The following is a 144,179-nucleotide window of genomic DNA, read 5'->3' as shown; positions in this document are numbered from 1 at the left end:
TTCGAAGAAGATACAGAAATCCTGGCTGTAGTCTGTCAGGCTGCTTTGTCCAGCTGTTTTAAATGTAGGATCACCTGGTACTATGTTTCAGGTAGTCTGGCTTGATTAAACCACATTAGTCTGGAGGAATCTGCATCTTTTCATTTTCTGTGGAAACAGAAATAGAAATCATTTTCCCCATAGCATGTCCTTGAACTTAAATTTGGAGTCAAAGCATTTTTTTAATTTAATTTATTATTTAACATGTTGATCCCAGTTCCCTCTCCCTCCCTCCTTCCCTCCATCCCTCCCTCCTTCTCTCCCTATCTTCTTCCCTCCCTTTTACCCTCTCTTCCCTCTCAAATGCACTCTAAAGCCCCTCCCCTCCCATCCCCTCCCACCAATTCCATATGATGGGGAATGCCATCAGTTGGGGTCATGTAGTTCTGTCAGGTCATGTGAAGAAAGGACTAGGGTTTCTCTTCTGTCTCTAGATTAAGGCAGTTATACCTCCATTGGGGATGTGTTCGCAAAGTCCTTTTGTGCACCAGGGATATATCCTGGATCCACTGGCTGAGGTCCATTAGACTGCTCAGTACTTCTGGCTGAGACCCATATTCAGGGGGGCCTGAGTCAGTCCCATGCAGGCTTCCCAGCTATCAGTCTGGTGGCCCATTAGCTCCTCCTAGTTAAGGTAAGCTGTCTGTATATGTTTCTGGCGTCTGGTCTTGTCCTCTCCATCTTCATCTGAGTTCTAGTTCAACTCAGTGTTTATGTATGGGTGTTTGCTCCTGTTTCAAATAGGCATTAGTTGAGTCCTCCATGGATAAGTTAGTTGTTGATCTCACTCTCCGGGAAGGGCATTTATGGTAGCCTTTCCACAGAAGCTCAAATTGTTCTTTGGCAGCAGTCTTGTAGTTCTCTAGACCTTTCTTTGTGTTCAATTGTAATTGTATCTTCAAACCAATATTGGCTCCCTCTTTTATGTTCTCTCTCTCTCTCTCTCTCTCTCTCTCTCTCTCTCTCTCTCTCTCTCTCTCTCTCTTTCCTGTCTTCTTTTCCTAACCAGGCCCAATCTTCCTGGTCACACATGTTTTCCTTTCCTCCCCCTCGTTTTTTCATACTTCTCTCTCCATTTGTTGCCCCCTCCCACTTCCCCTGAGCTCTGGGATACTTGTCCCTTACCAGTTCTGTGAGGGACTTTATGAATCTCTTAGAATACACCTTGTATCCTAGTTCCTCTGGTGGTGTGAATTATAGGCTGGTGATCCTTTGATCTAGGTCTAAAGTCCATATATGAGTTGGTACATACTGTGTTCCTCTTTTTGTGACTGGGTTACCTCATTAAGGATGGTTTCTTCAAGTGCCATCCACTTGCCTGCGAATTTCATGACACCATTATTTTTTTTCTGTGGAGTAGTATTCCATTGTGTAGATGTGCCACATCTTCATTAACCATTCTTCAATTGAGGGGCATCTAGGTTGCTTCCAGTTTCTTGCTATTACAAATAATGCTGCTATGAACATAGTTGAACAGATGTCTTTGCATGGATGTGGATCATTTGGGTATATGCCTAAGGGGGATTGCCAGGTCCTGTGGTAAACTAATTCCCATTTTCCGGAGGAACCACCATACTCATCTCCAAAATGGCTGTATGAGTTTGCACTCCTACCAGCAGTGGAGGAGTGTTCCCATTTCTCCACATACTGTCCAACATGAGTCATCATTGGTGTTTGTAATTTTATCCATTCTGGCAGGAGTAAGATGGTATCTCAAAGTTGTTTTGATTTCCATTTCACTGATAGCTAAGGATGTGGAGAACTTTCTTAAGTGTCTTTCAGTCTTTTTGATTTCCTCTATTGAGAATTCCTTCTTCAGTTCTGTACCCCATTTATTAATGGGGTTAGTTTGTGTTTTGTTAACTAGTATCTTGAGTTCTTTGTATATTTTGGAAATCAGCCCTTTGTCGGATATAGGATTGGTGAAAATGTTTTCGCAGTCTGTAGGCTGCCATTTGGTCTTTTCAACTGTGTCATTTGTATTAAAGAAGCTTATAAGTTTGAAGAGGTCCCATTTAATAATTGTTTCTCTCAGTGTCTGTGCCCCTGGAGTTATGTTCAGGAAGCAGTCTCCTATATCAATTTGTTCAAGAGTAACACCTACTTTCTCTTCTAAGAGGAACAATGGGGCTACATTGATGTTGAAATCTTTGATCCATTTGGACTTGAGTTTTGTGCATGACAACCGAAATGGGTGTATCTGCAGTCTTCTACACACCCTCAGACTGTCATTGCCCGATTGTATAATTTTAGTTGTTTTCTCGAAAATCAGGTGTTCATAGGTGTGTGGGTTAATATCAGGAATTTCCATTCAATACCATTGGTCTACCTATCTATTTTTATGCCAATACCAGGCTGTTTTAAGAACTATAGCTCTGTAGTAGAGCTTAAAGTTAGGAATGGTGATGCCTCCTGAAGTTCTTTTATTGTATAGTGTGGTTTGACCTATCCTGGGCCTTTTGTTTTTCCATATAAAGTTTGATTGTTATCATTTCATGGTCGGTGAAGATTTGTGGTTGGAATTTTAATGGGGATTGCCTTGGATATGTAGATTGCTTTTTGAAAGATTGCCATTTTTACTATGTTTATCCTACCTATCCAAGAGCATGGAAGATCTTTCCATTTTCCTGTATCTTCTTTAATTTCTTTCTTTAGAGCCATAAAGTTCTTATTATATAGATCTTTTTCTTGTTTGATAAGAGTTACACCAAGATACTTTATGTTGCTTGTGGCTATTATAAAGGATGATGTTTCTCTGATTTCTTTCTCTGTCTCTTTGTTATCAGAAAAAAGTAGGACTACTGATTTTTTGAGTTTATCTTGTATCCTACTAGTTTGCTTGAAAGTGTTTATCAGCTGTAGGAGTTCCTTGGTAGAGTTTATTGGGTCGCTTATGTAAACTATCATATCATCTGCAAATAGAGACAGTTTGACTTCTTCCTTTCCAATTTGGATCCCATTGATCTCCTTTTGTTGTCTTACAGCATTAGCTAGAACTTCTAGTACGATATTGAAGAGATATGAGGAGAGAGGGCAGTCCTGTCTTGTTCCTGATTTTAGAGGAATTGGCTTAAGTTTCTCTTCATTCAATTTGATGTTGGCAGTTGGTTTGCTGTATATTGCTCTTATTATGTTTAGGTATGTTCCTGTTATCCCTGACCTCTCCAAGACATTTAATATGAAAGTGTTGAATTTTGTCACAGGCTTTTTCTGTATCTAGGGAGATAATCATATGGATTTTTCTTTTTCTGTTTGTTTATATGGTGGATCATGTTGATAGATTTTCATATGTTAAACCATCCCTGCATTCCAGGTATGAAGCCTAAATGGTCATGGTGGATGATTTCTCTGATGTATTCTTGAATTCGGTTTGCCAGTATTTTATTGAGTATTTTTGCATCGATGTTCATCAGGGATATATTGTGTGTACTTTGCTTTCTTAGTTGTGTCTTTGTGACACTTGGGTAACAAGGTCATTGTAGCCTCATAAAAAGAGTTTGGCAATGAACCTTCCGTTTCTATCTTGTGGAACAGTGTGAGGAGTATTGGTATTAGGTCTTCCTTGAATGTCTGGTAGAATTCTTCATGAATCCATCTGGCACTGGACTTATTTTGGTTGGAAGGCTTTCGATGACTGCTTCTATTTCATTGCAGATTATAGGTCTATTTAAGTTGTTTGTCTGTCCTTGATTTAATTTTGGTAAGTGATAGTTATCCAGAAATTTGTCCATTTCCTTTGAATTTTCAATCTTTGTGGAATACAGATTTTCAAAGTATGACCTCAAAATTGTCTGGATTTCCTCTGTGTCTGTTGTTATGTTCCCCATTTCGTTTCTGATTTTGTTAATTTGCATGTTCTCTCTCTGCTTTTTCATTAATTTGGATAAAGGTTTATCTATATTGTTGATTTTCTCAAAAAACCAACTCTTCATTGCATTGATTTTTTTGTATTGTTTTCCTGGTTTCTATTTTGTTGATTTCAGCCCTCAAGTTGATTATTTCCTGGCATCTACTCCTAAGGGGTGAATTTGCTTCTCTCTGTTCTAAGGCTTTCAGTTGTGCTATTAATTCTCTTATGTGACTATCCTCTGTTTTCTTCATATGGGCACTTAGTGCAATGAATTTCCCTCATAGCACTGCTTTCAAGGTGCCCCATAAGTTCGGGTATGTTGTATCCTCATTCTCGTTTAATATTAGAAAGTCCTTAATTTCTTTCTATATTTCTTCTTTGACCCAAGAGTGGTGCAATTGCACATTGTTCAGTTTCCATGAATTTGCAGGTTTTCTGCTATTTGTGTTGTTGTTGAATTCTAATATTAAAGCATGGTGGTCCGATAAGATACAGGGGACTATTCCTATTCTCTTGTATCTGTTGAGGTTTGTTATGCCACCGAGTATGTGATCGATTTTAGAGAAGGTTCAATGTGGAACAGAGAAGAAGATATATTCTTTTGTCTTTAGATGGAATGTTCTATAGATTTGTGTTAACCCCAGTTGAGACATAACTTCTGTTAGTTCTTTTGTTTCTTTATTGAGTTTCTGATTTGTGGTCCTGTCTAGTGTTGAAGTCTCTCACTCTAAGTGTGTGAGGTTTTATATGAGCTTTGAGTTTTAGTAGTGTTTCTTTTACGGATGTGTGTGACTTGGTATTGGGGGCATAGATGTTCAGAACTCAGACTTTTTTGATGGATTTCTCCTGCAATGAATATGAAATGACCATCTTTATCTCTTTTGCTTAATTTTCGTTTGAAGTCTAACTTGTTATATATTAGGATAGCTACGTCTGCTTGCTTCTTATTTCCATTTGATTGGAAAATCTTTTCCCATACCTTTACCCTGAGGTAATGTCTATCTTTGAAGCTTAGATGTGTTTCTTGTATGCAACAGAAGGATGGATTCTGTCTTCATATCCATTTTGTTAGCCTGTGTCTTTTTATAGGTGAGTTAAGACCATTAATGATGAGGGTAAGGACCATTGATTGTTGATTCTTGTTTGATTTAGGTTTGTTGTTGGCAGTGTTATTGTGAATATTTTAATTCTGCTTTACCTTTGGTTTCTGGTGTAGTTGGATTATCTGTTGACTACATTTTTGTGGGCATAGTTACCTTCCTTGGGTTGGAGTTTTCCTTCCAAAAATTTCTGTAGGGCCATATTTGTAGATACATATTGGGAAAACTTGGTTTTGTCATTAAATATCTTGTTTTCTCCATCTATAGTGATTGAGAGTTTTGCTGGATATAGTAGCCTAGGCTGGCATCCGTGTTCTCTTAATACTTTTAGAACATCTATCCAGGACCTTCTGGCCTTGAGGGTTTCCATGGAGAAGTCAGGTGTAATTTTGATAGGTCTGCCTTTATATGTTACCTGTCCTTTTTCCTTTGCTGCTCTTAATATTCTTTCTTTATTCTGTATGCTAGGTGTTTTGATTATTATATGTCGAAGGGTCTTTTTTTTTTTTTTTTTTTTTTTTTTTGGTCCAGCCTATTTGGGGTTCGGTATGCTACTTGTACTTTCATGGGCATGTCCTTCTTCAGATTTGGAAAGTTTTCCTCAATGATTTTGTTGAATATGTTTTTGGCACCTTTGAGCTGAACTTCCTCACCTTCCTCTATGCCTATTATTCTTAGGTTTAGCCTTTTCATGGTGTCCCACATTTCCTGGATGTTTTGTGTTAAGGATTTGATGGCTTTATGATTTTCTTTGGTCGATGAATCTATTTCTTCTAGTTTATCTTCTGCGCCTGAGAATCTCTCTTCATTCTCTTGAATTCTGTTGGTTATGCTTGTGTCTGTAGTTCCCGATTTTTTGCCCAGTTTTTCTATTTCCAGCATTCCTTCGGTTTGTGTTACCTTTATTTTCTTTATTTCAGTTTTCAAGTCTTGAACTGTTTCCTTCACCTGCTTGTTTTTTAATGGCTTTCTGTACTTTCCTTAAGGAATTTGTTCACTTCTTCCACTTTTTTATTTGTTTATTCCTCCATTTCTTTAAGGGATTTTCTCACATCTTCTTTGAAGGCCTCTATCATTTTTATGATGGTAATTTTGAAGTCGCTCCCTTCTGCTTCCTCTGTTTTGTTGTTGTGTTCTGTTCTAGTTGGTGTAGATTCCCTAGATTCTGGTGGTGTCATGGTTGTCTTTCTTTTATTAGGTGTTTTCTTGTATTGCCTTCTTCCCATAGCTTCTTCCAGTAGGTGTTGGTGGGGTCTCTCCTTCTCTCTGTGGTACTTCCCCAGTGGGCTTATGTGGGTCAGAGATTCAATATCAGTAGCTCTGTGTGGTCCAAGCTCTCTAGGAGGTCTCTCCGCAGACAGGGACCCAGGGATGGGGTCAAGGATGAGGATCCACTAGAAGATGCCAACAGGAACTCACAGTGGTCCTGCAGAGATAGGCGGATCTCTGGGAGGGGCTGGGGACTCCAGCAGAGGACTCACGGTGGGGATCAGAGACCAAGCAGGTGGAAATTATGGGTGGTCCCATGTGGATAGGTAGGTCTCCTTTGTTCAGAGTTGCTCCTAGATGTATCCGAAGTAGGGTGGACTGTTGGTTCCACCCTCTGTCCCAGTGCTCAACCAGTGCAGCAGGACAGTGGGCAGGGTAGGGTACAGGGTGGGGGTGAGGCAGGCTCGCAGTGGGGATGGGTGGGGGTGTATTATAGCTCCAAGGGTACTCTCGATGGGGACCGGACAGAGGAGCTGCAGGATCAGGGGCCAACCCAGGGAGTTTCAAGGGAGTAGAGGTTGTAGGGGAGAGACAGCCCGATTGGGCCCAGACTCACCTCTGACCAATAGCTGGTGGAAGAGGACAAAGGCTGAGCTGAAACTTGGGAAGGTATTGCAGGATAGTTGGTTCTCACTGGAAACTGGAACTCTCCAGCTGAGGCCTCTTTCTTTAGCAGAGGCCCGGATTTGGGGGTCAAAGGTCTTGCAGGCAAAAGCTCATAGTGGACTCGCAGAGATAGGAGCATCTCTGGGAGTGGCCCAGGAACAGAGGACTGGAGGTGGGGTCAGAGACCAAGTAGGTGGAAATTACGGGTGGTCCCGCGTGGATAGGCAGGTCTCCTTTGTTCACAGACTATGAGAAGTCTCCGAAGTAGGGTGCAAGAAATATTCTTTTGTTATTCATGTATATGGGCATGCATATTTTCATGTACTAATATTAATGTTTACTGGGTCATGGGTTGTAGGTGCACTATTTAATCCAGTGTTTAGTCTCTCACCCTGCCTCAGGACACTGAAATAGTGAACTTTTGAGATCCCCTCTGTGAAAGAGTGGCTTTTGTTGTAACATCATGAGAGTCAGTGTTTTATTTAGTGTCATCAAAGACATAAAATCAGAGAAACAGAACAAATTCAACATATTCTTTACATAAAGTAATTTTCATCATAACTTTATCTAAAGTTTTAAATAACACCATCATTCTGATATTTCCTCACTTATATAATATTTAATGCGTATTTACATGTGTCAGATATTATAAATAGAGAGAATGCAGTGGGGGAACATTTCATTATTTGAAATTTTGGAGAAAACAAATTGAAAACGAAATATTTAGTTCCTGGGTTAAAATAAAAATCTGGGACTGTAACAGACTGCTCTGGTGGTATAGGCAATCTCCTGAGGAGTTTGAGGCAGGGAAATTGCCCATTCAGTGACTGGCTGGGCTAAAGAGTAAGTTCAAATCTAATGTGCATGCATCAGCAAGTTTATGACACAAAAATATTAAATAGATAAATAAATAAAAGTGAAGTGGAGTTGGGGATGCAGTCAGTTTTGCCTAGTAAGCAGAAGACCCTGAGTTCAGTCTTCAAAAACTACAGAATTAAAGGCAAGTGAAGAAGAAAGAGGGGAAGAATAAAAGAGTTTGAAGAACAAGAAGGAAAAGTGTGAGAGAGGGTTGGCAGTGGGGAAGAGGGACGGTCTGGGGAGGGCACCCACTATGGAACAACAGTATCAGCTGTACCAACAGTAGTCCATAATTGATTCTAACTTATTACTTTTTAATATGAGTATGATTTGGCATGGAATTAATGTTCTTCCCTAGGTTACTCTTGATATTTAGAACCTAATGTACCCTAAGTGTTACTTGATTCTTGCTTTATACCTTGAGTCCTATCAAATTTCACTCCTCCCTCCTCATTTAAGCCTCGTAATTCCACACCTCAATTGGCAGATTTCAATTATACAAGTCAGAAAGTTATATTTTTTTTCATTAGTCTCACTAATCTGGTAATATGAAATAGTCCTGAAAACAAAAGTGAAGTAATTTTCATTAACTACATATGTCACAGCCAGTTCTGTTGAGAAATTTGGTTGCTAAAAATTTTCTTCCTACAGGATCCATTGAAGCAATCATCGTCCCATTTCAGCAGGAAGTAATCTTAATATGACTACGCCCCCTTTCCCTACCCTTGGAATTTTGGGATAATAGTCATCGTCTTTGGGTTGGTTTTAGTTATTTGGGATTGGGTGATGCTTACACTCGGGTTTATCTTTTAGACAGGAATAGGGAATGGTGGGTAAAGGTATGGTTTAGATGGGATATAAGTAGATTAGCCTATTTCCTTGAGAATTTGAGTATGAATGAGATAGTATTTTACAGCTTACATTGTTATGTATTCCTATGTGGTAAGCTATGTAAAATTAAGTTTATATTTTGTTATATTGTGTTAAATGTTTCCACTTATAATATTTATGCACATTATTTTTTACCATATTCTATGTATGTATACTTTTCCTGTATTCAAGACATTTTGTATATTGATACAATTTGGGATATTTATCTTGCTGCCCTTTATAGTTCTACCTCTTGTCTTGACACTTATACTCTACCTCTATTTTAGGGATTTACATGTAGGTATATGTAAATAGTTATATTGTTTAAGTATTTGTTTCTGCTTTACTCAGGAAAGTTTTAATCAGTCTTTTAGCTAAGTTCCCGAGTATTACAGATTATCTTCACTCACATTTCCTGTACCTATGAGATTAGTCAGATATAGATGCTTAATCTTCAATCACTTCATAGACATGCAGAACATGGCATTTAAATGTTTTAATATTAGTACTCCATTGACATGAGACACTGTTGCTCCTGACAGCACCGTGCACTTTCCCGAAAATATGTTGGACACTGTTGTTGCTCCTGCTGGAGTTCAATCTCGCCTCAGCTAATGGCCTGTTGGGCATAGAATTGCCCCCACCTTGACCACTGATTTGGACATGCAGTCCTATGTGCTTGCAGGAGACAAATATAGAAGACTGCTTGACCTTGCCAAGTCAGGGTAAGACAGCCATTCTATTTCCCTGCTGTTGTTGTGGTCTGTCAAGTTCTCTTGGCCTTAGCCAAATCTGGGTGTACCAACGTCGCTGTGAGACCTAGGGTGACTGTTCAGGTGGCTTGCTGTTTCTGTCCTTGCTGCACCTTTTGGAAGTTGTCCATTCGCATTTCCTGTCTACTCTAGTATTGTTATTTTCCTTCTCAGGTCTTGATGAGGTTGAAGATTAAACTATCACAACTATTATTCTCTCTTCCTAGTTAGATATATTAGGTACTAGACTTACATTTTCCAGCTTAGGACAACTCTATTGTAAACTCCATTATGCCCTCACCCTAGGACTAGATATGTAGGTCATTTTGTTCTCGATTTTCCTTTTCTTAGAGCACACTTGTTATTCACTGTTTTGTTTATAGTTTTGTATTAAGCCTAAATCTTTTCTTTAGACTAAAAGGGGAATTGTAGTGAGGTAGTCCTTCTGTAGCACTGACCACGCCCATTGGGGGGTGGAGCCATGGGCGGAGGTGACCTGAGGAAGGAGGTCGGAGGGGGCCAGGAAGGCGCTCTCTTTCTGGAGTGACTCAGACAGGAGAGGATCGGGTTGAATTTCCTGGTGTTCATCTGTCTAGGTTGTAAGTTATTTCTCCCTGAATAAACATCCATTCGGCCTATTTGTGTATCCTGATCCTTATTTACCGCAATAAACTTACACTAACTTCACAATGCTATGACACTTTCATTTGTGCATTCAGTTGTGTGTCCTATATTCCGTTCTTACGTTTTATCTTGAGATCAGCTGTGTTTGTCGGTAAAAGTTCTTATTCATTCAGAAACCATTCTTTTCTCTCAGTCTCATTCAGAAAATTATTCCTTTACCCAAAGTGCTAATGAATAGTTAAAGAAATCTGTTTAATCTTCTCCTAAATGGGATTCTGTATCTTCTCTTTACGTGAATATGTACTATTAAAAATAACTACTGGAGACAGTGAAAGAAAAAAACACATCTAGGAATCATAGTTAAATTTGTAATAGAAAGAATCCATGTACTTACATTAACAGAAGACCTCATAATGGGAGTACCTACCTACACCAGGATTGTACAGGACAGGACAAATGACTTCAAACAATAAGATATTAGTCTAAATGATTATCTTCAATGAAACAAATAAGTCGTCGTTAACAAAAATTTATCATCTATAATATGATACACTGTGCTTGAGGAAATTAATGCTATCTATTGGCATTGAAATATTCATATTCATTTCCAAAAAAATCATTTATTCAAATACATACCAGAAGCCTATTTCATAGTCTGTTTTTCCATACGTTGCCAATTTACAAGGTATAATTCCTCATAATAAGGAAAAATTTATAAATTGATACACACATACATATATACATACATACATACATATTAGTATAGCTGTAGTATCTGGAGACATGCTAGCAAAATGTATATACATACAGGCAAAGTAATTTTAGCATGAATTGAAACACTTCAGTCAGACTAGAAGTGATTGTTGTGACTGAGATTATTTTCTAAAGTGAGATTCACAATGATTTTAGAGGATGAATTAATTATTTTAGTAACAAACACATTGAATTAACTACCCACTATAAAAAGGAAGTTTTGTGAAACCTGGATATTAGGGAGGCAGTTTTAAAATGTCATGTTTATTCTTTTTTGATTAAGCTTTTATTTAAATTAAAAAAATCTCATTTTACATACCAATCCCTGTTTCCTCTCCAGACCATCATCATCCTGTCTTCATTACCAACTCCAATCCCACCCTCTATGCACTCCCCAGGGAGGGTGCAGCCTCCCATGGGGGATCATCAAAGTCTGTGACATCATTTGGGCTCCCAAAGTGCATTTTTGTATTAAGTATAAATACTGGTTCCACTGACAGAAGCCTACCAACTAACACCCATGTTAAGAGGTCCTGGTTCCTTTCTATGCTGATTCCCCAGTTGTCAGACTGGGGTCTATGAATTTCCACTTGCTCAGGTCAGCTGTTTCTATGGGTTTCCCCAGAATGGTCTTGACCCCTTTGCTCATCACTCCTCCTTTTTATTCTTAAAATATCTAAAAACCTTCTAAGCATTTGTGAAGGTTTTGTCATTGCAGCAAACTGCACAACCCACAGCTCTGAAAAGTAAATGAAGCCATTTTCTCTGGTTCTACATTATAATTTTATTTCAGATATACTAGGTATGACCAATTCTTAACTTATTCAAGTAAGATTTTCCTTACAGATACCTACAGTTTCCTTGGAGAAGATCTTCTATATCAAGAAAATTGGTCTAATGAAAGCAGTCTTTAGAACCCATTTTTACCTCACCCATTTTCTTTAGAGCATATCTTGCAGGCTCACTCCTCCTGCCTAGGCCAAGGCCAAGCCACAGAGGGACCACCAGATAATGCCAGAGCCTGCACCAGCTCCTGGGACTTCACCATTGGTACCAGCTCTCCAGTCTTAAGTGGACACCTGTTAAGGATACTTGGTTTGTCTAGTAGCTGGCATCCTCCACCCTCCAATGTTCCAAAATGTCACAATCAAGGGCCCATTTTCTCTTTTTCCTGACCCATTCACCTTTGTCAATACAATTAGGGCCAATGATATTCTCTTTTTTTCTCCTAGTAACATGTCTTGTCCTCCTCAAAGAACAGGTATCTGAGGTCTACAGGATGGCAGATCATACCACCTGCTGAGCGTGAACCCACAAGCTCCTGACTCTCTCCTTCCCCTACATTGTCCCTTGTCAACAGGAAGAAGCCAGACATGAACACAAAAGAGTCTGGGATGTTAAGTGGAAGTTTCATTCCAGTCACTGGCATCCATATATACCTAAAAAGTCTGGGATGTTATGGTGAAAGTTCTATCCCCTCCCGTGTCTCCCTGCAAACCCTGTTGCATCTCAGAAAGCCTGCCAAATGATGGACCCTCCCCCAGAGATACTAAAGATCATCCACACAGGGTATTTAAACTATCTCCCAGAGAACAGTCTCATGGTTTTCCCAGTCCCCTTTCCTGACTCATCTCTGGAGGGCTGGAAGGCCATATGGAAGCATTGTATCCATTAAAAGTTGGCTTAAAAAAAAAAAAAAAAAACGGAAAAAAAAGAAAAAATTTTCTATTTGCTTAGTAGGATTAAGTCTCATAATATGCCATTGAGAAGTATATTATAAACTCTTAGTTATAATTTTCTATAATATTATGTTACCTTTACATTTTTGTCACATAGCTCAGGTAGATAAAATATTTTTTTTAATTTTGTAATAGTTTCTTTGCACATATTTCAAAAGTAAAAAAATAATATAGTTTTCAGATCACTGTTACTACATAAATGTACTTTTATGCTTTTGTTAGGTAGGGAATGCCACCTATCATTTCAGTCTTATACATTATTTTAAATGGTGCATGTACTTCAGCAGGCTCCCCCATTTGGTGAGGCAGAGGGATTGTAAGAGGTACTCAGTGTTGAAGTCCCATATCTCCTTCTTTATGGGCAGACTTGTGACTCCTGAGGTACTGAGTGGGGCAGCAACAACTGTTTCTTTCTTTATAATTGCCATTTACTTAATAAAAATTAATAATAACATTCATTTGCAGTGTCATTTAATGTAAAGGTTTTCACCCAGTCTAAGGTCATTAAATATGTAATAAGGATGGAGTTTGCCTACAGTAAACTGTTTAATAGGACAGGGAGTTATGATTTATATTGGATATATTTCTCGTGATATCCTTTAAAAAGTATCAAACTATACTCTGTCCTGACCTTACATGTCCATAGACATACAAACAGCACATGTTCATACATCTAATCAGGTTATATAAATGAAAACCATTACTATGTATTCCTACTTTTTTCTTAAAGAATTTTCCCTTATTTAAACTATTTGTTGAATTAAAATGAACACAGTAGCATTCTTTTGAGATATTGAGTGAGATGGTAAAATACTAGATGGGAAACAGAGGAAACATGAGGAAAAGAGTGAAGTACACTATCTATATGGTAAGTAAAAGTTTTTGCTGCCAAGCCTGAAGACCTGAGTTCAATCACCAGGACGCATACTGTGAAAAAATGAAAAGTGAATCCTGGAAGCTCTTTTCCCACATCACAATGACCCTGCAACACATATGGGCACCTGCATACACACACTGAGGCAAGTACATACACACAAATAATATTTAATTATTTTTAATTCTTTAAAAAAATTCATGAAGTTATTTCCCCCACTTAATAGGCAAGGAAATAAAACTGAAGAATAATTCAGATTTGGTGGTAAATACCAGTAATCCCAGAACTTGAGAGAATCCAGTCTGAGATATATAGATATTTTCATAAAAGTACTATCCAACAAATAAAACAATCAACTAAAAATTCTAGAAATATGTGGACATTTATATATTTGGCTCTGTTCTGTTGTAGGAAGGATGATCACAGTTTTATTCCCAATACTTGTTAGATATCCATAGCAAAACACGAAAGATTTCCTTTATTCATTTATTGAAGGCCAATGTATCAGTCTATGGGGCCCCTGGTAATAGAACGGCATTTATACCTAGCATACAAATGAACATTGGGAATCCATTCCACATAGAGGGATACTCTCTCAGCCTAGACACTCAGGAAAAGGCCTAGGTCCTATCCCATATGATGTGACAGACATTGATGATCCACTATAGAAGGCCTCATTCTTTCTATGGAGCAGAAGAGGGATGGGATGGGGGTCGGTGGGGGGCATCGAAGAATGTGAAGGAGAGGGAACTGAGATCGATATATAAAATAAAATTTTTCTATGTAAATTCTAAAAAAAAAAAGCAGAAAAAGGAAGATTTTCAACTACCATATGAAGAGAAATTATGTGCTAAAGGCACCATGCAAAAGGAAAGCCAGTGTACTTTTAATTATATGCTTATATAAGTGAGCATGACTGTGGGGTATATGTGCTCCAGTAAATGCGGAACCAAGAAGAGTTGAATTACAGGTAATTGAGGAAATGTCTGACATCAGTCTGAGAACTAAACTCTAGTTCTCTGCAAGAGGACTGCTCACAGGAACAGTGGGTAATCTTATATCACTACACCATTTCCAGCCACTTGTTTATGTTTTTCTTAAAGGACTAACTCAAATCAAATATTTGATGCCCTTTACTTACAGTACTGCACAACCTGGAACGTTTCTTCTTCTACCATTGTTTAGGAGACTTAATACAAGGTGAGCAGAAGGAATAAGCAGGAGCCCTATGTCACAGAACCCATCAGGGCTAACCAAAGGAAATTTTTTTTTCTTCAATCAAATGGTAGTTAGTGATGGTAGGCTGTGAGCCAAGGAGTAGTATAGTTAGATTATTTTCCTTGGTAAAATTAAATGTGTACCTGTCTTGGATGTGATGTACAATCATTTAAATGTTTTGAATAAAAAATATTTTCATGTTTTTAGCACAGTAAAATATTTTACATGGTAGTTGTGAGATGATTCAATTAGAGGTACACAAATTACAGCTAAATGGAAGTTGTATATTCAAGAAACCTGAAGACAAAAAAGTGAAAGAAAAAAGGACTTGATTTACATAACAAATGGACATTAAGTGAACAATGAGCTATAATAACTAACAGAATTTATAAGTATTGAGTAGGTAACAGGAAAATATACTGGGGCAATTAATCTTAGGGGATATAATAAATATTACTTCTGTATGTTATTGCTCAACTCTTGAAGACTAGAAAATTCTAGACAATTCCAAACAGCAGATAATGTAAGACACTTTTCACTTCTCAACTGTAAAAAATATTCTTTTAAATTTATTTAATTTTTCTTATTTTATATATCGATCCCTCTCCTTCCCTACCTCCTTCCCGTGCACCCGACCACCCCTCTCATCCCATGTCTCATTCTTCACCTACTCCACAGAGAGGGTGATGCCTTCCCGGAGGGATCATCAAAATCTGTCAAGTCATTTGAAGTAGGTTCTAGGCCCTCTCTCCTTCCTCTAGGCTAAGGGAGTATCCCTCCATGAAGAATGTGTTCCCACATCCTTTCATGCACCAGGGATACATCTCAGTTCCACTGTCTGAGGCCAAGTAGACTGCCTAGTCCTACTAACTGAGACCCATGTTCAGGGGGTCTGAGTCGGCACAATGCTGGTTTCCCAGCTATCAGTCTGAGAGTTCATGAGCTCCCCCTTGTTTAGGTCAGCTGTCTCTGTGGGTTTCTGTAGCCAGGTCTTGACCCCTTTTCTTATCACTCCTCCCTTTCTGCAACTGGATTCCAGGAGTTTGGCTCAGTGTTAAGCTGTGGGTGTCTGCTTCTATTCCCATCTGCTACTAGATGAGAGCTCTATAATAGCATATCAGTTAGTTATCAATTTCATTTTCAGGAAAGGACATTTAAGGTAGCCTCTCCACTATTGTTCAGATTGTTAGTTGGGGTCATCATTGTAGGTCTCTGGACATTTCTCTAGGGCTTGGTAATTTACTATTCAAGGGACTATGGGTCTGCATGCCATCCTTCTGTAATAATATAAGGATTCTCAGCTAATACTTCCAAATACAAAAAAAAAAAAAAAAAAAAAAAAAGGAAGAAAGAAAGAAAGAAAAAGAAAACATCATCATCTTTCAGACATGTAGTCAAATGTTTCTTTCCTATCTTCTCATGCATGAACAGAGTTCATTCGGGAATCAATATATCCAAATAATAAATCTTCCTGTGGCCCTTGCCCTAACCATCATTATTACAGTCATCCGTTTCAATGAACTGTGCCTCTGACAAAAGTCAACCAACTTCCCAATTTCTCAAACCAATAACTAACAAATTCTTAAAGTCCCCTTTGCCTTCAATATTAATATCTAAGCTGCTAGTTAGTCCTGTACTACTTTCACAATACTTTTAGTATCCTATTGTCATAACTTCACCATTATGATTAGCTTCAGAAAGTTAACCACTTTTCACCTGTGTTGTTGCAATGTTTACATCCCAAATGAAATCTTTTCTTTCAATCTTTAACTATAAAATTCTTTAACAAACAAAATGTAATGCTACCCCCTAAAATACATTTTTTTAAGAGTATGCAAGTAATGCAACTCCTCTGATCAAACCTTTTAATAGCTCTTCACTTCCATCAATGCCAAAGAATTTACAAATCAAATGAAATTTCACAGGTTGTAGTAATCCTAGTCCCTCACACCCTCATGCCCTATCTCAGCTCCAGTAGTATTTAGATATTTGTTTTCATCTGAAATTATATGCATAATTCTATTGGATGGGAATAACTCCGATTGGTACCCCTTCTGAGAAACCATACTCTTCATACACTGGTTTCAATTGAATCCTAACTTTATTAATGACCTTCCTCAAATTTGATTATCCCAAAAAAACTCACTGAGCCAACTGTTCCAATACTCACTTGAAACAAAACTTAGAGTAAAGAAGGAATGACATTCCAGGAAAACACAAGCAATCATATACCTGTCATTATGCAGAAAACTCCAAGACAGTTAATTAATTAATATAATGTAGAATAATTAAACAAATTGCTTTTGTTCTTGGAACAAATTCATGGTGTCTATTGGTAAAGGATAAAGCCATACTATGTACAAATTTGGCTTTATATCACAGGTTCATGCCCAAGAACCCAATTATGTTTTTGTTTTTCTATTTTCTATTTATTTATTTATTTTTCTAATTTTACATATAGATCACAATTCCCTCTCCCTCCCTCTGTCCCACTCTCCCATTTACCCAGACCACTCTTTCATCCCTCCCCCCCCTCCACTCCACAGGTAGGGTGATTCCTTCCAGGAGGCTTCAACAAAATCTGTCAAGTCATTTGGAGTAGGGACTAGGCCCTTCCTTCTGTCTCTAGGTTAAGGGAGTATCCAATTTTTAAAGATCGTAATTTCATAATATCTGTGCTAACTTTGACCCAAAGTCCAGTTTTATTGTTTTGATTTTTTCGTTTTGTTTTGTTTTTTTTTCATATCTCTGGCTCTCCCTCTCCTAGCAGCCATCAATTTATTTTCTTCCTTCCTTCCTTCTCTCCTTCCTTCTTCCTTCCTTCCTCCCTCGCTCTCTCCTTTCCTCCCTCCCTCCCTCCCTCCCTTCCTTCCTTCCTTCCTTTCTTTTTTGCAGCCTATATTACTTTGCAGCCTGTACCAGAACTAGCTCTGTAGACCAGGCTCCTCTCAAACTCATAGGGATAAACCTACCTGTCTTTGCCTCCTGAATTCTGGGATTAAAGGTGTGTTCTACCAACCAACTCCTGGCTACTTTTTTTTTTTTTTTTTTTGGAAGCCATTAATTTTCAGTAGCTCCATAAACAGAAGTAGGAAATGATGCACATCCTTCTATTCATGTTTTGATTTTTCTGATTTGTTCATATTGCTCATGGTAACAAGGTCTGGATCTCTGTGTTAATCACTACCTACAGAAAACAGAAGCTTCTCCAATAAGATATGAGAGTTAGACTAATACTGTAGTTGCTTCAGTACTACAGTTATTTTGCTGACTAATAGTAGATTCTTCCCTAGGGCTTCTATTCCACCTAGATGTATGTTCTTAGTTCCATTAACAATGCCAGATGTGCCTTCTACCTTGTAGAACAGGTTTTAATTACAGTTGAAAGTTGTTTGTTTCATTCCTAACATTTATTCATTATTGATCTGATGGAGCTATCTTTCCAGCACTATCCTCAGTTTAGTTAGTATGGTTCAAATCTGGTTAAGACTGATGATTATTTTTCTCCTTCAATAAAGTGCATAATACCTTCCATCCCTATGAAAACTAAACAGAAAGGATGATGCTTCCAGATCAGTGCAAGTTTGATCTTTCCATGACTTAAATTTTTCGCCATAGTATATTAACATCAAGTTCAGGAAAGTAACAAAGAGCATGTCAGTAGTATGTAATGTCTGGAAATGTCTTTGCAGCCCCACTGGCCAATAACTCTAAAAGAGGTCATTCATATCTGAAATTGGGCTTTTATTGGATAGCCTATGGTATCTTTGAAAAGCATTGTCCCACACCCAACCAAACCCCATTATAAGGTAACTCCACTTAAACTCTTTGTGGATATGAATACATATGTACATATGTTTATATGTAGGTGTATAGATGTGTGTGTATGTATGTATTTATGTATGTATGTGAGGATATTAGGAAGCTTCTACAATAGTAGTTTCAATGTAGCTTATGAAGAGGTTTTTCCTGTTATTTATGCCTTCTTATACTCTGTTTCTTTTCAAGAATAGAAAATAGAATTAAATTCGACACTCATAAAATTGTCATAAAACTGCCTGGTTAATAGTTGTTTGATATCACCTAAAAACTTAATATGAAGACAACTACTCTACCAAAATAATTAGCATTTTAATTTTATAAAGGAGAATCAAAAACCTGAGCCTAATAAGATAACTTTAAAAATAAGTATGTTGTGCCTTATTAGCTATTGAATTTATAGCCTTTTGAAGTAAAAATTCATGTTTTTGAAACAATTTTAAAATTTAGATATTAAACATGTTGATCAAATTCTTTCCCCTCCCTAAAACTCCTCCCAGTTCCTCCCACCTCTCTGTATACCCAACTTCATGTTCTTTTGCTCAAAACAAAAATAAAAATGAAAATCAAAACAACCAAATTAGAAACCAACTCCATAAGACAACAAAGTAATTTTAGAACTCAATTAAGATGACATTAAAGATTGATAATACAAGAAAATACTATTTTCCGTATTCAAAGGTGTTGTTTTAAGTCATCCTTTTCCACAGTTATTATAACATTACTAATGAGTCATAGTTATTTTAGAGTTAGTATTATTTACCCCCATGGTTCCCTTACATCTAAACTTAGGATATAGTTCATAATAATCTATGTTATGTTTTCTGAAAAAAAAATATGTTAGGGCCAGAAGAGCATTACCAGCATTGGCCATGATAAAAACTAATGTTGCAAAGTGTTTCCTTTCTTAATACTACTGAAGCTCCTGCTTATATACTAATCTTGAAAATATAATTTTTCCTACATTATGGGATATTGAATCCATCCAATAAAATCTGCTTTTCCCAAAAGTAATTTTCTTTTATTTTTTTAATATAGTTGTGTCACCAAAATTAGCCACAAGGTATAAGTTTGGAAGGCTTAGATTACTTGATGGGAATTAAATCAAACCATTAGAAATCCAATCATTAAAATCTTTATTGTTCATTAAAACTACCTTAATAAAATTGATAGTATGAAGTATTCAACTGTTCAGTAACTACTGAATATAACAAAAATTGGACAGACTATATAAAACACTTTTAAGGAACTATAACCATCTGAGTATATGTTAACTACTTTCAAGTTAAGACCCATCTGTCTGTGCAGCTGTTGACTTTGATTATCAGACTCCATTTGCATGAGCTTGATTACTAGGTGGGGTTGAAGAATAATTTTAATTCACTACTTGGGGATCATACTCTTGAAAAGGATTAACAAATCATGTTTTTTTTCTTCATTTAAAGCTAAAAACTTATTGCTACATTTTATTTCTTCTTGTTTGATGTTCTATTACTTAAGTTTTATACTATGTGCACTATCCATTTCAGCATTGAACTGACATGCAGCCATTAAAGATTTTATCCACAAACTACCTGAGGAGCTGAGCAGAGGGCTGGTGGGGAGAATGATTTTATGAAAGTAAGAGGATGTGTTTGAAGCCTCAATATTCACACAAAAACTGAAGGCAGTAATGCACATCTATCACCCAGGTTCTGCTGGATCTCAGATGGACTTACTAGCTATTTCAGACCCAATAATGCAATTTTGTTCAGAAATAGTCTATGTTACAAAAAGAAAACTATAGAATCAATTGAGGCCATTCCAATATCAACTTCTAGCCTCATCACAAGCCTATACAAGTGAGCACACCTATACACGTGTGCACATACACAAACACACACTAATAAATTGCTGTACAGATACGTATATTAGATGAAGTGAATGAGACTATGTCAGGTCCATATGCTGGGAATAGGGTCAAACTATGACATCATGAAGCATTCACGAACAAAAATATAAGTTCAGTCAGCGTTTTCCACAATATGGGCCAAGATTTGCTTATAGACAATACTTTCACTGTCCATTTTATAATTAAGAAAGAATGCCACAACCATAAAACGGATTAAAAGTTCAAAACAAAATGGAAAATCAAAATACATGAAAAAACAGCAAAGACATGAACAAAAAACAAAATTATATAAAGTGATCAACTCCTGTCACAAAAAAAGGCCAAATACAAACAGAACATGATTAGATGATTGGTTAGGTAATAAGGATGGAAGAGAGAGAGAACAAGAGAGTGTGTGTGTGTGTGAGAGAGAAAGACAGAGACAGAGACAGAGAGATGGAGAGAAGGGAGAGAGAGAGAATTAAGATATATAGCTCAGTGACTCAGAAATTTCTTGGTATACCTAAGACAGGAGGTTTACTTGTAAGCAGTACAGTTTTTTCTGCCCAGCGTCTGGTCATGGCCTGCCGCCACACCAGCCCCAAATAATGCAGAGACTCTGTATTTGACACAATGCTATTGGCCAGGTGCTAGTTTCTTATCGGCTAGCTCTGTCTTAATTATTAACCCATTTCTATGTATTTCCATGTGGTCTCCTTACCGGGGAGTGGGGCAGGCATCTGGTCTCCCCAGTCTCTCCATGCTGGCTGACCTTACTCCTTCCTCTTCCCTCCTTATCTCCTAGTCCCTCCTATCTTCCTTTCCTATTGGCCAACAGTGCTTTATTCATTAACCAGTATGAGAAATATATATACATAATGGCATCTCCAATCATCTCCTCTTTTCTGTCTAAATAAAAAGAAGGGTTTTTACCTTAACATAGCAAAATATATCACATAACAGTTATCAAATAAGAATCACAGTTAAAACTATTTAGTCCATTAATATTTAGCAAGATTTAAGAAAATATTCCATCATCTTTTCTATCTTGTGCGTCTAAAGTCTAACTAAGGAAAACTATAACCATAACTATTTGTCTTCAACTCCTTCAAAGACCACAGAAGGATAATGTAAACTCTAGAAATGACAGAGACAACTCACTGCCTGGTCACCCGAAGTTCTTATGTAATCTTCCATCTTCAGCCCATAGGCCATAGTGTGTCTAGCAGACTCTTCAGCAAAGCAGGAAACTTTAAACTGTCTTCTTGTATTGGCAGTTTGTCAGTCACTTTTCTCTGTGTCCTGCAGACTGTCTGGCAGACTCTTCCATGAAGCATGAACTCTGTAGCAATGTCCATCTTGAATCAGCAGTCACTTTTCTGTGGGTCAGGCATGTCCAGTTTATACAACAGAAAGTCAAACAGTCCAGACAAGAGCAGTATCTTGTCCAAATGGCTAGTCTTGCCATATTGGAGGCAAACCCTGTAACATGTTTCTTTAATGTCCATCTTCCTTTTTGACGCAGGTGGTGTTGCCAGGAGCATTTATGTCTCACTGTCAAGAAAACCCTAAACCATTTTAAATGCAATATTCTGTAGGTCTTTCTAAGTTTTGAAGAATGCCTACCCATCTCAAATATATCTTGAATACCAAAGTAACTTAACTCTAAATTTTGACTATCATAGGTAACTATCTATAATCTGTATTAAGTTATACATTATATTTAAATGAGCTATATAAACACAATGCCTAAACAAGAGGAGAAATATACATATCACAAAATTGACCTTAAATTGTATCAATAAATGAAAATCCATTCCATAGCAAAGTATATATTTCTATACCATAATCCCCTCTTTACCTTTAAAAAGAATTGGCTGTAATCATTAACCATTTATAACCAACCCCATTTAAATGAAAACAAACATTTATAAGCAATATTTTGGAATTTGGGCATTGTTCTTTCCAAACTACTTCCTGCTGGTAAGGGGCGCCGTCATGTGGGAATCCTAAGAAGATGCAGAAATCCTGGTTGTAGTCTTCAAGGCTGCCTTGTTCAGCTGTTTTGAATGTAGGATCACCTGGAACTCTGTTTCAGGGGGTCTGGCTTGCTCAAACCACATTAGTCTGGAAGGAATCTACTGCTTTTTATTTTCTGTGGAAACAAAAATAAAAATCCTTTTCCCCAGTAACTTGTCCTTGAACTTAAATTTTTGAGTCAAAGCATTTTTAAAATATATAAATTGAATTAATTCAGCAGCATTTGTTTTAACAGTTGTTTCCTCAGCAGTCAATCAATATAAAGACAATATAATACTATACAGTATCCAGATTCTCTCCATCTTTACACTTTTTTTTTATTATTCTATTTCTTTTCTATTTTTTGAGACAGGGTTTCTATGTGTAACTCTTATCTGTCCTGGAATTTACTTTGCATACCAGGTTTACTTTGAAATCACAAGATCTGCTTGCCTCTGTCTCTCAAGTGCTGGGATTAAAGGCGTGTGCTGCCACACCCAGCTGTTCTCTATCTTTTTAAAACCATTTTTTATTCTCTCCCAAGCCTACGTATTATTTAAAACACACTGTAAACTTTTAGCGCTTTTTCTTAATGTGAATCTGTCTTTACTGTAAATCTTTTTATAGCCACGAGTCTTTTATTAGGTACACAACACATTGCTAAAATGAAAGTCTTTATTGTTTCTGCCACGGTTTATAAAAGATGGTGGCGGTTATTTTGCCGCCAGCACTGAATTCTGTGCTCACTGCCTTGGTCTGCATGCTGCCGGCTTGGAGATGTGGTCGCTGCCATTGCCATCTCTCATACACACCAATAAATTATTAGCTGTGTTTCTTAAAAGCCATGCAGTTTTTTGCCGCTTATGCTGAGTCAGGAAACCTCTCTTAAAGGAGCCGCGCAATCTGCTTGTCTCTCGCAAGTCAGAGTCCAACCGAGAAAAATGCTGTTACCCAGAAACCTTGCTTGTCTCTGTTCTTTTGTTTCTAAAACCCTTTTTTAAGCTTTTGTTAAATTTTAAGTGTAAGTTCTTATTAGCCACGTGGGCGCCATCTGTAAGCAGTATGGTTTTTCCACCCACTGCAGGTCTTGTCCCGCCACTGCACCAGCCCCAAATAATGCAGAGACCCTGTATTAGATATAATTCTGTTGGCCAGGTGCTAGTTTCTTATCAGCTAGCTCTGTCTTAATTATTAGCCAATTTCTATGTATTTCCATGTTGTCTCCTTACCGGGGAGTGGGGCAGGCATCTGGTCTCCCCGGTCTCTCCATGCTGACTGACATTACTCCTTCCTCTTTCCTCCTTATCTCCTAGTCCCTCCTATCTTCCTTTCCTATTGGCCAACAGTGCTTTATTCATTAACCAGTATGAGAAATATATATACATAATGGCATCTCTCATCATTTACTCTATAGCAAGAAAGAAATGCAATGAAACAATTCTATCAGTAATAGGGGAACCAAAAAATGAATTTACAAATAGGTAACTGGCAAGAAATATGAAAGGCAGTTATAGAAAATGTAGAAAAGGAAAATACTATAGTTTACATTAAGGTTTCATAAAAACCTTAACAGCACTTGAGAGAAAAATCAAGGACAAACTGATTTCATTTGTTTGGTAAGATTGCTTGTTTTGTGGTTTAAGATGAGTTTTATAATATATTTCAAGTTGCCCTCGGTCTCTTTTCTGCTTATTAAATAGGAATATGATCATGTGGCACTGTGTCTATTTTAATTCTGGAAGGATACTACCTTGCTGAAAAAAGCTGCATGACTGTAGCCAAGTGAAGTAAAATGATAGAATTAGAAGACTGAAATATATTAGAATCATAATGAGAGAGAAACTATGAACATTTAAAACTCAATTTTACACTCAGAAGAATAAATATTTGAAGGAATAATAACTAGAATATTTTTGAAACTGGTAATACCAGATGATGGAATTCAGAAACAGAGCTGTGGCCTTCAAGTATACTAATAAAATAAATCTGTTCTTACAATAGAAAATGTCTAAAGAGCAAGAGAAACTAAGAACATATCAAAATAATTTATTAATAAATAAACAGTATGTTTGAAAATTGACAACTGACTTCCTTTTTAAAATTTATTTTTCTTATTTTACATATCGAGCCCAGTTCCCTCTCCCTCCTTCCTTCCCTCTCTCACACCCTCCCATATCCCAGACCATCCTCCCATCCCACCCAACCCACAATCTACATGTAGGGTGATGCCTTCCAAGAGGGATTTTCTAAATTTGTCTAGTCATTTGGAGTAAAGACTAGGCCCTGCCTCATGCCTCTAGGTTAAGGGAGTACCCCTCCATGGGGGATGTGCCCCCAAAGTCCTTTTCTTCACCAGGGATATATCCTGGTTCCACTGTCTGAATTCTCTTAGACTTCCCAGGCATTCAGAGACCCATGTTCAGGGTGTCTGAGTCAGTCCCATGCTGGATTCCCAGCTAACAGTCTGGGAGCCCATTAGCTCCTCCTTCTTCAGGTCAGCTGTCTCTATGTGTGTGTGCAGCATGATCTTGTCCTCCCTCTCTGCATCTGGATTCCAGTAGGCTCAGTGTTCAGCTGTGGGTGTCTGCTTCTGTTTCTATCAGCTACTAATGAGGACTCTATGATGGTGGATGTTAGTCATCAATCTCATTATCAAGGAAGAGCATTTATGGTAGCCTTTCCACTATTGCTCAAATTGTTAGTTGGGGTCAGTCTTGTAGGTCTCTGGACATTTCTTTAGAGTCAGTTTTCTCTTCAAACCTATAATGGCTCCCTCTTTTATGGTACCTCTCTCTCTCTGTCTCTCTCTCTCTCTCTCTCTCTCTCTCTCTGTCTGTCTGTCTCTCTCTCCTTCTTGTCTATTTTTCCCCTGACTCAATCATCCTAGTTCCATGTACTTTCCTCTTCTCCCCTTCTCTTTCTCCTAGCTTCTGCTCTACTCACTGCCCCCTCACTCCCAACATGCTCAGGAGATCTTGTTCCTTTCTCCTTCTGTGAGGGACCTTGTTTGAATTTCTTAGATTCCTCCAGACAGCTGACTTCCTAATGCAAGAAAAAATAAATAGTGATTACCTTAACGGAAATATTTAATATAACATGATTGCTACAGGTGGTTTGAAAAAGCCATTGTTTTCTTCATGCTTCAAATGCTGAATGACTAAGATACTATAATTAAAAGAAAACCTAACAGAGTCAAGATACACAGTTTTTCTTTTATGTAAAATCATAAGTGATAGTGGGATCCTCAGAAGAAAGACTCAAAGGTACAAGTATTTCTAGATATATTGTTGACTGTTTCATGAAGTGTGTGGTCATAGAGACATGTGATCATACAAATGGGGGACTTTTATTTTCATCACCTCTATGAATCCCTATCCTTTAGTACTTATTATCTAAACTCTACTTTTCTGCTGCTAACTCTAAAGCTTTCATCTCCTTTGTACTCATGTAGAATGTGTCATGGCTTTAGATGATTTCAACAACTTTTATCACTTTACCCCATTGGACTGTACTTCAGTATTTTATTAAAAAACACAATTGTCACCTCAATGGGGGTAAGAGGAGCTTTTTCTGGAAACAAATATAAAGGGCAATAGCTCAGGAACACATATTTAAGTAGTGCTAAATACAACATTTCATAGTGGTAAAAATTAAGGTTTTTTACTAACAGATAATAAAGTCATGCCAAAGTATGTTTCAAATACAGTGGTGGGAGCATTACCCAGGTCAGTAACAGCAAAGTGGGAAAAACTTTGCTTTAGGCCTCAGATGTTATCTGATAACACTCTTATCCCTGTTGTTCTAATTTTAAAAGGCAGTTGGAGGGAGAAAGATGCCATGCAACAGAGTTCAAGCTGAAGTATTTTTTTTTTTTTTTTTTTTTAATTAAGGGAAAAGGATCATAAAAGGGGGGAAGGGGATACAAAAACCTCCTCCAGGACCACTGGGAAAGAGGACAGAGAGGCAGGCGGGAGGGGGGATGCAAACAGAATAGAGAGAGAGAGTGAGAGAGAGAGAGAGAGAGAGAGAGAGAGAGAGAGAGAGAGAGAGAGAGGCGGTGGGCAGGGACTTTTAAAAGGGAACACATGATACTCTTTAGTGGCATCAGCTGGGGTGTTTCTTATCAGAACTCTAAAGGCAGGCCAGTAACATTCCTAAATACTAACACTGTTGGTTAGGGGCCTGTTTTCTACATTCTGGTGGACTTACCTAAATGCTACAAAGATGTCAGGTCAAACATAATAGAGAGTACAATTTGCTACTCAGGGGTCTAAAGATACCCTGTTTAGCTTTGAACTTTTATCTTCTCCCAAGCTTGCTGAAAGCTTTATGGACATTATGTTTCTTTTCAGCAACTTTCATTCATAGATTCCACTTAGTCCATGTCAACTCTGATCCATCAGAGACTGTAACTAGACAATGAGAGTGACACTAGATAGCACTACAGCAGGTTACACTGTTTGAATAAATGAGGAACAGAATATAATGATACCCTATGAGAAAAATCATCATTTTTCCTTCTCACTTACTCATTGCATACTAAACAAAACAAAACAATAAAAAAAAAAACTGATCTTACCTGAAAGGAAATAAGAAATACTTTATTCAGTTAAATATGGGTGACTATGGATTGGGAGAACAAATTTGTAATGGAGTAAATGAAGTGTTCTGATGTCATGATTTTGTGATGTTTTTATGGTTTCTGGCAAAAAAAAATGATGGCAATATATTGTGTGGGCAGCAGATTGATAAGTCACAGAAAAGTACATAGTGGCTCCTATATATTTGAGATATTGTTTAACTATTAGATTACTGAGAGTTGGTATTATTTTAGGCTAGTTCAGCCCAAGAAATTTTCAAGTTCTAAGTCATTTGAATGTTAGGTCACAATTAGATATGATAAAGGACTATGGAGAGCCCAGAAAAACTTGTCTTCAGATTTGCAAAAATTCACCTCTCCACAGTTACAGACATTTTAGTCAGTCAGCATTATACCTTTAATGTAGTTGAGTTTTGTTTGTTTTTAGTTATGGTTTTCTTATTCAGAAGTTCTGCTCACACTACCAACAATTAACTCTATAGGAGATACCAGATTGCTCCCCTATAATTCATTTCATTATGACTTTGTCTATCTCTGCTTTCAACTAATATAATTGTTATACCCAGAACAGTAGATTTTTATCTTATCAGATAATCTTGCCCACAGATCTTTAAAAACTACACTATAATAAAGGATAGAGTAGGGGGCTCTTTTTGAAACTGTATGAGTAACAATTTTAGAATTCACTAAAATTTTATATATGGTTATCCTTAGATAATCAAGAACAGCTAGTAAACTCAGATAACGTGAGTTCCTTGAGTCGCTGTCTTAAATAAACAACAGCAAAATAACAATATAGTTTGGAAGGATTCATATATTCTTCTTATGTGGATTCTTAAGGAAATTAAAGACCATAAAATACATTGACCATAAAATTTTATGATCTTGTAGAAGGTTAGTAATCAATAAGTTTCATTAGGTGGCTGGAGCAGAAGCTCTGAGAAGGCATTCTAATTCTAGAAGATAAAGGATACGCATTATATGAAAAAAAAAATCCAGGACATATTAAAGATACATACAGTGGCTAAATCATTAAGTGCACATATGGAACAAATCAAGTGAAGAGAGCTGATAAATGAATTATAAAGAGAAAAGAAAGAGGGGCCAAAAATGTCTATTATAAAAGTGTAAAACTGATCATTTCAAAAAGTAAGAAACAGAAAGAGTCTGAATACATTCTTTCTGAACTCTAAATTTAACTGAAAGTTTATAACAAAGTAGAAGCATTTATGCAAACAAAAGGGTCAAATTTCAGCAATAGCAAAGAATCTGACATAATTTAAAGTTGCCTTAATATTTGGATTTCATCCTTGAGAGTCAACAACATTAATAAAATATAGCTTATATAATTGAGGAAGCAGCCTTGTAGTATGTTTGAGCTTCTTTTGGGTATGTGCCTAAAACTGGTATAGCTAGGTCTTGAAATAATTGATTCCCAATTGTCTGAAAAACCACCATAGTGATTTTAAAATTGGCTGTACATGTTTGCACTCCTACAAGCAGTGGTGGAGCATTCCGTTTACTCCACATTCGTTCCACCATAAGTATTTTTAATCTTAGCTAATCTATAGGTGTAAGGTGGTATCTCAGAGCAATTTTTGATTTTATTTCTCTGATGACTAAGGTATTGAGCAATACTTTTAATATCTTTATGCACTTTGAGATTCTTCTTTTGAAAATTCTTTGTCTAGCTCTTTACCCAAATTTTTAAATTAGATTATTTGGCTTTTTGATGTCTGGATTCTTGAGTTCTTATATATTTTGGAAATCAACCCTCTGTCAGAAGTGGGGTTAGTGACAATCTTTTTCCATTCTTTAGGGAACTGTTTTTTTATTATTTATCATGTTCTTTGCCTTAACAAAGAATTTCAGTTTCAGGATGTCCCATTTATTAATTGTTGCTCTCAGTATTTATGCTATTGCTGTTATATTCTGGAAGTAGTCTTCTTTGCCAATACATTCCATCTTTCTCTTCTACCAAATTGAGTGGGGTGTTGCAGTCTCCTATTATGAGTGAGTGTGTGTGCGTGTGTGTGTGTGTGTGTGTGTGTGTGTGTGTGTGTGTGTGTGTGTGTGTGTGAATTAAGTTTTAGTAATGTTTCATTTTCAATTCTGGGTGCCCTTGTATTGGGGGCATACATGTTCAGAATTGAGACTTCATCTTGATCGATTTTTCCTATGATAAATATATGAACTGTCCATATCTTTAGATTGATTTTAGTTTGAAGTCAATTTTGTTACATATTAGGTTAGCTACAGAAGCTTGCTTCTTAGGTTGATATATTGGAAAATCTTTTCCCAACCCTTTTTTCTGGGATAATATCTTTTATTATAAGCTAAGTATATTTCTTGTATGCAGCAGAAAGATGGATCCTGTTTTCATATCCATGCTGTTAGCCTGTGTCTTTTAACAGGTACATTGAATCAATTGATATTAAGAGCTATTAGTGACCAGTGATTGTCCATTACTGTTTTTTGTTTGTTTGTTTCTTTGGTACTGGTGGTAACGTGTGTGTGTGTTTCCCTTCTAATACCTGCATTTTCTTAGGTGCCTCTAACTTCCTTCAGTTGGAGTTTTCCTTATAGAATTTTTCTGTACTGGATTTGTGGATAGGTATTACTTAAAATTGGTTTTGTCAAGAAGTATCTTGTTTTTATTGCCCATGGTAATTGAAAGTTTTGTTGGTTAAAGTAATCAGGGCTGGCTTCCATAGTCTCTTCATGCCACCTTAACATCTGTACAGGACCTTCTGGCTTTCAGATTGTCCTCTGAGAAATAAAGTTTTTCTGGTTCATCTGTGTTCATATGTTACTTGGCCATTTTCCTTTGTGGCTCCTAATATTATTTCTTTATTCTCTATATTTAGTGTTTTGATTATTACCAGGAGAGGGGACTATTTTGGTACAATCTATTTGGTGTTTTTCTTTATTTTGGGGAAGTTCTCTTCTATGAATTTATTGAATATGTTTTCTGTGCCTATGAGCTAGTATTCTTTACCTTCTTATATTCCTATTGATTTTAGGTATGGTCTTTTTATGATTCCCAAATTTGTTGATTTTTTTTTTTTTTTTTGCGTTAAGACTTCATTGTATTTAAAGTTTGTTTTTTTTTTTTTGTTTGTTTTGTTTTTGACTGATGAATCCATTTCTTCTCTCCTATCTTCAATGCCTGAGATTCTCTCTTCTTCTGTTTCTTGCATTCTGTTGGTTGTGCTCTCATCTGCTGTTACTGTTTCTTTACCCAGATTTTCCATTTCCATAGTTCCCTGGGTTTGTGTTTTTCTTACTACCTCTATTTCAACTTTCAAGTCTTAAACTGCTTCCTTCACCTTTTTGATTGATTTTTCTTTAAGGAATGTATTGATTTTTCCCTTTTTTTCTTTCTTTTCCTATATTTCAGTTTTTTTCAAGGAATTTTTCATTTCCTCCTTAAGGGCCTACATCATTTTCATAAAGTTATTTTATTATCATTTTCCTGATGATTCAGCTGTTTTAGGATGTTCAAGCCTTGCTGTTGTAGAACCACCAGGTTCTACTGGTGCCATATAGCTCTTTATGTTGTTGAATGTGATATTACATGGCCATCTACCTATAGACATTTGGGGTAATTATAGTTACAAATGTAGGTTCTTATGATGACTTTGTTGGATTGAACTTTGTTTAATTGTTGTTGTTGTTTTTATTGAAATTCATGGAGGTTTGTTTGCATAGACCCAGAGTTTTATAGAGTTCTTCTGGTTTGTGTGGGCTTTACTTGTGCCTATGGGGTCTGTTTCTTCAGACCTGTGCCAGTGCCTATGGAGTCTGTCATTCCAGTTGGTGTAGGTTTTGCCTGTGCTTGTTCTTCCAACTGGTGTTATGGGTGGTGGTGATTGTGCCTATAAGGTCTGCTGTTGTTGCTGGACAAAGCTGTTCATGGGGAGGGAGGGTTTATGTGCTCCAAGTAGTGCTTCTGCTTCTAGGGAGTGCTCTTCCTCCAATCAGTACAATTGTTGCCTGTGCTAGAGATCTTTTTTCAATTTGTGCAGTTGTTCTTGGAATGTGTTTACATGCTCCTGCTACATGGGTAGGATAGAAGTTAGGAAAGGAAGTATTAATATATTGATGAATATGTGGACTATGTATTCCTCCTGTAGCCTTTCACCACTGTGAGACAGGATATTTGGGTATATTCTAAATTCTGGAAGCAAGGGTTCCTTTAAAAGCAAATGGCCTCGATATAGAGTGGGCCATCTTTAAATCTAACAATTCACTTTTGCTATGAGTTACAGGTGAGGTGTACTTCTTAAGATTTCTCAGTAACATCTTAAGGACAGAACAGGAACAAAAACATTTAGGTTAATCTGAAGGTGCTTATTCAGACTGAGACTTAAAACAAGCCAAGTAAAAAATCTGGTTTGGTTCATTTATTCTTATCATCTTTTTTCATAGTACCAGGAATTGTATTGTATATTTAATCAAGAAATGTATTATGTCTGTGTGTCCCCACTTCCTTGTCCTCTATATGTATTGTAGGTTACTTTTGAATACATGATCTATTTGTGTCAGCTTCCCAAATTCTGGGATTGTAAGCGTGTACTGCTGTGTCCACATTTTTGCATTATTGCTTGATTACTTTTACACATTATAGAATATAGTAATTGCCCTGAATAAATGAGATATTCAGTTCACAGTTTGGTTTAATTTAAAAGCCCTTTCGTACACACATATACTCCAACATATATTCATAGTGACCATGCTGTAATTAAAAAAATATTCTCACATAATGCACTCAACCCATAATTTCCCTGCCATGTACTCCTCCTATTTCCCTCCCTCACACCTCCTTCTCTCCAAAATTCACTCCTCCTCCTCTGTTTCTATTCACAGCAGGCAGCCCTGACAGGAGAATCAGATGAACAGTGTATAACAAACTACAGTAAGACTAGGTGCAAACCCTCCTTATCATGGCTGAGTGAGCCAATACAGTAGTAGGAAAAGGGTCCCAAAAGAAGGCATTATAATTCCAGCAGTTGGACTGGGATAACAACCTTCAATCTTCAATCTATCCTAGCCTTTGAGATGTTTTGGGATAATGGATACATAGAACTTGTAAGAGTGGCCAACCAGTATCTGGTCTAATTTGAGCAATAACCATGAGGGGAAGCCCATGCCTGACACTGATTGGACAACCAAGAGCTGCAGGTTGAACATCATATATTCCTAGAAGATAAAAACAATAACAATAATAACAAGTCAACCAACCAAACAAACAAACAAAAACAACGGATTACTAATAGCATTCTGCTACACTCATATTTAGATCTATGGCTAGTAAAATTGACATCAAAGAGGATTCCTCTGGAAGTTGACTGGAACCTCTTCAGAGACACGGAAACAAATATTAGACAGAAAGAGAGCCCATAATGGAGATCTCCCTCACTCCCCCTTGGAGCTTAAGGAACCCTGTGAAAGAGGGGACAGAAGAATTGTAGGAGTCATAGGGTTCAAGGACACTAGAAGAGCACAGTCTGTATGGTCAACTAAGCAGGGATCACAAGGACTCCTAGAGTGAAGCAGCAGCCATAGAGTCTGTATGTTCTGTGCTAGGACCTCTGCACAATATATTGTGTTGTTAGTTTTTGGTTTTGTGTGACTCTTAACAGGGGTGGGGAATTGTCTCTGACTCTATTCATGTCATCTTAACCTTCTACTTGCTAATGCTCCTTTGTGTCTTAAAAAATGTGGAATCATATGATACTGTGATAATATTACTGCTTGGACTTGGTGCCAGCAAAGGCAGAGCAAGGTAGTATGGAACCCTTTCAACATTTGTTTGACTGGCTTGCTGTTTAAAATATGTGTAAGGAAAATAATCTCCAAAGGGGATAGATGATTTTATCCCTCTGTAAATAATGATCACAATTTATCTTTCGTTTTTTTTTTCTCTAAAGCTTGCATAGAATAATAATATAATTACCAGGTTTTTCACATTCTGCCTAATATAGAAAACTGGATCTGATCCTTTGGTCTTATCATCACAAATTTCTCCATAATGCCTAACATATTGTGACATGTGAAGACACCATCCTAGGTAGCACCAGTTAAGAGTGACTGTACAGAATTTTATGAACCCAATTCAATGTTTTGACTTCATCATCACACAAAGAAACTTTAGGTTTGTTTCATCCTTTAATGTGGAAAGGCCCAATCTTTTAATATTACTGTAATTACTGTGTTTCAAATACTAATATCTGGACTCCTTCCTTATAGAAATGTTTTATTTAAACCATCCATTGAAGACTTGCATTGCAATCTTGTAAGGTCTAAAAGATACTTAATATTTGAGAGGCAGAGTTCCCATTTCTGCTATTATGAATCTCAGAAACCCTTAGAATTTAACCATGGACCCTGTAGAATACCAACAAATAATTTGATCTGGCCATTACTGACCATTGATTTGATTCCTTTAATGGGGTTTTGCCCTGAGACCTATACTTCAAATTCTTTGAATTGAACTATAAGGATATGTGCTTATTTTAGGAAACTCATGAGGATCTTCATGAGCTTCTGTGGGTATGGACAGTTGAGAAATTATGAGAGCTCTCTTCTGAGGCATCTAATATACTTCTCCACATTTAACAGCTTCAAGAAAATAGCCATTTCAGCTGGCATATACAATTATCTTCAAGAGTTAAGGCGGATACCTTTTTAGTTATTTATGTGTTCATTGGCATTTCAATTCTCAGGTTGGTAATCGATTTTGCTCAATTTCAGGATATTTATAGAACATTCCACTAACAATATTATATTCTTCCTCAGAATACAATGGTCTTAATAATTGGTGATATGTTTGGCTGTTGAACAAACTCCAGTAAATACAGTAGGGATGAAATCATGTAGACTAAGTTCACACAAAACAACAAAATAAATTAACATTAACACCCAAAGGGAATTTGGAAAATTCACAAATAAGACGAAAGGCCATGTTCTGAAATAAACAATGTATAAGAGGAAAAGTCAAAAGAAAAAGTTAAAAAGTGATAAACACAAAAAATAAAAATTCAAATTAAACTGAACTTAGTATAAAGAAAGTACATTTTAAGCAACAAACATAAAAGAAACAAATTTTTTTTAAAGAAGAGCTAAATTTTATGTTAAAAATAAAAAAAAAAACTTTCTTGAAAGCAGAAAGAAATAATGCAAACTAATGAATGTACTGGTGAAATAAGAAACAAATTAATAGAGATTCTTTAGAAAACAGCAAAATTATGATTAGCTATATAAAAGAAAAGCAAAAAAAAATCACCAAGGTAAAAAGGAAAAAGTGTTTAATTTTAGTGTTATATAAAAATGGCATTTATTATTAGGAAATTTAGTTACTACAGAATCAAAAAGAATGAAAACAAAAAAATGTAATAGCAGTATTACAGTAAGATATATGCTAATAGTTAGATATTCTATGAACAAAGGAAAAGTTCATAAGAAAGCACTGGTAACTAAAACAAACTAGAATAATGAAATAAATACAATTTGAATGATGTTGGTGCTCAGCAAATGACACCCAACGAACAACACTGTCTTCATTCTTTCACAAAAGGATCACAGTCCTGGTCCTGTTCTGAAGTACAGAGTAACATATTCCCTGATAAGTACACTTCTGATTCAGATGCTTTACTCTGTAATGAGGAGAGCATTCTTGTTTTCCCTTTCTTAAATCCCATTAGTCAGGAAACTTATTGAAAAAAATTGAAGTAGGCATTACCCACCTTGGGGAGATTTGTCATTTCATTATCTGAAGATTGCTACTTGAATTATTTTACTTATAGCATGACAGATTTTGCATATAGTGCAGTTTTGTTCTTACCCTCCCTTTATTTTACCCTGTCCATCTAGGAACTCAAAACAGAATTCCTTTCTACTCATGAATGCAACTTAAAAATTGGTAACTTTCTTTTATAACTGTTTATAATGTATATCTATAACCTTTTTTCCTATGAGAAAATAATTCGAATATCAATTATTCATGTTTTTAATTTCATGTTTTATGTGATTTTTATTTTTGCACATTTATAAATCCATAAGTTACTATCCTATTAATATGTTATTGTCAGGTTATTGTTAGACTCAAATCTCTAAAATATAGAGTTAAATGATTACTTGACTTCTTTACATTTGAAATGTAAAAAGCTTGCTAATGATTCTACAACATTCTACCCAGGCATACACAAATTCATTGATGTTGCATACTAACATAATAACACTAAATATCTCCATTCATTAACATATCAAACATTTAAAGATGAAATCACTACAATCTTTTAGTAAATAGAAGAAAACACTGGATTCACTTAAAAAATCTCTGATTCTAGGTAAAAACACAGCAATAAATTTATATATTGATAGCTCATATTAAAATACAAAAAGCTTCAACCAAATATTAACCAATTAAGATTCAAGTACCAATATGATTATATTAACTGACAAACAGGAAGTTAAATTGTTCTATGGAGACAATGTTCATCTTTTGTGTGTGTGTGTGTGTGTGTGTGTGTGTGTGTGTGTGTGTGTGTGTGTGTGTGTGTGGCAGGTGGATCTCTTTAAGTTAGAGGCCAGCCTCATCTACAAAGCGAGTTCTAAGACAGCCTGGGTTGTCACACAAAGAAATATTATTTTGAAAAAAAAATAATAATAGCAACACCCAAAATATCAGTGTAAATAATACAATTACTTAACGGGGATAAAAAAAAGGGAAAGGCCAGAGATGTGTATCCCAATCACCATGGGAAAAGCATCTGGAAAAATCTAACATCATTTTATGATTACAAAACAAAAACCTAAAATCTTTATATTCTGGACAGACTAAAATGTTAACATGACTGAAATGCAATAGTCTTATTTAGCTTGGGCAGAACTGGTGAAAGAAAAATTCTCAGCCTCTTACTACTTTGCCTGCAGCAGTGTTAAAATTTATAGAAAAGATTAAACAAACTATAAAAAACATGCATATTTAGCTTTAGCTGTGTGATAAGTTATCAGTACTACAAAGTTAACATTTTCTTGAGAAGTAGCTGTTCCTGCATTTGTTAGAGTTTTATGTTTCTCTCGCACAACATGGAAAATACAAGTGAATTTTAAATTATTTTTCCAGTTTATACATTTTAAGTGTAATATATTTACACTATTTTCTTCTTCCCTGTTCTCTCCCCAGCCTCTCCCCATCCCCATCCATCTATCCATATGACAGACTTACTGTTCACAATTACTATTGTTAAGTGTGTGTGTGTGTGTGTGTGTGTGTGTGTGTGTGTGTGTGTACAAATATAGCAATACAACATGCTGAAGCTTTCCTGAATTTTTTTGTTTGTGCGGATAAGTTTTCCTGGATGTCTACTATACATTGGACAACAAACAGAGCCTCTTTAGTAGACACTAATTTTCCCTTTCACAGCAGTCATCAGCTGCCTGTATTTCCATTTCCATGGGTAATATTCCTTGGAATTTCTCCCCTGCAGCATTAACATGTCTGTAGATGTTGTTATTATTCAGAAGCCATATCTAAGAAAGTCTGTTTTAGAGCAGGCTTCTTGATATTCTGGGTCTTATAACCCTTCTGGCCCCTCTTCATTATCACCATAGATGAAGAATCTGTGATGTAAATGCATAAATTTTTGCTGAACCTCCTATTATCTGCTGATCCCTGCATTAGTTTGTTATGATGGTCTCTATTTGTTGTAAAAGAAACTTCTTTGACCAGGGTGGTAGCCACATTTGTCTGTGAGTATGAGAACATGATACAGAATGTAGTTAGAAATTATACTAGAGTAATACAGTGGCAGTAGTAGATTCCCTCCTAAGACCTATGGCCTACCTGATTTCAGAAGGCTGGCTAGGTTTCTAAACATTGTTTAGTTTATTGTACTCGGCAGCTCACCATAGTATTATGTTTTATTTTTATTTATTTATTTATTTATTTCTTGCTGTCAAGGAAACTAGAAAACAGAAAGGAGGCTTTCATGTTATATGCAGGTGAAATAATCTACGTTATGTGCCTAAGGTCTCGATGGTTGTGCGCCTTCTAACTGGGGTATACAGAACTTAACTAGGATCTCCTGGAAGAGCATCAAAACCTCATAACTGCCAAGCCATCTCTCCAGGACAAGATGAATGATTACATGAAAAAATAATTACAACTTAATGAATATAGACACACAGAGATACATAAGATTTAATAAATGTGTCAAGAACAGAGGTAGAATAGAAGAAAAATAATTTACTAATATATATTTTATGTAATATCAACAAAGAATCTAAAAATTAATTAGGAGGATAATTTATTTTAATTTTACAGTAGCTTCAAAGGACATAAACTATCTAGGGAGATATTTACCAAACAAGTCTAAAATACTAAAAATTAAAATGCATTTCTCAAAGATATTGGAAAATACATATACCTTTTATTTTAAAAGATTTAGCTGTGTTCAATACATTGTCATCATAAAGCTTATGATTTCATAGTGTATCAGTATTTTTTGGAAGATGGGACAAGTGTGAGCAATAATTTTACTAAAATTTCTGGAAGAGGATGTGTGAAATTTTAATATTTATTCCTCATTTGACCAATTCTCAATTATCTCTTTTATCTGTTAATGTATGGTGGTCTACATTTGCATTTTAAGGGACTAACTATCAAATCACATAGAAAATATGATAAAATATGCATTTTAAAGACACAGTGCTTCACCTGTGAGATTAATTTATTTCTAAATGATGAATTAATTTGAAGTTAAAATTCCTATTACGTGATGTCTAGAAAAAACATCAACTGAAGTAGGATTTGAAATGAAGATTGAAAACCATACCTTCTCCATTCTATAGTCAATTCATCCTCATTCCTTTCCTATATACAGCAGGGCAAACTGTTACATATGGAGATCACATATATATTTTTCAAGTATGCTAAGTGCATTGCTTTTGAAACTAGTTTGTTTTTTTTAATTGCCTTACAGTCTTATTTTATTTTATTGTGATTTTAAAAATATTCATTATTATTTAATTATACAGATTAAAAGTGTTAGCAATTCATATTAATAAATATAGTAGCACAAATTTTTAAAGGGCATGCATGATATATTTAAGGACACATTTAACAATGTTTACTTTTTAATGTATTTTGCATGAATTTTGTGAAAAATTGTGAACATACATTAAATGGTTATAAGAAAAATCCAGGTTAAATGCAACAAGTTGATTTGAGAAAGGAGAAGACACAAAATTACCTGCCAAATGATCTTCATTAGGAAAGAGTGCCTTGAGACCATGGTTGACTGTGATTGAGCCATTATTGGGAAAATATGTTGAAAGAAATAGTACCATTATCAGAAAGAGTATGATGAGACCTTGTAGTGAGAGCTAGAACAGTTCCTTGTATAACCTAGAGAAGAAACTTGTTACTAGAGATAGTTTGAAGTGATAAAGTAGAGGAAGTACCAGCCAGACACATTCTGGAAGGAACCCTGAGAGAAAAGAGTCCAGATTACCAGAGCCCAGGCATATTCATAGCTTTGTAAGTTGCACAGCTCATGATTTAGTCTGGTACAGCCTATGTGATTCCTGTCATGGAAGAAACAAATTCTGGCACCTACAGCTAAAAACGTAGTAGAACTTCTGCAATACAGTTGCAGACAGGGAGGAGTGATGAGCAAAGGGGTCAGGACAAAAACTACAGAAACCCACAGAGACAGCAGACCTGAAAAAGGGGGAGCTCGTGGGCTCCAGTATGGTAGCTGGGGAACCAGCATAGGACTGACCCAGGCCCTCTAAATGTGGGTGTTAGTTAGAAGGACTGGGCACTCTATTGGGTCTCTGGTAGTGGATCAGTATTTATCCTTAGTATAGGAATGGACTTTGAGAGCCCATTCCAAATAGAAGTATACTCTCTCAGCCTAGACACATGGGGGAAGGCCTAGCCTCTGCCAAATGAAATGACAGACTTTGAAGACTTCTCATGGAAGGCCTCACCCTCCCTGGGGAGCAGAAAAGGATGGGATGGGGGTTGGTGGTGGGGAACAGGAGAGGATGGCAGGGTGAGGGAACTGGGATTCTTGATTGACATGTAAAGCAATCTTGTTTCAAATTTAAACAACAACAAAAAAAAAAATAAAAAAAAAAAAAAAAAAAAAAAAAAGGAAGGAAGGAAGAAGAAATGAAGGAAAGAAGGAAGATAGAAAGAACATAAGCTCATCATGTAGCCATGGGAAGGGGAGTACTATTCTTGAACACAGCTGAAACATGAAGGAAAAAATATTCCTAGAGAGAAATAGATTAGATGCAAGAGTTACGGGGCATGACCTGTTTTCTGAGCAAGAGAAAGTTAGAAGGCATGTGATCTAACACAACAAAAAACAACCAAAGGAAAGAAAGGCTTCATTTAACTCATGATTTAAAAGAACACACTCCTTTACAATGGGAGGTATGGCAGCAGCAGCAGCAGCATTAATTCAACTAAGAAGCAGAGAAAGAATGCTGTTGCTGGCATGAGAGAAAACTCAGGTCTTCTAGTTATGGGGACGCTAATCAGATATTTTGAGCAGGATTGGAAACATTCCCAGCTTAACTGATACTTGTGCATCAGGCAGATTGACTGTGGTCACATGTTCATCAGTAGTACTTTACTTTCAGTAGAGTAGACCCATGTCACAACCCTCTTTCTGTCATGTAAGATGGATCTCTTGTAAATCATGTCCATTTCCTCATGGTAAAGGTCCTCCACCTTGCATGAAAAATGTTTAAAATACAGTGCTTTGTCTGGAGAGATCAAAGATCTTGCTTCTGAACTCTACCATAAAACTTGTAGCATTACTATGTATTTTATCAAAAGGACAATTGCATCCAATGCCTTTCTCTCAAACTCCCATTTCCCCTTGTCCTTCTCAAACTTGGCATTTGATGCTATGATAGAAAGTTACTGTTGAAATCAATCACCTTGTGTGTGGCTAGTGCCCTATTGTCACTGAGGTGTCCAGACTCATTTTTGGACCAGGATGATTTTGAGGTATAAGTCATAATGAAGAACTCTGTGAGGGAATCCCTTATCATTAGCAGGAAGTGTTAATGGTGGCTTCATGCCCCTGTATCAAACACATACCTCACCCCAACCTCTTTCCTTTTTGCCTCAATAGCCTCTAGACAAGGGTAGTTTTTACTTCTTTCTCCTATCAGGAAGATTTCACCTGCCAGCGCTTTTCAATCATACTCCACTCTTATTTTTAACTGGTGAATATTCCAATATATCTACCAAGTACCTCTGTTCATCTCACTGGTGATAAACCAACAACCAATTCTGGTTTGTTTTGTTTTTTTTTCCCCCTCAGAGATCCTTGTTCTAGGGATCCTCTGAGTCCATTATCAATCTATCACTGTGACTATCCCACAATTCCAAATGAAGCTTGAAAGTAATGAAAAAAAAGTAATGAATACATAAAATTTGATTTTATTCCTTTTCCAAACCTCTTCAATTGACTAGACCCATAATTAGTATACTTCCTGGCTGTCTATGTATTTGTTACTCAAGATTTTTTTCTTTACAATGTCAAGAAATCTGTGCTCACTTGCCATTTGTCTTCCTTTCTGATCTGTTTGTCCCTCACAGTCCCTCTTTCAAGCTAGTGATTGTAATAAAAAATCAAAAGACCAGAAAATAGTAGTTGCTTCCACCTCTTACATTGGGAGGACAAAAGATTACTTTCCTTCAGAGAGCTTCTTTTCTTCAATAAGAACTAATATTTCACACACCTTACATTTCTCTGAACCTATAATTTGGCTTTTCTGCCAATGTCCTTCTTCATGGAGTGCATTGTCTTCCAGTCTCCACATAGGCAACTCAAGACTATGAATAGAAAGAAAAATGCTACCTCAGAACTACGGGATCTAGCTCCCTTACCACTCCCACCCATTTGCTTCCACTTCTGACAATAGGAGAGAGCACACAGCATGAGTGCAGCACCATCCTCTGAAGTTTTCCCTCTCTGTGTATTCCTGGATCTGGACAAGTAGCCAGATTTTTAGTTTCTCCACAACAGTGAGTTGCCCTTTCTCTGGCAGCTGACCTTTTTCATCAGTTTCCTTATATAAAACTGTTAACTTACCCCAAATACTCAATTTAAAATTTTACCTATGTTCAAATCACAGAATATCAAATGACTCTTCTATAACCAACAGAATGCCTTCAGCCACAACTCCCAATCCTGCTTAACATTATATACTCTTCTTTCTGCCCCCATCTTTCCTATCTGTGAAAAAAAAACAAAAAACAAAAGTCAAAAAAATCCCAAACTTAGCCAGTATAGTAACACTCACCTTGTTCTTAGGTAGGAACTTTGTACAAAGAGCATAAAGCTAATTAAATGTTAATGATTTTCTTTTAGTCATGTCACATATTCTATAACTTCCTTGTTACGATATTTATAATTGTTTTCATGTAACTTGAAAAAAAATTTACAAAGTAAAATATAGCCCTTTGGAAAAGATTGCTTGTTTAGAGACATGCAAAGACATCTTAGGAGTTAGAGATGGTCCTAATGTTTCCGTCACACTATAAATAGAAACTCTATTTTATTATTCCTGATGACAATTCATCCCTATGAGTGTATATTGATGTTTTGCCTTTAGTCATGATTATTACAGTTTAGATAGTGTACATACTTCAGAGATTTTGGTTTTCATTTAAAATACAGTTGTGTAATTAGAAACCCATGTTTTATGATTTTGTAAATAGTAAGACACAAGGAAAAGAGATATTCATTACATGAAAATTAATTTAAATGGAGAGTTTAAACAAAAACGAAAGTTACTTAAGTTAATGAAGGCTTTGTGTCAATAATTTATAATAAGATAAAGCATTGTTAAATAGAAGAACAAAACCACAAATTTGAATTAGTTTTTTAATGAGTTCTCAGAGTTGAAACCTAAAGTTTAAAACAATATCAATGAATGAAGGATAATTAATGATTAGGGAAATGCCAGGTACTGGGAACCTGACTACCTTCCTGACCTACTGTGGTCCTAGGCCTTAGAAAGGAATCTACTGCTGTCTCTTTGCCAGACAAGCATAATTCCTTACTACATTCCAAATCTTATCCTTACACTCACAAAGAATTGTAGCTACCACCTCTCATAAAAGAACTTTTTCCTGCAGGGTGGTGGAGGCACAGACCTTAAATCCAAACATTCAGGAGGCAGAGACAAGTGAATCTCTGTGAGATCAAGACAAACCTGGTCTTCATAGCGAGTTTCCAGATAGCCAGGGCTACAAAGAAAACACTGTTTCACAAAGCAAACAAACAAAAATGAACTTGTTCCTTCCAGAATATAGAGACCATCATATAAAATCCACAAATGAAGAAATCAACAGATCATAAATAGCTGAGTCCAGAAGTACACATTACATCACAGCTCTGCAACTACAGCCCAAGAAGCACAACAGAAGAGGAGACAACAGAAAAATCAAAACCTCTCCTTGAAATGGCTGCAAACACCAGACCTGAATAGAGTCAACATCAATGGAAACTTTGATATAGAAGGAAAAATTTTTGAGGGTTTCCAATATATATATATAAAATCACATGAATGAATGAATGTGTGTATATATATATATATATATATATATATATATATATATATATATTCTTCCAATGGGTACAGGTGTGGACTCTCTCTTACTCTATGCTACTCTCCAGGTGGGCTTAGGTGAGTCAGAAATTAGAGGTCTGTAGCTCTGGGTGGTTCAAGCTCTCTAGGAGGTCTCTCCTCAGGTAGGGCCTGGCAATGTGGGTCAAATATCAGGCTCCAGCAGAGGTCAAACATGAGGGTCAAACATCTGGCAGGCAGGGAATCAGGATGGTCCTACAGGGGTAGGCTGATCTCTGAACAGGGCCCAGAGCTCTGGCAGAGGACCAGAGGTGGGGTTCAGAGATCAGACAGAGTATCCCTGCATGGACAGGCGAGTCTAGTGTGCTAAGAGCAGTTCCAGAAAGTACCCCAAAGGTGGCTGGATTGTTGGATCTGCCCTCTGTTCAGTGATCAACCAGAGCACTGGGACAGAAGGCTAGGTAGGGCACCATGCTTTAAAGTTGGAATTCAACATCAAAACAAATCGCAGAAACCATAAAACTCATGGAAACTGAACAATGCGCAATTGCACTATACCTGTGTCAAAGAAGAAATAAAAGAAATTAAGGACTTCCTAAAATTCAATGAGAATAAGAACACAGTATACCTGACTTATGGGAAACCTTGAAAGCAGTGCTACAAGGGAAATTCATTGCACTAAGTGTCCATATGAAGAAAATAGAGGATAGTCACATTAAAGAATTAACAGCACAACCGAAAGCCTTAGAACGAAAATAAGCAAACTCACTCTGGAGGAGTAGACAGCAAGAAATAATCAATTTGAGGGCTGAAATCAATAAAGTAGAAACCAAAAAAAAAAAAAAAAAAAAATACAAAAAAATCAAAGCAACAAAAAGTTGTTTTTTTGAGAAATCAACAAGATAGACAAACTTTATCCAAACTAACCAAAAAGCAGACAGAGAACAAGCAAATTAACAAAATCAGAAATGAAAATGGGACATAACAACAAATACTGAGGAAATCCAGACAATTTTCAGGTCACACTTTCAAAACCTGTACTCCACAAATTTGAAAATTCAAAGGAAACAGACAAATTTCTGGATAACTGCCACTTAACAAAATTAAATCAAGAACATTAAGCAACGTAAATTGACAAATATCCCTTAATGAAATAGAAGCCGTCATCAGGACCCTCCCAACCAAAAAAAAAAAAAAAAAAAGAAAACGACCAGGGACAGACAGTTTCCTTGCAGAATTCTGCAAGAAATGCAATGAAGGGCAAATACTTGCACACAATGGAAACAGAAGATTCATTAACAAACTTTTTTTAGGAGGCCACAATCACCTTGGTACCCAAGCCACACAAAGACACAACTAAGAAAGAAAACTATAGATCAATATTCCTCATGAACATTGATGCAAAAAAAAAATTCAATAAAATATTGACAAACCATATCCAAGGACACATCAGAGAAATCATCCATCATGACCAAGTAGGCCTCATCCCTGGGTTGCAGGCATGGTTTAACATATGCCAATCTATCAACATGATCCACCATATGAACAAACTGAAAAAGAAATTCTACATGATAATCTCATTAGATGCTCAAAATGCCTTTGACAAAATTCAATGCCCTTTCTTGATAAAGGTCTTGGAGATATCATAGATAATAGGAACATACCTAAACATAATAAAAGCAATATACAGTAAACAAACAGCGAACATCAAACTGAATGGAGAGAAGCTTAAGGCAATTCTTCTAAAATCAGGAACAAAACATGGCTGCCCTCTCACTATATATATATATATATATATCTTCAATTTTGTACTTGAAGTTCTAGCTAAAGCAATAAGACAACAAAAGGAAATCAAGGGATACACAATAGAAAGGAAAAAGTCAAACTGTCACTATTTGCAGATGATATGATAGTTTACATAAGCGACCCAAAAAACTCTACCAGGGAACTCCTACAGCTGATAAACACCTTCAGCAAACTAGCAGGATACAAGATAAACTCAAAAAAAATCAGTAGCCTTACTTTATTCAGACGACAAAGAGGCTGAGTAGAAATAAACGTCACCCTTCACAATAGACACAAACACCATAAATATTTTGGGGTAATGCTTACCAAACAATTGAAAGACCTATATAATAAGAATTCTGTGGCTTTATAGAAAGAAATGAAAGAAGATACCAGAAAATGGAAATATCTCCCATGCTCTTGGATAGGTAGGATAAACATAGTAAAAACGGCAATCTTGCCAAAAGCAATCTACAGATTCAATGCAATCCCCATTAAAATCCCACCACAATTCTTCACTGACCTTGAAAGGATAATAATCAACTTTATATGGAAAAACAAAGACCCAGGATAGCCAAAACAACCCTATACAATAAAAGAACTTCAGGAGGCATCACCATCCCCGACTTTAAGCTCTACAACAGAGCTAAAATCCTGAAAACAGCCTGATATTGGCACAAAAATAGACAGGAGACCAATGGAATCTAATCAAAAATCCTGACATTAAGCCACACACCTACGAACACCTGATTTTTGACAAAACAGCTAAAAGTATACAATTGAAGGAGGAATGCATCTTAACAAATGGTGCTAGCATAACTGGATGATAGTGCATAGAAGACTGCAGGTAGACCCATGTCTTGTCTATCTATCGCCATGCACAAACTCAAGTCCAAATGGACTTGATCAAAGACCTCAACATAAATCCAGCCATACTGAACCTCTTAGAAGAGAAAGTGGGAGGTACCCTTGAAGAAATTTGTACAGGAGACCACTTCCTGGACATAACTCCATTAGAACAGACGCTTAGATCGACAATTAAAAAAATGGGACCTCTTCAAACTTAGAATCTTCTATAAGGCAAAAGACACAGTTGACAAGACCAAATGGCAGCCCACAGACTGGGAAAAGATTTTCACTAATGCTATACCTGACAAAGGGCTGATCTCCAAAATATACAAATAACTCAAGAAACTAGTCAACAAAACACCAACTAACCCCATTAAGAAATGGGGGTATAGAACTGAATAGAGAATTCTCAATAGAGGAAATCAAAAAGTCTGAAAGACGCTTAAGAAAGTGCTAAACATCCTTAGCTATTAGAGAAATGCAAATCAAAACAACTCTGAGGTATGCAGTTTAATAAGAATCAGGATAAACAAATAGGCCAAATAGGTGTTGATTTAGGGAGAATTGACTTACAACCTAGACAGATGAACAACTGTCACTGGATGGTCTCCTCTCCATGTCCAGCCAGCAAGAGAGCATTCCCTGGTTATTCCTCAGATCTAGTTCCACAAGTCACTTCTACCCATGGCTCCACCCCAAATGGGCGTGGTCTGGGCCACAGAAGCAGAAAAAGTGAATATCTCACTACACTGAGATAACAACTTACTACTGACAGAATGGCTAAAAGTAGCATAAAAATGACAACTTATGCTGGAGAGGATGTGGAGAAAGGATATCACTCCTCCACTGCTGGTGTGAGTGCAAACATGTACAGTCATTTGGATATCAGTATGGAGGTTTCCTCAGGAAAATGGGAATCAGTCTACCACAGGACCCAGCAATCCCGTTCTTAGGCATATTCACAAATAATCCACATCCAGGCAACAAAGACATGTGCTCAACTATGTCCATATTAGTATTATTTGTAAAGCAAGATCGTGGAATCAACCTAGATGCCCCTAAACTGAAGAATGGATAAAGAAGATGTGGCACATTTACACAATGGAATACAACTCTGCAGAAAAAAAAAAAAAAAAAAAAAAAACAATGGAATCTTGAAATTCACTGGCAAATGGATGGAACTTGAAGAGCCCATCCTGAATAAGGTAATCCAATAACAAAAAGATATACATGGTATGTACTCACTCATATAAGAATTTTGGACATAAAGCAAAGGATCACCAGCCTATAGTTCACAATGCCATAGAAACTAGGATACAAGGAGGATTCCATGAGATTCCTATGAGGTCCTTCACAGAAGGGGAAAAGAACAAGATCTGCTGAGTGGGGGGGATACAGCAAGTATAGAGGGAGCTAGGAGAAACAGAAGGGGAGAAGAGGTAAACACATGGGACTAAGAAGATTGAGTCAGAGTCGGGGAGGAATAGAGTAGAGAGAGAGAGAAAGAGAGAGAGAGAGAGAGAGAGAGAGAGAGAGAGAGAGAGAGAGAATAAAGGAGGGAGCCATTATACTTTTGACAAGAAAACTGAATCTAGAGAGATGTCCAGAGACCTACAAAGCTGACCCCAACTAACATTTTGAACAGAGTGGAAAGGCTCCCATAAATTCCCTTCCCTGATAATGAGATTGACAACTAACTTATCCACCATCATAAAGCCCTCATCTAGTAGCTCATGGAAACAGAAAGAGATACCCACAAATAAACACTGAGCCAAACTGGAATCCAGATGCAGTGAGGAATGATAAGATCAGGCTACAGAAACACAGAGACAGCTGACCTGAACAAGGAGGAGCTAATGGGCCCCCAAGGCTGATAGCTGGGAATCCAGCATGGGACTCACTCAGATCCCCTGGACATGGATCTCAGTTAGAAGGCCTGGGCAGTCTTAAGGGTCCTCTGACAATGGAACCAGGATGTATCCCTGGTGCACAAAAGGATTTTGGGAGCACATTTCCCATGGATGGATACTCCCTTAACCTAGAGTCAGGAGAGAATGCCTAGTCCCTACTCCAAATGACTTGACAGATTTAGATGAACTCTTCTGGAAGGCATCACCGTACATATGGAGTGGGGGGAGGGAGATGGGAGTGGAGTGTGTTCGGGGGGGATGGTAGGGTGGGAGAGAGGAAATAGGGAGGGAGAGAGAGGGATCTGGGATTGATATGTAAAATAAAAAATTAGAAAAAAAATGAACTTGATATTTCTTCCTTAATGGCTTCACCTTTAATTTCTGTCCTGAATACTCCATTTCTCTCTAGTATCTTCAATATTACAGCCTAGAACTGAGCCTTCATAGATAGTTGTAGAATATTGTTTAGTCTTCCCATTCAAAAAATGTGGTCATTCATAAAATGTGATGTTTGCCTAAAGTGGAAACTCTTGTCTGATATTCCCAGAAAAGTGCCTCATTCATGTTCCCCACTAAAGGATGCTTATAACCTCATGTTTTGCAGAGAATCATGATGTTGAATACCCAGAGCCAAATTAAATTACATGAATTCCTCAAAATAGCCTTTTGTTTCCTAGTTATGTACGTGACATAACATCCTTTAGTCACAAAACCATGAGCCAGAGGAGTTCTGCAGAATTTCTTCCCCATTAGATACCCTAACCCAAACATTAAGTGATAAGTGGCCATGCGGCTCAACCATGCCCTCTAATCTGGGCTATAGTTTTCAAAGTGTACTCTGTCATGTAGTGGATTTAATGATGAGAGCTTGTTTATTCCTTTCAAGATGGTACCATTATTTTGTGAATGGGAGTTCTCCTTTCCTCACAATATATTTTTTTTTTCATTTTTGCTCTTTCGTTTCCTTCCAGGCTATAACTGTTTAAATATCCCAAGATTATAACTTATCAAATCACATTCTTTCCTTTTTAAATCTTGCTGCCATTTTTTATTGAGTCTCTATATTTGTAGGGACTTATCAGACATGTCCTATCATCCTTGTGTAGAGGCCCATGTGCCAGGGCAGTTTTGCAGAAATTCTTTTTTACTTGTAAATGTGTTTTTCCCAAAGTCCACATTTGGTTTGGTGTCATGCTTAGTGTAATTGGTCATACACAGTAAGCCATTTTAAGACCTCTACTTTGGCCTTTTAATTCTTTCTAGCATCACATATGCTACAAATACAGATATATAGATCTGTTTTACTCTGTGATGTTTTATGTGTAAATTTAGAGTTAACATTAGAAACAAAACTTATGCTTACTTTGTCAAGTTATCAAGGTAAATGAGGTTTTCCTGGCGTATTTCAGGCAATAAAAGTAATATAAATTCTAAATTATTTCTGTTAAATACATTCTCACATTTAGAAAGGCACACACTTGCACACTTGCGCGTCTGTGTTTCTAACAAGACATGCTCAGCACACTCTTTTTAAGCAGTTCTGAAGCTTTGCCCTTGAGATCTTGCTACTCATATCCAGGCTAGGTCACCTTTCCATTCTTGTTGACACATTTTCTTCTCAACTACTACAACTTGTATGTGCATAGTTTACTTTACTCTGCAGGGTTTATGCATGTGTGCATACATGATTGAAATGTTCAAGACATATCTTCAAGACAGCATTTCATAGTCTTTTTTTCATAACATGTTTTTTGAGTTTTGACAAGGTGATATAGATGACTTATTTGGGACTTGAGTACTCAACAGTCTAACATGTAAACTTCAAGGAAAACACAGCAAATAATAAGGTCTTATTTTCATAGATCATCATTAAAACATGTGTTTTTCAGTGTTAGTTTTAACTAATGATGATTATTTGAAGAATGGCCAGGGTCTCCCAGTTTGTTTGAAATTAATATTCATAAATAATTAACTTATATCTAACTTTAATTCTCTGATTCTAGGAAAGACTCTACCAATTCCCAGTTATGTGTCATAAAATACATTTTATTTAAACTCGTGTTGAAATTAAAGAACTATGACAAATATTATGCTTGAGATAATAATACTAACAGTGATCATTTATCAAGTAGTTTGTACATCCTGAGTGTTATGACAAGGATTTTAAGATCATTATCCTATTTATTTCCTTCAGCCACCCTATGGAGTTCAAGAAAAATACTATTATTAATCTTCATTTTACAATAAGGTAACTGAAGTATGAAGAAATTACATGGATTGTTCAGTGTCACAAAGAAGAGAGCAAAGAATTTCAGTAAGGGACTATTGTCTAGGGCTGTAAAAGTCTGAGTCCTGAATGACATATGTAGGAATTTGACAGCAAGTTCTTACTTTAATTAAGTTTTTGATATTTTGTGTATTATAAATTAAAACCAATTATGAAACATCATATTTTAATTATTGAGTTTCTGTCAACTACTTATTTTTTTTACAAAAAATTCTAATATAAATTGAAACATGAAAACTTATTAAAAGAAAAATAAAAGGGCTGAGAAAAGTATTCATTTGCTAAAATATCTGCTATGCAGGTTAGAGAAACTTAGCTCATAAAAGCAGCATTTACACAAAAATGTAATTAATATAAGCCCTTAATCCTAGTGCTCAGTGGCAATATAAGCTTATCCCTGTCTTATTAGCAAAAGACAATTCATTATTATTTTATTTTATTTTGGAAAATATCAAACAAAAATCTTACAAAATGAAACATTGTATGAATTCTGGTATTCTTTTTATGTCTCCTTGACAAAAACCTCCCTCTACTATAAAAACTGACTAGTGTTCCCTCTGCAAAAACAGATATTACACTTTAGGGAGTAAATATAAATCACATTCTCAACTGTAGAACTGCATGACCCTAAAATGGGGAATTTAACACATTTGTTATATGACACGTGAGAATCGTACATTAATCTGAATGTTATACCTAGTGATAACCTCAATAATAGATGACAGAAGGGAAGAGACAAAAAAAAAATGCCATGAATGAGTTGTAAATTTCCTCTTCAGTATTAAATATATCTGAGATGCACCAAAGGGAATGTAGAATGCTTCAGAAAAATAGAACTCCTTCAAGGCAGTAGAATTAAATTCTCTGTGGCCATTTACTTTATGTGATATCCTGAATATTACTAGTAAATTTGATATTTCCTTGAAATATTTGCCCATCTGCTGGCACACCATATTATCTTTGTCATTCGTTCATAGCACAGCAGATGACTATATTGAAAGCTCAAGGAAGGATTATTCAGATAAGCTATGAAGGAGAAGACTTATGCCAAATATACCGCATTTTTATATTGTTCCCTAATGAGTTCAGAAATCTAAAAGCAAAAAGAGAGAGAGAAAATTAGGTACCATTAAGACTACCATCTATGTTTCTACTGAGAATTATGATGGCTAGATATGCACTAAATCATTTTTGGGAAATAGATAATCATCCTCTAGAAGAGGGAATATTGAGTTCTACTTTAGAAAATCACATCCTTAATGGTAGGTGACCAAGAATGACATTAATACACACTAAGAACGTTCTTCTACTTGACTCTATTAGCAACATGAAAAAAAAAACTGAGTCAAACAAAATTAAACAACTATATTATTGGAGTTTTTTTCTTACTCCATTGTCTGATGTATCTTTAGTTAGACTTTCTTTGGACTGCTAGTTCCCAAATAATGACAGAAAGACTTTTTATTAATTATGAAAGCTTAGACTTAGTTTGGGTTTATTCCAAATAAGCTCTTAAAACTTAAATTAACCCATGTATATTAATTCACATTCTGCCATGTGACTCCTTATCTCTCTTCAGTACCAAATTGATCCAGTCTAAAAGAAGATCAGAGCTCTTGCAGAAGTGATCCCAGCACTTGGAATCATACATCTTTACACCACACTAGGGTGGTAGAGACAGAAAGGCATATGGCTGGGCCCAGAGAGGAATATAAGGAGGGAGAAGAAAGGAGCTCAGGGTAGTCTGAGTCAGCAGTCTGAAACAGGAAGTCAGAGTAGCAGGCAGTCTGAGGATAAAATATGAGGAAGTTGTCTGAGGACAGGATCACCCCTTTGGTCTGAGCATTGGTAGAGTAAGAACTTTCTAGTGGCTGGCCATTCTGCTTTGCTGATCCTTCAGCTCTCACTTCCTGAGAATCTGTGTTACAACGGGGACATTTTTATATTTCTCAAGACAATAGTGACTATTTTTTTCTTTCGTAGCTGTGGGTGTAGGATGTAGGTTGTCAATCAGCATGCTTATCTCAGAGTGGAGATAGTCTTTGGTGATGCAGAAACTATGGAAATTACGAAACGAAAGGAAGGTTTACAAAAAAACTATAGTAGTTATAGAAGAGGTGAAAAAACAATCGTTTGTTTTGGTAACGAATGCTATTTAATGTAAGATGTTGATATTTTAGATACTCTAGCCTAGGACACACAAGGATAACCTTTTCTAGTATTAACTAGAAATTAACAGTAAAACAGTACTACTGAACTAAGATTCAGATTATCATTATTCTCTACCTAATACAACTTCACTAGATCTTTTGGAATCTTATTTTTATCTATATAAATAAATGTCATAAACTGTTGCATCTCTAAAATAACTTGATTCTTATCCAATGGAGAAATCAGTGGGTTCCTAATAACAAAATGATTCTTATTCATATAGGCCTTGAAGATTGCATTGTATCAATTAATATTCACCACAATCTGGGCTAAATTAATATGTTACTGCTGCTATACTTGTAATAATAATACAAATGGATAAGTAGGTGATGGTTATTTTACAGTAATAGAATAAACACGCACACCCCTCACACACACCCCCATATACATACATACATACAATATATATATATATATATATATATATATATATATATATATATATAAAACTTAGGTTTTTTTCCCCTAGGAAATTAGGAAACTAACTTTGATTATTTAATATGATCACAGATTGTATAAAATATCACAGATTTGGCATGTCATTGATACCTTGAAAATAATGCTTCTCTTTGACTATTGTGATTCATTTTTTTAATTCTACTTTTTCCTCTCTCTTTTTTTTTTTTTTTTTTTTTAAGGATCTGCAAGGCTTTTGGATATCTACAAATGTGTTGTGTAGCACATGGCTCAGAACCACAGTTTTCTCCTGTGCTTCACTGGTTTGTGGTTTACCTTTTGACCTTTGTAATGTTTCTATACTGCCAAATTGGCCATATGTGGAGAGGGTCAGTGACCTCACTGATGATATAAAATGAATGAATGTGTTTCCAATAACCTGCAAAAGGTAAGACAAAAAGAGGGCACGTGCCTAAAATGATCGGATGATGAGCTATTATTTTAAGGAAAAGGAAGAGTCAAGGATTAGTAAAAGATATTGTATTATTATGGTATGTGCATAATTATTTTAAAATATAAGTTTGTTTTATCATTATGGGTTATTTATTGTTTCAATACCTAATTCTGTGATATCATTAGTCATTAGAATAATTGTCTGCTCTATATTCATGAACATGGGGATAACACAATCCTACATCACATTTTATGTGATAAAGTATAATAAATGGAAATTACTAAATAATTGATAATTCAATATTGGTAGAGTGAAATATCAAGAAAATGACATCCTTTAATGAAATAATGATACTTAATGAGAATTTTTTGGCTGATCATCTTCACATTTTAGATAAAATACTTTCTTTTACTATGACTGCCATAATTTTCTACCAGCTGATTCATCATTAGCTCCATGATCATTTTCTCACACTTAACATTAGTGATTGACTATTGCAGGCTAGACTGATAACTAGTGAGCAAACCTTCATTTGGCAATTGAATGTCTGTTCTCTCTGTATTAGGTCTTATATTAGCTTGTCTTTTCATTGATCCATGTTCTAGAGAATCAGGATCTTATTTTATCTACTTTTTCTTAGTGTTCCTATGCTTAGTAGTCCTTTATATTATTATCTTAATTAGGCCTTCACTTGCTATGATGAAACACTGTGGTCCAAAGCAACTTCATGAGAAGAGGGTTTATTTTGTTTACACTCCTATTTCACAGCTTACCATCTGAGGCAGTCGGTATAGGCACTCACAATAGGACAGGGACATAGAAACAGGACAATTTGCAAACTTCATGTCAGTCTACATACTTAAAGCACCCAGAACCACTAGCCCAAAGCTGGCCCCTTTGACAAAGAGCTTAGCTGTTCCATATCAGAAACTGATTAAGAAAATATCCCACTGACTTAACTACATTATGGAGTAATTTTCAAAATTGAGATTCTCTCCTTCCACATGACTCTAGATTGTGTCAAATTGCCATAAACATGACACAGCCCAATTATTTTCACATAGCATACCTAAACTTGATAATGTACAAGGAGTTTGAAAGCATGCATTTGTGTACACAGTCCTCGTTGTTTACAATTATAAGCCTTTAAATCTCCCTTCAAGAGCTTGTTGATACTGAAACATTACTTCCCAAATTTTTTTTTTGTTATATTTGAAGTACTTACTATTCTGGCTAAATATTTTTTTATCCTGCTTTTCTATGATGGGGAAGGGCTAGGATCATTCAAAAATTGAGTATTAAAGAAAAGTATAGTGAAAATTTTACTGTAGTTAAAAACTGGCATCCTGAGTCAAAAGAACTGTTGCATAAGAAAATGTCTTAGAAGAGAAAAGGGTTAAAGTGTTCACTTGGTCTCAAGTAGAATTTTGAGACTTTCAGAGACATCATGAGTTTTATCTTTACCATATGATTAGCTTTGTTATGTGGGAATTTTTTCAAAAGATGTTGAAAATACTAAGCATTGAAAGTTTCTTCACAGTAAATTCCTTAGCTTGTTTGATGTAAATAAATATACTCACAATTAGTTATGCAGTCTTGTCTCTTCAACTTACCAATGTAGACATAAACACATATACATATGTGTGTGTGTGTGTGGGTATGTATCCTTCTGTGTTGATGGTACAAAAATGAAAGCATTTTTTTCTATAATCCATAAAGCTTCATTCTAGCTTTTGTGTATCTTGGATTTTTATATCATTTTCAGAATTATGAGAGGTATACACTACATTTTTTGTTGTCTTTTACAAAAGTAGTTTGTTAATTAATAACAAAAAAGTTAAGGTTATATTTCTCTCTGGTAAGGATTGAACAGAGCAGCTGCTCTGCCACAAAGGGTTACACATCACTGAAATACTATCTCTATCTTACATCTGTATGGCCTTACCCAGCAATGTATAAGAATGAAAGAATGGATTGATAAGTACTAATACAGTGCTTGGAAGAAAAACCTGAATCCGAGTTAGGTTATCCATCAGTAGGCTGAAGGTCAGGAAATGGGATATAGAAACAAGATCACTAAGGCTTGTTGGCTGGCTTTCATCCAGGCTGAAAACAAACAAACAAACAAACAAACAATCAAAACAGGGATCTTTACATTTAGAGGGAAACCCTGTCTCAAAAGAATAAGTTAGAGTCTGAATTCCTCAAACACATATCAACATCTGCATATTTACCCAGAGGAATAGCCAACCATACACACACACACACACACACACACACACACACACACACACACTTACATAATTAAATATATAAACATTCCATCTTCCTAAAACTGTGATTGTGATGGGCAGAATTCAACCAATGCTGTGGGGGCTTTCTAGCATCAGCCCACGAGAGGACTCTAGCTACACCTCCTCACCAGCCAGGAGTTCACTCTGGCACTGGGTGGTTGGACATTATTATGAGGAAGCATGGTCCTATCGAGCCCCATGGCAGACGGAGCAATACAGGAAGACCCACATGCATTCCTGGGGCTGTCCACAATGAGATCTGAGCAGAAAATGGGCCTGCCTAGCATCTGATGGACCAGGCACTTTGACACTACTATGGCGAGCAAATGTTTGGTGTGTTATGAGGGAGAGAGAGCAGAGAGAGAAAGAGAAAGACACAGACAGACAGACAGACAGACAGACAGACAGACAGACAGACAGATAAACATACAGACAGGTTGATTCATATCCTGTGGGCAGAGACATATTAAAAGAGGCAAAAGAAAAATGGAGCGGGCTGAGGTGTGTGTCTTAATTGCCACTCAGGGCCACGGTGATGTCTGGGCCTGGGCAGCTACTGGAGCCCATGTCTGATTTCATGGCTTTGACATTGGGGATGTCTCTGTTAATGTCTATGCCTCCTGATGCCACCAAAGACTGAGAGGACAGAGTTGTGAAGAATTGCCTCTACCCCTGACTATTGTAATAAGGAAAACTGGTCATACTCCTCACCATCGGAAACACCTAGGAGAGAGGGTTCTACACCTCACCTGGGAAGCGCAGTAGAGCTGACTCTGTTTTGCAGGGGCATGAGCATGAATGATCTGGCCATAAAGGTATGAGAATGGAAGGGCAGGTCACACTCCTCTTGCCTGCCATGTGATGGCAAGTTTGAGGGAAGATACCCTCTCCCTTCACCCCTATCGCCTCCAGCTATTTAGAGAACTCACCCTCCTTTTAACAGCAGCAACACTTGGGAAAGTGGGCCTGACACCTCATCTGGATTGCACAGCAGAGTTGACTGTTTACAGGGGCACAGATGAGCTGGCCCTGAGAGTAAGAGAGTGGACTAACTGCCCACACCCCTCTCCTCTGCCATGTAATGGTGATGGTGAGCGAAATATACCCTCATCTTGTGCTGGGCTAGGGAGCTGACTTTCACGTATACCAGCTGCAGGATTCAGGAAAGTGGGCCCTGTACCTATCCTTGGCAGCACAGGAGAGCTGACCCTGTTAACTGTGTTATGGTGAACTGGCTCCAAGAACATGAATTTGGCAGATACAGCTTTGAACCTCATCTGCTCTATGATATTTTGGGGTAGGGGAGAGATGCATTCCTTTCCCTCTCACCACCTATGGTTGGTGGGAGATGGCTTTAGGGTAATGAGATTATTGGAGTATGGAGCTTTCTCTTTCCCTCACCAGTTGTCCCACACAGCAGAGTTGCCCATGTACCTCTCCTGTGCAACCGAATAGAATTGAAGCTGCTTGTCCAGTTGTGAGAGAGCTGAGTCCTATGTCATGGAATTAGGAGAACCAGCTCTGCCACTTGCTCATTGCTACAAGGGGTGAACTATCCAGCATAGTGTTAGAGAGCTCATCCTAGTGTTGATGACTGGGATGAGCTTGGAGGCTGATGAACCCTGCCCTGGTCCAGAATCTCCCAAGATCCACCTTATCTACGATTGACAGAAGCACAAAAATGGGCAGGTCCTGCATAACCAAGGTTTCAGGATCACTATAACATGGAGCAACATCAGGATATCCAAGCAGAGTCCCAGTGAGGGCCCAGTATCGATAGGGTAGCAAAAACCAGAGGCCTTGAGCCAGATCAATGACTAGTTAGATGCATTGAACATGTGTGAACAAAGATATGTGGATAAAAGGGCTTACTGTGTAACTCACTGTCTCACTGTGTCACACTACAGCTTCCATGATGAGTCTTTTTTTTCTTTTTCTTTTTCTTTTTTCCTCTTACATTTTATTCTATGGGGGGGAGGGTATTACAAATGTATGATGTGAAAGACACAAAGACTGCATAAAAAGAAAGTTAAGAAAAATGCAGGAAGTCATTTCTTTGGCCATAAACATATACTTCTTGGGATGAAGTTTAAAAAAACAAAAGGTTACTAATCTAAAAATCACTAACAACACATATGTTGTAGGCAGTGAACAGTGTCTATGCTCAAGTAAGACTAAGTTGACATCACCATTTCGTATAGAAATGTGATGCTGTACAATCTTGTTTTCACATCCCAAACTCACAGCTTCATATTATAGGAAATTCAGTCTTTATTACCCAAAGTACAATGAATATACCATCATATTTTGAGCAATTTGTGTTCTGATCAAATTACAAATTTAAAAAAGAGAGAAAAGACACAAAGAAAAAGAGTATCCTTACATAACAATCATTTTTTTCTTGATTAATAAAGAAAGTCCTACTCCTTTATTAAGATTTTAAACCTCATAAAATACAGATTGTCACTTTTAAAATTTTAATATTCATTTAAAGCTTGGTTTAAGTGTAACATTTAAGGAATACTGCCAATGTTCCAAAATGAATCCCCACTGCAGTCATTATGAATTCCTATGTATCAACATTATATTAGCATGGTGATGAAGAATAGCATACAATTTTATTTTTTTTCTGTGGATTAGGAATCAAGGTACAGTCTACTATAGCAGAACCTTTGCTTTAGGTTTCACAAGACTACGAAACACTGACCACCATGAGCATTGTCACTAAGGTCCTACTAGGAAATTGCAACATAAGTTATCCTGGTACATTTCCTCATGTGTGTGATCTACTGTAGACCTATTTCAATCTATATACAATGGAGGGTAGAATTTAAGTTTTGTTCAGTTGGAAAACATAGCTTCTTAATTTTACTGGCTTTAAAATGGAGATCTCCTTCATTTCCTCTACATGTAAACTTCTTCCTAGGATAGATTAAACCAGAGCAAAGAGAGATAGAAAACAAGCAAGAAACCACATCCATATGATATCACATAGTACTATTTCATTATGTTGACTGTCTTCCATTGGTTAGAAGAAAGTTATGGGTTGCCCCCAAACCCAGTGTGTGAAGTATGATTAAAGGGAAGAAGCCTAATTAGGGGCCACCTAGGAGACTTTCAACTGTAGTTATAACCCAACTCCTAGATATTTACATCATTTGCTTCCACACAACTCATTTGTCTTGTCTTAAGGCCCCCAAGAGTTTCAACTCATCAACTCAATGTCAGCATTTCACAAGGAAAGAACTGAGTAGAGAGTAGTTTCCTTTATGTGGCTTCCTGTCATTTTCAGGTCATCTTTTTCACCTTTGCTGTACTGGTTTATCACCACAGTTGTAAGGTAATGGATAATTTATAAACTGCATCACATGCCAAAGCTGTCCTCTCTACAGCAACAGAGACCTCTAACCAGAGTCTCTGTGACCTCTGTGACCATACAAACACTCCTTCCCCACATGGAACATCATAGTGTTCTGCCACATGATCAGAAAGACCCCTTAGAGATCTGGGCAGTTTACTTCAATGCTATTATAGACTGAGTCTATTTTTACAAATAAGTTTTCTAAGCTCTTTCCCTCTGTTAGCAATGACTCCTTATGCAACTGATAAATACATAAGAGAGTCTTTAGTGTACGTTTTGTATTAGCACATTATGTTGATAGGTCATTATATCCTGTAGCAATAATATACAATAATATAAACAAGCTTGTTTGTGTTTCCTGCACATATTATACAGTTCATTTGTTTTTAGTGTTAAAGTGGCTCAAACCAAGTGTATATTTAAAGAGTCAAAATTTATGGGCCCATTTTATTAGATTGCATTATATTATTTCATTGCTATGAATTACTTTCATATTCTATAACTAATTTATTTGATGATATATAATGACACAGTAAGATATTAAATGCAATATTAGAGTTAATGCATACTTTCCTGACATTTTATAATAATTTGCTTTATTTTACTAACATAATAATTTACTTTCAATGTGTCAACCACCTGGATTTAAACATTGTTTTATTTTGCACTAGAAAAGATTTTGTAATTGGAATACATAAAAAGAGATTTTTGCAATGTTCTGTCCATTTACATTTCCCACAATTTTGTGAATTTTATCATCATTCTGTTAGCTGTGTGACCCTAAGATATCTCTTTCAATGTCCTATGGGACAAATATAGAGAATGATATAATATGGCACTTAAATAACCATAAGTGACTAAATAACTGTCCAAGTCACTAGGGGAAAAAGAAGGTCATAGAATCTGCATTTCAGCTTGCAGAGCAGGAATAAATTATGCCTGAGAGAATTCAGCAGTGTTTAAAGAGGCAGGGCATTGCCCACATTAATATATTGACAGAGGACAAAGAAAGGTTTAATTAACTTAGTAGTTAACCTTAAAAGTTCAAAAAGAATCTACAACTGGAGAAATGGTATCAAATCTATTATCTTTTCCGGGTAAGAGCCATTCATTTGTACAGTCAATATGGAACATCCTGGAGACTGACGATGTTTTCTTGAGGTATACAGTCAAACCCATGAAGCAGAAATTAAATTGCTTAAAGCTCTACATAACTATGAACTAGAATTAATGTAAAGAACTTAAAGAATTTAAGAGATGACTTGAATAAGACTTTAGAGGTCCGAAAAACTTAAAGAAGTGACTAGCTTTGAAAGATGATATAAGAAAAACAAAGTTAAATTTTTTTTATGAGACTAATTCACATATAAATATTCAAGATATTGGAAAATATTCTATACTTGATAGTTACTGTGGAGGTAGTCTGACATTAGAGTCCTGATTAGCTGTTGTAGGTCATGTCAAATATGTGCCTTTAGTATAGCAGAAAAATTTGAGTAAATGAGCCTGAAGAGGAAGAAAGACTATAAGAGGTCTAGTTGAGGGTTGGTTGTTCAGGAAGGCATTCAGACCACATTGGACAGAATGGAAGACAGATTTGGTAAATGTGTAGAGATATCATTGAAACAACAAAATCTTTGGCTTCTAATTTTGTCACTTGGGTATTCTGTTTAGGTTCAATGAGCATGGGAGAATCAGAGATTGTTTGGAAAAATTATAATAATAATAATAGCTTATTATTATTATTATTATTATTATTATTATTATTATTATTATATTTGTACCTAATTTGAGATGCTCAGATTGATTTAGTCAGTACTCAGATACCAAAGTCTGGAGTCAGAGCAAAGCTCTGGTCTAGGGATCTTGTTTGCAAGGTCATTATTGTCTACTAAGCAATTGAGGAGAATACAAAGCCTACAAGAAATATATTCTCACTTCATGTAGTTGAAGATGAGTCTACAAAAGAGATTGAGAAGGATTATCCAAAGGGTATGAATGAATCTGCAGTGTGTGTGGAAAAAGAAGCCTGAAGCTAAAGGAAACCCAGAGCTCAGTCTTTGCAAATGAACAAAGATAAATGAGGTGAGCTCTTAGATAAGCAAAAAGATCTCAGGGAACACAAATCAGTGTGTTTAAGTGTCTAGGGGCTTTGCATTTATGTTCTTCCATTCTTTCAAAGAGATTTTGCAGAAAGAATCTTTTTATAGCCTTTGTTCACCTGATAATTAATTATTGAGTGCCCATGATGAAAGGAGAAAGTGAGAAACAAAGAAAGGGCAAGAGGGAGGGTTGTTGTGTACAGGTACTCAATAACCTAGTGTTAAAGTAAATGAATAAGGACTTCAAAACAATTGGTAACATACAGCTTGAAGAAAATTAAAGAGGCATAAAGAGAGATAAAAAGACAGTGCAGATGGTAGAAAAATGTTACATTAGAGGTGAACAGGGATAGGAATTTTATGTGATAGGTTGTGTAAACAGCACTGCCTCTGTGGAAAGACTGAGACACAAGTTTATCTGCTTCACTGGAGGAAAGGAAAACTTGCAAACTTTGAAGTGGGAGACATATTCAGCAATTGAGAAGTTCACAAAAGATTTGCCTTTCTAATAGCCTTAGCTTATTCACAAAAGCATTCCTTATAATAACATGCTAATATAAAAGTTAAACAGACATTTCCCTCAATCATTGTGGGAACAGTTGGTTGGCCAGAAATGGTATTGCAGAGGTCTACTGGAGAATCTCCACTGGTGACACTTCAGAAGCTTGCCAACTTGTCTGCTGTGAGGCCCTTCAGCTATCACAGGCTGGGAGTATGCCACTCATGGAGTCCAAAAGGTCCTTGAATGCAGCTAGAAGCTACATTGATGGTCAGTTCTGTTCCATCCTATCAACAGTGCCAGAAATTCAATGGACACTGAAGCCAGGGGTGCAAACAGAGCCTCAAATCCTGTTGCCAATAGACAACAGTAGTACAAAGGCCAAGAAGCCATGGTGAGCATGGCTGTGTATTTGTGCTACTTGAGACTACCCCCAACGTTCCAACATTTTCATTCTTTCACTGGACGATAACCTCATACTATTAGAGTTCACAGCTTGGGATGATTTACCAGCATATTAGGGATGCTTGGCAGACAGTACATTAGTGTAGCATGGCCTTTCCTATGCTATGTTATTTCAGCTGCTAGGTGGCCTGCCCAGGGGCAACTAATCAGAGGTGCCTAGTGGATAGTTCAGGTATTGTATTTTTCCAGTTCACATAAAATGGTGTTTGAGTTACCCAAAATGGTTTCAGATTTACACAAAAAAATTAAGTTATGTTTATAAGTACTAGCATAACTGAGTGATAGAACTATATATGACTTTTTAATTCAAGAAAGGAATAATAAGCAGTATGCATTTTTAAAATGTGGTACAAAACAGCATTAATTTTTTTCTAAAATTTCATTTCTGTGTTTGGAACTGGTTGCTGGCCCAAAGAATATTTTCAACTACAAATGTCACCCAAAGTGCGACCAGAATTTTAACATGGGCCTGAAAATATTAGATACAGCTCCTTTAATGTGTACTGCTATGCAACAGAGCACTTGAGCAGCTGACAAACTAAAAAGAAACTGCAAGCTAAGTAAAAAAAGCCTGCCACAGTGTAGGCACCAACTTCCTAGAGCTGAAGATGTTAAATGCAGCTCTCAGTCAGGCCTGGATGCCTAATGATCAGCTCTCACAGACAAGAGGATTGGGTGGAGCCAACTGCAAAAGCCACATGGCAGAGGGCTCAGCTGCCAATTAAGAGTTTAAGGTTTGGATCATGTAGTCAAAGAATACTACAGGTGCATACATAGTAAAACAAATCCGTAAAACAGATCCAGACCTAAAAAAATGTGCATAAGTACTTAATAAATAAAACAAAATAGGTATGCACAATCATAGGAATAAATACATAGTTTAAAATAATTAAGTAAACTCTTTAAAGAAAGCATAAAGTGATGTAAAAAGAATAAGCCACATAAAGATGGGAAATGCACATGAAGTCTAGATCCTGTATGAAGTAATGTGACAGAAATTTTTCCATTCTGAGGAGGGAATGACATCTGCTGATAGACTATAATCCCACAAGAGACTATAAATCCCAAAGGAATTGCTGAATTAAACCAGCCTAGATGCATTAGGGGGTATCTTAATGTTAAAATGGAATTTAGAAAATGTTTTTCTATTCCTCCATATTCTGCTTTTAGGCATTTTATCCTTTCATTCATTCTGTATATCCTACTTTCCTTTTTCCTCCATGTCTAGCTAGCTAGCCAGCCCCTGAAATCTTTCTGGCATTCCTTTTCTTTTTTCCTTCTTGTCTCCCCAAGCTTAAACTCCTCCACCTACTTACTCTACTTGCTTGGAATTCTCTCCTATACACCCTCACTCATTAATGGCTATTTAAATTTAGTTAGACCCATTAGGTGCTTTGGGCAGGAAAAGTAAAACAACAACATACCTTTACATAATTAAAAATGTAACATAGCTACACAACAAAACAAATATTCCACAGAATAAACAAATGCAACACATCTTTACATAGTTAAACAGATGGAGCACATTTTTGCATAATTAAAAAAATATTCCACAGCAGTTCAGTAATCTTAAGTTCAACAACAGATAAAAATATACTCTCAAGATATATGTGCAACAGGTGATCCTCAAGTCCTTTAAAGCCACTGCATGACCTTCTCTAAAGTAGTTCAAACATATTGTCTTCTTTGGGCAAAAATGAAAAAGTCACAGAAGAGAAAAATAGTTTCTGTCAACTGAAACCTGTTCTCAGAAGTGTCATCCATTGGTTCTATATTTCTTAGAAGTTTCTGTATCCAACCTGAGGGTTGCAATAGAGAGAAAACACATGAATCCCAGGCTCTAAAGGCTACTTTAGAGGCTGCTTATTAAGCAACATTTTAAAACTCACAAAAAGATAAAAGTGAGATTTTTACATAAATTTATTTTAATGTGTATCATTCCCTGTATCACTGCTTTTTGTTTGTTCGTTTTTTGTAAATACTGGATATTGTGAATGATGGAATTTATAATAAAGAATTATAGACTGATGGGAGATGCCATTATGTATATATGTTTCTCATACTGGTTAATAATAAAGCACTGTTGGCCAATAGGAAAGGAAGATAGGAGGGACTAGGAGACAAGGAAGAAATAGGAAGTAGTAAGGAGGAGTCAAGATGGAGAGTCTGGAGAGAGCAGTATGCGGAAGCCGGCTCCGGGTAAGAAGACCACGTGGAAATACATAGATCAGTAGAAATGGGTTAATAATTAAGATGGAGCTAGCCGATAAGAAACAAGTAACCGGGCCAACAGCATTGTATCAAATACAGAGTCTCTGTGTATTATTTGGGGCTGGCGCAGCGGCAGGACAAGACCAGGCGGCGGTTGGAAAATCCATACTCGTTACAATAGACATTATAATAAAATGTAGAAAATGTTAAATTACTTAAATATCTATTACAATCTATAAGGTTTGGCAACATTAACTGAAAAGAGGGAAAATTTCTAAGCTCACTATGATTTGGTAACTGTGGACTGTAGCTTTAAGGCAAAATAGAAAATGACTCATTGTTGAGTCATAGAAAAACACTGAGTTGAACTAGAACCCAGAAGCAGATGGAGAGGACAAGAACATGTGGCAGAAGCACATAGAGACAGCTTACCTGAACAAGGAGGAGCTAACGGCCACTAGACTGATAGCTGGGAAGCCAGCATGGGACTGACTCAGGCCCCCCTGATTATGAGTCTCAGCCAGAAGGACTGAGCAGTCTAAGAGACCTCAGACAGTGGAGCCAGGATGTATCCCTGGTGCACAAAAGAACTTTGCGAACATATCCCCCATGGAGGGATAACTGCCTTAATCTAGAGACAGGAGAGAAGCCCTAGTCCCTACTTCACAGGACCTGTCAGATCTACATGACCCCAACTGGATGGCATTCCCCTACATATGGAATTGGAGTTGGGGGATGGGAGGGGAGGGTGTTTAGAGTACATGTGAGAGGGCAGAGGGGGTAAAAGGGAGGGAAGAAGGGAGGGAAGGCTGGGGGGGAGGGATGGAGGGAGGGGGAACTGGGATCGACATGTAAAATAATACATCAAATTAAAAAAAAAAAATGCTTTGACTCCAAAATTTAAGTTGAAGGACAAGTTACTGGGGAAAAGGATTTCTATTTTTGTTTCCACAGAAAATGAAAAGATGTGGATTCCTTCCAGACTAATGTGGTTTGATCACACCAGACCGCCTGAAACAGAGTACAAGCTGACCCTACATTCAAAACAGCTGGACAAAACAGCCCTACAGACTACAGCTAGGATATCTGAATCTTCTTCGAATCCCCCAAGACAGCGCCCCTTACCAGCAGGAAGTAGTTTGGAAAGAACGACGCCCAAATTCCCAAATATTGTGTATAAATGTTGGTTTTCATTTAATTGGACTTTGTTATATAAAATTAAATAAAAAAATCTAAAAAAAGAAAAAAAGAAAAAGAAAAACACTGACTTGAAGGCCTGAAGCTAAATGGAGAAAATGTCTATCAATAGCTAGAGATAAAGCAATGAATGTGTGATTTTATGTTCATTTGAAAATGTATATAAGGTTGGAAAGATGGTAAATACATTTACAGCCAATCATGAATATCTGAGTTTGTTCTCTGGGCCACACACAGTGCATGGGATATAAGTAACTACTGAAAGTTGTCCTCAGAACTCCACATGAATATTGTGGTAGGGATACAGGGCGATGCATATGTTCCCCTCCCCATATGCATACATACACATTTAAAGAATTAGAAACAAAAGAAGATACATATTTTTTAAACCAGTTAATGTCCAGTGACTTATCTAGGAGAAGAGGATTTGCAAATTGAATTCAGGGCCAGAGAGTTAATAACAAGACTTATAATCATGCATGCTGATGAGCATGCAGAACCAAGCATAAATTTCTTCCTAAAAGCCTGATAAAATTTTTTTTCTAAAGTATAAATGCCTATTCTAACCTTCTACAAATGCTTACTTTTTTATTTTTTCATTTCACTTTTTAAAATCTTTTTGGTGTCTATATATTAATTCTACCAACAATATTAACTTCTTTATTTCCCATGTTGGAAACTTAGTTTGAAACAATTCTCTAAGCAGGATGGATCATGGCTGATCATATCATGTCCAGTTCTAAGTAGCTGGGGATAATAGTTATTGCAACACATTCATTGCATCCGCAGGTATTGCCAGATGTGTTGAAATCTCTTGTTCTATAGGCATCTCTAGGCATCTAGTATCCAACAATAATAAATTATATATATATATATATATACATATATATATATATATATATATACTGTATTTTCCAAAGACGGAAATTTCTGGGAGATTTATAGTTTAATTTCCTAAGAAATAACGTATCCTAATGTTGGCAATCCCATTGTTTCCCTGTGCTTTAGTAATATAACACTTTAATTTGTGTAGTTGCTCATTACTTAGGGCCATGGAAATAGATTTTAGATGGACTTATTCAAGATCTAATATCAATTTGTTGAATCTATGTACCTACTTGTAAGAAAGGATATCCTAATGGAGAAAACATAGACAGTTAGGATAGATCACTAAATAAGAAATATGCCATTGAGAAACACACCTTCTCCCTCTCTCACTGTTTCTATTATCTGTAACACACACAAAAAAAATATTAAATGACCTACAGACCCACAGAGAGATATTGGTGTTCAAACTTCAAGCCTAAGATTAGAAAATTATCAGGCCACTAGTTCTTATTACTACCCCAGGCTGAATGTGCTGATCCTGATGCCTCTACTCAGAGTGGCTGTAGATTCCTGAGACTGAATGTCTTCCTGTACTCAACGTAGCTTGACAATGAATCTCTCCTACACTCAATGTGGTTCAGAGCATGACTATTCCTATCCTCAAAGTGGTTAGAGGATGAATGTTAGATACTATTTTTTTTTTTTTTGGTAGTTACAAGCCTTCCTTATTTGTTTTCCTCTGTCCTCCTTGTCTTTTTTTTTCTTCATTACTTATTTTTTTTATTTTACATATTGACCCTAGTTCCCCCTCCCTCCTTCCCTTCCCCTCTCCCTCTCTACCATGCCCCCAGACCACCCTCCCACCCCACCCCACTCTACCCCCACTCCACATGTAGGGTGATGCCTTCCAGGAGGGGTCAACAAAATCAGTCAATTCATTTGGAGTAAGGGACTAAGCCCACTCTCCTGCCTCTAGGTTAACGGGGTATCCCTCCATGGGAAATGTACCCCCAAAGTCCTTTTGTGCACCAGGGATACATCCTGGTTCCAATATCAGAGGTCCCTTAGACTGCCTAGGCCTTCTAACTGAGACCCATGTTCAGGGGGTCTGAGTCAGTCCCAAGCTGGATTGTCAGCTATCAGTTTGGGGGCCCATTGGCTCCTCCTTGTTCAGGTCAGCTGTCTCGGTGACTTTCTGTAACCTGGTCTTGTCCTCCCTCTCTGCAGCTGGATTCCAGTTTGGCTCAGTGTTTAGCTGTGTGCATCTGCTTCTGTTTCCATCAGCTACTAGATGAAGGATCTGTGATAGTGGATAAGTTAGGCATCAATCTCATTATCTGGGAAGGACATTTATGATAGCCTTTCCTCTGTTGCTCAAATTGTTATTTGGGGTCTGTCTTGTAGGTCTCTGAACATTTCTCTAGAGTCAATTTTCTCTTTATGTTATAATGGCTCTGTCAATTATGATATCTTTCTCTCTCTTTTTTTCTCTTTCATCTATTCCTGCCCTGCCTCAATCTTTCTAGCCCCACGTGCTTTCCTCTCCTTTCTAATGCTGGGATTAAAGGTATGTGATCCCAGGTGCTGAGATCATCTTTGTGTGAGCAGTTTCTCTTTAGGACTTCATCAATCTTATGTAGGTATGGGTGGTTTTGCACTCTCAGAAATCCAACTACTTCTTAATCCTGAGTCCTAGTTTATTCCACCACCTCCTAGTTTCTGGCTGCTGGTCTTAAAGGTGTGTGCCTACCTTCTATGGCTTATTGCTGAATTTTCTTTGTGAATCCTCAGGAAAGATTTAATAAATCATAAGTAATACATCACCATATTGATACTCATTTTCTGTTGGCTATATATGATCATTGATAATCCTAATCCTTTATACATAACAACAGAAAAATTAAGCAAAGCAATCAAACAAGGAAACCCAAGTGTTACTGTTTTTTAATTTTCAATGTGACAAAGTCCAAAATTACCTTGAGAGAAAGAGCCAATGGGACCTATTTACATTGTGTTGGCCTGGTGGTATGTCTGTGGAGAATTAACTACATTAATTAATGTGGGAAGAACCACTTTGCTGTGATTGGCAGGAGTCTTGAACTGCAAAATAATGGAGAAATTTTGCAGTTTGCATGCAATCTGGCAAGCATGTAAGCAACTTTTTATTTCTAATATTAACTATAGATGTGATATGACCAGCTGTCTCATGTTCTTCCAAATGGATGGAACATATCCTTGGATTTATGGATTTTTCCAGTATCAAAAATGAAAGATATATATATATATATATATATATATATATATATATATATATAGAGAGAGAGAGAGAGAGAGAGAGAGAGAGAGAGAGAGAGAGGAGTTGTTACCTGAATATGCAATTTTTATGCCTTGCAATATTTTGTGGGAGAAACATGGATGCATTTCTCATGCTGTGTTAGAAAATCCATTGAATTCTGAGAGCAGGGATAATTGGCCCATTTTAGTGTGAGATTAGAAGATAAGAATGCCAACAGAATTGTGGACTATTCAGACCATGTTCATTGGATTTTAGAAAAATCAAACACTCTTTCAAAATCAGGAATAGATGATCATTATGTGATATTTTGGATAAGACTCTTTGCGTGCCAGTCATGTAATGACTGAAGGCATAACCATGATTTTTAAAGAGATCAGTACCTGTACTCTCTTAGGATGTACAAAACTTCTTTATTATGGTCAGCACTCAACTTTAATCCAAGGGTGGCAGTACTGCAGGCTACATCTCTAGCTAAGAGAAGAACTTGGCAATTTAGTAGGAGCTGTGCACATGATATTATTGCTAAAAAGTCATCGTATGTAACCGAGGCCTGGTGCTGTGTGACAGGACTTTATTTCCTGCAGAGATGCCCAAAAAAGGCACTGAAAGTGAGGACTTATTTTGTATTGGTGCTCTGATATATTGTACTATATTTTATGTCATGAGGCAAATGTAGAACTCCGAAGATAGGACATAGAAAGCTACGGTTTTAAGTGAATGATTGTGGGTAAAATTGTTACGGGCTGAAATAGTGATTTTTTTTTTTGTCAACTTATATTAATTTGGGAAGAGTACTTAGTGAAGCATTGTCTACATCAGGATTCTCTGTGGGTTTTTTCTCAATTGTCTTAGTATGAAGAATCAATCTTTTCTGCTTTTTGCTCCAGTGGCTTTCACATTGTCAAAGTCGTCTACTACTCTACTATTGCCAGTTCTGATAAGTTTTCTAATATTAAAATCAGGTTCTTCATGATTCCAAAGTTGACTGAGTAACAGTTGCTGTTCAGGAATTGTGCAGTCTTCCAGTAGCCAATTGGACTGTGGAAGCATCCAGCTTTGAGAAGAGGGTGAAGAACTACAAGTTTCTTGGCCCTTGTAGTGTGAGACAACATTGTTTAATTACTTTGATAATACATTTAAGCTAATATTTTCATGTCTCCTTTAGTATTCATTAATTCTTTCAGATCTGTTACCCCTATAAACCCTGAATATTGGCTCCCTGGAATAAAAAGGAATGTATCAGAATTGTATTTTATTATGAGCTTGATTTTTTCTCAGCTGTATTAGTACAAATTTAACCCTCAAATATGTACCAGAAAGAATAAAATATACCCACATTTTTGAGTCCAGTTATCTTCTATAATCTGATTTTCAAATTACAAAAATCCCAGGTTCTTTTATAACAAGTTAGTTTATATAAATTGAACATATAATATTGCAATTTTCCATGATGTCTGGATGTAAATGGAATTCTGTAAGCTATCCACTTGAATATATGTAATCACATAAGTTCAAAGATATATAAATTTTGGTTTTGTCAACCATTTTATGTGCATAGTGTTCATGTGTGAAATAATTTATTAAATATTATTGTAGTGGGATATTTACTTTGTCTCCTTCTGTGGCACTGATCACAATCATTGCAGGGTGGAGCCAGGGACGGAAGTGACCTGTGGAACTAGATCTGAGGAGGAGCGTGTCAGGATGGCCAAACAGATGTTTAGTCAGGGAGAAATAACTCACAACATAGACAGGTAAACACCAATAGGTTCCTGCTTCCAAGAATGCCAGAAGTCCTCCTGTCCCCATGCGGCTTGCAAGATATCATTCCCCCTCTCCTCCTTAGACCTAGTTTCACAGTTCACATCTGCCCCTGGCTTCACCCCCCAATGGGTGTGGTCAGTGCCACAGGAGACAAAGTGAATATCCCACTACATATTATAGATTAGCTAATTCTAGATTTATGAATTATTTTATAAACTGATATTATATTCAAAAAATGAAAATTGACTTAGATGCTTAAGCTGTATTGAAACTTATTTAAACTTTTTATTAAATTTAAAGTAAGACTACTATATGTAACTCAATTCTTTCTAATATAGGTTTCATAGAGCATTCTTAAAAATATGTTTAGATTATATAGTTTAATCTAGTTTTCTCAGTCTATTATATAACATCAAGGTCTTGCTTTGGTTCAAGTAATATAGAGACTCTTGTAAAACCATATGAATTTTCCAGTTTTATTTTTCTAGCTAAAATAAAGCATGTTTTCAAATGTTTAATAAAGCTGTTTAAATGTGTAGTCACAGATGTTATTTCTGAATTTAATTTCTTCTTGATTTGAAGACTTGTGCTTTTTATGCAAAGGCACATCAGAGAACAAACTATGCAAATACAAGTCAGAGTATAAGAGTATTATAGATGTGGGTGTTACAGATAAAAATGTGGATTGAAGTAGTAAAACAAGTGAAGTGTACAATGCTTAAGAGAGAGAGGGAAGGAGGGAATTTCAGACGCCAATTCAGAATAGATGCAAATATAGTGAACTGGATTAAGCCCCACTTTATATTTGGTTTTAACTTCGGTTTTGTTACATACAAGGACACAGAGAACATATATTATGGTACCTACATACATGCATATATTGATTATAAAGTTGATTATAATTTCTTTAATAAACTATTTAGTTATTTTATATGTACTTTAATTGAAATACAATTACATCAACTCCCCTAGCCTTTCATCTCTCTAACCCACCACATATCTACCCTCTCAAATTAATAATCTTTACTTATTATTGTTCTATATACTTATATTATATATGTATGAACAAATATATAAAAGCAACCTGCTGAGTCTCTTTTCTTTCTTTTTTTTTAAATGTGTGTGTGTATATATATTGTTTCAGGAGTGAGAACCCTACATTGTGTAAGCAAGGAGACTCAACATTGGGAAAGGCTAATTCTTTTTCTCCCAATAGTCACTAATTACTTCTAATTTTTTACATATCATGGGATCTCCACAGAGTTTTCCCCTTCCATGCATGTGTTTGTGTATGTCTATTGATATTGATATTGCCATGCTTCCACTTTTGTTTGTACAGCCATTGCTGGGAGACTATGTTTCACAGTAGGCTTTTAGTATTATGGCTCTCATTATCTTTCCTCTCATTATTTATTGATGATTTCTGAGCCATAAATTCAGGAATTTTGGTACAGAAGTGTGTCTTTCTTAAATCTAGGCTCACAAATCCATTAATATCAGTATTATTATTTTCTTTGGTTTAGTTCAAATATATCTGAAATATATCTAAGAGCTAACATTCAGGAAATAACTACCAAGAAATATGAGGAATTAAGTATTACTTGAATAAGTTACTTATATAATAAAATTATTATAAACTCATGCACAAATATAAATTAAACATTATTAAGTCTTATTAAAGTACCTTTCAGAAAACATGAGTAAATGTAATGTTTTTTTTTTAAATTTTCAAACTGCAAAGAATAGTTTGTCAAAAACTTCAGTGTTTGTATACAGAGCAAAATAAAGGATAACCATAGTACAATCCGCAGACCCACAGAGGCTAGGTAACAAGGAGGCCCCAAGGGGTGGATCTCCCTGGGAAGAAGAAATAGATCTCCTTGGTGGGTGGGGAGGGGAACTAAAAGTATTGCGTTGGAGGATGGTTAGGTTGGAAAGGGAGAATACTGAAAGAAATGACCAGAAAGGGGAGACATTTGGGAGTCAAGTAGAAACCTGGTGCAAGACAAATTCCCAGGAATCTGTAAGAATGACTTCATCAAAGACTCCTAGCAATAGGAAATATCTAGTCTGAACTGGTCATCTCCTGTGTCCAGGCAAGATTTCCAGTGGAGTAATTGGGATACCAACCTACCTACACAACCTTTGATCTATAGTCTATGCTGCCTAGGGAATGTGCTGGGATAATGGTGGCATGGAAATTGGCCAACAATGACTGTTACAACCTGAGAGCCATGTCACTAAATTGAACTGAACCCGTACACCACCTGTAGTACCAAGACTTGGAGACTGGGGTGCCCAGAGACCTAGGATAGAAACAAATATATTTGGAGAAAAAGAAAAAAATGTCATTGTAATGATGCCTAACAATATTCTGCTATTCTCATAGATTGGTGCCGAGCCCAATTGTCATTAGAAAGAATTCATTAAGTTACTGATAGAAAATGATACAGATACCCACAGACAATATTTGGCTGAGCACAGGGAATCCTGCAGAAGAGTGGGAGAAAGCATTGTATGAGCAAGAGGGTTCAAGAACTCACAAGAAAAACCACAGGAACAACTGACCTGGCTTCAAAAAAGTTCATAGAGTCTGAACTGACAACTGGTGAGCCTCCATAGATTGACCTTACCGTGTGTGTGTGTGTGTGTGTGTGTGTGTGTGTGTGTGTGTGTGTGAGAGAGAGAGAGAGAGAGAGAGAGAGAGAGAGAGAGAGAGAGAGAGAGAGTTGTGCAGCCTTCTCCACATGTGGCATTCTTAACAATAGGAGGATGGGCTGTCTCTAATGCTTTGACTGCTGTTTGGGAACCTGTTCCTCATATTGGGTCACATTGTACAACCTTAATACAAGGGAGGTGCTTAGTCCTACAGAACTTAATAAGTCATGTTTTGTGGATACACATGGGAGGCCTGCCACTTTCTGAATAGAAATAGAGGTGGAGTGGAATACAGGGAAAAAATAGAAGGAGAAAAAGGAGATAAAACTGCAGTCTGGATGAAATTTAAAACATAGTTAACTTTTTCTACAAAAACATTCATTTAATTTTATAAAGGCCGGTTATCCTTTAAAAACTGGAATTAGTATGAGGAATCTACAAAGGAGACTAGATTAGAATAATTAATTTAGAAATGGTTTCATATTTGATATACATTCATATGACCATCTTTCTTCTTTCTAATGAGAAAATCCCTGTGATGTTCAGGAAATTTAGTGGTGAAATAAATTCTTCTAAAATTGGGAAAAGTACTGTTGTATTTATTAATTTTATATGGCATAGATACAGTTAGCCTTTGACCAGCATTTAGTACTGTATCAAATTATACATAAACTTTTGACCTCGTCAATATACCTGTGTCTATATTGCTACATATTTATTGCATTATAATTATTCACCAAAACTACTAACAATATGAAGTCTGAAGATAAGATACATTTATAAATAAATGTTTCATAGTCTATAATTTTGAAAAATTCATGATTTATTTAGGTTTCCATGCCTCATCAAGAAGTGAAAATAGTTATATCTCTCATTCAGGAATAGTATGGTAGTTAGGTGAAATAATACATGAAAAGTTTTTTTTTTTTTTTTTTTTTTTTTTTTTTTGGTTACTTTACGAGACTCTCTCTTCCTTGCTAAAATATTAATGTGTTACCTGTAGTGGTTCATCTTCTGTCAGCTTAATTCAACAGGCACTTTTGAATGCATATTTTTGTATCACTGTAGTTTCTTAAACGTGAAGTGAGTAAAAGTAAGAAAGGGATGGGAGCAAAAAATATTTCTTTAACTAGGTTCCTATATTAGTAATTAACATATTAGGAACACTGAGATTCCTACAGATAAAAATAGAAAAAAATCAAAGCTAAAATCACAAACTAATTAAAATTCTAACTAGAGTCTTTAAAAGCTTCTTTTTTTTAATCTATGTTTTCACTTTCAGTGAAACAGTTACTGCATAGAAGTTTAGATATTTTTGGCAAATTAGAGAATAATAAAGATGCTGATTTTAAACAGTGAAAGAAGACACTGCGATTAGATGATAATGGCCAGAGGAAGCTATTAAAAAGTAACACATGAATTTTGTATGACCGATAGGTCTTGGAGTGTTATATGTTTAAGAATAAGTTAATCATCATAAATAGAATTATACTAAGTTTGTGCATGAATTAGTTTTCTCATTATTGTGGCAAAATACCTGAGGACAGGCAATTTAAGGAAGGTTATTTGAAGAGATATAACCCATTATGGCCATGGTGTCAGGCTTGAGACAGCTGGTCACACTGTCTGTCATCAGGAAATAAAAGATAAATGTTTGTGCTCATTTAACTTTCACTTTTCAGTTTTGTCTAATCCAGGAAGCTAAGACATAGAATACATAGATTTAAATTTTAACCATCATAATTTTTAAGATGGATAATCAAGATATATAAGAGATGCTAAATTTACAGGAAAAAAATAAAAATAGAAGCCATTGCTTTAGAATAGTGTGTTTTGCTGTTACCTTTAAAAACTGATGGTAAATTATGAGAAATAACTTGAGCTTGAAACTTCATATGTGATATTTACAACAGGAGGAAGATAATTTAAATAAAGAAACATTTTTCTTACAGATGTAATATTTTACTACCTCAAAATTAGGAGGGCATGATACCTCATGATAGCCAGGAAACAAGAATGATTCAGCTACTCAGCTTTTTCTTTTGATTCTATCTACAGCTACTGCTAACTTGATAGTGCTCCCCATACTTGGTCCAGATTCCTATAGCCTTACTCAGTGCTTGCAAATATATCCAGTAATATGAATTGTGAATCGGAATCTGGGAGCTTATTAGTGTAACCCAATTGACAATAAAGAATATCCACTGCACACAGGAAAAGACAAAACAAAGCTGTGTTCCCATGACTGTTCTCAATCATTATCCATTAACTATTGAGCAAACCGGAATTGTGAACAATTTAGCAACACTAAAGTTGATATGCCTAGAACGTGTTAGGATCAAGACAATTTTTAGAGAGAACTTCATAAATCTTTTTTTTATTTTGCAAGATAGAAATAGGAATTACAGTAGTGTCATAACAGGATCTCACGTGTTTTCAGAGTTGATATTAGCATGGGGCTTTCAAAACTGTCCAATCCTGATTACATAAGAAAATGGGAACAGAGTTATTTTACTGTGGACTCATCATATTCATCATTGATTGAAGTTTAGACATTAAGAGATGGTCTGAGCTTCTGTCAACTGGACCTATACATCTGAAGACAATTTGTCAGACTATCGGGGATGGGGGATAAAAAGACTAGCAGGGAGCTGACAGTCAGCTGGTAAAAGTTCCATAGCTACATAAAGGAGAACTTCATGGTGTGAAATAGAATCCCATCATCCTTATATTTTTTGTTTTGTTATTTTTGTTTGTTTGTTTTTGCAGTAGGAAAATTCTTTAGAAGGAATGATTTGTTTTACAATGAATTGATTACAAATATGGAGGATAAGCAATCCAAGACCAAGCTATATTAAAAGTCCATATCTTGCACTTCAAAATTTCCATTTAACTAAAATTTAGGACAGATTAAAATGAACATAAATACCTGTTTTCTCAGATCCTATGACAAAGGGATTAGTAATAAAAATTCCAGATCCCACCTTGATATTTGCTATTTATATTAAACCTACATAGTATTAGTCAGCCTTCTGTTGTTGTTTCTTTTAGGCTATTCTCTTCTTTCTTCTAGGCTATTCTCTTCTTAGAACTTTTGCTTTTCTAGGTAACTTCCATGATAACAAAATTTGAACATCTCCTCAGTGACTGTACTTTCATTATGAATATATTATCTTTTAATTTAGCAATGGTATCTTAAAATATGCTCATCAGAATGTCATATACAAAACAGTTCTCCAGTCTGCACAATATATATTTGTGTGTGTCTATATACATATAAGTGTGCATATACATACATACATACATACATACATACATACATACATATAGGTTTTCAAGGCAGGGTTTCTCTGTGTACCTTTGGAGCCTGTCCTGAAACTTACTGTGTAGACCAGGTTGGCTTTGAACTTACAGAGAGTCTCCTACCTCTGCTTCCCGAGTGTTAGGATTAAAGGCATGCACCACAACCTCCAGGCTACCTACACTACATTTTAATATGACCAATAGGATTCATCATTGTTCCCTACTATAAGAAAATTATTCAGATTAATTTTGCATGTACTTGTTAAAGTTATAGAAGGTGAGGAGTCCAAGATCACATTGCCTGAAGAGTTTTTATCTTGTAATGGTTTGCTTATTGCTTTGTAGATAGGCTGCATCCACACATCCAAAGGAATAAAAATTATCATTCTTCTGTTTCATAAGAACATTAATCACTTTCTGAGAAAGTGGTACTCAAAATTTAATGATTTACAAAGGTATCATATTTATCATATTTATATTGTGGCTACACTTTTTGTTAGGTTCTAATACATAAATGGGGACACTGACATTTCAAGGTCCATTTTATCTTGCATGTGTGGGTGAGAGACAGAGACAGAGATGCCTACAAAAACCAGAACCAGAAGAGGGCACTTGTATCCCCTTGAACAGACTTACAAGTGGGCATAAGTCAACACAGGTGGGTGTTGGGAACTGACCAGGTATCTTCTAGTGAAGGCAAGAAGATTGATTGACTACTAAACCATGTTTAGTCCAGGAAACTGACATTTAAACAAATGTGCATTTCCCTCAGAGTGACAGAACTTATTTCAGAAAACTTGTAGGTATAAATATTTTCTTTGCTCCTTTGAAAGATGTGTAAATCTTCTCCCAAATCCAATCAAGTTTTCCAGCCCTGAAAATGATTTTTATCTAAGGACCAGAGAATCATCTCTGAATTATAAATATACCAAGAAAAGTATCTGTATCATATTTCTGAAGCAGAAACTAAGTGCCTACTTTTAGTAGAAACAAATTGTCAAATGTAGGTAGTCTAATCCCAGAAAAACCATGCAAAATCAGGGATAAATCAGTGTACTTGATATTTCTCATTCATACAACTTCACCGCAGTAGTATATTGTTACAAGTTTTAATGAACATAAAAATGATGTCCTTAAATTTTGGGATTGAGTTGACTACCCACTATTTTTCTTTAGCAATTATAGTATGACATATATGTTTTATAGGATATTTCCAGTTTATTTATAATAATTTTAAAAGCTTTTGAAATTAGTATAATTGCTTTAACTTGGAAGTAAAACAGACATTTCATCTATGTTATTTAACAGAAAATTGGAAATTTTTTAAGTATATATGAATCTTAAGAAAAAATCTATATATGATGTATATGAGTGCATATTTATAATTCAACTCATCATGAACTGCAATTAAAATTACCCTTGCTGCACAAAGGTAGGCAGATCCTTGAGTTTGATATCAGCCTGGTCCCAAGTTTCCAGACAACCAGAGACCTTATACAGAGAACCCCTGTCTTAAAAAAATAGAAAATAAAATGCCTCTTAACAGATTTTGTTTTAAAAAAATGAAGAATATATCACATGAGTAATATCATGGATTCCCTGCAAAACTCAATATTTTTATTTCTAGATGTGATATAAGAGTATATATAATAAAAGGGTTTTTATAAAATTGAAGATATCATTTCACATCATAAAATTTTCATCCAGGAAGGTATATTCTCATTTGGAAATAGAAAATAAAATTAAAAACAAAAATCTTATTTAAACAGAGAATTTGAAAGTTTTCTGTCACATATGCTATAGAATATTCCTTTACAATCATTGTGATTGATTTAATAAAAAGCTAAATAGCCAATATCTAGGGAGAAATTGGGGGGCAGAGAAAATGTTAGAAAGAAGAGTCCTCAGCTAGACACAGAGGAAGCATGACATGTAGATGATATGACAATCCAAGAGCCACATGGCAGCATGTAGATTAATTGAAATGGATCAATTTAAATTAAAAGAGCTAGTTAGAAAAAAGCCTGCATTGTTAGATGAGCAAACAATAACTGCTGAAAGACATTGGATTATGAATGCTGCTAAATTAACCAAACTATATGCTTTTAAAATGTCTTAACTTCAAAATGTAAGTCAAAAATAGGTTATATTGGGGAAGTGGTTATGATTTTTTTCCACAGGAAATAAAAGATTTTGGATTTGTTCAAGGTTGATGGAGATCACATTTGATTGTGAAAGAACCCCTGAAAATACTTTTTTTCCAGAAACAAAGAAATAAACCTAAGAAAAATTACAGACTGGTGACATATTTTAATTGCTCAAACAAAACAAAACAGCAAGAAAAGAGATACCTTAATAGAGGGAGCCATTATGGGTTTAACAAGAAACATGATACTAAGTAAATCTACAGCAATCTACAATGATGACCCCAACTAAGAATCTAAGCTGTAGTGGAGAGGCTATCCTAAATGCCCTTTCCTTGTAATGAGATTGATGACTACCTTAAATGCCATCATAGAGTCTTCATCCGGTAGCTGATGGAAGCAGAAGCAGAGATTCACAGCTAAGCACTGAGCCAAACTCTTAGAATCCAGTTTTAGAGAGGGAGGAGGGATCAGCAAAGAAGTCAAGACCATGCTAGCGAAACTTTCAGAAACAGCTGACCTGAGAAGTGGAACCTTATGAACCACAGTCAGACAGATGGGGAACCAGCATAAGATGAAGTCTGGCCCCCTGAAAGTAGGTGTCAGTTGGGTAGCCTGGGTAGTCTATGGGGCCTGTGGTATTGGAACCAGTATGTATCCCTAGTGCACCAATGGGCTTTGAGAGCCTATTCTCTATGAAGAGATAATCTCCAAAGCTAGATACAAAGAGAAGGGCCTATGTCCTTCCCTAAATGATATAACAGACTTTGATTATACCCCATGAGAGGCTGATGGGAGATGTCATTCTGTATATGTTTCTCATACTGGTTAATAATAAAACACTGTTGGCCAATAGGAAAGGAAGATAGGAGGGACTAGGAGACAAGGAGGAAATAGGAAGTAGGAAGGAGGAGTCAAGATGGAGAGTCTGAAGAAAGCAGTATGCCACCGGCTCCCCGGTAAGAGAAATACATAGATCAGCAGAAATGGGTTAATAATTAAGGCAGAGCTAGCCGATAAGAAACAAGTAACCGGGCCAACAGTATTGTATCAAATACAGAGTCTCTGTGTGTCATTTGGGGCTGGCTTGGTGGTGGAACAAGAACAGGCGGCAGGCAGAAAAACCATACTCGTTACAAATGGCGCCCACGTGGCTAGTAAGAACTTCCACTTAAAATTTAACAAAAGGTTAAAAAAGGGTTGTAGAAACAAAAGAACAGAAATAAGCAAGGTTTCTTGGTAAAAGCATTTTTCTCGGTTGAACTCTGCTTTGCTAGAGACAAGCAGATATTCGCGCGGCTCCTTTAAGGGAAGGTTCCTGACTCAGCATAAACGGCAAAAAACCGCACAGCTTTTAAATAACTCTGCTAACAGTTTATTGGTGTGTATGAGAGATGGCAATGGCAGTGACCACATCTCCAAGCCGGCAGCATGCTTTCTGGGTGGCAGCGCAGACCAAGGCGGTGAGCACAGTTTCCATGCTGGCAGTAAAATACCCGCCACCATCTTTGATAACCGCAGCAGAAACAACAAAGACTTTCATTTTAGCAATGTTGTTGTTTACCAGATAAAAGACTCATGGCCAGAAAAAGATAAAGATTTACAGTAAAGACAGATTCATATGAAGAAAAACCTCTAAAGGTTTGCAGTGTGTTTTAAAAACTATGTAGGCTTGGGAGAGAATTAAAAAAAAATGGTTTTAAAAGACAGGAACTGGATGTGGTGGCACACGCCTTTAATCCCTGCACTCAGGAGACAGAGGCAAGCAGATCTCTGTGATTTCAATGTAAACCTGGTATGCATAGTGAATTCCAGGACAGATAAGAATTACACAGAGAAACCCTGTCTCAAAAAATAAAAAATAAAAAGTAAAAGAAACGGAGTAATAATAAAGCCACGTAAAGATGAAAAGCTCAGAGAGAATCTGGTTACTGTATGCTATTGTGTTGTCTCTGCATTGTTTGACTGCTGAGAAAATAACAACTGATAAAGGAAATGCTGTTTCATTGATTCAATTTATATATTTTAAAAATGCTTTGACTCCAAAATTTAAGTTCAAGGACAAGTTACTGGGGAAAAGGATTTCTATTTTTGTTTCCACAGGAAATGAAAAGCTGTGGATTCCTTGCAGACTAATGTGGTTTGAGCAAGCCAGACCCCCTGAAACAGAGTTCCTGATGATCCAACATTCAAAACAGCTTGGACAAGGCAGTCTTGCAGACTACAGCCAGGATTACTGCATCTTCTTAGGATTCCCCCATGACAGCGCCCCCTACCATCAGGAAGTAGTTTAGAAAGAACGACACCCAAATTCCCAAATATTGTTCATAAATGTTTGTTTTCATTTAAATGGATTTGGTTATAAATGGTTAAACATCACAGCCAATTCTTTTTAAAGGTAAAAAGGGAATTAGGGTATAGATATGAATACTTTGTTTTGGAATGGATTTTCATTTATTGATACAGTTTAAGGTCAATTTTGTGATATCTATATTTCTTTTGTTTAGGTATTGTGTTTATATAGCTCATTTAGAAATGTAATGTATAATGTAGTACAGATAATAGATAATTATCTATGATAGTCAAAGTTTAGAGTTAAGTTAGTTAGGTTTTTCAAGATACACAGAGATATATTTGAGATAGATAGGCATTCTTCAAACCTTTCAAAGACCTACAGAATATGGCATTTTAAATGTTTTAGGGTTTTTCTTGACAGTGAGACATAATTGCTCCTGGCAACGCCACCTGGGTCAGAAAAGAAGATGGACATGGAAGAAACGCGTTATGGAGTTTGCTTCCAGTATGGCAAGACTAGCCATTTGGACAAGATACAGCTCTTGTCTGGACTGTTTGAGTTTATGCTGTATAAACTGGACATGCAGGACCCACAGAAAAGTGATTGGTGATTCAAGATGGACATTGCTACAGAGTTTCTGCTTCATGGAAGAGTCTGCCAGACAGTCTGCAGGACACAGAAAAAAGTGACGGACAAACTGCCAATACAAGAAGACAGTTTAAAGTCCCCTGTGTTGCTGAAGAGTCTGCCAGACACACTATGGCCTATGGGCTGAAGATAGAAGATTACAAAAGAACTTCGGGTGACCAGGCAGTGAGTTTTCTCTGTCATTTCTAGAGTTTATATACTATCCTTCTGTGGTCTTTGAAGGAGTTGAAGACAGATAGTAATGATTATAGTTTTCCTTAGTTGGATTAAAGATAAGTTACATATAGGACTTTAGACTCACAAAGATGGAATAGATGATGGAATAGTTTCTTAAATCTTGATAAATGTTAATGGACTAAATATTGTTAACTGTTATTCTTATTTGATAACTGTTTTGTTATATATTTTGCTATGCTAAGGTTAAAACCCTTCTTTTTATTTAGACATAAAAGAGGAGATGATGGGAGATGCCATTCTGTATATGCTTCTCATACTGGTTAATAATAAAACACTGTTGGCCAATAGGAAAGGAAGATAGGAGGGACTAGGAGACAAGGAGGAAATAGGAAGTAGGAAGGAGGAGTCAAGATGGAGAGTCTGAAGAAAGCAGTATGCCACCGCCTCCCCGGTAAGAGAAATACATAGATCAGCAGAAATGGGTTAATAATTAAGGCAGAGCTAGCCAATAAGAAACTAGTACCTGGTCAACAGTATAATATCAAATACAGAGTCTCTGTGTGTTATTTGGGGCTGGCGTAGCGGCAGGACAAGATCAGCGGCGGCAGGCGTACACCTTACAAGAGGCCTCACTTTTCCTGAGGAGTGGCCTGGGAATGGGATGGGGGGGGGGGATAGTGGGGCGAAATGGGAGGACTGGAGGGAGAGGGAACAGGGATCACTATTTAAAATATGATTGGTTTTAATTTAAATTAAAATTTAATCATGTTAAGTATATTTCCAAGGTTTAACAGATGTATTTTAGATACATAGGTAATCTTCAAACACTTCAAAAACTTGTGCAATATGGTATTTTAAATGTTTTAATAACAGAAATGTTGTAATAATGAGACATGTCTTCTCATGGGAGCCCCAATTTACTTTGGAAAATGAAAACGGCATCTAAACAGCACCATACGAGGTTTGTTTTCTATTTGGCAAATCTAGCCATTTCAGCAAGAACCTAATCTTGTCTTGAATGCTGACAGTATGCTATGCAAAATGGACAAGAAGGACACACAGGAAAAAGGGCCCTGTTGAACTTTATCAAGATAAAATTAGTCAGCCATTCAAAATTCCTGTTTCATAGAAAAGTCTGTCAAGTATTCTACAGGACACATGGGAAAATGACTACTGAACTTTGTCAAAACAAGATGGTACAGTACTTCAAAATTCTTGCTTCATAGAGGAGTCTGGCAGATATTCTAAGTCTGTAGGCTGAAAAATGGATGGCCTAATGTTGCAGAGGAACCTTGGCAGATTGTCCAGGCAGGCAGATGTATACATTTTTATAGGTTGGGAAGTGTTTTACCCTACATTTATTGTTTACTTGGGTAATATGTCCTTCTCAGGTCTCTGATGGAGTTGAAGGATAGATTGTTACAGTTATAGTTTTCCTTAGTTATGCTATAAAATAAATTAGGTACAAAACTTTGACATCATCAAGAATGTATGTATGTATGTATGTATGTATGTATGTTCTTCAAATTTGTTCAATACCTATGAACTGGCATTGTAAATGCAATTTTTACTTGATAATCATTCTTTGTATATAGTTTCATTTGTTGAAGTTAAGACATTTCCTTTCTATTTAGACAATACCTGATAATTGTTCTTATTGTATATAGTTTACAATGTTAGTTATGAAACTTTATTTTTTATTTAGACAAGAGAGGGTAAAATATTGTGCAATACTCCTTTACTGTTTGGAGATATGTCACTGTTAATTGGTTTAATAAAAAGCTAAATTGCCAAAAGCTAGGCAAAATTCTTGGTACAAAGAGAATGCTTGGAAGAAGGTGGAGTTCCCAGTCAGATGCAGAGGATGCATAACATGTAGAAAAAGAGGCATGTAGATTAACAGAAATGTGGTGTTATAAATGCTAGTTAGAAACAAGCCTAAGCTCAAGGCTGAGCTTTTATAATTAATAATGAGTCGACATGTAGGTATTTTGAAGCTTACTGGTGGCACAGAAAAATCTGCTAACAAACACATTTAGTCCTGTTGCAAATCACTATTATTAGCAGTCAGTGTCAGAGAATATATGCTTATATACAAAAACATCTCTTGTCATATACAAAGCCTTATCTCATTGCATGATCTTAAAAAGAGCCACAATTAGCCACTATTATGATGAAAAGCAACCACCTGCATATCAGAATGAATACTTCAGGTAAGGTAGAAATAAGTTTCATCATTTAATAAAATAAAGATGATTTTAAAATGTAATTTTCCTCTCAAACTCATTTCAAGAGAGCATAAAATATTATTAAATTGGAGTAATATTATATTACAGTATATGCATTGAGAGCATGCCTATAAATTGATGCCAAAATTTTCAGTTGTCAAGTTACTTGTGATATTACTCAATGGGAAGAATTTTAAAACTACTAAATTTGTATGAAGATGGGAAGCAATGTGCATGTTTTCCAACAGTATTGGACTTCTTGTAATATATTTTACTATAACCTTAACTAAGGATATGGAGGTTAGCCTTGGGGTAGGGAAAAAGCAATCACTAGCTGCTATAATTTTTCTTGTTTAAAATTCTCCAACCACTTCTACATTCTCATCCTTCCACCCATCCTCTCCTTTCTCAGGCTTGTTATTCCTACACAGGCAAGCCTGACCTTGTTTAGAGTACCACCTATGCATTTGTGATTGGTGACTTCTGTGGTCTTGACAGAACAAGGTTTCAGACCAATATGACAGTTACCTGAAAAGGTCTCTGTGCACAGACACAGGATAAGATTATATGATGTAATGTAAGCATATTAGAAGAAGCCATGAAAGGCAGAAATAGCCCTAGACAATCTGAGAGCTGCTTTGCTTTGCAGCTGTCAGTAAGAATCTTTCTTTGATGAACATAGTGACTGATTTAAAAAAAATCATATCCAGAAGAATCATAATATCATGTATATATTTTCACTAAAATCATTGCCTACTTTCACAGCAATCTGTATATTTTTCTTCCCAAATGTTCAACTTATTGTTACCATTAGTCAATGAATTGACATCATTTCTGGAGAGGCCCAGAAAGCAGTGTATATCACATTGACTATACTAGATCATCAACCAGAAGTGGATGGTTACTATCTTCATTTTAACAGATGATTACAGTATTTATAAAATAGGCTTTTTCATCTACAGCATTTCTTTCAGTATCAGAATGTAGTGACATACGGGGTCTTTATTCTAGTGTAAGGATCTAAAAGCTACTTCAAAACAGATATTTAAAGTTCTTTTTGTAACCTTCCTGGTAAAGAACCTCAGTTACTATGGTGTTGGTTTATGAATGCTATAGAACAAGGAGTTTATATCTGTCATGGTAATCTGAAGAAAATACATAATAGGTCTTGACTGATACAGTTTTTTCAAAAAAATATTTATTATCATTAGAAAGAAATTGTGTATGCCATGATGAATACATGAAGATCAGAAGACAGCTAGGTGGTTTGTTCTTTTATTGAATAAAATAGATTTTTGACATTATGAAACACTAAGAAATACAATAAGGTGCTTGCTTTTTCATGTTATATAATATCTAGAGGTGTTGGTCTTGACTGGCAAGGTTGAAATAAAAATCAGTAAGCAGGCAAGGATTTGATTCCAGGTTTCCCAAATGGTAGGAAAACAGAATGACCTTTTATGGGAAATAAAAATAAGTCAATATTGGTTGAAAGTTGTAAGTACTTTCCAAGGAACTGTTAACTAAAGAAACAGAAATGGAGAGATTAGGGTACATTTGATTTTTAAAAACTCTTTTGTTCAACTTATAAATATATTATGCAGAGATGTAACTCCTTAGCTAAAGGAAGAAGTTCACCTTAAAAAAGTGTAGTTCAGAGAACCCTCAACTAACAAACATTAATAATATACTGCATGGTATTTTATGAATAATAGTTGTATGCTTTTTCTTCTGACTCCATACTTCCATGTTCCATTTCATTGACATAAAACAATTATCATGCATCTCATGGAACTGGGAATTGACTTACTGTAACTTAGTATTGATAACATTCATTTATATGACTGTGATCTGCTATAAACTATGTAATCCTTTCATGTCTGATATTCAACTGATGGTGGCAATAAGTTGACCTCATCTGAAGTAACTGGGGATATGTAGCTCTGTTTCATCTTTTCATTTGTCAGCTGCCTACCCAAGTTAAGATTGGGTACCAATGGTCTATGATGTGGAAGCAATCAAATAAAACTTTATATGGCTGTTTGAAGCCTGGACACAGTCATTCAATGGTCATTAATCAGTCAACACCAATAAAGTTCAACCTAAAACTGTGTAGAGGAAAATAGAGCTTGTCTCAATAATGAGGAGAATAAAATTATCATGTAAGGATATACCTTGAAGGATAAAGACACAATGTTGATAATAAAATCAACATGCTATAGATATGTTATAAATTAACTTATATTGCAAATGTTCTTTTGATAAGAGAGATCTCTGCATAATTAATATTACACACTGAGATTAAAGTCATTTAAAAGATATAAAATATTAGATAGTGATAAATACTATAATCATAAGGGAGTAATTTGCAATTCTATGTAGTTTTCTGTGCAGATGATCTATTAATTTGGATAACAATTAACAAAAAGGATCCACTGTAGGTAACCCCAAAAGTCACTCCAATTAGTAAGGGAACAATTCAAAGGCTAAAATGTGCAAGAGATATTAGTATACTTAAATATTATTAAAAATAGTAATACTACAGTGAAAATAGTAGGTGATACAAAGAGAATAAACTGCTCAGGAATCATCATAGAAGCTTCCTCCTGCAGTAGATGGGAATAAATACTCACCCACAGCTTGACAATGTGTATAGAGTGAAATACCTTAATACTCTGTCCAAAATTGGACATCTCTAACAAATCCTTCTCCTCAAAGTTCAAGAACTCCTGCACAACAGAAGACAGAAATATTGTAAGAGTCCAAGGAGATGGAAAATATCAAGGAAACAAGACCTTCTGAACACAGCAGGACCACATGAACATATAAAGTCACAGAGGCTATAGCAGCATGCAGAGGACCAGAACCATTCTGGGCCTGATTGGTACTGAGATTGGAAGTGTATATATCTTACATAACTAACCTGGAAGTTATCTCCAACTGATAACCACTCACAAATGACTAATTAATATCTCCACTGATATTTCGGTGGGTGTACAAACCACTTTTAAGTTCATCAGTAGATGGCCAACACAAAATTAACCAATGTTGTTTTAAGAGGTTTTTATTTATGTGTTTATTTATTTTTCATCATTTTTTAAAATTAATCTAGGTTGTTATGCTTGTATATTGTAGTTTCTGACTTTGTGTTCATATGAGATTTCTGAATATGCCAATATGTGTGTCTCTGTGGGTATAAATGATTCATGCGTTTTTCTCTGTCTCCTTGTTTTTCTGTTTGTTCCTTTGTTTGGTCTATTCATATTTGTTTATTTGTATTTATTATTTCTTCTTTCATTTTTCTTCTCTTTTTTAGATGCCTGTTAGAATTCTAATGAGATTAAAAAGAGATGTGGATATGACTTGGATTTGCGTGAGTGTGGAGGTAGGGTGTGTGTAAGAAAAGTTAGAGGACAAGGAACCATAATCAAAAAATATTGAAGGAAAGATTTTTTCTCAATAAAAGAGATTATACACAAAAGAAGGAAAAGAACATGAAAACCCTTGATTCTGATGTTGTTTCAGGTGTTATTTAAATGAAATGATAAACCATGAGGAATTTTAATGTGGGCATGTTATCTGTGAATTTAAGCACAAAATGCAGGATGCTATGCGGGGAGTAAACGTAAAACAAGAATTCAAGCATCTGTAATTTGGTAGAACAGAATCAGATAAAGAGATATAAATAAGGAAATAAATAAACATAAAAATTCATTCTGACAAGAACTTCATCAATAGCTTAGCAAAAACATTTAACTCTGAATAATGACAATTTGTGTGCAGCTGTAATATAAGCACACAATAACTATATTAAATGTTTATAAGCAAGTACATTTTATTTGTTGAGTAATGCAAATATTCATACTAATAATTTCATCTTAATCTTTTGATAAAATCTGTAACATTAAAAATGTATATGATTTGCCTATTTAGCTAATATCATGAGTCAAAAATTTCAAAAAATATTAATTAGTTATAATTACTTAACCACAGTAGCTACAATATTTCAATCATTTTCTGTAAAACTGACCAAAAGAATGAACAAATGTACAGTTTCCAAAAGCAACTTGCTAAGTTATTAGGCAGCCAAGAAATAAGGCTAGGTATATACAGTATTTAAAAAGTATGCAAAATATTCACAGAAACACTGTATAAATTAGGAATTTTGTTTTAAATTAACTGTTGATTTCTTTTTGTTTGTTACTTTCCTTTTACACTATAATTATTTCATTTCCTTTTTATATTCCTTCCATTAATTGCCTGTTAGAATGGTGCATCCAAATTAACTTTCTTAGCTATGAGTTCTAACATTAATTCAGCAAACTCAAACTTAATTGTAAACTCAGAATTTGATTCCTTTGTGAATGCAGTTGCATCTAACTATTTTAAAATGTGTATTTCTTTTTTATATGCAGCTGTAGTTTCTCACTGTTGTGTATTGTTTAGTTAAATGAGAATATTTGATATTTATAGGCATTTCACAGTTTATGGTTTGGATTTCTGAGTAGGAGTCAGAGTTAGGTTTGGACTTGGTATGAGGGTTGTGGTTAGGGTTTTGATTTAAGAATAGAGTTGGGATATGGGTTAGGTTTAGAATTGGGGTTAGTTTGGTTTGCGGTTGAAGTTGGGATTGTGGTTGGATTTAGGGTTAAGACTAGGTTTAGTACTAAAGTTTGGGTTGGGGTAAGGATTACGTTATGGTTAGGATTAGAATTAGGGTTGGGATTGGGAAAGTGTTGGGTTTGAGATTAGGATTAGGGTTGATATTGGTGTTGGGTTTGTTTTTGTGTTTGTGTTTGAATGCTGGAGGACTGGAAAGTCACTAGAGACCATGTTTGTGGTCATAAGGCCTTGCTGCCATTTCAGTCATACTGTTTTGGTTCACCTCTCTTGCCATGGTTATATCCAGTTCTAAGTTTTGCCAATGGCTATATCTGGGTCCATGTTCCTGCTGCAGCTGGAGCTGTGATATTTATTGCCTATATTTCCATGGGGGTTTTAAAAGATACACTTGTTGTTTTTGTCACTGCCCCTGGGTTAGCTGGCCCTGTCCCTCGATGGACAACAGAGAGTCTTGTTTCATCTCCTATATGAGTGCTGGCTCCCACATATTGACCAGTTCAGCTCTACCACACAGAATCTTGTCCTGGGCCTTGGCTTGCCCCATCCTAACATCTATCCCATCTATGGCCTGTTGGATTATGTGAAGGGACTGGTCCAGAAGAATGATAACCACAGAACCTCCATTAGTCTGTGCAGTAGCAGGATGTCTGAGACAATTTTCAATGAGGGTCCAGTGATGGTGGTGTGCCAGAGAGCTTGGGGTTGGAATTGGCTTAGGGTTAGGGGAAAGGGTTATGATTATGGTTAGGATTAGTTTTAGAGTTAGGATTAGGGTTAGGGTTTATGGTTGGAATTGCAGTTGAGGTTGGGGTAGGGGTTAGGATGAGGGTTAATGTTGGAGTTAGGATTAATGTTAGTGATTAGAGCTAGGGTTGGGTTTGAAGTTGGGGTTGGTATTGAAGGTACGGTTAGAGATAGAGTTGGGGTTGTTTGTAGGGTTATTTTTACTCAGGTTTGGGTTAGTGTTAGTGTTAAGGCTAGGGTTAGCATTAGGTTTTAAGGTTAGGGATGGGAGATGTCATTCTGTATATATGTTTCTTATACTGGTTAATGAATCAAGCACTATTGGCCAATAGGAAAGGAAGATAGAAGGGACTAGGAGACAAGGAGAAAAGAGGAAGTAATAGGAGGAGTCAAGGAGAACAGAAGTCTGAGTCCACTCCCCGATAAAATGAGACCACGTGGAAATATTAGATTAACAGAAATGGGTTAATAATTAAGACAGAGCTAGCTGATAAGAAACTAGTACCTGGGCAACAGCATTATATCAAATACAGAGTCTCCATGTGTTAATGGGGGCTGGGGCCACAGTGGGACAAGACCAGCGGCTGGGGAGAAAAACCTTACTCCTTACATATGGAGCCCACATGGCTCATAAGAACTTCCACTTAAAATATAGCAAAAGCTTAAAAAAGGGTTTTAGAAACAAAGAGAGAGAGAGAGAGAGAGAGAGAGAGAGAGAGAGAGAGAGAGAGAAGCAAGGTTTCTTAGTAACAGCATTTTTCTCGGTTAGACTCTGCTTTGCCAGAGACAAGCAGATATTTGCACGGCTCCTTTAAGAAAAGTTTCCTGACTCAGCATAAGAGGCAAAAACCACAAGGCTTTTAAAAAACTCTGCTGCTAACAATTTATTGGTGTGTACGAGAGCTGGCAATGGCAGTGACCACATCTCCAAGCCAGCAGCATGCTGCTGGATGGCAGCACAGACCAAGACAGTAACCACAGCTCTCAGTGCTGGCGGTATAATTGCTGCAGCCATCTTTGATAAACCGCAGCAGAAACAGCTATGACTTTCATTTTAGCAATGTTGTTGTTTACCAGAAAAAAGACTCATGGCCAAAAAAAAAAAAAAAAAATTACAGTAAAGACTAAAGACAGATTCACACATTTAAAATAAGCACTAAAGGTTACAGTATGGTATAAAATATATGTAGACTTGGGAGAAAAAAATAAAATGGTTTCTAAAATACAGTGAGGAGTTGGGTGTGGTGGCACATGCCTTTAATCCCAGTAATGTATAATTAAGTACAGATTATAGATAGTTATCTATAATAGTCAAAACTTAGAGTTAAGTTACTTAGGATTTCAAGATATATTTGATATGGATAGGCATTCTTCAACTTTTCAAAGACCTACAGAATATGGCATTTTAAATGGTTTAGTGTTTTCCTTGACAGTGAGACATAAATTTTCCTGGCAACACCACCTGCATCAGAAAGGAAGATGGACATTGAAGAAACGTTTTATGAAGTTTACTTCCAATATGGAAAGACTAGCCATTTGGGCAAGATACTGCTCTTGTGTGGAGTGTTTGACATGCAGGACCCACAGAAAATTGACTGCTGATTCAAGATGGACATTGCTACAGAGTTCCTGCTTCATGGAAGAGTGTTCCATACAGTCTGCAGGACACAAAGAAAAAAATGACTGACAAACTGCCGATACAAAAAGAGAGTTCAAAGTTTCCTGCTTTGCTATAGAGTCTGCCAGACATATTATGGCCTATGGACTGAAGATGGAAGATTACAGAAGAACTTCAGGAGACTTACAAAGCAAGATGTCTCTGTCATTTTGAGTTTTTACATTATCCTTCTGTGGTCTTTGAAGGAGTTAAAGACAGATAGTTTTGGTTATAGTTTTCCTTAGTTAGGCTTAAAGATAAGGTACATATAGGACTTTAGACTCACAAAGATATAATAGATGATGGAATATTTTCTTAAATCTTGCTAAGTGTTAATGGACCAAATAGTGTTAACTGTGATTCTTATTTGATAACTGTTGTGTTATATATTTTACTGTGTTAAGGTTAAAACCCTTCTTTTTATTTAGACAGAAAAGAGGAGATGATGGGAGATGTCATTCTGTATATATGTTTCTCATACTGGTTTAATGAATAAAGCAATGTTGGCCAATAGGAAACCAGGAGAGGAGGGACTAGGAGACAAGGAAGAAAGAGGAAGTAGGAAGGAGAGTCTGGAGAGAGCAGGACGACAGCCGGCTCTCCAGTAAGACCATGTGGAAATCATAGATTAACAGAACTGGGTTAATATTTATGACAGAACTAGCCGATAAGAAACTAGTACCTGGCCAACAGCATTATATCAAATACAGAGTCTCTGTGTGTTAATTGGGGCTGGCGTGGCGGCAGGACAAGACCAGCGGCCTGCGGAAAAATCTTACTCTTTATAGGTTAGAGTAAGGATTAGGGTTTAAATTTAATATTAAGGTTGTGTTTGGAGTAGGGATTAGATTTAGAGTTGGGATCTGGGTTAGTTTTGTGGTTATGTTTTAGGGTTAATGGTAAAGGTTAGAATAAATGTTAGGATTAGGTTTAGGGTTACAGTTGCTGTTAGTGTTTAGTGTTAGAGATATTGTTGGGGTTGGGGATAGGATTTTTTAGGGTATATGGGGTTAGTTTAAGTGATAGGGTTTGTTGTGGTTATAGTTAGGTTTGCAATTGGTGTTGGGTTTAGGGTTAGGTTTAGTATTAGGGTTAGTGTTATTGGTTAGGGTTAGGGATATGTTTAGGATTTAAGGTTAGGATTAGAGTTAGGGTTGGAGTTAGGGTTATGATTACGGATTGGATTAGGGTTAGGGTTACTCAAGGGTTAGGTTTAGGGTTTAGGATTTAGTTAGAGTAGGGTTTATGGTTAGAGTTAGCTTTGGGATTGGGGTTGGGTTAAGGTTGGGGTTAGATTTGGTATTTGTGTTATGGTTTGGATTAGAATTGGGGTTATTTAGGTGTTAGGTTTAGAGTTAGGTTTAGGGTTAGGGTTAAATACTTTGGTTAGCATTAGGTCTGGGATTGGTATTGAAATTGGGATATGGGTTAGGATTAGGGTTAAGTATTAGATTTCTCAGAAGTTAGAGTTAGGGTTAAGGTTAGAGTTAGCATTAATTAGTAGTTAGGGTTAGATGTATGGTTAAAGCACTAACTTAGGTGTTAGGATTAGTATTTGGGTTAGCCTTGGGTTTGTTGTTAGTATTGGGGTTAAGGTTAGGTGTAGTGTCATAATAAGGTTAGGGTTATTTGTTAGTGATAGAGTGAGGGTTGGGGTTATAGTTTAGAGTTAGCATTAGGATTAGGGTTATGATTAGCACAGGGTTACATTTAGGGTTAGGGTTACAGTTAAGTTTAGGATTATTGTTAGGGTTAGGTTTAGTTTTTGCATTTGGTTTAGAGTGAAGGTTAGGGTTACAATTAGCTTTAGGGTTTGGAGGGTTTTAGAGTTTCAGTTTTTGACTGGTATGGGATAGTGTTAGGGTTAGTGTTAGGATAAGGTTTGGGTTTGGTGTTGGGATAGGTCTTAATGTTGCAGTTACTCAGAGGTTACGGTTAGCATTAGGGTTTCACATTAGAGTGTCCTTAGGTTCGGAGTTATGGCTGGAGTTAAAATTACAAATAGGGTTGGTGTTAAGGTTTAGATAATGGTTTATTTTGGGGTTAAGGTTAGATTTTAGGGTTAATGCTAGAGTTGAAGCTGGGGTTAAATTGGGGTTTGTATTAATAAGTACTTCCTATTGAAAGAAAGATTCAAGCAATCAGGAAAACAGTTCCTTAGGGTCAAGTTTAGGGCTGGAATTAAGCTTTGAGTTATGGTTTTGTTTGAGGTTAGGTTTTCAGTTAGAATTAGGGATTAGAGTCATGTTTCTGTTTAGGATTAGAGTTAGGGTTAGGATTGGGTTTGGATTTAGAGTTGTTGTTGGTGTTAGTACAAGGTTAGGTTTATTTTTTAACTGTAGGGTTAGGATTAACCAGAGTTTACATTTAGAGTTATTATTAGGGTTGGGTTTTAGGGTTAAGGGTACAATAGGGCTTGGTATTGGTGTTGGTGTTAGGACAGGGTCATTTGCATTTAAGGTTAAGGTTATGTTTAGGGATGAGTTAGTTTTATGGTCAGGTTTGAGGTTAGGATTAAGACTCTGGTTGTGGTTCGTTAGGATTAATGTCAGGCTTAGTGTTAGTGTTAACGTTATGATTGGGGTTGCAGTTGTGCTTCGAGTCAGGAGTTTCGTTAGGGTTATAGGTTATGGTTATGTTTATAGTTACTTAGGTTAGGGTTAGGTTTATGGCTGGCTGGTTTAGTTTTCCAGTTGTTGTTAGGTTTAGAGTTGCCTTTATGGTCTTGTTTAGTGTTGGGTTTATGATTCAGTTTGTAATTGGGTCAAGTGTTAGGATTATGTTTAAAGATAGGATTATAGTCATGATTAAGGTTAAGGCTGCAGTTAGCATTAGGATTACGGTTAGGAACAGGGAAGCAATATGTGACCTTCAGCTTAGCTCTTAGCCATGCTCCCTGAGAGGGCTAAGTTTAGGGTGAGTGTTTGGATTAGGGCTAGTGTTGGGGTTAGGGTTAGATCTAAATTCAGGGTTTAGGTTTAGTGTTAGGGTTCAGGGTGGGGTTGAGTTTGCTGTCAAGGTAAAGGGTTGGGGCTGGTATTGGTTTGTGGTTAGTGTTAGGGTTGCAATTAGAGTTATGGTTAGGTTAGGGTTATATTTTAGGGTTAGTGTAAAATTGGGGTTAGAATTAGCACTGAGTTTGGCGTTATGTTTAAGGTTAGGCTGAGTTTGTGATGCAGTTAGGTTTAGATTTGGGTTAGGTTTAGGGTTAAGATTAGTGTTGATGTTGGTATTGGTGTTAGGTTAATGTAAGGGTTAGGGATACTAGTTGGATGTAGTATTAGTATGGGGGTTAGTATGAGTGTGAAGGTTGGGATTAGCATATGGTTATGCTTGGGGTTGTGTTTAGGTTTACCATCAGGGTTGTGATTAGGTTTAGATTTAGAGGTAGGGGTTAGGTTTTGGGGTTACAGTTAGGTTTAGGGTTAGGGTTAGGATTATAATGGTTAGTGATATTGTTAGGCTTATGTTTGGAGTTGGATTAGGTTTTGAGTTTAGGTTTAGTGTTCAGGCTGGGGTTGATGTTAGGGTTGGTGTTGAAGTTTGACTTGTAGTTGTGGTTAAGTGTATGGTTTAGGATTGGTTTTAAGGTTAGGGAGTAAGTGTTAGATTTATTCAGGATAAGTGTTGGAGTTAGTTTTAGTGTTTTGATTTAACATTGAGGATTCTGGTTGGGGTTGGGATTGAGGTTAAAATTAGGTTTAAGGTTTGGTTATGGTTTAGGGTTACAGTTAGGGTTTAGTTTTAGGTTTATTTTGGTGGTTGGGGTTAGATTATTCAGTTCAGTAACTTTAAAATTAGATATGATATACAGATGTACAAATGTGTCTTTCATAGATTCAAGTGTTTATTTGTATTTGTCAACTCTTTGTAGGATTATGTCTTAGTAAGATTTTTCTATTACTATGAAGATACAGGATGATCACAGCAATTCTTATAAAGAAAATAAATTAATTTAGATGGATACTTATAGATTAGAGGTTTAGTACGTCATCATCATATCACCTTGGTGGGGAGCATAGAATCATGTAGGCAGACATGGTGCTGGCTACATCTTGATCAGAAGACAACAGAAAGTATACCAAGACACTGGGCTCTATCCTGAACATAAGAAACCTCAAAGCCATCCCCTACAGTGACTCACTTCCTGTAATAAAGTCATAATTTCAAATCAACTTAAAAAAATCATACTTCCAAATTGTACCATTCCCTGTGAGCTTATGGGAGTCAATTGCATCCAAGTATCACACTTACTCTTAAAACTACCATACCAAACATTTTATTATTATTATTATTTGTTTTTTGTTTATTTTTTATTTTACATGTCGATCCCAGTTCCGTTTCCCTCCCTCCAGTACTCCCTCCTTCTCTCTTACCCGCTTTCCCCCCTCACATGCACCCTGACCACCCTCCCCTCCCACCCACCCACCCCAATTCCACATGTAGGGCAATGCCGTCCAGGTGGGGTCATGTAAATCTGTCGAGTCATTGAAATAGGGACTAGGTCATCTCTCCTGTCTCTATAGGTTAAGGGAGTATTCTTCCATGAGGGATGTGTCCACAAGGCCCTTTTGTGCACCAGGAATTCATCCTGGTTCCACTGTCTGAGGTCCCTTAGACTGCTCAGTCCTTCTAGCTGAGACTCATGTTCAGGGGGTCTTAGTCAGTCCCATGCTGGATTCCCAGCTATCAGTCTGGGGGCCCCTTAGCTCTTCCTTGTTGAGGTCAGCTGTCTCTATGTATTCCTGCAACCTGGTCTTGTCCTTTCCCTATCCATCTGGATTCTAGTTCGACTCAGTGTTTAGTTATGGGTGTTTGCTTCTGTTTTCAACAGGTACTAGATGAGGGCTCCATGATGGTGGATAAGTTAGTTGTTGATCACAGTATCCAGGAAGGGCATTTATGGTAGCCTTTCCATGGTTGCTCAAATTGTTAGTTGGCCACAGCCTTATAGGTCTCTAGACCTTTCTTTAGGCTCCCTATTATATGTTTGTTCTCTCTTTCTCTCACTCTCTCTCTCTGTCTCTCTCTCTCTCTGTGTATGTGTGTGTCTCTCTCTACTCTAAAGAGTAATAGACATGACTCACAGCTTAGGATGATATTAGTTTATGAGCTTTTAGATTTTAAAATGGTACCTTGCCTTAGGGATTCATTAGAAATCATATTTGAATTATTTAATAGATATCATATCCAACGATAATCTCTTGAGCTATTGGAGAGTAGGAACGAGCCAGGACCTCTGTCTGTGTCTGTGTCACCAGCTATCTAATACAGTGAACTACATGTATTAATCTAGTCATGACTTAGACCTTGTGATGTTTAGTTGTCTTTTGAGGTCTAGACACATTGTAAAACATGGAGCACCTTTATGAGATCTTTAGTCTATGTTGTACCCTGTGGTTAGTGCCAGTTACTCTTAGTTGACAACTTGTTGATTTCTTACTATTTTTATTTTTGTTAATGAATTTGTGGGTTGCCATTTAAATACATCTTTTGCAAACTACCTATTCAAAAGTATGTTGCTTTTGTAATGAATTGTGTGATTTTTCCATATCAACATTCATAAAATTTACAATATCATGGATACATATCTTTCATTATTTGTGTGTACTGCAAATATTTCCAAAAAGCTTATGCCTCAAATTAAACAAAATCTATTTCTCTCTCCCTCTCTCTCTCCCTTTTGTTTGTTTTTTTTTTTTTTTTTTTTCAAGATAGGGCTTCTCTGTATTACTTTGCAACCTGTCCTGGAACTGGCTCTGTAGACCAGGCAGGCCTAGAAATCACAGAAATCTGCCTGCCTCTGTCTCCTGAGTACTGGGATTAAAGCCAATGCCTGGCTTAGAATCTAATTATCTTTTATCTGAAGAGTAGTAATTGTTCCTTGGGAAGTCTCTAGACATTCTTTCTTTGAACCTTATAACTGACCAATACATTTCTTAATTTTAGAGAAGAACTGTAGACACCTTCACCAAATTCTGTAGCCTCTGTTATTTCCCATTGGTACCCTTCACCTTCTCTGCATAGATGCCATGGTATTCTCACATGCACAGCTCCAGAACGTTTATTCAAGTTTTATTCAAACTTTATTCAAGTGAATAGTAGAAATTAGTTCTCCTTCCTTATGATGTACATAAAATGCACTGTCAGATAAGACATCTACTAGCCCTCTATTGCCTTGTGGCTTAGTCAGGCAAAAAGACACCCACAGAGCAGCCTGTGTATCCTCATATACCAGACTGTTTATAGGTATCCATAGTCCAACTAGTGCCACAAGGTGCCATTATAATTAGCAATTATATGGTGAAGGAATGAGAGAGAAGAGAGGCAAAATTGTGCTGCATTAAGAGGCAGTCATGAAAAATTGAGTATACTGAAGTATGGGCTGATGTTGGCAAGTTGCTTGCCACCCAGACTGGAGTGGCATCTGGACCTAGGCTACTATCTAGGAGCATGTCTCTGTCTATGTTCTTGTCACAGCTGGGGTCTGTACTAATGTCCATGACTCATGCTTCCACCAGTGCCAAAAGGATCAATCAGTCTAGTCAGACATATGAATCCATGTTTGTGTCCTAGGGCCACACTGTTTTCAGGCCCATGCTAATCTGGACAGTCTGAATCCATGGCCCTACTTCAGCTAGATATCCATGACTCCTAATAACATAAAAAGCCAGGCTTATGCTAGGTGTCAAGGCTGTCACCTGAGGCCATGTTGGTGTCAGAGTGTCAAGCTGCTCAGGGTAGCATATCAATCTGAGTCACCTGGGCCACAATGATATCTGAGCCCTGGCTGCTACAAAGTATTATATCAGGGTTAGATATCCTGACACATCTGGTATCTGTGTTGACATCTATGGCCTGTGGTATCATCAAAGTCTACATGGATGCCCAGAATCTAGGTTGCATCCTATGGCCAAGTTGGTATTCAACAGCCATGCTACCATTGGGGCTAGGCTGCTTTATGTGACCTGATATGACCACATCATCTGGTTTCAAGCTACTGCTATGGGCCATGTCTGGGTCTGGGTTGATGCCCATGGCTCCAGTTGCCTTTTTTTGGTAAATAAGATAACAGATATTTCCTTTCATTGCAAATTCAAAGTATTTGTTCTTTTATTTCTTATAATTTTCATGAAGTACTTTTTCTTAAGATATAATTATATAAAATTCCCTTACATAACAAGTTTCATAAGATCACACTGAAAGAATCAGAAAAAACATAGCAAATATTTTGGGTTGATTCTTAAAAGTTATGAGTTTTCATGATCGTGCCCAAATTTTATGAGAAATAGAATTTTTCCTTTAGAATTTAATTGATGATGTTTCCATTATTTTGAATGTGTTAAGAATGTGAAGACTGGATTTAAGTCTTAAAGAAATCTATGTCACAACTTATACATTCACACACCTTTAGGACATACTGTGAGGTTAATTGCTCAAGATCAGTACCTTATGGATTCTCCCAAGTGGAATACACAATGAAAACAATCACAAAGAGAAGACTAGCTCCTTGATTTCTGCCAAGTTGTATTGCAGAAATTATAGGTCCTAATTCTCTTTGAACCCTCAGTGTTACTGGAGAAACTAAACAAGTTCTCATTTCCTTCTTTTATCTTGACTACAGTTATGCTATCACATGTTTCACCTTAGGTATGAGAGCTAGATACTGTCATGCTCATTACATGTTTTAGAATTATTTACTTTTTCACTGTAACTGCAAAAAAAAAAAATCATTTGAGCAGACCTGACCTCAGCAGTGATTTTGTTTTCCTTTTTCTTTCCTTTTTTACTTTTGTAAAGCTGCTTGAACTTCTATGATGCATTCAAGGTCACAATCCCTACCCTTGCCTGCTGTACATAGGCAGAGCAATAAAGTAGGTAATATTCTCACTCAATTGAGGTGCAGATCTCATTCTTGGGCAACATCTGTGCAGTATGACTCTCCATATTATACCCTAAACACCAATTTTTTTGGTAATATTATCAACTTTGCCACTTTGCATTTTTATTTACATTGAGATGACTCACTTGGGATATGCTGTTGTTCAGGCATGCATAATTTTTAATGACATGGAATGTAAGGAAAAAATGTACTGGTATTGGAACACTGTCAGTAAGTAGAACTACTATATGTTTAAAAAGAGAACTTAGAAAGGTATTAAATAGTAGCGAATAGGCCAGTCTATATTCACAAATCAAACTTACTGGGAGAATATAGTGTTATCTCATAATCAGAAAAGATAACATTTGTGATTATGTTATAGTTATGCCTCTTTTTCAGCCTTTGTTGTCTCTGACCCAAAGATTACAATGCACCATGTTGCTAACATAAAACGGATGATTTAGAAATATAAAAATCATAGGAGCTTAGCATTAAGGGGTACAAAAGATAACAAACTAAGCTGCAATCATGTTATAATCTTCAGGTTGGTAAATATTTAAAGGAGGTTAAAGGAGGTATCATGTATACTAAGAAACAGAAGTTTGAGATAAACACAGTACAAAAATGGAGAAAATTAAATTATTTACATTATCTATTTATGTCTATGAATAAAAGCATTCCTAATGGAGTCAGGGACCTGAGAGTAAAACACTATATTTGATAGTTTCTGAACAATAGAAGAATTGTAAAATTTTGCTTTCCATTTCTTGTTGAGGCAACTGATTTCTTGATTATTTATCTACAGTGTAAAACACTATAAAGTTTTTCAGTCTAAAGTACTTTTTATTATATAATTAACAATATAAACAATCATTTATAATCCTGAAAGAATATTACAATTTAAATTGGTTACCTATCCAATATTATAAGTTTCTGTTTGCATAATTTTGGAGACGTGTACACCTCTGCATATATTCTTAGTGGAGATATTTGCGGTTTTGAGAATTGAATGGAAATACATGAAGTTGTGGTTTACTTTGGTTAATGATTTTTTTTCATTTACCTAAGACCGTTTTATCAGTAGTTTGCACATTGTACATGCACAATTATCTGTTATGAGATAAGTTAACATTTTCTATACAATCTTGGCAAATGCTCTGAAGAATTGATATTTTTCTTTTCTCTCATATTGCTTTATTTATAATGGTTATTTGATATAAATTTTATGGAAATTAAACTTGTTCTTCTACATTCTTTACAGAAGTGGATAGAATCTCAATCACAGCTGCACATTAGCTGCTAAATAGCAAATGAAAGGAAACATTAGGTGGTCCCCAAAACAATGGCATATCTGCATGTCAAATAATAGATGCATAAAATCAGTTCACAGTGGATCCTATGGAAAATCAAAGCATGTTGCATTTAATTTTCATTATGAACCTTCCTTGAGTTGTGACAGAGAAAAACAATACAGGTAAATATACAATTGTAAACAAAATCCCTATAATAAATCTAAATTTAATTTGTCAACTGTTTTTTGATGAGAAAAACCATAATTGACTAAGAGGTTAAGGTATTTAATAACAATCTGATCTGTGATTGTGCACTAAACCTTTGGTTAACTGGGTCACATATTCATTTTGCACATTTTCTCGGTCTTCTGTGATCAATAAGTTAGCATTAAATATTATTTATTCACTATAGTTATTTTATTGATCAATTAAACAGTTGCCATGTTTACATTTACAATAAGCTTCATATCCATAGATTGTGGTATCTTTTTTGTTTTCATTTCAAATCATGTTTGTTTAAAAATACTACCTTTTACTTTGCTTTGCATCCAACCACTATAAGATAATCTATGTTGTTCATTGTAAAGGCCCCGGTGATCATGATTTTTTAAACTCTGTTTTGTAGCTCTTCCTTTATAGCTCAAATTTATCTGAATAAAAAGAATCATGAACTACATTACTTCCCGAGAAGACACTGAAAAGCATAGTGCATAGAGCATTTATTCATCAGTTAGCTTTTTCCTGTGAGTGCAGTGACAATAAACCAACAAACAAATAAAAATAAATCCCCCAATACTGAAAACAATAAAATAAATCAAACAAACCCTATGATTTACAAACATAGCTTATTAAAACTAAGGATTAGAAGAATAGTCTCTGTCGATTTATTTCCCTACAGAAACAGTCAAGCTGAGCTGTGGTCACTGACATTTTTCAATGTTGCAGGCTGTTTGCTCACACTAAAACATGGGTTGGCATTTTCTGAGTAGAGATGTTTGCAAATTTTACAGAGTAATAAAATATTCAGTGAATAGATTGTAAAGCACTTAACAAGGTTTTAGAGGCACATGAATACTAATAGATGCAATCATTTGGGGAAAGGATACAGGCGTCATCACACACATGTACTCACAAGCACTCTCTAGACATCTTCTGGGCTTATTTCTCATTTTACAAATACCCCCAAGATAGAGAAAGGTTAAAAAAGGAAGGTAAATAAATTTGGGATTTTCAGAACCAACTTATTTTTGTAAATATCTATGACATTATTTTATTATTTTCTCAGGAAACTATATAGTACTTTAAATAAAAGACATCAATTGAAAACTATTTTAAGGTAACAAACCAAACCATTGAAAAATTCTTCAACATGCAATTCCTTTCACCTACTCTACTTATATTATTTGTATTTTAGACTAATTGTCTATTTTTCCATAGAAATTGCAAACATTTTCATGCAATGTTAGAAATCCATGTCTAAAATGGGGAAAAAAAAAAAAAAAAACCAGGGAGCAAGAGATTGTAAGGCACTTGGAGTGCACTGGCAGTGGGTAGCAGACGGGTCCTTTGAAGCTAATGTACTCAAATTTCCTGGGGCTACTGCCATCTTCCACAGGAGCAGACTCTGAATGAAAAATATTTCTGTCTAATCCTGCTGAAGACAGATAAGTCTGCCAATTGAAACTATAAAATCCTGACAGCCGATGGCATCAGTTTTGTAATAGCAAAAGACGGATCCTGAAAAAATCAGGAAAGGAACAGCACTCTGACAGCAAGAAACTAACACATTTGACAAGAAATTGGGTCTATGATCATTGCTAGTCAAACAAGATGTCTGTTCATTCAAAGCCTCAAAATTACCTTCCTTTCCTAAATTCCATTTCATTACTGACATTTTCTCTTCTTTCTCCCTCAAGTTAAAAAATAAAAGACAAAGCAAAAAAAAAAAAAAAAAAAAAAAAATCTTGCAGAGGTTCATGAGTTTGATGTATTTTACCAGGAAACAACCCTTGCTATTTCCTTTTAATAAAAACCACAATCAAAAGATACAAGGATCCCTACTCTGTGCTCAATCACAATGCCAGACTCTGTGCTCAATCATACTGGCCAGACTTATTTATAAAACCTTTTCTCTTTAACCACTGAGTCACTTCCCCTTTCAGATTCTAAAGAAGCTTGTGCTCCAACATCCATCACTCATCTGTCTTAAAACCCATAATGTTGTTGTTCACTATTAGTCTTAGGCTGTGTTGCCTTGTTTGACAAAAGAAGCAAAAATGTCACCATTTTAAAATTCAGTGTATGAAAACCACCAAACTACTAGACATAAGGCATAAAGAAGTGAAACTTCACTTCTTTTTGGATATTTTATGTAGGTAATATTTAACTTAATTTCCATCTTTACATAATCATTATGAATATTTGTTTAACAGGTTTTAGTACTAAGTAGCTGTTTCTCAATACCAACATATTTTGCAACAAATTTTATTATATGACATGACTTAGAGAATCTTCCCAGGTGTTTTAGAAATGATGATGATATAATTACCCCCAAGAAACTGATAACCTGATAAAACAAAGCTTTTTAAAATATGGCATATTTTTATCTTAATACTATTTTAATGAATTCTCTTTATCCAATTTTAATTTCAAACATTTATAAATCAATCTCATTTGGAAATACCAATATTTACTTGTGCTTTCAGCATTCAACAAACTATTGTACAGATGGTAGCCAAATGCTCTCATGTAGTATATTTTAGGAGACCAAATGTAAATGGGAATTTAATATGTATAAATATCTTGCTTAATGTTTTGGAGTCCAATAAAATTATACAAGCAATGGGAAATTAGCCATTAATATGAAATCCTGTGTTCATCCAATTACAGATGTCTAATGACTTTCCATAGCCATATTTTTATAAACAAATACCATTTAATAAGTAAACCACTCCTAAAATTGTTAGTCATCACAGGACATAACTCATTTGAATTTGAATGTCTAATTGTGCTGTTCATTTAGTAGGGTGCATCACCAGACACTTGGCTTGGAATAAACCAGCAAGTACTTAGCTAGTATAGATCAATCACATTCCTATCACAGTGACCACTCCTAAATAGCATGCAATATACGAAGAAGCTTGAAGAATAAGTCTATACAGCTGAAAGACTTGGCTCTGCAGTATATCAGTGTGTATTACATGTCTTGTGAATCCTCACTGCAATATGTAAGATGTGTGTACTTTGAGTTTCATATTATTCTTGAGGGTTTGTATAATTACACACATATGGTATGATGTAATCGAAGAGAAAAGCATCTGGAAAAACTAGGCATGCTGCTGTAGTTATAGTTATTGTAATGAGAAAATAGTTTGATATCTGTGATGTTTAGGTAATGATTACGTGCAGATCTACTGAGGTATTTCTGGATGTGCTAGTGTCATATTGTAAGAAAAGGAACAAACTAAGTTGTACAAGTTGTTAAAATACTCAGATCATGAAAAAAAACATACTTTAGAAACCACCTGAAGACAGACGTTAAAGGGAGAGTTTAATTAGAGGTCTCCATCAGTTCTGTAACATAAAAACTAAAAGACTCAGATACTGATATTTGAGATTCAAAATTCACCCTGAATATCAGAAAAGCAAAGCAGCAGGCCACTAGCTCTCAGCTCAGTCAGAAAGCATTGATCCACATATGAGCTCTTCACCAAGTCTTAAACTGTTGCCTCTCCTCAATGTGGCTGGAGAACGAATGGCTCTCTGAGACCTTGCTCCTGTCTTATATACTTCCTTAATATTAGGATTAAAGGTGTGAGCTATAATTCTTTTTAGATTGATTCACTCTTGTATAGATCTATGTGCCTTTGGACTCACAGAGATCCTGAGTCCTAGAATTAAAGGTATATACCACTACCTCCTTCTACCTGATGGGATTAAAGGTGTGTCACCACTGCCTAATCTCCATAGCCTGAGACTGACTTTGCTTTCTGAATTCTCAGGCAAGCTTTAATAAATCATAAATAATATATTCCTGAATAAGTGCTTCCTCTTGAAGGTCAGAAATTCCTGAAGAAGAAAGAGAGAAAAGACTGTAGGAATAAGGTATAGAGGGCATTAGGAGAATATGGACCACTAAATCAACCACACAGGGTTTGCTCGAGCTCACTGAGATTGCATGGGGGTACATGTGGGTACATGGGGGTGTATGGGGTACAGGGGGAGTGTATCAGGTCCTCTTTGAATATGTTGTGACTATTAGCTTGGTGTTTTGTAGAACTACATCAGTGGGATTAAGGGTATCACTGAACTTTTTTCCTGTTTTGGGGACTATTTTCCTTCTCTTGGGTTACCTTTTACAGCCTTGATATGAGAGTTTTACCCTTGTCTAAATGTATCCAGATTTGCCCTATTTTACTGAAGTCTCTTGGAGATAGATTCTTTCCTGAGCAGGAAACAGAAAAGTATATCTGTAGGAGAAGAGAGATGGGGTAGGGCTTGCAGGAGTGCAGGGAAAGGGAAACTGATCTGGATGTATTGTATGAGAGAAGAATCTATTTTCAATAAAAAAGAAGGATTAAAGGAAGGAAGGAAGGAAGGAATGAATGAAGGAAGGGCAGAAGGGAGTGAGGGAAGGAGGGAAGGAGAGGAGAGAAGAAGAAAATGAAGGAAGAATTCAAGATGTCAAAGATTCCTGAACATTGGAAATCTGTTTCACTAGTATACAATTTAAATCTGCTTTAAGAAAAAATCAGTAACTTAAAAAAAGAAAAAATAGCATATTATGTAATAAAGTAATAATGGTATTTTAATGGAGACAACTGACATAGATCTATTTTCCACAGTGTTGATTTCACATGAAATATGAAGAAGCTAGCTAGGATATCACATACAGAAGAATCTTGTCATATACAGTAGAAATTAGGAAGGGGCAAGACAGGTTTGAACAAAAAGATGCTTTGGCCTCTGCTGCAAATCATGAAGGGATTTTGAGTAAAAATAATTGAGTCAACAAAAAGGGGTTAGAGCTCAGATACTACATTGTTAGTGGGTATATAGTTCTAGCTATTTTATTCCTTTATTTCTGGAGAACCTTGTCATAAAAACCTGAGATCTTGTCTGTTTTCTGAAAAGATGATTTTTAAAAGCCAGTGGGACATGAGACCTAGATATATATAAATCTTCCTCATTTCATTCTTTATCACTATCACTCCTGTCTTCTATATGTGTATTCCTTTATACTACACTACCATTTTCATATTTTAATATAAGCAAATATTTTAAATAACTTTCTAAGCACATTTCCCTATTTATGGTTTCAAACCCAATATAATATTTAGGATATGTCTGTGGCATAATTTTATTTCAGTAGCTGGCAGATTTTCCTCATAGTGTCACTTCCCCTGTCTTTATCTCAACATGTTTTGAGTGGGTGATATTGCCATGTAGATGTACTAGGGGGGAATTTCAAACTCCAAGTGTGTCAGAATGAAGATACTGTTTAGTGGCCTCTATTCAGCTATAAACTTTCTGTTACCAATTCTATGAAGTATATTACCCTCATTCTTGGCATTGCTTTCAGAACTAAAGTCCCATTTACTTCTATACTTACTTAAGTCATTAAATATTGCTCAGTTCTTCACCCCTTAGGACTGTGTACTTAATTTATGTGGATTGTTGTCTCAATCCTGAACCACATGGGTCCTTACTCTCATCACCAGATTCCACAGACCACTGCTCATTCTTTATCTATTTGCCTAATGAAGCTTTGCACAGACTTTAACTGTAATCCCTTGAAAGGCTTAGGTATTGGATCCATGTTCATCCTTGACATGTATGCTTATATTACCATTTGTTGTGGTTTCCAGATAAAGCATGCTTATTATAACTTTTTCCAACATTTCTAGAACTTGTTTCTAGATACCTACTTTACTAGTTTCACATAATTCTATCCTATATTTAAGATTTATAATATTTAAGGCAACTTTACTCATTATTGTAACCATACATTCATAAATCTACATTCAAACATTTAATTTCTTCTACATTAAAGAAAATCAGCTCCTTTATGAAGCACATCCATTATTTACTTTCCTTACAAAGGCATTCTCCCTTCTAATCTGTTTTGAATTCACATTAATCAAATGCTTTCTCCATCATTATATATAAGTCAGAAATAATCTCCTTGGTGTTTAATCCTATGCTCAGTTTTAAATCTTCATTTGCATGATAGCTGAACATAATTAACAATTCCTTATTTTGCAGAAATAGTATAACTCTGCTCTATGAAATCCATATTCCTTTTTGTTCTTAGGGCTTTTTCCTAACCCCTCTTCATTTACTTGCTGTATTCATCAGACATTCTGGTTTCATTTTGTGCTGGCTCCTGATGAGTTCATCATTTTCCATAGCTATGCCATTTACAAGTTTTGGATGAACTACCAAATCATATACACAACCAAATTTTCCCATCTTTATCTCACAACATTTGCATTTCCAATACATGTTTCAGACAGGTCATGCCATGTGTGTATATTATCAATACCTCCCTGTAAATAACACTTGGGGCTCCAAAGTTTTTCTTAAGATTAGCTCATGGGCTAGACTTTCCCCAATCTATAGTGTGCTTATGGTGCTAAAAACCATGAGGCTTGCACATGATGAGCAAATATGCTAAGATAACTCTCTCATTTAGATACCACTCAGTTTTACATGCTTTTTTCCCAAAATGTTTGTGATCATATGCATTTTGCCAAGCACAAGTCACTAATTTTCATTTTTTTTCACTATCATTCAATTCATGGTTCCAATATATTTCAGTGATTATTGAGGTAACATCCTATCCAGCCCTGCTCTCTCTGTTTTGCTTCTCAACTAAGTATATTTTCAATATTAACAATCCCTTTACTTTTTTGTAAAACATATGAAGTCAAGTCAATTTTGTTAATGATTACCAATATATTTTATCTCAGTTAGTTCTATGTTTGTTTATACTTTTACCATCTGACCTGCCTTCCTTCCTCATTTTACTCATTCTATCCTTATATATAACACATATATTCTACTATCCCCAGTTGTTACATTTATTACTTGGGTTGCAAGATTAAAGCATCAAATAGATGTAGCTGCATGGAATTTCATTTGGAGATTTCACTGTATTATATATATCTATGTAACTATTATTCTTGTAATTTTGTTATAATTATGGGTTATTGTATAAACTGAAATCAAGTATGATTATAACTCCTGTAGTATTGTTTTATTATTATTATTATTATCATTATTATTAATGACTATTGAGCTTATCTTAGTTTTTGTTCATGTATTTAAATTTTGAGATTGTTTACTCTGTTTCTGAAGAAAGGGCCAAGTATTTTTATTGGGATTACATTGAATCTGTAGTTTGCTTTTGATAGGATGGCAATTTTCATATCATTAATTTTTTTCTAATCTGTGAACTACATTTGAATCAGAAATATTTCCATTATCTCATGCCATCTTTTAATTCCTCATTGATTTTCTTAATGATTCATGACAGATTATTTTCCTTGGTTTGATTTATTCCCAAGTATTTTACTTGTTTTTATAGATAATGGGAATGAGATTTTTCCCTCTAATTTCTTTTACAGTAAGTTTATCATTGATTAATAGAAAGGCTATTGATTTTGTGTGTCTGTTGATTTTATATCTTACTACTTTGAAGAAAGTGTTTCTTATTTCTAGAAGTTTTTGATGAAAATTTTAGGGTCTCTTTTTTATAATTTATTCTTTTAAATTTTGTTTTACATTTAAACCAAATTTCTCCACATCCCACACCTCTTCCTGCTCCTTTATGCCTCCCTATCAGGCCACATCCAGTCCAATCCTCCTCAAAGTTATGTTCTTTCATGAGGAGTCAAAAAAGTCTCTCATAATATGTTGGCAGGGCAGGATCAAGCCCCTGCCCTATGCATTAAGGCTATCCATTGCATCCCATCACAGAGAATGTACTACCTTATGTACATCACTAGATTAAAGAAGGCCTAGTTTTGTCATATGAAGTCTCCACAGCTATTGGTCTAGGGTTCATGAATTTCCACAAGATTGGTTCAGCTGTCTCTGTAGAATTCTCCATCATGATGTTGACCTCCTTTACTCATATATTCCTTCCTCCATCTTTGAACTGTATTCCTGAAGCTGGCCTGGTATTTGGTTGTGGATCTCTGCATCTGATTCCATCAATTACTGGATAAAGTCTCTGTGATGATAGTTGTGGTATTCACAAATCTGATTGCATGAGTAGGTCTTATTTTTATATAATTATATAATCTGATATTATTAGTATGCTTTGACCTTCTGATTTTCTGCTTTTATCCATTTTGTTTCCTTGTCTTACCATTTCATACTATGTAAAACTTCAAACACTGTATTGAATGATAGTGGAGAGAGTAAACACCCTTGTATTATTCTTTATATTAGCGAGAATGTGTTTTTCTCCACTTACAATTAATGTCACTGTGGTCTGCCATACCTTTATTATATAACATAGACTATTTTGTGTCATATTTTTACTTTTATTCAATTCTAGAAATATTTTATCTACTTGTTGGTTTTCAGTAATTATTCTATAGTGTACTGTTTAGTGTCCATGAATTATTGTGCTTTCCCTAGCTTCAGCTTTTGTTGATATGTAGCTTTTCTACAGTGTAGTAACACTGAATACAGGACATTATTTCAGTTTCACTATATTATTGGGACTTGTTTTGTACACTAATGTGTGATTAATTTTGAAGGGGTATCCTATAGGCTCAGAAGAAAATGTATTCTCTACTACTTTTGTGGAATATATTTTAGATATCTATTAGGTTAATTCACTTTATGATATCATTTAACTCCATCTACCTGTTTAGGAATTGTTCAGATAACCTGACTTGTGGTGAAAGTGAGGCATTGAAGTCACAAATTATAGCAGAGTTTGGATAATTGTTGGCTTTAGATTTAGTATTTCTTATGTAGGGGAATGCCATCCAGGTGAGGTCATGTAGATCTGACAGGTCCTGTGAAGTAGGGACTAGGGCTTCTCTCCTGTCTCTAGATTAAGGCAGTTATCCCTCCATGGGGGATATGTTTGCAAAGTCAATTTTGTGCACCAGGGATACATCCTGACACCACTGTCTGAGGTCTATTAGACTGCTCAGTCCTTCTGGCTGAGACCCATATTCAGGGGGGCCCAAGTCAGTCCCATGCTGGCTTCCCAGCTATCAGTCTAGTGGCATTTAGCTCCTCCTTGTTCAGGTAAGCTGTCTCTATGTGCTTCTGCTGCATGGTCTTGTCCTCTCCATCTGCTTCTGGGTTCTAGTTCAACTCAGTGTTTATGTATGGGTGTTTGCTCCTATTTTCAACAGGCATTAGTTGAGGGCTCCATGGAGAAGTTAGTTGTTGATCTCACTCTCCGGGAAGGGCATGTAGGATAGCCTTTCCACGGAAGCTCAAATTGTTAGTTGGGAGCAGTCTTGTAGTTCTCTCAACCTTTCTTTGTGTTCAACTTTATCCTCAAACCAATGTTGTCTACCTCTTTTATGTTCTCTCTCTCTGTCTCTCTCTTTCTCTTTCCTATCTTCCATTCCTAACCAGGCTCAATCCTCCTAGTTGCACATGCCTTCCTCTCCTCCCCCTCATTTTCTCCTACTTCTCTCTCCATTAGCTGTCCTCCCCCACTTTACCTGAGCTCTGGGGGACTTGTCCCTCCCCAGTTCTGTGAGGGACTTTATATGAATCTCTTAGAATACACCTTGTATCCTAGTTTGTCTGGTGATGTGAATTATAGGCCGGTGATCATTTGATCTAGGTCTAAAATCCCCATATAAGTGAGTACATACTGTGTTCCTCTTTTTGTGACTGGGTTACCTCATTCAGGATGGTTTCTTCAAGTGCCATCCACTTGCCTGCGAATTTCAAGATACCATTATTTTTTTCTACAGAGTAGTATTCCATTGTGTAGATGTGCCACATCTTCATTAACCATTCTTCAATTGAGGGGCATCTAGGTTGCTTCCAGGTTCTTGCTATTACAAATAGTGCTGCTATGAACATAGTTGAACAGATGTCTTTGTTGCATTGATGTGAATCCTTTGGGTATATGCCTAAGAGGGGGATTGCAGGGTCCTGTGGTAAACTAATTCCCATTTTCCTGAGGAACCGCCATACTGATCTCCAAAATGGCTGTATGAGTTTGCACTACCACCAGCAGTGGAGGAGTGTTCCAATTTCTCCACATCCTCTCCAACATAAGTCATCACTGGTGTTTCTAATTTTAGCCATTCTGGCAGTGGTAAGATGGTATCTCAAAGTTGTTTTGATTTGCATTTCCCTGATAGCTAAGGATGTGGAGCAATTTCTTAAGTGTCTTTCAGCCTTTTTGATTTCCTCCATTGACAATTCTTTCTTCAGTTCTGTACCCCATTTTTTAATAGTGTTATTTGGTGTTTTGTTGACTAGTTTCCCGAGTTCTTTGTGTATTTTGGAGATCAGCCCTTTGTCGGATATAGGATTGGTGAAAATCTTTTCCCAGTCTGTGGGCTGCCGTTTGGTCTTGTCGACTGTGTCCTTTGCCTTACAGAAGCTTCTAAGTTTTGAAGAGGTCCCATTTATTAATTGTTTCTCTCAGTGTCTGTGCCCCTGGAGTTATGTTCAAGAAGCGGTCTCCTATACCAATTTGTTCAAGGGTACCTCCTACTTTCTCTTCTAAGAGGTTCAATGTGGCTGGATTGATGTTGAGGTCTTTGATCCATTTGGACTTGAGTTTTGTGCATGGCAACAGACATGCGTCTATCTGCAGTCTTCTACACACCCTCATCCAATTGTGCCAGCAACATTTGTTGAAGATGCTGTCCTTGCCCCATTGTATAATTTTAGCTGTTTTGTGGAAAATCAGGTGTTTATAGGTGCGTGGATTAATATCAGGATTTTCAATTCAATACCATTGGTCTACCTGTCTATTTTTATGCCAATACCAGGCTGTTTTCAGAACTATAGCTCTGTAGTAGAGCTTAAAGTCAGGAATGGTGATGTCTCCTGAAGTTCTTTTATTGTATAGGGTTGTTTTGGCTATCCTGGGTCTTTTGTTTTTCCATATAAAGTTGATTATTATCCTTTCAAGGTCCGTGAAGAATTGGGGTGGGGGGATGGGAGGGGAGGGTGTTTAGAGTGCATGTGTGAGGGCAGAGAGGGTAAAAAGGAGGGAAGGAGGGAGGGAAGGAGGGAAGGAGGGCTGGGGGAGGGAGGGAGGGAGGGAGAGGGAACTGGGATCAACATGTAAAATAATAAATTAAATTAAAGAAAATGCTTTGACTCCAAAATTTATGTTCAAGGACAAGTTACTGGAGAAAAGGATTTCTATTTTTGTTTCCACAGAAAATGAAAAGATGTGGATTCCTTCCAGACTATTGTGGTTTGATCATGCCAGACAGCCTGAAACAGAGTACAAGCTGATCCTACATTCAAAACAGCTGGACAAAACAGCCCTACAGACTAAAGCCAGGATATCTGAATCTTCGAATCCCCCAAGACAGTGCCCCTTACCAGCAGGAAGTAGTTTGGAAAGAACGACGCCCAAATTCCCAAATATTTTGTATAAATATTTGTTTTCATTTAATTGGAATTTGTTATATAAAATTAAATAAAAAAATCCAAAAAAAAAAAAAGATTTAGTATTTCTTATTTTATGTAATTGACAGCACCTGTGTTTGGTGCTGTGCATTTAGAATGGTGGATTCCTCTTGGTATAATATTTTCTTAATGAGTATTAAATGACCTTTTTTATCTATTTAGACTGGCTTTGATTTGAAATATATTTTCTTCCTTCTTAAAGTAGCTCTTTCTGCTTGATTCCTAGTTTAGAATGTTTGAAACAAGTTTCTCATCCATGTAACTGAACTTGATGTTTGCCACTGTTAGCAAGATGTGATCCTTAGGGACAAGGAAAGATGGATCTGGTCTTAATCCAATTGGCTAGTTTGTGTTTTTGCGGAACAATTTAGAACATTAATATTCAGAGTTATTATTGAAAAATAAATATTAATTTGCATTATTTAGAGTGTTTTCCACATCCCTATTTTGACTATCTTAGTATTGTTTATTTATTCCCTATACCCTATTCATTTGATTAAAGTATTTCTCTCACTGTCTATAGGACTCTCCATGGACCCCTGAGGCATGTTGAGCAAGCCTGAGCTGTTGGCTGGAACATTTTGCAGTTTTAGCTGGACCATCTTGTAACAGAGTAGTACTTGGTACTCTTCTTGATTTGCTAACACACATTCTCTGGGGAGGAACTTAGCCTGAGAACTTGCACACTTGACCCTTGATTGTTTTCTACTGTGCTGTGAGTCAGTATATAAGCCTGCTCCTTCCCCTCAATAAACAGCATTTGGCATTCCGATATTCCTGTTGCACAAAAGACCTGCTATCTTGTCTTTTATTTAAATCTCTAGGCCTTAGCCCAATTAGTGGAACAGATTGTAGGGCAGGCACTACAAGTGGAGGTCCCACTAGGATTGGGAAGAAAGGATCTCCTAAGAGATCTCCTTCAGAGGCCAGAAGGCATAGTAAGTAAATGAGGGTGAATTGAAGGATGAGTGCCAGTAACTCTAAGGAAACTCTCAGTGGGCAATTAGTGGCCCTATTGAAAAGACAGGGTACCTGGATTAAAATTAAGACAGCTAAAACATTCATTGCCATATTAGAAAAACATAGTCCTTGGTTTATACACTCCAGAGGCTTAAACACCCCTGATAGGGAACAGGTAAAAGGATATCTCAAAAAGGCTTTTAAAGAATAAAAGCCTGATAATTTCCCTTTCATGTCTAGTTAAAGATGCACTCCTGAGCAACAATTTCAAAGTAAAAGAACAAATGGCAGGGATGAATAGTACTTGGAGGAAGTACAAGATTTAGAATCTGTAAAGTCTATCTGGGAATAAGAGGGATCCCAACTAGGTGATGATAATTTTATCATAACTGATGAAGAAGATACTTTGGAAGCAGAAATTGAACAGTTAAAACAAAGAATTGCTGAAGCTGATGAGCACAAATGCTGTTCACTGTGGCACAACCCCTTTTCTTGTGATCCCTTTAGTAGGGCCTCTGCACCTTGAGGGACAGAGGAGGAGGTCAAAGATTTAACAGCCAAAGTAGAAACATTAGGAAAGGAAAAACAAGCTTTCCCTGTGATTGAGACAGTGGATCCTCAGAGTAACAGGGTTAGGGAGCACAACCCATGAAATTCCAAAGACATAAAACAACTTAAGGAGACTGTCACTGCTTATGGACCCCATGCTCCTTTCACTCCGGAATTTTTTGAGTCTTTTGCAGTGTTAAATTGCACCACTAGTGATTGGATGCAGCTCTGTAGAGCCATACTGAGTAGGGGCTAGGTGCTAGCTATTACCTTTTCTCAGAAGGTTCTCAGATGCTCACAAGTATGGCTCTTTTTCCTGACCACTAACTATAGTTTGAGTAAAGTAGTTATAAAATTGCACTTCGGTCCAAAGGATAAGAATTTTCTGCTTCATTTCAGGCACTTGTGTTCTGGCTCCCTAAATTTCTTTATAACTTATGCTACTAATTTTGGAGGAACTCTCAATTGTTCTCAGCAGGTCTGCCAACTGGTTAGCTGCTGGATGTGTGAAACAACAGCTGTCGTGGTTCTCGTACCTGGAGTGATAGAGACCTCCTCTACAGATGACCAACTTATATGGCATAGAGGAAAAAAAGAATTCAGGATCGCAGCCGTGATTATTATTGCAATTGATATCTTGCCACTGCAGTAACACTTTCAAGCATAGCCTTTTCCTAATGTGTAGATACTGCAAGCACAGTGGCTAAAGCCTTAGCCACCCAAAAAACATTTGATTATCTAGTACAAATTGGCATTTTAAAACTAAATCTACAAACTAGCCTCCTACAGAAACAATTGGATTTATTGTGGAAGGCCCAAATAGCTTCTTCTTCTCCTTCATTCACACGTATCTGTGTTACCCCTGCTAAAATTAAGAATGTATCAGTTGTAGTTAGGTTTCTCCAAGGGGCCTGTAGTTATCAGTTTTTAAGTTATACACATGCTTTAGCCATGCAGATCATTAACATCATTGAAACCCAAGTACCACCACCTGCCAGTGCAGAGGACCTTTTACAAGGATTTCAACTCACTGGCAGATTAATTAGAGAATGATTTCAACTCATGAGGCTCATAGCTCTTGCCCTTGGTGCTATCTGCCTGATCTGCCTATGATGCCACAGCATTAGGCTGTGAAAGTCCAACTTTCAAACAAGGCAGATTCTACTGTCTTTAGTTGAAGAGAATGCCTCTTCCCAAGTATGGCTGAACTTACAGACAAAATAATCACCAGAGACAGATAAGGCAGAAGGGGGCAAATATCCAACCATAGACAGGAAGGTTACAGGCCTGGATAACCTCTCTGATGATGGGTAGAGAATTATGCTGACATCCTCTGCTACCTAAGACAAGTGTTACTTTATATTAAAAGAAAGGGGGATATGTTGGGCCCTTCATGGACTCCCAAGCCACCTTGAGCAAGCCTGAGCTGTTGGCCAAAACATTCTGCAGTTTTAATTGGAAAATCTTGCACCAGAGTAGTTCTTAATTCTTTTCTTGTTTTTGATAACAAATATTTCCTGGGGAGGAACTTAGCACATGAACTTGCATGCTTGACCCTTGATTATTTTCCACTGTTCTGTGAGTCAGTATATAAGCCTGCTCCTTCCCCTGAATTAATGGAATTTGGCATTTAGAATTCCAACATTCCTGTTGCATTAATGACCTGCTGTCTTGTCTTTTATTTAAATCTGTAGACTTTAGCCTGATTAGTGGAACACATTGTGGGGCAGGCACTACAACTCTCCTCCACAGAGATGGTTTAGTGGTTAAAAATTTTTTTGTGTCATGAAAAGTTTGAACTTACTCTTCATTTTTAATACATGATTCTTCTGGGTATAATAGTCTAGGGTAATAGTTGTGGTATTTCAAAGCTTGAAATACATCTGGCCTTTGTGTATTTAAACTTTGCTCAAATAATTAGTTTTTACTCAGGTTATCTCACACATATAATTAACTTATTTTTTCTCTTGTGTTTTTCAATACCTTCTGTTTAATCTTAATGTTTAATATTGTTATTATGTCATGAGGAGTATTTATTCTAGCACTATCTCTTTGATGTTCCATTCATCTTCTGTAATTGGATAGTCTATTCTTCTAGGTTTGCAAACATTTATTCTATGATTTTATTGTAAATATGTTTTATGCTTTTGGTATGTTGTTCTCCTTCTTCTATATCTATCATATGACAGTCTCCCCTCCCCTGGTATCTCACGGGTATTTCATGTCATGTTCATGCATTTTTCTAAAAACATCCTTGATTTTCAACAGAATCAGAGAGCTGCTCTTACTCTTTCAATATAGGTAATCAGATGATTTAGTCCACTGATGAGGTTTTCCACTGATTTATTTTAGGCTCATTGAGATTTTCATTTCTAGCCAATTTCACCTTGACTTCTCTCCAGCAATTACATTTCTTTGTTTAATTCTAATTTTAACTTGGATTTAATTCCCTTTCTCATTCATTGTTTTATATTAGTCCTCTTAAAATATACTCAAGTCTTCTTTGAATAATCTGGAAAAAGTTACAATTGAAAACTTGAAAACAACCACACTTTTCGAAAGTTCTTCTATGCAGTTTTCACTACAGGCCATTGTTATGTTGTCATTAATTTTTAAATTAGACACGTTGTCTTGATTCTTCATATTGTTTTTATTTTTATGTTATGATTTGCACATGTGTAGCAAGTTTGTCAAGTTTTTTTTTTTTGTTGTTGTTGTTGTTTCTTCAGTTTTTGTTTAGAGCATCTTTCTTCTTTTAGCAGAGGCATTTTACAATATTCAAGAAGGGACAAAAGTTTACAGGCCATGAGATAGTGTTTTCCTGTTTGGTTCTGGGTTTGAAGGCATGAAACCTCCTACTAGGTTGCCATCTACATGTCAGGCAATGAGCAATGAGCAGTGACTGAGTCTGAAGGGACTTTACCATGGCAGTGTAGCTTACAGGCTGCTAACATTCTTTTCAATTATTTTATTTTATTTTCACCTCTCATATAATGCAGCCCAACTACATCTTTCCCTCCCTCCACTCTTCCCAATCCCCACCAATTTCCTTCTCCCTCAGATTATGTCCCTGCCAATCCACTACATGTCTGACCCTTGCCCCCTAAAAAGAGCAGGACTTCCAAGGGCATGAACCTGACACAGCCCAATAAGGTATGATGAAAGCAAGTACAAACCCTCCTATCAAGCCTTGGTGAGGCAACCCAGTAGGACGAAAAAGGTCCCAAGAGCAGCAAAGGACACCTCACTTCCACTCTCAGGACTCCCAACAAAACAGCAAGCCAACAACTATAACACATACACAGAGAACCTCACACATATTATGCATTGCTATTTCAGTCTGTGTTAGGCTCCATGAACCCTGCTTAGTTAATTCTGTAAGTTGTGCTTTTCAAACTCTCTGCCTTACATAATACATAATTCCTGATCTGCCTCTTACATTGGTTCCCTGAATTCCAAGGGGAGGGACCCAATGGATACCTCCATCCTGGGCTCTCTGTACACTAAATGTTTAGCTGTGGGTCTCTACATCCACTCCCATCAGCCACTGGAGGATGCTTCTCCAATGATAATAAGGCTAGTCACTGATCTATAACTATAACAGAACATCATTAGGAATCATTTCATTAAGTCTCATAATATCAGGACTTTGATGACAGTAAGTTTTATGTTATTTTTTTTAATAATTAAAAAGCCATCACATTCACAAATAAATAATGTATTATACCACACCTAAATATTTAGAGACTAGTATTCCCCAAGGTTTGGGTTACAGAGTGCCAAAGCTGAAGACTCACTCCTCACTGTTCTCCTTGGATATGAGATTTTTTTTTTCTTCATTGCACATGGAAAACATGACATGAGATATCCCGTTTTGTCATGAACAATGCAACCGTTTTAAGGCAGCCCTTGGAAGAATCACATATGGTTCAATGGCATTAAGAGAGAACCCAGATTACACATTGTCTTCCTTGTCTGGAGTCTCTCCCTTTTCCCAGTCTTTGACATCCTCTTGGCTGCTATGAACTATGCTGCTGGAAGTTGACTGCTGGGAATTGATGGGAGATGCCATTATGTATATGTGTTTCTCATACTGGTTAATGAATAAAGCACTGTTGGCCAATAGGAAAGCAAGATAGGCAGGACTAGGAGACAAGGAAGAAAGAGGGAGAAGGAAAGGAGTCAAGATGGAGAGTCTGGAGAAGGTAGAACCACCAGCCACATCTCGTTGGTAAAATCACGTGGATATACATAGAAATAGGTTAATAATTAAGACAGAGCTAGCCGATAAGAAACAAGTAACAGGCCAAAAGAATTATATCAAATAGAGAGTCTCAGTGAGTTATTTGGGGCTGGAGTGGCAGCGGGACAAGATCAGGCGGGCAGGCAGAAAAAACATACTCCTTACAAATGGCGCCCACGTGGCTAATAAGAACTTCCACGTAAAATTTAACAAAAGCTTTAAAAAGGGTTTTAGAAACAAAAGAACAGAGAAAAACAAGGTTTCTTGGTAGCAGCATTTTTCTCTTGCAAGAGACAAGCAGGATTGTGCAGCTCCTTTAAGGGAAGATTCCTGACTCAGCATAAGAGGCAAAAAAAAAAAAAAAAAAAAAAAAAAAACGCATGGCTTTAAAATAGCACTGCTAACAATTTATTGGTGTGTATGAGAGTTGGCGATGGCAGTGACCACATCTCCAACCTGGCAGCATGCCTGCTGGATGGCAGCGTTGAACAGGACAGTGACCACAGCTTTCATTGCTGGCAGTAAATGTACCAGCCGCCATCTTTGGTAAACCATGGCTGACACAGCTATGACTTTCATTTTAGTAATGTTGTTGTTTAACAGATAAAGACTTGTGTCCAGACAAAGATAAAGATTTACAGTAAAGACAGATTCATATTAAGAAAAACCTCTAAAGGTTTACGTGTGTTTTAAAATATACGTAGGCATGGAAAAAAAAATAAAATGGTTTTAAAAAGACAAAGAGGAACTGGGTATTGTGGCACACACCTTTACTCCCTGCACTCAGGAGACAGAGGCAAGCAGATCTCTGTGATTTGCAAAGTAAACCTGGTATGCAGAGTAAATTCCAGGACAGATAAGAGTTACACAGAGAAACCCTGTCTCAAAAAATAGATAAAAAACAGAATAATAAAAAAGCTGTAAAGATGGAGAGAATCTGGATACTGTATGGTATTATATTGTCTTTGTATTGTTTGACTGCTGAGGAAACAATTTGTTAAAACAAATGCTGCTGAATTAATTCAATTTATATATTTTAAAAATACTTTGACTCCAAAATTTAAGTTCAAGGACAAGTTATTGGGGAAACGGATTTCTAATTTTGTTTCCACAGAAAATGAAAAGCTGTGGATTCCTTCCAGACTAATGTGGTTTGATCAAGCCAGATCCCCTGAAGCAGAGGACCAGGTGATCTTACATTCAAAACAGCTGAACAAAGCAGCCTTGCAGACTACAGCCAGGATTTCTGTGTCTTCTTAGGCTCCCCCATAATAGCGCCCCCTACCAGCAGAAAGTAGTTTGGAAAGAACAACGCCCAAATTCCCAAATATTGTTTATAAATGTTTGTTTTCATTTTAATGGGCTTGAATATAAATGTTTAATGATCACAACCAATATCTTTTTAAAGGTAAAAAGGGAATTATGGTATAGATATGAATACTTTGTTTTGGAATGAATTTTCATTTATTGATACAAATGTAAGGTCAATTTTGTGATATGTATATTTCTCCTCTTGTTTAGGTATTGTGTTTTTATAGCTCACTTAGAAATGTAATGTATAATGTAGTACAGATTATAGATAATTACCTATGATAGTCAAAGCTTAGAGTTAAGTTAATTAGGGTTTCAAGACACACAGAGATGTATTTGAGATAGATAGGCATTCTTCAAACCTTTCAAAGACCTACAGAATATGGCATTTTAAATGGTTTAGGGTTTTTTGTGACAGTGAGACATATATCCTGGCCACACCACCTACATCAGAAAGGAAGATGTACATTAAAGAAACACATTATGGAGTTAGCTTTCAATATAGCAAGACTAGCCATTTGGACAAGATACTGCTCTTGTCTGGACTGTTTGACTTTGTGACGTATAATCTGGACATGCAGGACCCACAGAAAAGTGACTCCTGATTCAAAATGGACATTGCTACAGAGTTCCTGCTTCATGGAAGAGTCTACCAGACAGTCTGCAGGACACAAAGAAAAGTGACTGACAAACTGCCAATACAAGAAGACAGTTTAAAGTTTCCTGCTTTGCTAAAGAGTCTGACAGACACACTGTGGCCTATGGGCTGAAGATGGAAGATTACAGAAGAACTTCAGGTGACAGGCCAGGCAGTAAGTTGTCTCTGTCATTTCTAGAGTTAATATACTATCCTTCTGTGGTCTTTGAATGAGTTGAAGACAAATAGTTATGGTTATACTTTTCCTTAGTTAGGCTTAAAGATAAGTTACATATAGTACTTCAGACTCACAAAGATAGGGTAGATGTTGAAATATTATATTTAAATTTTACTAAATGTTAATGGACTAAATAATGTTAACTATGATTCTTATTTGATAACTATTATGTGATATATTTTGCTATACTAAAGTTAAAACCCTCCTTTTTTTTTTTAGACAGAAAAGAGGAGATGATGGGAGATGTCAATCTGTATATGTTTCTCATACTGGTTAATGAATAAAGCACTGTTGGCCAATAGGAAAGCAAGATAGGAAGGACTAGGAGACTAGGAGGAAAGAGGAAGTAGGAAAGAGGAGCCAAGATGGAGAGTGTGGAGAAAGCAGAATGCCTGCCTGTTCCCCAGTAAGAGAAATACATAGATCAGCAGAAATGTGTTAATAATTAAGACAGAGCTAGACAATAAGAAACAAATAACGGGCCAACAGAATTATATCAAATACAGAGTCTCTGTGTGTTAATTGGTGAGACCAGAGGCAGGTGGAAAAACCATACTCCTTACAGGGAATAGTCCTCTCTTGTGACTGGGAGGTATATATTTCTTTATTGTATTGTCATTTTCCTCCTTGCAGGACTCCTTAGAATCATTCATTGTAGTTTTAATCCCATCAGGCACATCTAAGTCTTCTGTCTCCAGTTTGGCTTCTTCGCAAGATGTTTCCTTTATCTTCGGGAGGGCAGTTCTCACTAAAGTTCCAACATCTGTTGCAGTCGGGTGGAAGGAGAGGATTCATTTCATTACAGGAGGTACATTTCCAATAGTCAGCTAAGGCGATTTCAGGCTCTCCTTCAAAGGAGTCCACATCATTTTTTTCCTGATTGAAACCTTGTGACTCGATAGACCTCATCCTCCTGCCCTCCTTCACTCTGGTTGTAATCTTCCAAGTCAAGAGCTCAACTTCAAATTCTACACTGAACTGATCAGACACCGAAACCTGATCCAACCAATCACCCTAGTATTCACTTACACAATCATCAAGAGCCTGATTTGAGGGGGGTCTCTGTGTACTCGTTGCTGCTGCCTCTTTTACAGCATATCTCTCTTAACACACACAAAGCCAGGCTTTCCTCAAAGGAAAGGGATCTGGGGTACTTCCTCTGTCGATCACCAGACAGCTCATCTGCCTTTCCTTCTGTCTCCCTAATTGTTCTCCTTCTAGATGAGGTATATGGTCTAGAAACTAAATCTAAACAAGGCATCTCTTCTTGTGGCTCTTGTGCAGGGTCTTTCTGTTCACTGCAACCTTCAGGCTGACATCTGCTCTTGCTCACTGATGTGAACGAGTCTGAAGACTCTTGCTGACTTACGACCACCAAGTTTCTGTAGATCATTGTATGTATTTTCCTGTGGTTTTTCCACAGAGAAACTTTGCACTCCAAATAAATCTCCTAGAAAATCATTTGAACAATACACAATATGTGCTGCTTCTCATCATATAATCGTTTAGTCATAATATACTGGCCAAGGTAAAATATAATCTCTTTCATAGTATAGATGTCTTTCTGCTCACTTACAGACTTTAACAACTTCACAAGCAACAGTTTTGATCGAACATAGGTCCTCTCAGGAGAGGCTCTATGGTCTCCAGGGAGGTCCCAGGTATCCCCTGTCCACTGGCCAGCGGACCAATCTGCTCATCCCAGCATGGCTCCCTCTGGCTGGACCTCCATGGGATGCAATGAGGCCCTGAGGCAGGGATTTGGGCCTGGGGGACAATTTTGCTCTGGTGCTGGAGCAGCAGGGGCTCCTCACTGAGAGTGCAGCCACCTCTGGGCTACTGCAGCTCAGGGGCCGCGCCCCTTCCCCCATTTCCTCCTTCTCCCCAGGGCAGTTTTATGTTCTTAAATTAGGCATAAACATTCTAAAATATATTTGGCAATAATTCAACAAGCCCAAGGTTCTGAGATTTGGGGACTATGTTCATGTTACCATGATTGCTGTTAGTCAAAACAAAGAAAGCTTAGCACAATATTTAACTTTGAAGATATTTCATTTGTAATTCGCCAAGTAGAACTTATATCATTCATCCTTTTAAATTCTGTATATGTTACACTGCTTTTTTTCTATAAGTCAGTTAATTTAACACATGAATTTAGAGACTACTGGCAGAATTCCAATCCTGTTCTTTCTACCATTGCAGTGGTATCTACATAGTATTTACAACTATAGTCTGTGCATTTTAATGAGGATAAATACTTTACAAATAAATATTTTAAACAAAATAAAATATCTAAAAATAAATGTCCATAACAAGATTATGTTTCTACACATAGTGATGGTAATAAAGTATTTTAATTGCCAGATTTAAAAAAAAAAAAAAAAACCTTTAGGTTAATACAGTAGTCAATTAATTTCTCTCCCTATACATTCTTGCATGTGTGTAATTGCTTTATTGAAATTTCTATTTAGTGGCAGACTACTAATATCTATGGTATGTGAAATGCCTGAAATAATTTCAAGTATAAAATATGTTTTATATCAAAAACAAATACTCCCCATATATAGAGTTGTGCCATAGGCCACTTATGGCATGCAATATCAACATGAACTACATAGCCAATGTAAATTCTGGAATTTTATCTGACCAAGTATTTCTTCTATAAATTCAGGTATACAAGTCACATTACCACAGTTCTAGTTTCTATTGATTTCCATGCAGGTAAAGCATCATCACTTCCCTATCCTCCACCTATGACTCTCAAAATTAATCAGTCACAATACAGACTTGTGTCAGTGATGCCCACGTCAAAGTACCATTAATTGTCTACATTCTGGATGTGGGAATGTTCTCGTGATTTATTCTCAGACTCCTTAACTGTACTCATTTACATGTACTCATTTACAATGTAAAAATTACAATGGAAACAAGATTAGTGCCCACTCTTTTTCCTCTTCCAACATCACACTCATGTTGGACAAGTATACAAATTTTTTCTCACATGCTAGAGTGTGCCTATCTTTTTTGTGCACCCTAAGCTCTGTCAGTAGCCACACATATATACCTGCTCCCTTGGCTGGTTGCTTAGAAATTTGAACCAGATGATGGAAAATCATTGCAAGATGGCTTGATGTCAGTTTTAATGGAATACTTGAAATGTACTGGATATTTGGGAGTCAACTATGTATACTTGATCTAGAATGAAGAGACCTGGAATACAGGTAAACATATGCCTCAAATATGGAAATACTTTATTCAAAGGGGAATTAAGTTTCCACATTTCAGGATGATACTGTGTAGGTCTATTGTTGACAACTTTATGTCATTAGCAATAATACAATAACACAAATAATATTGATTAAACTATAAATTCTGGATTCTAAATGTTTATATATAAAATTGTTATTCTAGCCACTATTTTCCATATTATTTCTATTATATCTTCACTACTATTATTATTAGTTAGCACAGAGCATGGGAATTATTACCTCTACAACTATTATGTTAACCATTATCGGCATGGGATTTGTTTTAAATTTATTTAATTATTTTATGTTTCTCTCTGTGTGCATTTGTTTCTGTATGTTGTCACACACATCAGTTTTACGGTTGTGAAGATAAAGAATATTTTGCAGATTTTTCTCTTTCTACTATGTAATTTCCAGAGAACATTGAACTTATCTGCAAATATCTTCACCTGATGAAACATCTCTCCAATCCAACAATCGTATATGTTAAAAATCTATGTTTCTTCTTATCTATAAAACCCTTTATGATAGTGTACATGTTGCATATCATATATAAAATTAATAAATAGGGGATTTGGAGATGTTTCAATGGAAAAAGGTGCTCTTTGTACAACGATGAGTACTAAAACTTGGAGCTGCACCATTCACACATAATCTGCTCAGGTGTGAATGCCCATCTGTCATCTCAGTGCTTAAGAGGCATGGACAGGGGTCCCCAAGAGCAAGGCTTGCTAGCCTATTAGCCTAGCACATTTGTAAAGCTTTGTCAGAGATTCTGCCTCAATAAATAAAGAGGAAAATGATGGAGGAAGACACCCAGCTCTAAGTTCTGGCCTCCACACCTTTGTATAGACGTGTGCACTTATGTGGACACATATGTGTACATGTAATGTATGCATGTATATACGTACACAGTATACATTGATTTATATAGAACATAAAGTAAAAGGAAATACTAATATACAAGACAGATAATTTTGTAGCTCTAGATAACTCCCTCTTTATAAAAAGTTCAAACATTCTTCTCAAAATATGTAAATGCTATAATGTGAATGTCTTAAATTTATGTGTTTTATAGCAGAATGGAATTTAATTCCATTTTGTCTAGATCAATATCTATATATTTATTCTCATAATGGAGTTTGTTTGGTGACTGTGCATGATAGAAGTCTAAGGGAATTAGGAAAGACATGTTCCTCCAAAGGCATTAGTTTTTGTCTCACTGATTGAATTTTGCCTTCAAAGGAGCATCTCTTGGAGAAAAGTGTTCAAAATCGTATTTATATTATGCAATATCCAAGTTAGACCCATATAAACTAAAGCAAGTGTCACCAAGATTCCTTTGTTATTTTTGTTGTTGCTACTGTTGGTTGTTGTTGTTGAGGCAGTTCTGATTTGCTCACAAGCCTCATCACTATGCAGCTGCGATCAATCTTAAGTTGCCTCCTGCCTCCACCTCGCAGTTGCTTGTTAGGCTAGTTTTCTACCAACTATCTTGAATCCTCTGCCAGGATCCATTTTTCTTTGTGGTACAATATTTTCATAATTTAAACAAAATTAATTTAAATTTCCAAGAGACTATTAACAATCGACTCAATGATCAATGTTTCTGTTCTAAGTTGACTTTATGTACCTTTACCCAGCATACTAACCTAACCATTAAGACTTCCATTAAGTCAGGTTGACTAAATTCTCTAAATATGTAGATACATTAGTGCAATAAAAAGTGGTGATTTCTTGCTATCACAGTATTATGGAGACTGGCATAGCTCAATCTGTGTTGTAAAATGGGAAGGGTTCAGATAAAGAAAGAAAAGAGATGAAAATGTGTTGATTTATTATAACTGTTATATGCTTGTATGTCTCAGACAAGAGATTTTGGTGACATACAGTGTTTGAAATGCAAATTGATAATTCATGTCTAGGTAACAACTATATTTTGAATACAATCAAGATAGAATATTTTACTTTAATTTTTGCTGCAGTTAAACAGGATAAATCAATAAAAAATAAAACAGGTGCTAAATAAGAAACAGATGTAGAAAAACTATTCTAAGATTTAAGAAAATAGATGTTCCACTTGTCACTGTTTAAAATGCCAACTTGCTATGTCACACATATGAGGATATGCTTAATACTTTGCTAAATAAGGGACAGGTTGGACTGTGAGAGAGACAGTTTTGGATCCACATTCTTCCCTTAATGCAGAATTTTCTGCTGAGATTCTTTGAAGTAACAATATGGAGGTAATGGAGGTAAGGTTATAAAGGAGAAATAATGGTTGTAGATGTAATACATGTGACATCAAAGAGTCAACTGGGCTATGAGGGAAAGAATGGGGTCAAACAGCAGTAAGGTTAGTATAGTAAAAGAGTCATCCATCAGAGATTCTCAATTCTACATTGTAAGTTGGAAATACCTGGTAAACTCTTCAAAATACCAAGATTTAGTTGCAATAAATCAATTTCATTAGCTGAATTCTTAGTGAGGCACTGAAATTTTGTGTTTAAAAATACCTGAAGCCAGTGTTAAGCATCATACTAAAATCTGAAATTGAAAGAATATGGGACTGCCACTCTGGTAGGTGAAAAAAAAATATTCAAATAAATACATAGTGTAGAACATAGTGTTATAGTATTAGGTCATGGGTTATTATATACATATTAGCTTCTAAGAAAGATGAAAGATAAACATGATTCACAAATGTTTCATGTGCCATGATTGCTGCCATTTATCTCAAAATAAGTATGGATTGATCTACAAATGTATATTAATTTTAATATGTTAGTTTGGAAGTATTTTTGTAAACATAATAAAATTTTTAAAATGGTATTGTATTTACTTCAATGTAATCTCATGAGGTACTTTAATCAATAGATCTTTTTAAAATAGTATTTCATATATTACTTTTAAAATATAAAAATCAGTTTTACTAGTGTAAGACACACCTGAATTTACCTTTTGATCAGAACCTCTTAGTAACCTAACTCATAGAAATGAAGCGAAGTTCACAGCAGTCTCTGTAGGGAATGGTTTCATTTCCTCATGAAAAGGGCAGTGGATTTCCTATGCTTCCCATTAAAAGCTGCTGATGTGGTGCTCACATCTACTCATTAAACTGTCTGCCTTCTAGTTCTTCTCTTCTCCATACATAACTCTTTTGATAGGGTAAAATTTAATGAGCAAGTGTTTATGCAACTCCTGTCTTACTGTATTCAGGACAATTCTGGAAACATCAGAAAAGTGGAGACAGAGAGCTGCATCTAAGGTTACAAATACCTTAGAATTTGGACCCATAAAAACCTGGGTTCAAGTGTTCTCTCCATCTCAATTTGTACCAACAAATAACTCCCACACAGTTCACACTTCTGCCCAGCATTCCTATTTAATTTGATTCAGGTGTGTCTTTAAGCTACTGAAATGAGGGCTCCATAGCAACAAGAACTTTTTCCACTTTTGTTCAGTGAACCATCTGTAACATCACTAAAATAGGCTCAAAGAAAATACTCAAAGTTATTTATTAGTGCAGAAATTAAGAAATGGTATACTAGAGGCTCTTAACTTCTTGCTCAATTACCTCATCTGAAATTTGGTTAAGGTTATAAAGCCAGTAAATAGAAGAAATTAAAGGTGAAGAGGAGATTTATATGACTCCAAATTCTATGCTGGGCTTACTTAGTTTTAAATTTGCAAGGGAGGGATCTGGGACAAGCAAGGCTTTTGTACTTATCCTTCTCTTGGAGAAAACAGAGGTCTGTCCCCTGAGCTCTTAATGAAGTATATAAGGAATAGTGTGACAGGCAAATGTGTAACTGGATTGGTTTTTTGCTAAGTGAAATTGAAATGTATTCAGCAGTGTTGGACAAAGAATGGCTTGTTAACAGGATCAATGCAGCCGTCTCCAAAATTGAAAGTAGCAGAAGTCATGTCAGAAAGCCTGAATTAACCCAGGGTAAAGAAAAGAAAATTATTGGCTTAAACAAGTGTTCTTGAATTAGTGTGAGGTGATTGGAGACTGACTACATGTTGACTCATAAACCAGTGGAATTTTATGTAGAAATGCTTGTGTTACAAAATTAAGAGATGCATTGTGATATACCTATTCTTTGGAACTGAGGAATAAGAATATATTTGTCTTCTAGTTAGCTTCAAGCAAGCACATTATAACTCATTCAGGTTGGGGAAACATCAGAACCTTTCTAATGCTGGTGACCCTTTAATACAGTTCCTTATATTGGGGTGAGACAATTTTGTTACTACTTCATGACTTTAATTTTTCCTACTGTTATGAATCATGAGATAAATATCTGATATGCAACCCATGTATTGAGAATACTTGACCTAGATAATTGTTCATAAATGTTTGTCAGTGCCTGTCACATGAAAGAAGAAAGAGGATTTAAGTGTCAAGTTTAGAAAGAAAGGTCCAGAAATGGCATTTATATTTGGAAATCAACAGAATACAGAATGTACTTCATGTGACTAAATGAGATTCTCAAAAGATAGAAGACTCAGGAAAGGAATAAGCAGCCCAGAGAATCACTGACACATTGCAGAGATCAGGCTGTACCAGTGAGGGAAACCAGAAACAACACTGATGTGGGGAGAATGAAAAATAGGACTCTGGGATGACATAAAGGCCAAAAGTCAAGGAAGGTGGAATGAGTAATGGATCATTGTCATTGAGTAAATAAATTAGGAATCAAGAGCAATTAGAATCATATTGCTCCTTCTAACATGAGGTGTCTCAGTTTCCTCAAAGTAACATCCTTTACATGCCCCAAAATTAGTCAACAGACTGTTTGGAACTTCACGATTTTCTAATTAAGGCAATTGAAAAGTTGTCAGGCTCCCAGTTAAAATTTTCTGAGTGATGTGTTGACTTTGGCCTCTGTTAATGGTTCATTAAAAGTGGAGGAACAGAAATCTAATTTTTCCCTTGCTACTCTGATGTCACAACAGTTACAACAGAAGAAGCATTTCTAGTACAACATTAAACAATGTGGCCGTAGCAGCTTATTGCTTAATAAGAGTTTGCATACATGTAAGCATTTGTTCATTTGGTCATTCTCTTAAAAGACATAAAGGACTTATAATAGCTTATTGTTAGTTCTTCTGTTAGACGTGCATGATCTTCAATATCTTTTAAAATTAAATATCGAGTATACCCTGTAGTACATAGGATATTAAACATGTACATCTCTTGAACTATTTAGATAATTCTTGATTCATTTGTCTTTGGACATATAAACTATTATCATTTATTGTTTTCCCTCACTTTTTAACCCTGTTATATATTACTAAAGCATGAATTTTCAATTTACAAAAACCTGGTAATGTAGACAATATTTTTATTTGAAAAGCTGCCAAAATAAGCAAGCTAATAAACAATAAACCTTTTTAATTAACCATGCTACTCAAGCTATATGTATAATAAGTAATGGGTTTAAATATAGATCTGTTTATTTGTAAGACAAATTTTTCTCATTTTTCAGACATTAACTTGAATTTTTAATCTAAACTTAAACAGCTTGTTACCCTAAAGCTTTCTTACTCTAATTATGTTTATGTTAATGTGTGATTGACTTGCAGTTTAAGTTATATGTAGAAAAGGAACAGTGTAGCATATGATTATGGCAGAAAATTTAGTCCATTGTTCTAGTCCCGTGAATTACAAAGGCAGTGCCAGCATCTTCTTAACATGCAGCACATGCAGTGAAGAGCTTGCTGTTAGCACATAGAAGACACCAAACAACAAAGAAGAACCAGCAAATCACTGAATTCTTCCCTTCTTAAAATTCTATAAATGTAACCATGGGGATCCATTCCTTACAGCATCATATAATGTTCTTCCTCCTAAATCTCTTGTGTTGAAATAACATTAACATACTACTTGGAAGACTTAGATGCACATACATTCTAGAAGGGATAAATACCTAGACCGTGACATGCATAATACTTAGTAAATGCAATACTTGTTCCCAAGAAAACCAGTGTTCCTGACCATAAATTGGGTATATGAATCTAATGTACCAATTAACTTGTATATGAATTAAGTGAGATTCAAATAAGGTACCAGAATAATTGTTGAAATATACTGTATGAAAGTGCACACAACATACAAGCAACTAAAAGCAAAATGTTAGAGTCTTTGTTGGGACTGAGGAATGATTGGAAAGACATGCTCAATCATAACAAAAGACAGATCTTAAAAGACTGTATAATAAAGTCCTTGGAGAACTCAAATTTTTATCAAAATGTCCTGAGCAGATGCTAAGACATGGGTATTAAATTGAGAAAAATATTTACATCTTCAGTGTTGCTTTTGGTCTAAAGGATTATCCACAGGACCAGGAGACAAAGAGCTTAGCAACTTTATATACTAAATCTGATAGGAAACATTATATGTATAGGACTTGAGCCTATAAATATGTATGAATGTAAACTGAGTAAGAACTAATGCTACACACAGTTATTAAGCATAATATTTCTTTCATTCTATAATTGAATGAAATGCCCCCCATGAACTCGTGGGGAATAAAATTATTGGAGTGTGCCTTGTTGGAGGAAGTATGTCACAGACAATTAGTTTTGGTGTTTCTAAAGCTCAGTCTAGACCTGGTGGCTCACTCTCTCTTCCTGATGGTGCCCACTCAGATGCAGATGCAGAACTCTTGGATCATTCTCCATCATACTTCTCACAATGACAATATGACAATAATGAACAAAATCTCTGAAACTGTAAGCCAGCAACAATTAATTGATTTACTTATAAGAGTGGTCATGGCCATGATGTCTACTCACAACAATCAACCTTAACTGACGCACATATGGTTGATGATGCTGTGCGCATATTTCAAAGTAGGGTGGCAGAGTAGTGCTAGATATTGTTATTGTATGTTCAACAATATACTTCTCATGGTTGTGAATGGGTCAATACACATTAAATTTATTACTAATTAAGAAAAGCAGGGAACGGCTAATTGTAATTCATTTTGGAGCATGTCATTGTACACAAACTTTGATTTTCTGCTGAATACAAATGATTCACAAAAGTGAAGTGATGCTGTAGTCAGACTTTCTTTAGACTGCCAACACCCAAATAATGATACATAGACTTATTATTAAATATCAAAGCATGTCCATAACTTAGGCTTGTTTTCAACTAGTTCTAATACTTAAATTATTTATCTACATTCTACCACATGGCTTTCTACATCTTCTCCATTCTGTACAATCAACTCCCTCCATGTTTTGCTGGCTTAATGTTCATGCATCAGATCTCTACAAGTACTCTCTCCATGAAACTCTCACATATTCTCTCCTGTCTACATATTCAGGTCTTTTTAAACCAATGATAAGGTGCCTGAGGCAGAGACATATCTTTGCAGTCCAAAAAAATTACCCCACAACACGATGCAGAACTTTCCTCATTTCATTTTTACTGGCTGTGTGAAATGATTCCATTCCGTAGGTTAATTTCTGTTGGCATAATAACTTCAAATGAACAGAAAGGTGAATATCTTATATCATCAATTAAAGATCCTGTATTAAACCAGGAACTTTTAATGAGACTTTGCTGTAGAAATAACTGAACTGCTTGTGATTTTAAATAGGTTGTTTCTAGAGCATCAAACAAGTTTGGCTCTTGCTTTATCTTGCTTATGAAAATAAATGATATCAGGAGCTTCAGACAAACACCAAGGAACATGGAGCTGATTTTCAAACAGATAGCAATTTCAATTTATTTATATCAATGTTATGTAGTGATTATCAGCAGATTTTCTTAATATGAGAAAAATGAACCTCCAAATTTATTGGAATGTATTACCAAAAGTAATGAGAACTGTGAGGTACTTTAAGTCCAAGAATATTAGTTATTGTGTATTTGGCTATGAGAAACAATTCTGAAGATCAGTGAAAATGTATTAAAGTAGAATTAATCAAATATAATTACTTCAGAATATTATGTGAATTTAAGAAGGATCAGTTCAGCAACACTGAGTATATGGATAATATTTTTTAAAATCCATATAAAAGCTAACCTAATTGAGAAATGAGAAAAATACAAGTATACACAGGAGTGTGTTTGAATAAAACACATTGTAAATTATGGGGAGATAATGCCACAGAAACAAAAAAGCTATTTGTATAATTCTTTTTTATGTGAATGGAAATTTGATATGTGGGACCTTTCATTTGTAGGAGGTAAAGAATAAATAAAGGCAACTTGAAAAGACACAGCACTATTCATATAAAAAGAAACCATACTCGGTATTGTGTATCTTCAAGCAGCATTTTTTTTTCTGAGAGCACTACTACCATTATATTATGCTTTGCTAAATGTAAAAGAAAGTCTAATGGCTTAAAATGAATTTGTCTCACCCTCAGTCTTGCCGAAACCCCTCCAACCTGACCTGGTTTTAATTTCTACTGCTCATGTCAGAAGACTCTTGGTTCTCTAAGTAAGTGCTGATGCATAACAATAATATATTCATTTTTTCTTTAGGGACTTAATTTTAGTTTATTGTCCCTTATTAAATTCTCCTTAAAGTTTGACTTTTTCTTTCTTTCCTTGTTCTGAAGAAATATCTGTAGTAGACCGTTCCAAACATAGAGAGACACTTTGTTGAGTATTCTAGAATTAATGCACTATAATTTCTCCAGTTGTATATGCATAAGAAGAAATTATGAAGTAAATAATTATTAAGCAGAGACAATGATAAAAATGACATAAGAGGGACCTTTTATTTAAACTGTAAAATATGTGCAAGTGTTATTTTTCCTTTATTGTTATTAATGCACTAATTACTTTTATATACCACACAATCTATTAAGAAGAAATATTTATTTTGCTTCACATTTTCATAATTTTCAAACTAGGACCATTAGACTTCACTTCTGCATCATGAAGAACTTGGGAGGGAACACAACATGAGGGAGTATAGTTGCTTGCCTCATGGATGATAGCAAATGAAATGTCATGAAAAGGGGGGATCAGGAACAATGTCTGTGTTTCCAGGTTGTACACCCAATGAACTCTTTTTTTTATGTCAACAAAACTATAATGCTTTGCATTCATAGAGAGGTTAATTCACTGATTAAACCAGAGCCCTTGAGCTCCAACCACCTCTAAAAGTATGTCACTTTGAAACAATCTATTGTTGTCCCAAATTTGTCTGTGCTTGTTGGATTATACTTTGTTTTCAGAAAATATAATGCTATCAACATTTCTATTGTCTTATTTTCACAAAAGACACCATAAATCTAAAGACAGTTTCTATGACATTTCTTAATCTTTATCTTGTATAAAAATAATTGATGTGATATTCACATAATTTACATTTTGATGAATAAACTAGAGATTTATATAGCTGCAAAACTGAGTCTTTACTTATAGGACTCATTTTGGCTGTTTGGTATGGTAAGGCTAGAACCTATTGTCCCTGATAATAATATGGGTATATAAGTTGCATGTTATTCATTTGACTCAGAACGTGCCATGTCCCTAAATTTGTTCTTCCCTTTCTGTTTGCAGCATCAAACCAATGTAAGTTCATGGTGGTTAAAGACACAAGGAAAAAAATAAAAATTAAGTATCAAAATAGCAATCTGTGCATAATCCAGTGCATTTTAATAATATTTTCCTTATTTGTTATTCTTTAGTAATTAAATATAAAGTTCAGTGTCTGAAGAATATAATTGTTCATATCAAGAAATCCTAATGGATTTTACTACTTTGCAGTTCTGCCCAATGATTTCAAGAGATGTAATTTTGTTTCTTCCATTCTTCACATTAGATAGTTCTCTCAGCAACTGTTATTTTAAAAAATACTCTTCTAACTAATATTCACACATTCCATACATTCTCTACAACATTTATTGGTTGTTTCTCAAGAGTAGTAAGAAGCTACTGAGAGAGCACAAAAATAAAGGAACAACCATGAAATATAACATGCAACTTTCCATTAAAATGTAGAAAAGATCCCTTAAGCTCTATGCTTTCAGTTTTTGGAGCTCAGTAGTTCTTAATTGAGGAGGGGTTGTTTTATGCCTTGTAAAATACATAGTCTCTACACAGAAGATGTCAGTATTAGCTCCTTCTGCCCTTCTGTAAATCCAATATATGTTAAGACCTTTTAAAACTCCCTGTGTGTCTCTTAGATAAAGTATATAATGCCTATTTAAATCTGAATTGCATATAAGTAACCAACACACACATATTCAAATAGATGCACATTCATGTAGTCAGTATAAGAGAACAGCAATGAAATTCACAGGTCAGAGAAAGCAAAAACTCTTTCTCTGGAATGTCAACTTAACAAAGTGCTCAATACTGCTATTTCAAAGTTTCCAATTCTACTAAAATCAGGGTCAGTAAGCAGTCTATACCCAAGTGAGAACCTTTAATCCTATCATTTTATTACAAGGTGAAAAAAAATAAGGAAGTGTTTTAGGCAGAATTTTGACATGCCAATATTTTAAAATGACTAAACAGGCTGCGGTTATGATTAATAAAAAGTGTGCTGGGTATCTTAGATGTTTGCAATGGATGAGTATTAAGAAAACACACTTAGTTTCATTATGATGTCTTAGTTCTTAACAAATAGAATATATTGACTGACGAGTGTGAATACAAGTGGTGTTGCTGCTTTCTGGTTTCTTCAGCATTTATTGGACTCTGATGATAGCATATGCCCCTGGAACATGTGGTTGTCCTCTGAGTAAATCCCAATATGTCATGGCTTCCTCAATTGCACAGATGTTGAACCATTTAAGCTGTTCTGAGCCTATACTACATAATTCTGCAATTGATATAATGATCTTCAGGCACTTACAGGTCTCTAGACAACAAAGATAAGGAAGATTAAAAGACAAAGTGAACTTGTGTTTGCCCTCTCATTAAATTATGCAAGCCGCTATGTTTAAGCTTCTATTTTATGAACCACTTAGGGAACTATTAACCTTTAAAAGTGCATTAATATTTTCATTTCAGACTTTAGAGCAGTTATATACCTATAATAGAAATAAGTAATAGTTTGGAGTTCTGACTTGTGAATTGATATTTCAATATTCAAAACATGTTATTTTTTACTACCCTATTAATGGGATATTCTGAAATGATCTAGCTATTTGAGTTTTCTTTTAAAATTAGATTTGTCTTTTGTTCAAATTCTAATATGAGGGTGAATGGCATGATGAGATTTGTTGAAATACAGTGATGGAAAGAGTTACTGATATCCTATTACTTTTGAATTGAAACATGATGAAGAATTAAATGAACTGATATATATTCATTTAAGAGAAGTACTTACTATATAGAATATACTTGCCTTATAATTAAATGCATTTTAATACAGCCTTTAAAATTTCATTTTTAATTTGCATTGGCTAGAGATTATCCTCCCTATCTTTGATTCCTTTTGTAGATAATCATTGCAAAATACAATATTTTATTTTAATATCATATAACTAGTTATCAAAAATACTTGCCTTTGTCATACTTAAGGAAATATAATGTCCTTAAAATTAATTTATGACATTTAAAAAGCATTTTAGAATACATAAATATCACTCTTAAGAGTACATTGTGTCTTCATGAATATTTATTTTTTCATAATATGTCAGCTTGCTAGAGTTTAAAACCTAAAACCATTACTCATAGTATTCTTTAAGCTTTGTAGATATTTGAAATCCATCATTCAAAGTCTACAACATAGCAGGATAATTTTACATGTGTTCCTTATTGCCTTTACCTTGAGCTTTCATACTATATAATCAACATCAAGGCTATTTTCAAATCTAAATATAGCACCCCTAAACTCTCTGGTTACCTGAAATGAACACTGTGTGTTCAATGTTACTGGGATACAATGTTTATTGCAGTAGTGGCCTTGTAAGCCGAAATTTCTACAAAAGTGATGAAAGTTAATAAGGCCTACTTGCTGTTACCTCTGTTAGCACCATGTACATAAAGTGAGTTGTGAAGAACTGAACAGGTGCCAGGAAGCAGAAGGAGGCTAGAAACATAACATAATGATGGCTATATGTTTTCTCCAGCAAAACAATAAGATAGTCAAAGCCAGGAATATTTTCTTTTCAAGTAAGTTTTTATAAAAGAATATGATGGACAAATCTGAGATATTTCTCAACTATAAATTACAGTTGATTAAAATAAGATAAGATAGAATTAAAAGAAACTCCATTGTAAACAGTGTGGAGGTGGGAATCACTAATTCTAAAGTGAGGAAATAGTGAGAAATATAGAATGTTAATTATATTCAGATAAATATTTGAAATCAGAAAAGATATCTCTTGTAGAGGTCTCTTGTAGCTTATTGATGAAGGATAAAATACTAAAAAGAAAGCAACTAAAAATATTTTTCTTGATTGATTGGAGAACCTGAGAGCACAAAATAATTACTGAATAGAAAATCCTTGCTACCGTCAAGGATTCTTGGCAGATACTGTAGTAGACTAGTTTAAATTTAGCTGTAGCTGTAGCCATTTCAGAGTTAAGTGTCATGTGATTACTCATGTCCTGGGTAATGATAAATGCATTTGGAAACTTGAAGAATAATTATGTGATATCATTGATGAAAAGAATGGCCGTGGAATTTTGGGTGAGTTGGTGAGACAATTCGATGTATTTCCTTGAACCAAAAAGTTAGGCTAGTATTTATTTAATTTACAGGATCAATACAGTTTCTGGCTTTGTCTTATTTTTGATATATCTTTGCACATGAGGAATTTTTTCTAATGGCTCAAATTGGACAACAATGGGAACTGAACTTCTCTGAACTTGGGATTTGTAAAATTGTGTTTAACCTCGCTTTTCTTGAGAAGTTAATGACACATCAATTCTTTAAATGACTCTAAACTGCAGATAACACCATAACTTTTCTGTTGAAATTTAACAGAATGTATGTTTTCTTTGGTTTAAAATTCATTTAGAAAAACTTAAAGTTGTATGACATTTTTTGTCTTTTGATCCTGTATTATTTTTGTATTTTATTAGGTCCTGTGAGAGAAGAAAGCCAGAGCAAGGGAGGTTGTGAGGTGAAACTTTCTCTCTGTGGAAAAGTTTAAGCCTTACAGCACAAAACATACTTCTGAAAATTCATCATTGTTTAGTTTTTGTCCAAGCCATTCAATAGGGTTTTAATTGGCTTTGAAAGTCTTCAGCACAAAACAGAGTGCTGGCATAAATAAATTGTTTAAAGAAAAACTACACACTGTGCTGAACTCCATATAGAAATACTATATTCTGAGCACAGATGAATACTGTCACATTGCCTTTGCCTCAGTTTGATTTAAAAAAATGTTTCTCCCATTTTTCAAAGATTATAAATAGGTTCAGAATGTAAAAGTTAACTTTGAAAACTGCAGTCAACTGTGTATTTTCTGCATGAGTTCAAGTTTGTTACATAAAAGAAAAGAAAGCTCTTAAAAGTTTGTTTTTATCTTTCATCAAAGTCTTTGGAGTGGTGTTTATCCATGGCTTATTAAAAATAGGACACAGGATCTCAGATGGGAAAAGAATATTATAGGGACAACATTTGCTCACCACCATAGAATCTCTGTCCCATTCTACACTTGTAGTTTAGAAAACACATAAGATTCTGGGCAGGAAGTGTGATATTTAGTGAAGCTAACAAATAAAACTGAAGCCTGAAGGTTGAGTTTGAAATATATTTTAGAAAAATAGAGCACACTCATAAATTTCTTCTGAAAGTATATTTTAACAATTATTCTCCAAGTTATAATTGGGATCACAGAGCATTTTTCAATGGATTAATGAGATAATAAATTTAAAATCTGTATTTGAAGATGTATTATCAGGATGCCTTTATGCCTTTCTTATTTCAACATGTATAACTCATTTAAAAGTTGGATAATTATATGAAACAAAAAGAAAACAAAACTACTAACTGACTTATGACCACAGTGACAATAGCTGAGACATATACATATACACTTTGTTATGGTATGTAATACCCAATGAATGTAGAATTTCAATTTTCTATCTTAGCACATTCTTTCCCAGGAATGAGGGTTTTATCTATGTCTACATACTAATGACCCCGTGTGCCTTTGTAGCTTTCAAATTTCAACTACAACGGATTCACCAAGCAGTGAGTCTGAATACCTATGTTGACAAGAAGCATAACCCAGTTTCTTTTCATAGTTAACTATGAACACCTCCCTTCTATGTCTACTGTCAATGAACACCTCCCTTCTTGTCTACTGTCTATGCAATGTTGGGTTAATTATAGCTATCTTACAAATTTCAAAGGGGATCAGCTGTAGGGACTTGTGGTTATAAAATGCCCTGATGACCAAGCCCTTGAATGCAATATTGTAGTATTTACATATCTGCTCTTTCTTTTGGTAAACTCCACATGATATCAAGATTACCTAGTGTATGGAATTCAAGGTAAACATCATGTAAGTAGTTATTATATGGTTGTGTTTAAGGAACAATGATAAAAAAATATTTTCACAATATTAAGGTATATGCAATTTTCCTCCAATATTCTTCATGCACTGTTTGACTGACTATATGTAGAACCCTGAACTATAGGCTGTGTATCTTCAATTCTTCTATACAAATTTTATTCATATATTAAGAGTTGGAATAATTAATTGAATAATAATGTACTAAAATTTAAACCATCAATTCTCAATAACTATTATAAGTTATAATTAGCTTTATATTTTAAAAGTTTTTATAATATTTTGGAATAATGAACATGAATATTTTGAGGTCACATACCAAACATACGTGTTTTATTGATTGTCAACCCTAAGAATGTGAATGGCTTCTATAAATTGTCAGATAACACGCAGTTAATAAATGATAGAAATGTTAATAAAATCGCAATGATTCTGATGATGCCACTATGACCCTGAAAATTTATATAGTGTGTGCGCATTTCACAATAGTGTGTATCTACTCTTAACTTATACATATCTCATGACGATTATCTCACATTCACTGTTAAAAGTGTGTATTGATTGAAATAAAAGTCTATTTGACGTTGTGAATGGAAATGACAATTTCAATGATTCTCTTATGTTTCTTCTCTAATTTGTGAACAAGCATACCAAACAACAAAGTCATACTGGGGCACTTTGATACTAAATGAATACTATTTATCCAAGTGAATAAGCCAGAGCAGTATAAGAACACACTTCAGGGAAGTTCCTTCAGCTTGGATATTCACTACTTAGAAACCTCATTAATTCATTCAATTTCCTGAAATGTTCTTTCAAAATAATAACTCAGCCTTGTTATTAGTGTATACCTGTCTTCTGAGACATAGAAAATTGTACCTTACTTCTCGATATTCTTGCCTGTTTAGTGGATAACTTGGATGCAATTTGAGTTCTATGAATTTATTCCTTTTATAATTCCCAACTCTGCAAGTCTCAATTCTGTCTGCTCATTTTGCTAACTAATGGATCCCATAATTATTGAACTATGTGAATTATAGTTATCATGGTCTCTGTGCTCAAAATTTTCACTCTTAATTAAGTGGCCAGTCCTGTAACATTTGAACCATGAATTGTCTAGAAGGCTACCATTTAAAATGATCATCATGCAGTCAGACCCTAAAGCTTCTTTTCTAATTTTTAAAAGGAAGTATGGTCACTATGTAACTTCCCATGTGATGGCTACAAAGGCAATGTTTAGTTTTCATAAGCACTAATATTTTGGGAAACAAATAGTACTCGAAACTTCATTTAATTTGGCTGATTTTAAACTCAAGATACTTTGGGAAATTAATTGTGCTGTAAAGTTTGAGTTAGCTACAGCTTTTTGTTCTAAACCAAATAATCAACAGTCATCAAAACATCAGTAATTCAGAAACATGGTGTTGTGGATATAGTAACAAAACCATTTCCAAATGAAACTAACATTGTTTATCCCCAGGGCTTCTGAGATCAAGTAGTCCAAGTACAGTTAATTATGCGGCAGCTCTGCAGAATTTTGCTGTGACAGGTTCAATTTACTTAGTAAAATATTGCTTTGCAAGATTGCAGATGAGTCAATTAGACAGTCATTGATTGGGAGGCCATTGGAAATGTGGCATTAACCAGTTGGAAAATTGTCTAGCCCAATGACAAATGTATATCAATGCCAGCATTAATGACTTCTGAGTCCTTTCCCATGCATCTGAGGGTAAACAAATTATAGAACCATTCAAGAAAAAAGAAAAAATATATTTTGCTGAACTTACAGAGTTTGCCTGGGAAGAAATTTTAAGAAACTCGCTGAATGTGTGAAAGTTACAATGTTTTAGAATAATAGTATTATCTATACTTAATTAAATAAGACTAGGGGCTTGATCCTAGCAATGAAATTTTATATTGTCATATTGTAAATTTTTATAAAGTAAATGTCTTTTACCTGTATTAGGAAATATCTTTTGTTGTCATCCTTCAAAATTATAATAAAAAAAATGTTACCTTTCCTGTTTTGTATTATTATGAAAATGGTATTAAGAAGCTTTCTGGGAAAAAAAAAAGTATCCTTTTGCATCATTCTGCTTCCATCGGGAACCAGAAAAGCAATTCAAATTCCTTGGATTCACAGACTCAGGTTCTTGCCCTTTCATAATTTATGTGCCTGGAAACAACTCTGTAAGAGCAGCAAATGCTCTTAATGGCCCATTTATGGGCCAGCCCATTTATCACATTTTATACTTAGAATTTGGCTTTCATATTTATTCTTATTTTATTGCAATCTGCTCTCCTTTTTCTTTCAATGCTCATATTTGAAAGTTCTTGGAGTTTTCTTTACTTCTTATCTCATTTTTCTTCTAATTTTCACTGGTTTTCTATGGTATTTCAGCATATTTTTTGCCAGAGATTCCTCAGTTCATAATTTATTCATATATTTACATTTTATGCCATTTCAGCAATTTTCCATTTCATTTGGATTTTTGTCAACAGTTCTACAATTACATCTTATATCTTAATCTCCAACCCATTTATCAGTTGTTTTATGCATTCTTCTTCTTTTGATTCAAATAGTATAAGTTTACAGCATCTTAATAGCTGGTTTAGAGCACATGTATTTTATGAACAATGTATGTATGTATGTGTGTGTCTATATATATATATATATATATAGACACACACATGTTTAATGGTTAATGTGGGTTTTATAATTTTCAGTCATAAAGTTACATTCATATTTCACTGCAGATTTCATTCTTTAGTAAATTGAGTGTGGGTATGTTTTTAAATGTTACTTAATCATGGAATATCTTATTTTCTCTAAATATGGTTATTGAACACTTGCTGATTAGAGTAGTATAGATGGCATCTGTGATGTTTTATTTATTTATTTATTTATTTACTTTTGGTCTGCAGCATTTCTGATCAGTCTCTTCTGGATTTTATATTCTGTATTGAGAAGTTATGTATACTTCTAATTGGTATGCCTTTATATGTTACTTGGTGTTTTTTTCCTTGCTCTTTTCATATCTTTCTTTGCTTAGCATATTTAGGTTTTTGTTTGTTTGTTTTTTATGAGGTAAGGGAAATTTGTATGCTGGTAATAAATTTTTCTGTGTTTAGATCAGGAAAATTTCTTCTATGATTTTGTGGCAAATATATTCTGAGTATTTGAGCTAAGATTCTTTTCCTTCCTCCATTCCTATTATTCTTAGTTTTGGCCTATGTATAGTGTCCTTAACTTGCTGGATGCTTTTTGTCAGGAGATTTTTTGATTTAACACTTTCTTTTACAGATGTATCCATTTTTACTATCAGGTTTTTAATGCCTGGAATCCTCTAGTCCATCTCTGTATTCAGTTGGGGGAGCTTTCTCTGTAGTTACTGTCTGAATTCTTAAAGTTTCAATTTCCAGAATTCCCACTTTTTGTGTTTTCTTTAATGATTCTATTTTCATTTTTAGGTCTTGAACTATTTTATTCATCTCCTTATACTCTTTATGCTTTACTCAATTTCTTCAAGGTATTTATTCATTTACTCCAAAATTTTGTTTGATTTGTTCCTGGATTTTTTTATGGGACTTGTGCATTTCCTCTTTGAGAACTTCTATGTTCCTCATAAAGTTAATTGTATCAATTAGAGTTCTAGTTGCTATGAAGAAATACCATGACTACAACAACTCTTATAAAGCCACACATTTACTAGTTGTGGATTACAGTCTACAGGTTTAGTCCATTAATATTGTGGTAGGACAAGACAGCATTCAGGCAAATATGATGCTGGAGAAGGAGCTGAGAATTCTACATCTTGATCCACAGCAAGCAGAAGATGAACTGTGACACTGGCCATAGCTTCAGTATTGGGGACCACAAAACCCACCCCCAAAGTGACATTCTCCCTACAACAAAGTCCACATCTACTCCAGCAAGGCCACATCTCCTTATACTGCCACCTGCCACTTCTTTTGTGGGTTCATATTCTTTAGATGCACAACATTCTACTCCCTGCCCCCTATGAATTTATAACAATATCATAATGCAAAAAAAAAATGTCTTCAGTCCAACCTCAAAAGTCCCCAAAGTCTATAAAAGTCTCAAACTTATTTAAGTGTGAAGCTCAAAGTCTCTACTGTGATTCATGCAATCTCTTAAATTTAATCCTCTGTAAAAGCAGATCACATACTTCCAACATATAATGTCACAGGATATATATCATTCCAAAAGGTAGGAAAGGGATCATAGGGAGGAAATACTGGACTAAAACAAGATCAAAGAGCAGCTGGGCAAACACCAAACTCTGCATTTCCATGTCTGATTTAAAAATATTATCCAGCTCTCCAATTCCTTTCAGCTTTTCTGCCTACAACATACTTTTTTCCCCTTGAGCTGGTTCTACTTTCTCTTAACAGCTTCTCTCAAGAATTATCTCAGAGCTCTGGCATTTCCAATATCTTGGAATCTCCAAGGCAAGCCAGGGTTAAGCTTCACAGCTTCACACAATGGCCTTTCTAGGCCTCCATTCAGGGACACTGCTGACACAAGCCTGGCTCATCAGCTTTTCTTCTGTGAGAAGGAAGACAACATAATCATTTCCTTCTATCCTATCCTTGGCCATAAAGTCAGAACCAGGAGGCCAAAACTGTCATGTTCTCCTGGTTGTTGGTACTGGAACATGTTATTGTTGTTCAATTATAACTTAACCAGCTTTCTGTTTAAAATAGTTTCCTTCACTGCCTAAGCTTGGGTTTTTAGGGATTTACACTCTAGACCAGACTGGCCTCAAATTCAGAGATATATCAGCCTCTGCCTTCTGAGCACTGGGGTTAAAGGTGTATACCACCACGCCTGACTCTAAACATTAATTTGTTTTTACATGTTGGAAACTTGCCTGAGTTCATCATTCCCCTTATTCAGTTTCTTAATCTGTTTATCTCCTTGAACACCGATATTAGCTACATTCTACTTCCTGGTGTCCATTTTCTCCTCAAATTGTTTATTTTGCATTTTTTGCTTGCTCAGCTTGCTTCTTTTCATTATATATCTTCATTAGAGTTAATGGTATTATCTACATGACAGAGTCAATACCAGACTGTTTTGAGATTTCCTCTGCCAAAAGTACTAATCCAAACCTCTTCATTTTGGCTCCAGGCATACTTTTCAGACAATGGAAAAAAAGAAGCCACAAACACCCAAAATATCACAGGAATGATTTCTAGGCAACATACTAAATTTCTCCTCTGAAACATCTTGAGCCAGACCCACATAGCTCATTACATCACACTAAGCACCCACACTTCCAATTCCCCAAATTAAAGCTTATTAAGCGACACTTAAAGAGTTCAACACCTTTTTCTAATCCACAGTGGTCTGGCTTATCACAGCAATACCCCAGTACATGGCAGCAAGTTCTGTCTTAGTTGGGGTTTCAACTGTTATGAAGAGACACCATGACCATGACAACTCTTATAAAGGAAAACATTTATTTGGGAAGGCTTATAATTCACATGTTTAATTTGTTATCATTATGTTGGAACATGTAGCATGAAGGCAAACATGATGTTGGAGAAGGAACTGAAAGTTCTGTATGTGTATCAGCAGGCAATGGGAGTTGAACTGTGACAGTGAGTGTAGCTTGAACATGAGAGATCTCAAAACTCACTCCCACAATGACACACTTCCTCCAGCTAGACCACACCTACTCAAACTAGTTCACACTTCTTAATCATACCACTCTCTTTGGAAGCCATTTCCTTTCAAAGCACCATGTTGGTTTTAAGGTCATTTTATTGTGCTTTTGCTATGTTGGAATATTCAGAGCCTACTGTGGTAGGGTATCTAAGCTCTAGTATAGACACATTGCCCTGGCTATTAGTGTTTTTGTTTGTTCCTTTGCTTTTGTTTTCAATACATCCTTACAACAGTTTCCCATCCCTCTGTTGCTCCCATTCCTCTCTTACTCCACCTCACCTCTTCCTCCATTTCCCTTAAGAAAAGCACAGGCTTTCTATAAATATCAACTGAACACAGCATTAGAAGATAAAATAATACTAGGCATGATGGGTAGTTGTGGTACACTCCTGTAATCCTAGCACTTGGGAAGCAAATGCAGGCAGATCTCAGTGAGTTCAAATAAAGGCTGGTCTACAAAGTGAGCTCCACTACAAACTACTGTGACACAAAAAAACCCTGTCTCAAAAAAAAAAAAATACTGGGAACAAACCTTCACCCTCATATCAAGACTGGGTAATACAAAGCAATAGGAGGAATAGGGTCCTACACTCAGATGAAAGAGTTGAAGCCAACCCACATAACAACAAAGCTGACTATGCTTTTTATAAACCAGTTCTTACTCTGTACCTTCCTCTTCAGAATCAGGGGACTTCCCCATTCTCCTATCAATGGTTTATCCTATTACTTATCCCCTCTTTCCATCTAGTGGATTGCCCATGTTCTGAAGTATCGATGATTACTTTTTGTGTGCATGTGCCTGTGTATATTGGATTCTACCATATCTTTTCTCTTTTAGAATATTACTATAGAATTCTGTCACCACAATATGTCTGTCTCATTAGAATTTCTTTCCTATAACTACTTGTTTATTCTCATCAGTATTCAAATAGCATATTCCTTACCTTAAAGGTTGGCCATGAACCACATCAGCAGCAACAAATAGAGAAATTATACTTCCTTTCTCTGGCTTCTTCTTCAGTTCAAATCAAGTACACTGGCTACCTGCTCATAGTAGTCTGCTATAATTCTTAAAGACTGCATCCATCCAAGCTGAAGGAGCATAAGCCTCACATTTGAAAACCTGTCTGTGACATCAAAGGTAAAACTTAAGACTTACGATATTCTATCCAGCCAAGCTCAGTACTACTACCTGCTGGCCTTTATGCTGACACATGATTCAAATTTTCCTTCTTAGAAAGGAGCTACATTTCTTACTGTTTCTAATTCCTTTTTTGAAATCAACTTTAATTGGTAATAATAAAAAAAAAAAAAAAAAAAAAAACGACTGACTTAAGAACTGAAAGGAGAAAATAAATTAATTTCCTCCCTGGTGACATTTTTACTCTGTTTTACTGAACTATGAAAATAGGTATAGGAAAGAAATGTAGATAGGTGAAGCGAGTTGAAAACTCTGCTTAGGGTTCTGAATTATGGCAGTTTTCTTTAGAGGTCCAGAAACATGAGCTTTCCAATTGCACTTTTTTGAAAGTTGGATGATGTGTGTGCCATCTATGAGCGATGGAGAAATAGCTTTGAGTAAATCTTCCAAGGAAGCATTAGTTTTATACATCAGTTCTCACGGTGCTTGGCATGGTAGTTTATATTTTATGGCAGTGTGCTTACTGTGCACCAACCGAAAATGCTCACACTTAGCTTTCATTCTAGACTTATTCTCCACAGCAAAGACACTTAAATACAATGCTTAATGTTGAGATTGTTTCTATATTTTCTCTCAGACATTTACAACATCTGACCCTGTAAGTACTTTTATTAGATGGCTTGGCATTTAAATGTTTAGTCTGAGAAGTATTTAATGTTATATATCATGATCAATAGCTGGGTAAAATAAGTTTATTTGTAGTGTTGAGGTATTTGCACAGTAATACATTTGCCTTTTAATTACATTTTAAAGCTTCATAAGCATGACCAAATATACCCACACATATTTATACATACGAACTGACAAAAAGGTTTTTACACAGTACTCATGACAACCCGCTGGTAGTTTCAGTCAGATAGATTTAGCTTTTAGTATGAGAGATCACAATGCAATTTAGAAGCAATTAAAAGGTAATGAATGTGTTGAACTGAAACCATTTCCTAGA

General features: G+C 35.9%; 1 pseudogene; it reads right to left on the bottom strand.

The window, feature by feature from the left end:
* Positions 1-50,961: 50,961 nt before the first annotated feature.
* Positions 50,962-120,223, bottom strand: LOC127223007 (E3 ubiquitin-protein ligase Mdm2-like; annotated as a pseudogene).
* Positions 120,224-144,179: the final 23,956 nt, after the last annotated feature.

The sequence above is a fragment of the Phodopus roborovskii genome, unplaced genomic scaffold, assembly GCF_943737965.1.
Source record: "Phodopus roborovskii unplaced genomic scaffold, PHOROB, whole genome shotgun sequence".
In the NCBI taxonomy this organism is placed as follows: Eukaryota; Metazoa; Chordata; class Mammalia; order Rodentia; family Cricetidae; genus Phodopus; species Phodopus roborovskii.
Note: the sequence above shows the minus strand (reverse complement) of the source record. Positions and strands in the feature narration are given on the sequence as shown.